The sequence below is a fragment of the Xenopus laevis genome, chromosome 3L (genome assembly GCF_017654675.1).
Source record: "Xenopus laevis strain J_2021 chromosome 3L, Xenopus_laevis_v10.1, whole genome shotgun sequence".
NCBI classification, from domain to species: Eukaryota; Metazoa; Chordata; class Amphibia; order Anura; family Pipidae; genus Xenopus; species Xenopus laevis.
The window spans coordinates 43,393,058-43,515,403 of NC_054375.1; the positions used below are offsets into that span (position 1 = coordinate 43,393,058).

Genomic DNA, 122,346 nt, shown 5'->3' on the forward strand with positions numbered 1-122,346 from the left:
GTATAAATTGATATACGATGAAAAATGGTAATTTTTCATTTTTTTTTGGTATTTAGCACTATAAATTTTTTTGCACAGGTGGAAATACATGAAAACTCAGGCAGATTTAGAAAGCTCAGTTTCTACCGAAAAAAAAAATGTATAGTTTTCCTAGGTAAACTATAGGTTTCCCCTCAGAAAATGCCCCTAAAGTGAGAGAGCACAAAATGTTTCAAAAACGGCTGGCATTTCGCGTAACCAAAATGTGAAATTCTGCTGGCACTTAAAGGGTTAAAAACATGGCATGGAATAACTTGTTTATTATTGTCATTATTTACAACCCAGGTAATTCATTTAGCCATGTTTAAGCAATACCATGATTGACATAACTCATCCAGTTTCATTACCTCCAGCTCTCCCTTGTTTCCCGTCAAGCTTTTTGTCTTAGTCAGCAAACATTTTTACTGCATTACTTCTTCAGTTTCTATACAGTATTGATTACATATGCCGATCAGTCCTAGGCTTTGAGATTGGGTCCTCCTTATAATCTAGGCTATTAGCAATTTAACTTGCTGTCCATATACTAAATCCCTTTACCTACAGTTTCTTAATTAATTTCCTTAAATGGGTTGTTCACCTTTAAATTAACTTTTAGTATGGTATAGAGCAGTGATGCCCAACCAGTAGTTCGCGAGTGACATGTTGCTCCTTAACCTCTTGGACGTTGCTCCCAGTGGCCTCAAAGCAGGCATTCATTTTTAATTCCAGGCTTGGAGACCAGTTTTAGTTGCACAAAAACCATGTGTACTGCCAAACAGAACCTCCTGTAGTCTGCCAGTCAACATAGGGGCCACCAAATAGCCAATCACAGCCCTGGGGAAAATTTTGCATGCTTGTGTTGCTCCCCAACTCTTTATTTTTTTATGTGGCTCATGGGTAAAAGAGGTTGGGGAACCCTGTTATAAAGAGTGATATTCTGAAACAATTTGCAACTGGTTTTCAGTTTTTTATTATTTGTGGCTTTTAAGTTATTTAGCTTTATATTCAGCAGCTCTCCAGTTTGCAATTTCAGCAATCTGGTTGCAAGGATCCAAATGACCACCATGCATTGATTAAAATAAGAGGCTGGGATATGAATAGGAGAGGCCTGAATAGAAGGATGAGTAATAAAAAAGTAGCAATAACAATACATTTTTAGCCTTACAGAGTATTTGTTTTTAGATGGGGTCAGTGACCCCCATTTGAAAGCTAGAAAGAATCAAAAGAAAAAGGCAAAACATTTAAACAAAAAGACCAATTGAAAAGCTGCTTAGAATTGGCGATACTATAACATGCTAAATGTTAACTGAAAAGTAAGAACCAACTGTGTCATAGGTACCAAAGTGTAGAACGAGCTCTTGGACTTTCCCAGCCCCCACCACTTACACTAATTGCATGTCCAGTCATTTATCCACAAGCTAAATCTGAGTATGTGGCAAACACACTTGCTGATTTGTAGGGTCCTAATGCCCTCTTAGCTGATATACTTACTGCCATGTCCTGTCTTTTCTTCCTCACCATCCTCTTTGGCAAGCTATATAAATATAAGCCCTGGCTAGGTTACAGTGTTGGTTTAAGGAGGTTATTCACCTTTTAATTAAACGTAATATGATAAACATTGGTATTCTAAGACAACTTGCTGTTTTTCAGTAATTTAGCATTTTGTTCAGCAGCTCTCCAGATTGGTATATCAGCAGCTATCTGGTTGCTAGGGTCTAATTTACTCTAACAACCAGGGCCTGCATAAAAATATAAGTAATAAAATGTAATAATAACATTGTAGCCTCACGGAGTTATAGGTTTATAGTCGGCAAACCCCCCGATTTGAAAGCTGGAAAGAGTCAGGACAGAAAGGCAAATAATTCAAAAATTCTAAACAATAAAAAGTGAAGGCCAGTTGCAAAGTTGCTAGGAATAGGCTATTCTGTAACATACTAAAAGTTGACTTCAAGGTGAACCACCCCTCTCAAAATGTGAGGAAATAGAAAAGTTTCTGTGATAAATTATATCCACAATAAATCACCTAAATGAGGGATGCACTGAATCCAGGTGGGAAGGGGAAAACATTTTTACTTTCTTGTTTTGTGACAGAGTCACGCAATTTCCCTCCCCGTCCTTAATTTGCATATTCAAATTAGGATTCGGATTTGGTTCGGCTGGGCAGAAGGATTCGGCCGAATCCTGCTGAAAAAGGCCGAATCCCGAACCAAATCCTGGATTCGTTGCATCCATGACTTAAACTAGTAAAATTTACCGAAGAAAAAAGTAAGTACTTTGGCTTGAGAACACAGGGCACAATTTCTCTTATCTTTTGTTCTTTCCAGATAAATTGTAGTAAGTTGTATAAGATATGGTTGAAGAGAGTAGATCTGACATCCTCCTCTAATGATATTATAGACCACTAGGAAATAGTTGGCAATGTGAGTAGTGTTCTCATATTCTAGGGCAGTGATCCCCAACCAGTGGCTCGTAAATTAACATGTTGCTCACAAACCCTTGGATGTTGCTCCCAGTGGCCTCAAAGCAGATGCTTATTTTTGAATTATTGGCTTGGAGGCAAGTTTTGGTTGTATAAAAAAAAAGTGTACTGCTAAGCAGAGTCTCCTGTAGTCTACCAGTCCACATAAGGGCTATCAAATAACCAATCAAGGCACTTATTTGGAACCCCCAGGGACTTTTTTACACGATTGTGTTGCTCTGCAACTCTTTTTACATTGGAATGTGTACTGGGGGCTGCTGTTCAGGGCCCCCTCCCGAACCCCCAGGCTCCCCTACCATGCCAAGGTGCACAGGTGGGCACGCATACTGTGTTTTTCCAGGGTTTGCAGTAGGCAGGATCTAGGTTTGGATCTGGGTCGGCAGGGCCCACCGGGTTTTTTCCTGGTGTCCCGTCGGCCCAGTCTTACCCTGAATGTGTCTTACAGGTAAAAAGGGTTGGGGACCCCTGGTCTAAGGGCTGTGTCACTCATGGAGAATCCACCTATAGAGCCTGTTACCATCCCATGTGACCAGCAACTGATATGAATGATATGTACCTGTCACTGCGCACACAATATATTTGCATTTCATGCCCAAAATCTGCCCGATGTGACATAGCTCTAAACCATTAGTAGATTATGATGGCACAGTGTCATGTCTCTCTTTGCTCCTCCACAGATTCCGTCATAATATGTTCCCTTGCAGGGGAGGAAATTCCCAATACGTTTTTTCTTATTTCTGAAAATAGATTTTCACAGTTGTATAGCCACGCTATCATATGAACGTAAACCTTCTTTTCAGAGCTCGCATTATCCCCAACCGTGTAGATTAATAAAGAAATGTACAGTTGTGCAGAGGATCCTGGGCCTCTAGCAGTGATAATAACCATTCTGTGATGAGGATGCAGAGGGCAGGAATGTGTTTGCTGATTGCTCAGCAGAAAATAGTGCAGGAGCATCGATCATCGTTAAAAGTGGCAGACAAGCAAAGTGCAAAGAAAACCAAAATCAGTGTTGAAACAAAACTAGAATTTATTGCATATTTTACTACTCTGTGCTCAAAGATATTAAAGCTGTGCATTTTTTAAGCTTAGTTTATAGATATATTCACAATAGTGCCAAATGTAGGAATCTCCTGGAGAGCTAAAACGGATATTGATTCCCGGTTCCATTGCAAATTAATACTGGTAACCTGCAGCGGTGATTGATCTTAGGCTCACTAAAGAGGGCTTCAACTTTAAGGGAATTGGACTTGGGAAGCTAAGTATAAGCAGATACCACATTAAGGATATCATTATTGACTGTGTGGATAAATAGACTGCAATCCCTTCTTATACGAGCCCCCGCTGCCAGGGAAATTACCTTTGACTGCTGCTGAATGCTGGGATTAGTAACGTGTCAAAGGCCACCGTTTTGAATTGGTAGGGCTCATTTTATTCATCCCACAGGTTTGAGATTGTTGGTGCAATGTATGTGCTTGGATCCAAAATTTGGAACAAGGTACAGAAGTATAGGGCTTCCTTGGAACTTACAAACAGAGAGGCTGGGGGAGCTCTTCAAGTTAGCTAAAGGCACTCCTTCCTAGAAACTTGCCGCTGCCGAGCATATGAGTGATGTACACACTGGAGAGTGTTCCATGTGATGCCCACCTACTGCCTTCCAAGCGTGAATTGCCCCTGGATACTGAAACATGATCAATGCTTTGTGGGCCTAAATGAGATTTGTCTGAGTTTGCAGGTATTGGAGCTATTCATCCAATGCTTCCCACCCAATGGACAAACAGAAGCTTATGAAAATTGAGAAGATGTAAGAATGTAATGGGGGCCAGAGTACGGCCTGGCTATTAACCCTTCCTTTTCCTGGATGGGCCACCGTCCATCTGGTGGGGGAAACACACCTGGAAGAAGACACAGCTAGCAGGGATGTGCAGTCAAACAGTTTCTTCTTTATTCATCAAAGCATCAGAACAGCAGTTCACCAATAAGGCTCAATACAATAATAGTCCTTCAGATTTCTCCTTTTTACTGGACTGCACACTGTCAGGGGGGGTTCACTCTTTCAGGCACTCCTCCTTGAGTCCAGACCAGCACTATTAGTCAAACCTAGCTTCTTAGGCCCTGATTGGTGGGTATCCCGCTGGACGCACTGTACGAACTCACTCCTTGTAGGGGCCACAGCTGCCCATGCTAGTCCCTGGCTAAGTAACACCCACTATAGTGTACCAGTTAACACAGCTCCCTCACTACATAAGTCACTATCTCTTCCAGGGACTGGCTCAACTATCAGAGCGCCTGCTGCTCTCTTACTTTCCCATGATGCATCTCAATATTCCTACCTACAACCAGTACTTTTATAACCTACAATCCTCCACTCACTGGGGACTCTCCCTCGCTACAGTAATTATCCTCTAGCTCCCCCTTGTGACCAACCTAAAAATGTCTATTAACCATTACTTAATTATTTACATTGAACTTAAACATTTTACCTCATTACACTTCATCCTCCTGAAAACCAGACACGTCCCCGTGTCTGCCAATTAGATTATTACTCCACATCTTCACAAGAAGGTCAGACATCGGAGAAAACTATTCTTAATATAGAAGTTCAGGTCTTCAGTGGTATTAAAGGGGGAGTAAAGTCTAAAATAGAATATGGCTAGAATTGCTGTATTTTGTATACTGCACCACAAGCCTAATCAAACAAATGATTTATGCTTTCAAAGTTGGCCACAGGGGGGTCACCATCTTGTAATTCTGTTAAACATCTTTGCAAGACCAAGACTGTGCACATGCTCTATGTGGTCTGGGCTGCTTAGGGATCGTCATAAATGATCAAAACAGCACAATAGTCAAATAATATCTGCCAGAAGCCGATACAGCAAGACTGATTAATAATCAGAATATGCACTGGGCCCTGTGTTGTCATGTAATCTAATGTGGATTTTATAGTTTTTATATTGTTTAATACAAACTTTCTCCAACTCTGCAGAACCAGTGGCTGCAGCAAAATAATCCTCCAAATAGAATCCCAGTTTATCTGACTCCATGATCCTTGTCCCTGCAGCTGGAGTTGGAAACAGTAAAGGGGATGTAAAGGCAAAAATAAAATCCAATACAAATCTCTATACAGTCGCTGATTGTTCTACAGGGAAACAAAGAAAGCTGCTTGAGTTCTGCATGGCTGGGAAGACAGGGGCTCCCCCTGCTGTTCATGAGTATGATTGTTTCCCTGCTCAGCAGTTACGGACCCTAAGACAATTCCTATCCACAGCAGTAAAAAAAGGGAGAATTTCACTGCATACAGTCAGGTTTCTTATAAAAACTGTACACATTTTTAAGTTAAAGTATATTGGAGATAGGTTTCTTTTTCATTAGAGAAAGTAAAAATGGGATTTGCCTTTACATGCCCTTTAAAAGATGCGTACACGTATTTGCAATGAACCAAGAGGATTACTGTTTATCGTTGTAAGCTCCAAGGGAGAGTGTTATCCAGCATCAGTTCTAGGACACCAAATGAGTCAATCTTTGCCCTGTTTGACCAATTCTAGGGGCAAGAAATTCTAGCGGTTCTTAATGCATTGTGGGAAATGGACAAAAGTGGAGTCGGCCTCTTTATTTTCTGTGATGGGGCAAAAAAGAAGACTTCTCATACATTTATGCTCATTGGCAGTAATGTACACTGTAGCCGATAATATGTAATAAGTCATTCATTTTATGTGAAATGGGCTCTGTTTGGAAAAGCTGATCTCAACACAAGACGTGCCTTTCTTACTAAGGCTCGCTGATTTCAGTTCATCCTGGATTCCTATCCCCACCGTGGATGGGGATTACTGAATGCTGCTAGTTTCAACACATTGTGATGCTGCCCTCTTGTGGTATTACAGTGGTGTAGCGTTAGGAATCTTATGGTTTGATGTGCAATAGAAAAAGCTTCATGCAATAAGGTTTTTCAACATTTCTTTAGACTTGCATACGTGCTTATGACTGCTCTAATGTTACTTAAAATAGGAAGAGGGAATAGAATAGTTCAGGATGTGTTGAAAGCAATAGGTGTTTGGGGGAAAGGCACAGAGACTGTTTAAATTGAGCAGAGTCCTGAGACGTACAACAAGACGTATGTAGTGGTTACAATCGCCTCTATATACCCTGGCATCCCAGTGCCCCCCAGAGGGTCAGCAAGAGGAAGGTAATCTTCTTATATTCTGAGACAATTTGCAATTCGTTTTCCTTTTTTTATTATTTGTGGTTTTTGAGCTTTTTATTCAGCAGTTTTCCAGTTAGCAATTTCATCTGGTCGCCAAGGTCTAAATTACCTAAGCAACTGTGTACCTGATTTGAATAGGAGAGGGCCTGAATAGAAATATGACTAATAAAAAGTAGCAATAACAATACATGTAAATTAGTTTTTTAGATGGGGTCTGTGACCCCCATTTGAAAGCTGGAAAGAGTCAGAAGATGAAGGCTAATAATGCAAAAACTATAAAATAAATAAATAAAAATAAATAAAGACCAAATGAAAAGTTGCTTAGAATTGGCCATTCTAGAACATACTAAAATTTAACTTAAAGATGAACCACCCCTTTTAAACTATAAATGTCCAATGACTCAAGAAAAATATGCCCATTTGGGAGTTATCTGATAAAAAGGTGCCAAGTTTGCAAGGGTTGTAGTTATCGATCCTCCCAAACCCAAGCATATCCTAACTGACATATAGATTATACATATTTAGGGTTGTTGTAATAAGGGGTGATTTGGGTTTGAGACCAGCTACAATTTTTCTAATATGGGACCTTTTTTTCTATCATATCATTTCATATCAATACTAAAACATCCTTAATGTTAATGGTGATATTCTAATATAACTTTACATGTCTAAATCTAATATTTAAACCAGCCACAAACACAGCATCAGATGTTTGGTAAACCTATCCTTATTTATCAAAAATCTACAACTAAGGGCCCAAAGGGGACCAAACTGCAAGTCTCAAGACAAACCGCAAGAGCTCTCCATGTACTGTCCAATGGATTTCAGGTTATATGGTACCCGTATGGGACCCGTTATCCAGACAGCTCCAAATTACGGAAAGGTGGTCTCCCATGGACTCAATTTTATTCAAATAATCCAAATTTTTAAAAATTATTTCTCTGTAATAATAAATCAGTAGCTTGTACTTGATCCAAACTAAGATGTAATTAATCCTTATTGGAAGCAAAACCAGCCTATTGGGTTTATTTAATGTTTACATGATTTTATAGTAGACTTAAAGGGATACTGTTATGGGAAAACATGTTTTTTTTCCAAAACACATCAGTTAATAGTGCTGCTCCAGCAGAATTCTGCACTGAAATCCATTTCTCAAAAGAGCAAACAGATTTTTTTATATTCAATTTTGAAATCTTACATGGGGCTAGACATATTGGCAGTTTCCCAGTTGCCCCCAGTCATTAGATTTGTGCTCTTATAAGCTTCAGTCACTCTTTACTGCTGTACTGCAAGTTAGAGTGATATCACCCCCTCCCTCCCCCCCCAGCAAGAAAAAAAAAGAACAATGGTAACCAGATAACAGCTCCATAAGACAACAGCTACCTGGTAAATCTAAGAACAGCACTTAATAGTAAAAGCCAAGTCCCACTGAGACTGATTCAGTTACATTAGGTCGGAGAAATAACAGCCTGCCAGAAAGTAGTTCCATCCTAAAGTGCAGGCACAAGTCACATGACTGGGACAGCTGGGAAACGGACAATATGTCTAGCCCCATGTCAGATTTCAAAATTGAATATAAAAAAATTTTGTTTGCTCTTTTGAGAATTGGATTCAGTGCAGAATTCTGCTGGAGCAGCACTATTAACTGATGTGTTTTGAAAAAAACATGTTTTCCCATGACAGTATCCCTTTAAGGTATGAAGATCCAAATTACAGAAAGATTTGTTATCCAGAAAATCCCAGGTCACAAGTATTCTGGATAACAGTTCCCATACCTGTTACTTGTTCTGTGATGGCAAAATTCCAAAAAATACCCCCCATACAGTTACCTTTACTGCAAACATCCATTCCACACAATCTGCCATTATTCTAATCGAGAGAAGAACATTGAGGCAATGGGTAAATTGACAGACTGTATTTATTGCACAAAAGATGCCCATAAAATTGGGTATGGTTAATATAATACAGTGCACTTTACTGGAAATATTTACAAAGGAAGACAGCTCTGTACATGATACACAATTTCCCTAAATAATTTAGAAGAAAGCAAACAAATGACAAAAAAAAAAAAAAAAAAGCCATTTTCAATCCAAAAAAAGGCATAAAACAGACAAAGGACAAGTTAATATTTTAGCTAGATAATTAAGACATCACAAAAATAAAACTGATTACCACCATTTTTGGTCAAGTACACGATGCTTTCTATTGTAAAAGTCATAATAAATAATGTTAGGCGCCAGTTATAAAAGTGACAGCTACACATGCGCAAGGATATGAACAGCACCAGCTCTGGCTAACTAGGGCCCTTCTGTGCTTTGTTTATCAGCATGGGCAGCGAGAAAGTCTAATCCTTAGAATCAGAAACTTGCACTGGATTTATGAAAATAGAATAGTACAGAAGCAGAATAAATATCACCACAGTGTTGTTTGGTTTTTAAATGGGACACGGGAATAGGCGGATTAAAAAAAAAAAAAAAGAAGCCCTTAGTGCACACAGCTGACAGTCAGTGGTTATAGGAGGCAGCCTTGTGGCGCTCAGGTGGAGCAGCCAATGGGACGCAACCACCCGGTAACCTGGCAGTTGCTCTAGAAATGTACAAATGTATAAAATATTGAGAACTGGCAAATCTAATCTTGCAAGGTATTATTATTATAATGTACATAGCTTACACCATCTATGAAACCTTTTGTGTAGTACAGGCGTGAGATCTATAATCCAGAAACTTCTCTAGAAATCTCGGAGATTCAGCAAGGATACTTCTCATATTCTCTGTAGTCTGGAAAGGCCAAGTATTCTGGGTAACAGATCCTATACCGGTCAGTCCATCACTAATGTACAGTATTTACAGTTTTAAACCAAACAAATGCATATAAACAAATACAAATAAAGCATTTCTTCATCAACTGCATACATGTATTATTAGTGGCTTGTAAACGGCATGCAAATAAAAGGGGATAGCACAGGAGCCAATGGCATCCTTGCATATTTATAGGCAGCTTTTAAATGCTTTCCATGTTTGTATATTGACGTGCTGCTAGTCTGTAACCAAAGGGAAAGAAACAGAGATAAGATGAAGCTTGTGCATTGAGGAAATAGAAGCACCTTCATCATCATCATCATCATCATCATCAATGCTTTAAAGAAAAACTATACCCCCAAAATGAATATTTAAGCAACAGATTAAATATCATACTAAGTGACATTTTAAAGAATCTTACAAAACTGAAATATATATTTAAGTAAATCTTGCCCTTTTACATCTCTTGAACCATTTTGTGATGGTCTGTGTGCTGCCTCAGAGATCACCTGACCGGAAATACTGCAACTCTAAGGGGCAGATTTACTAAGCTCGAGTGAATAGTTCGAATAAAAAAATATTCGAATTTCGAAGTATTTTTTGGGTACTTCGACCATCGAATTGGTCAAATTCGATCGAATCGAATGATTCGAACGATTGGAAGTAAAAATTGTTCGACCATTTGATAATCAAAGTACTGTTTCCCAAAAAAAAACTTCGACTTCATACTTCGCCAGATTAACGCAACTGAAGTCCAATGTTAACCTTTTCTAAGTTTTTTTTGGTCGAATAAAAATCCTTCGATCAATCGCTTAAAATCGTTCAACGATCTAAGCTTTTGCCGCTAAAATCCTTCTAATTCGATATTCAAATTCGAAAGATTTTACTTTGAGGGTCGAATTTGAGGGTTTTTTTAACCCTCGAAATTCGACCCTTGATAAATCTGCCCCTAAGTGTAACAGGAAGAAGTGTGGAAGCAAAAGACACAACTCTGTCTGTTAATTGGCTCTTGTGATCTAACATGTTTGGTTTGTTTGTGTGCACCGTGAATTGTATGATCCCAGGGGTGGCCCTTATTTTTTAAAAAGGCAATTTTCTGTTTAAGATTACCCAATGGCACATACTACTAGAAAAGTATATTACTATGAAAATGGTTTGTTTACATGAAGCAGGGTTTTACATATGAACTGTTTTAGGCAATATCTATTTATAGAGACCTGCATTGTTTTGGAGGTATAGTTGGAGGTATAGTTTTCCTTTAATAATAATGGAGTCACGATAAGATTTGGCAGTGTGCAATAATGCATGGTCTATCCTGCAGGCACAAATAATAGACAGAGGGGAAAATATGCACCACCACTAACAAAGGTGGTATATTTGCTGTACTTCATGACGGGAGGAAAAATCGTTTTTTTCTTTCAGATGGGGAAGTCCGTGCATCATGGCTAGATGAATGGCACCAATGAGGTCCTAAGTTAGTTTTTCAGGTACCATAAAGGGTGTAAATAGTGTCAGAGGGATGAGTCCCATTCTCACAATCATTATATGGCTTATATGGTTACCTATAATGGGATAAAGTTGTTGAGAAGAGAGTGGGAAAAGGATAGAAAGACAGCACAGAGTGCTCAGCGGTGTGGGTGTTACATAGAGGTCTAAGGAGAAAAGAGAAAAGTCTGACAGTAATGCTCCGGGGTTGACAAGACAGCATGACTGGGTAGAAATCGGGTGAATGGAGAAATCTTGGTCACGCTGATTATAATCACTTTTTTTTTTAAAGACTCTTCTATTCAACCTTTCCCGTTAAAAAATATATATCCTAGAGGTAGAGAAAATAGTTGTGCCTGAAGCAAAGAGAGTACCGGTACCTGTGCCTATATTCTTGTAGTCATGTAGCTGTTCCTTCCTATTTAAAAAGAGCTGCATTACTGTAGGACGAATAATTGTAGATGCAGGAGCGATCCGATGAGCTAACACACCAAGATTTAACAGCATCGAGACTGGATCCCTTTTATAACAGAAAACAGTCTACACTGTGAAAGTTTGTAACAGCAATAAGTACAGAAAGGGATGCATTATGGCATGGCAGTATTATTTTTAACTTTCCTCCCTAACAGCTTTTACACCCTAAATTTACCAGCGAGGTGGCAATTTTTGTTCATTTTAACAGCAGATTCTTTGGTTAGAGTAATCCCTATTGCTTGTACAGCTAGAACCTTAGCAGCATTAAAGGCAAACTTAGAATCTCTCTAGCAAAACTAGTTGTTCGTATCTATTTTAGAAGTGATATTGAAACTTTTTTTTTTTTGTGTGTGTGCGGGGGATTTTCTTCATTTATTTACAGAAATAGAAATAAAGGCTTTCATGTAAGTAGAATTCACCAGCCAAGATGCAAAACATGTGTATTAACATTTGTTCGTCTTTCTCTATACAATTATTTACAGTTTACTTTTTTTTTTTAAGTTATTATTTTTTTAAAAAAAAAAACTATTTCCAGAGGCAGGAAAATAGTCTGTGAAATGAGATTAAAAATAGTAATCGTCCGCCGCTTTTAGGAAAAGGAGAGTCATTTGTTTATTGGCCTCTCTATTAAAAAAGTAAATTCCTGTCCGCTTATTGGTGAGCAAAAAGCATGATTCCGACTATATGAGAGCCGCATCCTCCTCCCCTCTGATTGCAAGTTTGTAGATCGGTGGTGTGATTTCATTTAGAAAACCGAGACTAAGCTGGGAGTGTGGACTCCGTCCTTCGCATTTATAGGCACCCACTGCCAATGTATTTCCTTTAAAGAAGTATCTGTGCAACATATGGAGAGTGGGTGCTAGCGATAGCTGCCAACAATGGAAGATCACTGGATTCAATTCTGACAAAAAGACAGATAAAAAGAAAAGTTAGCCTTCAAACAGTTAAAGCAAAAAAAATATATTTAGGTCTGTGGGATTTACAGATGAATCAAATGTTAATTACTCACCACTGACTAATATGCAGCAGCCTTTCGTTCAATAGAAAAAATATCTAATATCTCACAGGGGGGGTTATTTATGGAAGCTAGAGTTGTGAAATCTCTAAAAAAATTTAGTTTTTTCACTAGAAAACTGGAAAAAACATTTCTTTCAAGATTTATTAGTCCCCCGATGCAGCAAAAAGCCTAAATCCAAAATTCGCCATTTCAGACCTTTCGAGATCATGTATACAATAAGTCAATGGGACAGGCACCTAACACAATTAACTAACTAAGTTAACATGGTCCTAACTAAGTTAACATGGTCCGCGCTGGGTTTAGCCCGAAAATCCAACACTTTCAGGCTAAAAATCAAGGGATTAGGGAAAGGGACAGAAAAAACTTGTACGATTCAAGTTTTCTCTGGATTTTAACCATACTGGTTAAATCGAGTTATTTTATTAATAATTCAAATTTACATTCAGTGTGAATTTTGACACTCGAAAATTCGAATTTACTAATCAACCTTTGGTAAATCTGTCCCTTAATTGTTTAACTAATTTTACCAGGCTATAATGAAAAACTAAAATGAAAAACTATGTTATAACAGACTGCTAATGACCGATTTGTAAAAGTGACAGTTTTGGTGTAGAGCAGTGATCCCCAACCAGTAGCTCGTGAGCAACATGTTGCTCTCCAACCCCTTGGATGTTGCTCCCAGTGGCCTCAAAGCAGGTGCTTATTTTTGAATTCCAGGCTTGGAGGCAACTTTTGGTTTTATTTAAAAGCAGGTGCACTGCCAAACTGAGTCTCAATGGAGGTTGACAATCCATACAGGGACTGCTAAATGGCCATTATTTGGCACCACAGGAACATGTTTCATGCTAGTTTTGCTCTCCAACTCCTTTTACTTCTGAATGTTGCTCACATGTTCTAAACTAAAGGTTGGGGATCCCTGGTGTAGAGTATTACTTTGAAATAAAAATATAGATCTCTGTTAGCCTTACCCCAGCACCAAGCTCAGTTCCTTAACATGAACTCTTGTTTGACCTTTCAGATATTCAGACAACATTTTGCTTTTGAAGTAGAGTTCTTGGAGTCGGTCTTCCAGGTGCATGATACACTAAAAATGACGAGACAGACAATGGTGATGGATCTTACTCATGATACATATATTGCACCAAAATCGGATAGAGTGGGGTCAGCATGTTGCTTTATTTAGCTGAGGAATTATCAAGAGTGAAACTGAAACAAATGTTATATATTAATAGTACCTAGTGCCATGATAATAATACAGATATATATATTTAGGCTTATAGGACACACAGTTACTTGCAGCAACTATATTTAAGAGATAAAAGGAGAAAGATGTGCTTTTTGGGGGTGGGCCCATAGCAATATACCTACTCTCCATTTGCTCTTTCATCACATCAGCTTTTCACTTGAATATGTATATGTGTATGTGTATATTCTACAGAGCATCAGTTTAAAGATAAATTAGAGTAATTGTGCATGGGTTTGTATCATTGTACTAATTCCCTGCATAGTTGAGAGATAATACGTAAATAAAATATTTCCATTACGTAAATAAAATATGTCCATTACGTACAAAGTTTGCAGACAAGTGGTGTTTGTACAGTTGGACGGTGGAATGAAGCAAACTGGAGACCAGGCTGGATACCAGCACCTCCTTGCCCAGTTTATTATCAGTAGTCCTTCTCTGGCTACTGGCCACTTGTACTGTCCATTTATCAACATCTGCAAGAATGCAGACAGCCTCTGCAATGGGCTCATCCAAAACTGGATGCTGAAAAGAGAAACACAATGTAGAAGGTCACTTTACATGTAGACATGTCATATCAATCAGCGATAAATGGCAGGGCCTGACAGAGTTAAGGCTGGTGCATTTTTAATGAAGAGAGGAACTCACCCAGGGTCAGCTATTATATTCACTGGGGGGGTCTACCTACCTGTACAGCATGTGATAGATCTGACACCAGACACTGCCTCAGCTTCTCTTCATTTGATATCCCTTGCAGAACAAAGTCTGGTACATAGGATGAGCAGTAGCCAGCCAGCAATGATCTTCCAAAATTGGCAATGTTGGGTTTCACAGAATTGACTTCTACCAATTTTGACCTGCAGAACAAGACATTATAAAAGGCTTGTAAAAACAACTATTAAACATTCAAATCCAAATAGTTTAATTTAAAGTTTAATTTAAATACAAACAACAATAATTCCATAATTATTTTAAACTGAAAACCACCAGTACACTAGGACACATTCCCTAAATTAACCATCTTAACACTCCATATAAGAGAAGGGTTACACACCACCCTTAGTTCTGTACAACAGTCACCTCTTGTAGTGTCTACAGTTCTTTCATGGCCCCTTCATCCTCCGACCTTGGGATGATGATGATGATGATACATGGAATTTGCTATCTCCCAATGAGTTTAACATGGAATATGATTTGTCTCCTGTTTTTAGATAATTTAACTGGTTTTATAGACATTACCTAAGAATCATGGTGAATCTGGAGATTAGGAGCATGGTGGATCTGGAGATTAGAAGCATGGTGGATCCGGAGATAATATAGTTTATCTCCTAATGGGTTAAACATGGAATATGATTTGTCTCATATTTTTAGATAATTTATAGATAAACTGTTTTAAATATGGCTTTTAATATTTCTCTTTTTTTCACAGTTTTTATGAGGATACAATTGACTACATGTGAAATGTGGACTTCTAAGTGTGCTAAGAGTGCTGCCCATCTCTGATTTCTATTCCAAATGTGGAAGGACATGAAGGGAGATGCACCCAAACCGTTAAGAATAGAGTAAGTTGTGTGCTACATAAAATTGTTTGGAATTATTTATCCATCAGGATCCCCCAAAAGTATTGATGTTTTCCCCAGCAACAACTTGGTCTAATTATTTAATTGTGTTGCTTCTGACAACCATGTAGAAGTGCAGATGGATCAATATTAGTGAGGTGACCCTGCTGGGAAAAAAACCCCAACCCGTTACAGATCATACTGGAAAATATTCTGAAAATGAGAACTTTTTATGGGGAAAAGGCTCATGACACAGAAAGATTCAGAACATGGATAGCTATTTCCCATGGTAATTTTCAGTTTAAGGAACAGAACACACTGAGGGTTGGCTCAGCTGCTCTTAGCCAGTGTATTTTTTGCATGCTGAGAGAAGCATATTTGCTTCCTTACCCAGCTCCTTTAAAAGTACAATGTTGCTTTAGTGCAGGCACACGAAGCGGAGGATGCCCAAAACTTCGAAAGCGGAACAACCTCAGCTCTGCTTGCCTGCAAGACTCTGTTCTGTCCCTCCTCTTTGTGTCTTCCATTCCAAACTAAAGCTTTCAATAAACAACATAAAAAAACTGTTTGAAATACCCATCATACAGCTTTTTAAAATATTTTTCCTGCCAAAAGAGGCCACGCTATTTAGACAACTTACCCAGGAAAAGCCATCTCTTCTTCTTCCATCCAATCTTCTTGATCGGGCCCATAATAATGAATAGTGGGCCTGAGAAGCTCATGGCCTGTGTCTTCACTCTCACTATCACCCAAAGCACTGTCTGAACTTTCATTCCTTGGAATGTCCCAGTCAGTGCCAGATGCAGCTTTCTTTTCAGAGTCTTTATCCCCATGGGGGACAGATACAGAGACTTTGTCTCTTTGGTCCTGCTCAGCAGAGCACTTTTTACACAAATTCACATGAACAGAAGTCAGTAAATTACAATCTGTGTTCTCCTCCTTAGAAAAGCTGTTAGGAATTCCTAAACTACTGTCACTATCAGATCTGTCTTTAATCTCCTCACTTGGAATATCATCAATAATCTTGGCTTCAATCGAGCCATCCTCAGGAAAATACTCATCAAACATCTCTGGATGAAAACATTTCCAGTTCTGAGCTTTGCCTGCAGCTCTGAGGAGGTTTTCACTAGATGCACCACTGTTTTTTTGGTCCTCAGCCGCCTGTTTCCTTTCAATTGTCCAGTCCTCCTGCCCTGGTTTAAGGTGGTGCTTGCTAATCTGATCAGCTACAGTTTGGCTTTTCATTTCTATATCGGAGTCAGGTGACATAGAATCACCAATCAAAAATGTCACCTTGTTCAATGGATGGCCAGAACTGCAAGGCATTGCTGCTGACTGGGTCTTGTCTGGAGGCTTTTTCTCTACAGATATTTCATTTGTCTGTATTCCTTTGACTGACAAGCTTTCAGAGTCCATAAATTCCTCACCCTTCTCTTCTTTACACTCTGGCTCAAGGCCTGTTACTGCCAGAGCATTTTTATCTAGGGCAGCTGATCCTGTGTTAATTACGGTCTCTATCTTAGTATCTAAGCAAGTAAGTGATTTATCTTTGTACAGTTTAGCATAAGCGGTTTCTTCCCGGCAAGTGGCTGTGGGAAAGGAATGGCTCCCTTTCAAAGCAGCTTCCTTTATATCTTTGTTTGCGCTATGGGCATCCTTGTTTTCTTGAGTGGCTTCATCGTTATTATTTTGCTGGTCAGTAAGAGGACCCTGGCAGCACTGGCACCTATTTCCAAGTGGTTTGCTTTCGTCTGGATCTGAAGTTAACAAGCAGCCCTTGTTTTTGTGCATTGTAATCAGGACATAATCCGATTCCTCAACCTCTCCTTTCTCTAGCATGGTAGTAATGACTGTACCGGGCATGACGATAGCCTCATCCTCTCCACTTTCCAAAAGATGAGTCTCCTGAAGTTCAGAGCACCTGATGAAGTATGTGAGGAAATAGAGCAACCTCTGTACAAGGTCTTGTCGCTTCCCAATAACCACAGTCCGAGAAAGCCGAACCGGAGATCCTATAGCTCCATATAAGTCTCCTGCAAAAATAAAATTATATGCTGATGCTTAATACAGACATATATAACCTGTGCATGTAAATAAACAACACTGGGAAATGGGCCCAATAAAATACATATTTAGAGAGAGGACCATATTCAGTAGTGAGCTTAAAGGAGAACGAAAGCTACCGAAGCAGTTTATTGCTAATAGATTAGCCACAATAGTGAAAGCTATAACACTATATTTATTCTGCAGCTCTAGAAGCTCTCGTTTGTTTAGGATAGCCGCTGCCATATCAGCTTGATTTGACATCACTTCCTGCCTGAGTCTCTCCCTGCTCACTCATAGCTCTGGGCTCAGATTACAGCAAGGAGGGGAGGAAAGAGAGGAGCAAACTGAGCATGCCCATGCCCTAGCCCTGGAGGTTTATGCTGAAAACAGGAAGTCTAATACAGAAGCCCATGTATACACAATAGAAGGAAAGAAATGTGATCTTTCTTTTGACAGAAGACTCAGAGCAGCAGTACTTTTAGGGTCTACTGGTGTATTTATATAGACCTTTCTGATAAAGCTTACTTAATTTTAGCCTTTCTTTCTCCTTTAAAGTCTTTCTAATACATACAATTCATGTGTGCCATAAAGTTTTAAGGTTTTGAGTGACAATTTTGTCACAAAAACACACAGCTTTAATGAATAATTCATTGTAGTTTGTGGAATTAAAAATACATTGGAAAAAAAGTGTATTTTGTGAAATGGGCAAATTTACCCATAAAGCAAATATTTCATGCTCTCATAGTTGCTTTCCAACACCAGAGGGCAGCATAGCTCAATTATTGAAACAATACACCACACCCAGTGGATAAATTCCTAAATAACGAGGGATGCACCGAATCCAGGATTTGGTTCGGGATTCGGCCAGAATTCTTCTGCCTGGCCGAACGAAATCCTAATTTGCATATGCAAATTAGTGGTGGGGAGGGAAATCGCGTGAATTTTTGTCACAAAACAAGAAAGTAAAAATGTTTTTCCCTTTCCACCTCTAATTTGCATATGCAAGTTAGGATTTGGATTTGGTATTCGAGCAAATCTTTTGCGAAGGATTTGGGGGTTCGCCGAATCCAAAATAGTGGATTCAGTGCATCCCTATAAACAACAGGAGCATTACAGGCTCTGCTAAAAAGATAATGACATTGTATGCTAAAGTTGTATCATCCAAGTTAGGTAGGGAGTGTCAGAAAGGTTTATTTCTCTGAATATTATCTTTGCAGAGCAATACTTACAGTGCAGTCTTATTAGATTTTATTACACTTTTATCACACTAATGACTGAAAAGGTATACTGATATTTGTGAAATACAGTTGTACTGGATTTAATGCATACACATTGTAAAAGATAGCCATAAGACAACCATATAGCTAAACATACTTTCTGTAAAGAGCCGGGCATGGATTACCAACACTAATGGGAGTTGTTATAAATATAAATATATATATATATATATATATATATATATATATATATATATATATATATATATATATATAAAATAAGAGCTTCATGGTTACCTGTTGTATATCTGAGATTAAAGCGACTTCAACAACACACATTTTTGTTACAAATGTTGCTTGAATGAAGATATCAGATAATACTTGCCTTGTTCAATGGCACAAGGACAGATTGGTTTTTTTTTAGTTCCGACACCACCGTTTGTTTCCCATTCGTCTGATGGTGCACGTTTCATTCAGAAGTGAGCTCAAGTGAGCATTTCTGGGGCTAAAAAAGCTCTAGTTGCAATCAAAAAGCAGTTTCGAGATTTGAAAATCGGGTGAAAATATCAATGCCTCTGTGTAGTAACCCAGAGCAATCAGAAATGTGCCTGTGTTCTTCTAGGCGCAATGAACTGGTCAAAATCTAATGCAGTTTGTTGCTATGATTTACTGCACTGGTGCAATTTGTTGCATATGTTTGTAAATAGGGTTCTGACATTGTGATTCAATTATAGGAGGCCCAGTGTCAACTACGGCCACAAGCTAAATATTCATTTAGTAGAGTTGCATAGTGCAGAATTCAACCAGAATGTAATCAAAGCATTGATAACAAATCTTAAACGGTCTCTTAGACATAAGCATTTATTTTGCAGCTTACCTAGTTGTGCCCATAAAGGGTTATATGGGTGAGTCTTTGCCAGCATGTCCACACTCTGTGATGAATGCTTCTCAAGAAAAATCTTTATGGGTGGCTGACCATTAGGCATGACAGTAGGGACCCAAGCCAGATGGTTTGTGAGGACAGCCGTGAGCAGAGCTGGTAGAAACCTGAAATAATAAATAATACAGTGACATATTACCTTTACTGATGTTGTGCAACTCACAAAATGCAAGAGATATTCATATCCAATTCGAACAGTCATGTTGTTACTGCATATAAAATAATGGAAATACAGATCTATAAAGAACTACTTTATCTAGCTTTTTATTTTAGGTTGAGCAAATAGTGAAGTACAAAGGGGTTTAAGGGCAGAGCCACACGCAAAGATTCGGGGAGATTTAATCACCCGGTGACTAATCGCCTCTTCTTCGGCCGACTAATCTACACGAAAAGCCTTCCCATGGGCTAGAATCTAAATCACCGGCAGGATGGCACTCGGAGAGCTTAGATTCCAGCCAAAGGCTTTTTTTTTAGGGAGGTTAGTCGCCTGAAGAAGAGGTGATTTGATCTAAATCTCCCCGAATCTTCGCATGTGTCTCTGACCTTGTTGTGAACGTTTTTTCTCTGCATATCTTGATTTTTTTTTTGTCTCCCACACTGAGTTTTTACATAAATAATGGAGAAAAAAACTGCACATTTAAAGAATTAATTATTTATTAATTTGCATCAAGTACAATGAACTGTTTTATTATTACAGGGAAAAAAGGAAATGTTTTTTTTTAAAAAATTGCATTATTTGGATAAAATGGAGTCTATGGGAGACTGCCTTTATGTAATTCGGAGCTTTCAGTATAACAGACCCCTTATCTGCACTGAAATGTTTCTGTCCCTTTCCCGTCTCTGCTTTACCCGACTTTTGAAACACAAGCCCAGCAGAAACAGATACTGGTTTCAAGTAATAATAACATTCACAAATAACAGTTAAGATCTTTTAAAATGTGTAATTAAATCTACACTGAAAGGTGGTTGAGTTTTGTGCTATTTTATTTGGGCAGAGTGCCCCTTTAAGATAAAATAAAGACCTGCTACTGAACATATTTTTACTTTAAGCTTCCTGCTAAACATATTTGTCTAGTTTACCTAGTTATAGTTTACCTATGTAATATTGTAGCTGCTTCCTTTTTTTTTTTTTATATGGTTCTTAAAGAAGGCCTTAGATTTGAGTTTGTCAATATTTAGCCAAGAGACACCCCAGGCTATATTCAGTAATATTTAGTAGTGATAATTGCGCAGCCTTACAGTTTTGAAGTTGCTATGCAAAATTAAATGGATGGGAATAGCAAAAAAGTTAAACTATACAAGTTTTTAATTTTGAATAGAATGGCATTGCTGCAACCTTACAGCATTTGGAGATGGTGTCTTTGAATATACACCCCTATGTTTTATACATTTCAAATTCAAGTTGCTTTACTGTATTTGTAACAATCATTATGTGTGAAGTGGTTTCAAGAATGAGTTAAAGCAAAGACAAAGACGATGGTATAAGACTTAAGACATTAGTGATAAATAAAGATGCTTTAAATTCTACGAAGAGGTTTCTTCAGCGGCATATAATCCAATCTTTCTCGGCCATTTTAAATCCCTCAATTATACAAAGGGGTCAGTTTGCTGAACTATATGATTCATTTGAAACCAAAAAGTAGGTTCAAATTCTATTTAAAACATTCATACACAGGGCAACAATGACAGTAATGCAGACAGCAGTGATACAACAAAGGGGCTGAGATTATTTTATGTCTCAAGCAGAATCCTTCATGAGTTCACATGATGCCCTGTGAGCTCCATTCTGTCTCTATTATAAGTCGCCAGCTTATGGGACCTCGCTATTTTAAAGAGGATTTATGATATAGAAATAGATTAGGTTAACCTACTTACTTCGTTCATTTAAAGAAGAAATATATATTCGAAACAAAAACTTAAAGGGGTGGTTCACCTTTAAGTTAATGTTTAGTATGTTACAGAATGGCCAATTCTAAGCAAGTTTTCAACTGGTCTTCATTATTTTCTATCCTTTTTTAAATATGTGCCTATTCTTTCCAGCGTTCTAAAAAACAAATGCTATGTAAGAGGCTACAAATGTATTGTTACATATTTTTTATTACTCATCTTTGTATTCAGACACTCTCCAATTCATATTCCAGTATCTTATTCAAATCAGTGCATACTGAATAACTCAAAATAACTAAAAAACCATAAATATTAAAAAATGAAAACCAATTGCAAATTGTCTCAGAATATCACTATCTACATCATACTACAATTTAACTTATTTGTGAACAACCCCCTTTAAGATCCAAAATACAGGATGGTCATCTCCCATTAACTCATTAAAATTTTTAAAAATGATTTCTTTTTCCTCTGTAATAATAAAACAGTATCTTGTACATGATCCAGACTATGACATTAATCCTTATTGGGGGCAAAGCCAGCCTATTGGGTTTAATTAATATGTAAATGGTGAATTGTCAGGCATAACCTCTTTTTACTACTTTCCAGAGATGTAAATTTGCACCTGAATTTTCATTGTGGGCAAAAAATATGGCGAGATCTTTTTTTACACCTAGCCCCTAATTTATTGAATGAACCCTATAACTCCTGGGACATGTATGAAAGCCTTCGTTGTTTGTTTACTCCTAAAAAGATAAATGCAGAAAATATGGAAGGAAACAGAAACAACATTGTGACAGCAAGCGAACAGGGCTACTTCTTATTATGTTGTTGTTACATTAACAATGGACAATTCCTATGTTTAGATAAGAAGCTCTACAGCCTTGCAGGGGGCAGGAGTATTTTCCATTGGTGGGTCTTGACCATGCTAAACATAGTGCCTAATTTTATCTCCCTTTTAAACTTGCCGCTGTGCTAAGAGAGAACACATAATTCCTTGATTAAAATGGATTCTCCCAAGGTTGGAATGACCCTTCAGCTGCAAATGTAAAATGTCAAGGATCTTGGCAAAGCAGTAGCTTGTCAACCCGACATCCTTGTAGTAAATGAAACTTAAAGAAGGGAAACTTTTCCAGCAATTGCTAGCTTCACTGTTCTTCTAAGAGCAGATGTTTTTTAAGTTAAAAAAAAAAATCTCTTTTGAATTTTTTGGAACTGGCCATGCTACTTATATAGCACTGTCCATGTTTACACATAAATTATTATCAGTGTGCCATAGCTGTGTGAAGAAGTATAAAAGTTATGATAAAAACTATTCCTTACTGGTTTTTTGAAGCGTGTTCCATCAGAAAGACAAATTCCTTCATGAAGCGCTGGCAGAGGTGGTTTTTCTCTGGCACCCCGGACATCATGGTTAACCAGACAGGCTCTGGGATCCTCGGCATTGTGTACAGATTACATATTGTTGTTCTGGACAATACAAGAACACACACATACAGATCTGTATTAATGTGCTGTTGTGCAACAAAATAGGTTACTGAGCATGCAATGCATAGCTACTGTCCATTTATATCTTCATATGGATCAACTCACGCTGTACTTAAGAAAAGGCAGACACATGATAAAATATAGTTTGTGTGCTTTATTCTTGACGCAATAGGAAGAAACCACCTGCAAGGTGCTCTACCACTTATTTCCCCCAGAGCCCAGTGTTAATAAACTAACATCACTAGATGAGAGGGCTTCCTAAACTGGAGGCTTATTATTGGAGAGGCTTCACAGCAATGTTAGGTTGGAGACCCATGAACCTACCGGAGGTCCTAACCTCCAGGGCCCTTCCAACTACCCCTTCCTGCCAATGACCATCATGTTATTTACAAAGGCCAAGCTCGTTAAAAAAAAAATTGTGCTAAAGGTAAAAAGTCTGAGTTTCTCCTCTATTCAGTTTTCTGAATATGAAAGAAGTCAGTTCTCCTCTTGGTCTATCAACTGGCTTCTACTACATTGTTTTGTGATTAAAGGGGAACAATTGCGAAAATGAAAATGTAATTTAAGCTTCCTCATACTAAAGTAAGAAATTTCCTAAATACAATCAATTAAAAATTCTGCATTGTTTCTGAAATAATCAAGTTTATATTCACTATCCCTCTCTCAGCATCTGTTTCTCTTCATTCTGTCTTCATGCAGCAGTTGGGTGTCAGATGAATGATCCAATATATCTTATAGGGAGGGAGGGGCTCGCTTTGCTAGCAGATGTTTTGGAGCTCACTCAAATAACTGTTTCCAGTACAAACAAAATCTAACAAAATAACTGCCTTTTGCACAAATTCTGCATGTAGAGGGATGGGATGTCTGGTGATTTTAATAAGAGTGAGCTCTAATACATCTTCTATGCAAAAGGAGCCCCAATACATCTTCTAGGCAAAATTAGCTCTCTTATGAGATATATTGGATCATTCATCTGACACCCAACTCCTGAATGAAGCGGATGAAGAGAAACAGATGCAGAGAGCACAATAGTTCCCATTTAAAAGCAGTGCAAAGACTACAAAGGTACAGACAGATAGTGATTTCAATAGCAAATAACAGAGAGAATTTTTTAATTTTATATATAAAATTGACTGATATTAACCAAGATTAAAACTGTAAAATGTAATCAGGGCTAGCATTTAGATATGTTGCTTTTAATTTAGCTAGCAGATTTCACAGGCAGTGCTTTAGCAGATCAAGAGGCCCTTGTTGTCTGAAGGTGCTAAAATATGTTTGTGTGTCTTGTGACACATTATTTACTATTCTGGTAACCCCTGGCTGAATCTGAGCCCGATAGTGTTTCCTCCAAGCGAGATCAGATTGCGCTGGCCACTCTCCAGCAGACATGTGACTGCAATAAAGGGAACCCTCAATAACAGAAGGGAGTGTATAAATGGTTCATGAAGCAAGGGCACGGCACAGAGGCTACGTGTACACAGGCTAACACCCTGCTCCTCACACACTAAATGCCTGATGCTATAAAGAACTATACAGCACTTAGCACAACATTTTACTCAGTTCTAGACATAGGAAAAAACATTTTAGACTGGTTTAATTCCCAAAAATTACCCACTTGTGGTAAAACAGTGATCTCTGGATTATAATTATTACTCATTCTGGATATTTTGTATAGGAGAAAAGAAGAAAAGTATCCCCGTCTTCTTAATCAGAAAAAATACAAAAGAATATATATTTTCACTGTGTGATTTGTTTTCAGTTAAACCATTAGGTCACGTGATCCAGTATCTATGAGTTCCCCCCTTTTTTAAATAATTTATCCCACAAAGTGCTAGTGCTTAACCTCAATAAGTTAACATTAAATAGGGTAAAACTAATACACAATTAATTTTCCTTTTAAATATTGTGTGTATTTGGTAATTTCTAACTCATAAACAATTCGTTTAACATTGATTAATAAATTACTAACAACCAGCTAAAACACCAATAAGGGTGGTAAAGTGCCACCAAATGTGATCGATTCACATATAAATTACTTAAAGTGCAGTTATAAATATCTCTGATTTCAAGAAAAGGTAGGAAAAGGAAATTGGTAGAAGGGTGGAGAAGTCCCGTATTGTCTAGCTCAGTGATCCCCAACCAGTAGCTCGTGAGCAACATGTTGCTCTCCAACCTCTTGGATGTTGCTCTCAGTGGCCTCAAAGCAGGTGCTTATTTTTGAATTCCAGGCTTGGAAGCGAGTTTTAATTGCATAATAACAAAGTATAGTGCCAAGTAGAGCCTCTTGTTGGCTACCAGTCCACATAGGAGCTTCCAAATAGCCAATCACAGCCCTTATTTGTTACCCCAAGGGACTTTTTCATGCTTGTGTTGCTCCCCAAATCTATTTACATTTGAATGTGGCTCACGGGTAAAAAAGGTTGGGGACCCCTGGTCTAGCTGATTGTTTTACTAACTGCGGGACCCCACAAAGGAGGAGAAGTCCGTGCTTCTGGAACTGTGGTCTCAATTCTATTTTAACTAGCTAGATTGAGAAGCTATCTTTTCTAAAAAAACACACAAATTCCAGAGCACTTATAGTGAAAACAGTAAAACAGGAATACAGATGAGGAATCTCCTATAATCTGAGCGGAGAGAAGCGCCCAGATCACTATAAAAAAAGTTTTTTATAAAAAGAACCCACCAAGGTTTTATCTAAAAATGGTATAAACCAGTGAAAATGGAACGCCAACGCGCGTTTCGCAAAATTGCTTTTTCAAGGCTGTGTGTGCTGCCACGGACACCAAATATTTATAATCTTTCGAACATGCGCCGGCGTCATTACGCATGCTCACGCTCAGCGCAATGACGTTGCCAAATTACGCTATAGATTCTTCTAAAGTTAAGGTCTGGGCACTGGAGAAAATCAATTTGGGAATTAGAAAGGGAAATTTAGAACAGACCCTATTAAAACGTGAGAGTTATTGGATATATAAGATGAACACTGTATTCCCACATGGAATTAACGAAAATAATCTTTTCACAGCATTCATTTGAAGATTTTTTAATAGGAATCATTAATGAACTTTATACTGGGATAGTTAGCCAATTATTATTAACCAGTTAGGAGTTCGTCGAACAAACTAATATGACTACTAATAATTCTTATACTACACAATCAACGGGTATATAAAAACATTTTCTTTTATTAGCAATGGTTACATGCAGTATGAATTGATTTAATGGAATCTGTATAAATCAGTTGGATACACAACATAAGAAATTATGAATAATGGAGAGTTAATTCGTTCAAATCAAGATTAAGTTTATTTTACTTTTTAACAATTGTAATGCAATCAATAAAGATATATTTTAACAGTTTAGTCAAATTAATCCCCACCAATAACATCCCCTATAATGATTATAGCAAGGCTGTCACTGAACACATCACTATACACAAGCCGTCATTGCGCTATGCGTAATGACGCTGGCGTAATTTGGCAACGTCATTGCGTTGAGCGTGAGCATGCGTAATGACGCCAGCGTAATGACGCCGGCGCATGTTCGAAAGATTATAAATATTTGGCGTCCGTGGCAGCACACACAGCCTTGAAAAAGCAATTTTGCGAAACGCGCGTTGGCTTTCCATTTTCACTGGTTTATACCATTTTTAGATAAAACCTTGGGGGGTTCTTTTTATAAAAAACTTTTTTATAGTGATCTGGGCGCTTCTCTCTGCTCAGATTATAGGAGATTCCTCATCTGTATTCCTGTTTTACTGTTTTCACTATAAGTGCTCTGGAATTTGTGTGTTTTTTAGAAAAGATAGCTTCTCAATCTAGCTAGTTAAAATAGAATTGAGACCACAGTTCCAGAAGCACTGACTTCTCCTCCTTTGTGGGGTCCCGCAGTTAGTAAAACAATCAGCTAGACAATACAGGACTTCTACACCCTTCTACTAATTTCCTTTTCCTACCTTTTCTTGGAATCAGAGATATTTATAACTGCACTTGCAAGTAATTTATATGTGAATCGATCACATTTGGTGGCACTTTACCACCCTTATTGGTGTTTTAGCTGGTTGTTAGTAATTTATTAATCAATGTTAAACGAATTGTTTATGAGTTAGAAATTACCAAATACACACAATATTTAAAAGGAAAATTAATTGTGTCTTAGTTTTACCCTATTTAATGTTAACTTATTGAGGTTAAGCACTAGCACTTTGTGGGATAAATTATTTAAAAAAGGGGGGGAACTCATAGATACTGGATCACGTGACCTAATGGTTTAACTGAAAACAAATCACACAGTGAAAATATATATTCTTTTGTATTTTTTCTGATTAAGAAGACGGGGATACTTTTCTTCTTTTCTCCTATACAAAATTAAATACTGACGGAAGTCAGATCCTCTCCTTTTAGTCAATTTTATATATCTGAAGTTAGATCATTCTTTTTTTTTTTGTCATTCTGTATATTTAGTACAGCTCTCGAGTACGATCAGTGATTTTAATCAAGCCAAGAGGAGAGAATAATGCCAAAGTCTGCTGAAGAAGAAGAATGAAGAAAAAAAAAACCTAAAATATAAAAGTCTGTTCTCATTTTTCTTGAAACAATATGGCAGAAGTTAGTTCTCCTCCAGCTCTGTAAATCAGTAGGCTTCTACAGGCTGTCTCCTATAGACTCCATTTTATCCAAATAATCCATATTTTTCAAAATGATTTCCTTTTTCTAGATTTTTCTTCCTTGTCTGAACCAAGCAGATTACCGACTGCTTGTTACGAGTTACTGCCCAGTCTTACTAAATTGCCTATTTTTTTTCTTCAGTCACACAACTGTTTAATTAAACGCACGTATTCCTTTATGATGTCTGGTTCTTATTGGGAATGCACCGTATCCAGGATTCGGTGCATTCCTTCTGCCTGGCTGAAGCGAATCCGAATCTAATTTGCATATGCAAATTAGGGACGGGGAGGGAAATCACGTGACTTTTTGTCACAAAACAAGGAATTAAAAAATGTTTTCCCCTACCCACCCCTAATTTGTATCTTTTGCGAAGGATTCGGGTCTGGCTGAATACAAAATAGTGGATTTGGTGCATCTGTAGTTCTTATGCAGGTAAGTGCTTGTGATTTATTTAATATAGGAAATACATCACATCAATGAAACTGTATGAAAAGAAAACAGAGGGAAATATGCATTATGACAGATATATATTCAAAACACTGCTACCTCTAAGTAGCAGTCACCTACTGTTTACTAACAAAAGGTTTCGTAAAAACAAAGCTTGTAAGAATTTAGAATGCCAACTGTTCTGCTGCAGTTAAAAAAGCAATAAATGACTCCATAAAAAAAGGCTATTGGGGATTGCGTCCCTTGCTGAGCCAATGGGCAGATCTGAAAATGCCACCTATGAGAACATGCTGATGCAGTTCAGAAGGGAGAAATGGCACTTCTCCTATAAATGGACTGTGAAATGCAAATGGTCGCTGTCCCGCTGTCAGCAATATTATATTGTTGATATTACTTATAAGAGACTGTTTACTGCTATTCCATCGGGAAGATAAATGATTCCTTTGGTATGCTTGGTTATTTCCCAGATAGTTAAAGGACCACCTGCCTGCATTCATGCCCCTCATGAGAGACAGTATTACTGGTAAACACCACGTGGAGAGATTATTGCGGAGGTAGAATATGCCCCAGAATTCTGGCATCCACCTATCGCCTGTTAAGGGCATTTCTTGGCGTGCATAATATCTGGGCCAGCTGCATTTGACCTTACAGAAGGATACCAGCCAAGGCAATAAAGGTAGCATGAGATTAATGTTTTTTTTTTTTTGCAGCGGTTCATAAATGAATGTGGTTTAAATTTAGTGGGAGATTAAAAGAAATAGGAGCCCCTGGCCTATCACTTGCCAACACATACGAATGTTATGTTAAGCAGTGGACTTTGTGCACCTGCTCCACTCACACTGTATCGCCACATTTGTTTTTTATCCTTTCAGAACAGGATTGGTCAGACATAAAAGGTCTCTTACAGTATTAATGGGAGCAAGTCTGAAACGGTCTTCTATGACTTGAATAAAAATACTGTATTAATGGGAGAAAGGCTTCTATGACTTGAATAAAAATACAGTATTAATGGGAGAAAGGCTTCTATGACTTGAATAAAAATACAGTATTTACGGGAGAAACAGCCTTCTATGACTTGAAAAAAAATACAGTATTTACGGGAGAAACAGCCTTCTATGACTTGAAAAAAAAATACAGTATTAATGGGAGAAACAGTCTTCTATGACTTGAATAAAAATACAGTATTAATGGGAGGAACAGTCTTCTATGACGAATAAAAATACAGTATTAATGGGAGAAACAGTCTTCTATGACTTGAATAAAAATACAGTATTAATGGGAGAAACAGCCTTCTATGACTTGAAAAAAAATACAGTATTAATGGGAGAAACAGTCTTCTATGACTCGAAAAGAATACAGTATTAATGGGAGAAACAGTCTTCTATGACTTGAATAAAAATACAGTACCCTTTATTTATAAAGCACTCACACTTATGGGGGAAATAAAAGGAAATCTTTAAGCCTTTACAATTAAATAACCATACAATACCAGTTGTTTTAAACTTGATGCATAGAACACAGTATCTATCCAGCTAAACCTTTCAATTGTTACAACTATTGAAGTAACTATCAATAATGCAGAATACCACTCAACAAGCTAACCAAACTGCTCTTCCACATGTTATTAATGTCCTGGGTGCCGCCAGTGATTCAGGTGCAGAGCCCCAAGCCCACAGCTGGAGAGAGTCAAATCAGACCTCTGGAAAGGAACTGAGTGTGTCTGCTGACAACCTTTTATAAGCAAATAAAAGTGAACCCCCGTATGTAATAAAAGGCACAAACATTTCCTAGGTGCAGTAACTCACAGCCACCAAAAATGTGTGCACTTATAAATCTGTGAACAAATTCTATGGTTGCTACAGGTGATTAGACTTATAGCAAACTTTGCACCTTTTATTACATAAAGCTTTTATTAATGTAACAGGACTGCTGTTAATAAATTCATTTTGAACTGCTTATTGAACCCTGTCGTTGTGTACATTTATTTATGTAGGAAATGCATGCAGATGAAGACAAAACGGCCAAAGACAAGCAACGAAGCATTCCTTCTGCAATGCATCAACCAACTAGGAAAACATTGGCAGCTGGGGAGAACTTATTTTATTCTGGCACTGCACTAAGCACAAGTGGTAGATTCCTACATTTCAAGAGAACTGCAAAACTTTTTATGCTGAGCATGCTTGCCCATCAATAATCATAACAGAGAAGTACCACTCTGCATAGGTTGGAATGACAAAAATCCTGGCACTGCACTAAGCACAAGTGGTAGATTCCTACATTTCACGAAAACTGCTAAGTTTTTTTTATGCTCAGTCCTTCAATAGTCATAACATAAGTATCCTGAGGAGAGTACAGTATTGCAACGAGATTCCTCCGTTTTTCTGAACAGGAGAGCCATATATATTCACCGCAAAGATTGAGATTCTTAAGTACAATGGGCTCCCCAAAACTTGTCTACATTAGAGCTAATAAGATCAATTTAAAGATGATTTGCTCTTCACTGATCTTGTTTTGTGTACTTACACTATTTCCACTGATAGTATCTCATCAGTATGGAACTTATAGGCGAGTTAAAAAGGATCCATGTTTTCCACGACAATTCACGTTTTTCAAGGTTATTTTTTGGTGAAAAATCAATTTTTTGGGTTAAAATAAAACCCGAATTAAAAAAAAAAAACACTAGAATTTTTCGAGATTTATTATATACCCCAACTCTGGAAATAGCTTGAATCCAAGTCGAGGTCATGTAGGAGTCAATGGCAGAGGTCTCTTCAACCATTTGAAGATGTTAATAGCCTTCATGATGTTCGATTTTTTTTTTTTTTGAGGGTTTTGCCCAAACAATTCAATCAATTCAAGCAATGTAAGTTTCGTTTTAACCGGAAAATCAATCAATTTCCCCCCCAACTCGCTGATTCCAGTTATAGAGTTGTAGAGCAGAGTTCATTCAAGTTCATTTGAGGTATAAAAAACTCTAAAATTTGACCTTTGATAAATAACCCCCTTAATGTTCACATAACATAGGTAAAGACTATGCAAGTAAATATGATTTCTGCTTTCATCATGCTTCAATAAAGAAGAGAATAATATGAAAACTGCATAGAAATGCAAGACAGGAGGTCGCAAGGAAGAAATGATTCAGTATCACATGCCATGAAAAAGTGACTTACACTGCAAAATGACTTGATCTCATGATTTAGCTATACACTAAAATTTCTGTCTCTGAAGCAAAATGAATCAAGTAATCTACGCACTGGATCATATGACATTCCAAAGTCAGATTAAAACCAAAACTGTAATATTTTTTCCTATTACAGGGCCTTGCATTTAGAATTCAGTTTTTTTTTTTTTGTCTTGCTGAAAAAAACTAAGAAAAGTTTTATCACACACACTGAAAATTAAGTGTCTTCCAGGCTAAAAATGTCTTCCTTTTTTTTAAAAAAAATATTAATTTCAGCAAAATATATATATCTGTTTTCTGAAAGTATTTTATAAAACAGATATCCAATGCTGTGTTAGTTTTTTCTGTTTGTGCTATTACTGAACTTGTGCAGCACTCTATGTAAAAGGACTACAGTGGTAGTTTAAAAACTATTTCTTGCATACATTAAAGTGATTATAGATGGTGAGTGGTGCAGTAGAAGTAGATGACAAGACTGAGTTACAAAGGTAAAGGCTATCTGTATCAGAAACCTCTTTAACCACTTAAGTTTATGCAAACTATAAAAACACAGATATTTTCCAAGAACTATAGCTGGGTATTTAATGTAACCCAGTAAGGGTAAAAGCAACTGCAACATAAGAACAGTTTAATATCAACAAGAGATTTGTTTGTTAGCAATACACGTGTTTATGCTTACCAGGATTCCTGAAATAAATGAGATAGGGAAAGTACCAAAACTCACCTGAAATCATTTAGGGCATCTACAATTTTGTTGTACGCTAAGCTTCTCTGACTCGGGTCTGCAGATCTGCGGCTCATTTTCATGGCCTTTAAATAAAAATTTTAACTAAATTAATACACTTTGGCATGTCAGTATAGTTAGAACAATCTACATATTTCACACGTATAAAGTCATATTGACATATTATTATAGTGGCTAAATATCTAATGGCTCAATGGGCTCTTATCGATCCACAACCTCCCAGCAGTTGAGCAGTATGCTTCTTCTATACTTATACACCAATATTTAGAAGAAGATATATAGATTTATTAGGAAATGTATGCATGTAGCATTCACGGGTCTAATTTACAATTAATATTCACAGGTCTAATTTACAATTAATAATAGAGGTACCTGCTCTATTGCACATTTGAGTTTGTTCAGGTGACTCTCAAAAAGTGGAAAATGGGAGAAGAAGAACTCGTGGAACTTGTTATTTTCGTCCTCATCTTTTGACAGTGAAAATATAACCCCAATGGCAATTTTCTTTTTTCGAGCAACTCCCAGATTGGGTCCACAGCTGTCGTCTGACATATTAAAACTTTCTTCTATTGACCTGTGAAAATATAGATTTTTTTTTTTTGAGGTGGAAAAGTAACTGATATGGGTGCCTCAGTAACAATGGCTTCCCCTGGAAATTCATGGAGGAAACACCAAGTAGAAAATACATTCTACCAATAAAATAGGTAAAAAGTTGTATTGCAGTTACAATTCACCCGGACTCTTGAGTGGGTTATATAATAAAAGGCACTAAGTTTGCCCAGGAGCAGTAACACATAGCAACTAATCAGCAAGTAGAATTTACCAGTTACCTGTTTGAAAGCAAGCTAAGTGCCTATTATTACATATGAGGGTTTGTGTAATGTCAACCAATGAGAAGCTGGATTTTAAACTGGCAACTAGTAAATGCTACTTGCTGATCGGTTGCTATAAGTTACTGCTCCTGGGCAAACTGTAGCAAATTTTGCTCCTTACCCCCATAGTTTGTAATACATGTGAACCCTAACCTAGACAGCAATTATCCAGAAAGCTCCAAATTATGGGAAGGTTGTCCAGTTTACAGATAACAAACTCTTATCCTGAAAAACTCAAGAATACCAGATAATAGATCCCATACATGTAAAAAATAACTATATAACTCTGTCCAAGAGTTGCCATATAAAGGTTTATCCTTCCATGGGTAACAGAGTACTGTATAACCTTCTTGTTGAACAAATATTCTTCCTTGTCATTTAGCTACGCAAAGCCGTTACCAAAATGGTTGCCACAATGAAAAACCTACCATCTGGGAAAGACTCCATTTTCCAGACTTGTAGTTTGACTACGACGCCATCGACGCTGGTAACTACTGGCACAACTGCTGTTAAGCGAGGAGCTTGGCGAAGGAAATGGTGTTATAAGAAGGCTGCTGAGGGAAGCTATTTATAAAAACAGAGAGAGGGCATTTAGTTATAATTTTTTCCGGTATAATTCCCAAAATGTGTTCTTGCGTTGTACAACATGAATCAGAAAAATACAGAATCTTATAAATGGAAATCACCTTTTTCTATATGTGGAGCTAGGACAAAGTGAAGATGTTTTGGTTTTGGAAACAGTGTCTCCAACCTATGGGGGATTTTGTCCCAGTCCTATGCCAGACGTAATTACGAGAGCAACCTGAAAGTCAGGCCACGCCACGTTCCACTAGTGTAATGGCGGCCATGCACGATGAGATCCGCTCGTTTGACGATGTCGCCAAACGAGCGGATCTCTCCCGATATGCCCACCTTGAGGTGGGCAATATCGGGCTGATCCGATCGTGGGCCCTAGGGCCCAACGATCGGATCCTAACGAATGGTAACGGGAGGTCGGATCGCGGGACCGCATCAACGAACAGATGCGGCCGTGATCCGATGGGATTTTTAGTCAGATCTCGATTGGGGAAGCCCATCAGGGGGCCCCATACACAGGCCAATAAGCTGCCTACTCGGTCTGTCTGCAGCTTTTATCGGCCCGTGTATGGCCACCTTAAGCAATAAAATTGCTCAGACTTAGACCCCGACATTCAAAGCACTTCATAACTCTGCCCCACCCTACATCTCTGATCTCATCTCTATATACTCACCCAACTGCTTGCTACGCTCGTCTACTGACCTGCTCCTCAACTCTTCTCTCATTACCTCCTCACATGCTTGCATTCAAGACTTTGCAAGGGCTGCACCCCTCCTCTGGAATTCTCTCCCACGGTCTGTCCGACTTTCTCCCAACCTTTCTGCTTTCAAAAGATCTCTTAAAACGCACTTCTATAGAGAAGCCTACCCTCACTCTGCTTAACTACCAAATGCAATACCACATCTCTCATCCACTGAATTCTGATCTTGCCTGCTCCCACATGTTGTGTCTTATTCCCTTCCCTTTAGATTGTAAGCTCCTTTGCACATGGCCTTCCTCACCTTTTGTATTGGTTGTGATGTATGTAACTCCATATGTTCTATGTATGTAATTAATGTGATTTAGTTGTATAAACACATTTACTTTACAGCGCTGTGAAATATGCTGGTGCTATATAAATGAATGTTAATAATAATAATAATAATAATAAATAGGCATAGGTCCAAGTCACAATCCACCAAAAATCTCTGAAGTAAAGAAAGACGCTACTGTTTTTTAATTTTACATGAAGTCACATAACTAACAGGATGTTGGTTTTCTAAGCATGAAGAGAATGGCATGATAACTATTACAGTAATGCACCACTAATTAACACTATTTTATTGCAAAAGTAAAATCTCTTAAAGCAACCCTTCTGTACCCATCAGTAAACCTCACCGGATCTTGCTATGCCACTGTCTCGGTCATCATTGATTCCTCTGCCAGGCATGTCCATAGGATTGCTGTGTACTAGAGTAAAAACAAAAAAATGACAGTAAAAAACCAAACAGATAAACTGTGCAACATAAATTACCTGGCGTGTGCTTATTTTAATCTTCTACTCTACTGCGAAAGTTTAATTTTCAGTGGAGTACAAATAATGTAATCAAAATAACTGTCATGCAAACCAACCACCAAAAGCTATTCCCTGCTGAATAAGGACTTCCCAGTGAAGATTTTAAGACGATAATTAGTTAAATTAAAATATTAGTTTTTAATTTTATGAAGATGGCTATTCCACGGGCATAAAAAGTGTAATTCATTTTAGTAAGAGCATAACTTGATTAGAAATTATGCTGTTGCCGGAGAAAAAAAAGTTTGAATCTGTATCTTAGGCTTTGCCTTTGTTAAGGAAAGTCTTAGCTTGTTCAGCAGGGATTTTAACATGTGAAATAACAGTTCATGTGCTTGTGTGTGAATCAGGACTATCAAATACAGTATTCTAGAAGCATGCAATTTTGTTCGGATAGCTGTGCTCAGCTTTGGAAATAAATTTATATTCTACGGTCTGTAGGCTACTAAATCACAAGGAAATATCCACCTAAGCTCACAGCTCAAAGACGGTCTTGCGCCCCTTTTAACATTTAAGCAGTGGATTTTGTGAAGAAAAAGCAAAACGCTGTTAAAAGAACGATGGCGTTGCGTATAGTTTAAAAAACGAAATATCGGAAAACTCCAGAGGCTTGATGATTGAACAGGAAATGTTTTCAAGCAGCTTTTTAGCAAACTTGTTGCAAATTTACTGGTGCGCTAAGCTTAAACCAGTACACATTTTTAATGGAGACTTTAGTCATTCCCTTCACAGAACTGCCTGGTACGGCTTTGGAGATACCTGTTCTATTTTCAGCCTTATGGGAACTTTGCAGTTCAGTAGTGCACAAGATAATTCCCAACATCTGATTGCTACTGATTACTGTCCTTGTCATAACGGATATCAGGATCTCTAGGCAGTGCTTGTGACATTGCTCCTGTACAAGGGAGAATACAAGAAAGTAAATCGTGCCTGTTTCTTCTGATCTTCCCATATAACTGTGGCCTTTTAAACAAATCAGTATTCATACTCCAAAGTTCAACGTCGTACTGGAGAGGATGACCACTGCTAAAAGAGATGTTATGCTATCTCACGAGTGGTTAAGATGTTACAAGCCTGGGTGCCATTTCTGGTAGTGACTGTTGGGCTAACTCTTTGTGGCTTTAGGCAAGTTGCCCAATCCTTCTTACTCAATAAATCCAGACCATAAAGGATAAGTAAACCTTTAAAACAAGTGAATGTAAAATTGATGAGAGTGCTATTCTAAGTACTTTTGTAGTTTACATTCATTATTTATTCTTTTTTCATTCCAAGATATTATGAAATGTGTGTACCGTTAATATTAACGAATTTTGTTCCAACAGCGCCACCTGCTGGTCAGTTCCCAACCAGTCTGACTACCAAGTAGTCAATGAAGTTGTCAGGAGATAGAAAGAGGCTGATCTGATGTCTTTCTGCTTAGAAAAGATTTGAGAATGGTTTCTTTTTTTTTTCCTAAGCAGAAGTACCTCAGAGCAGCCTCTTTCCATGAAAAAATAAATAAATCATGATGTACTTCTGCTTAGGAAAAAAATAGAAACCATTCTCAAATCTTTTCTAAGCAGAAGGACATCAGAGCAGCCTCTTTCTTACTCCTGACAACTTCATTGACTACTTGGTGGTGTTGTTGGAACAAAATACATTTTTATTAACAGTACATGTATCCTTAAATATCTTGGAATGAAAAAAGAATAAATAATTAATGTACATTGCAAACATTCTTAGAATAGCACCCTCATCAAGTTTACACTGACTTATTTTAAAGGTTTACTAATCCTTTAAGCTCTATGTGGCAGGGACTGTGTCTAAAAAGTAAGTGTAATGTGCTTTGTGCAATAACTAGGGCTATATAAGAATAAAAAAAAAGATATATTGTAAGGGAAATAGCATCACAAACATTACACAAAAATAAAATTATATAAAAAAAAAAAAGAAGAAGAAAAATACGTTCCAGAACAAGTACATTTCACCCATAAGTTGAATCCCAGGACAAGTACATTTCACCCATAAATTGGATCCCTTAATGTTCTTAATCCATTTTACTTCCAAAGCTGAGCTCTAAAGAGGTCATGCATTTGTGTATACACACACACACACACACACTACACTAAGCCTCACACAGCACACCTGCAAAGAAAGAGGCACTCCTGATCAGACGCAGCGGGCCCTGCTCTGAGAATGCCCGTCTGGGGCTGCAAAGCTGAGACAGACCTACATGTTGAGGTGTAAAATATACAGGTAAAAGAATAAAGGTTAGCAGAGCAAAATATTGCCTGAAGCAGCAATAAACCATGAAGAAAAAAATAGGTTACTGTTAGACAGACATGAAAATGAGAACAAGTACTCTGGATAAGCAGCAGAAATATGTAAGATTATTTGCTTAAAGGAGAAATAAACCCTAAAAATTAGTATGGTTACACTCACATGCTCAGTGGTCTCTGAGTAGATGTTGAGAAGCTAATCTAAGGGGTTGTTGCAAATTATCAAGCAGAAAATGAGGTTGGCCTGTAATATAAGCTGATGCTACAGGGCTGATTTTTAAATTCTGATGCTAGTTGCACTGGTTTCTGTGCTGCCATGTAGTAATTGTCTGTATTAATTACGGATCAGCCTTATACTGTGACATTTCAATTCTATTTGTACTGTTTATTGTGAGTTTGTCCCTAAGCTCAGTAAGTGACAGCAGCACAGAGCATGTGCAGTGAATCAGCAGAAAAGAAGATGGGGAGCTACTGGGGAATATTCGGAGGAACAGATCTTCCTGCTAAAGGGCTGTGGTTGCCTTGGGCTGGTACAGAAGCCCAAAACATGATGTACAACATTTCTAGCCTATTTCTTTATTTAGGCTTTAGTTCTCCTTTAAGCAAGGCAGAGGAGGTTATTCTGTTTCTGCCAGCAGCAGTACAGTCTAGGCTTATTCACATGTACTAACTAAGGCTTGGCAGTTGGACATAGCTCTGTAGTTGGATATTATACACTACTGCCATTTTGACCCATCCTTCTGGATGACAGCCCAAAATTATTTTCCATTATCTCTCGTTATATACATTTATATAGAATAACAAGCAAATAATTCCTCCAACTAAAGTATAAAAAGAAATATTATAAAATTACTTGTTAAATAACTTTTGCACCCTAAAAGGAACTAGTAAAAATGTGACCGATGACGTTATTACCTATCAGATATGTGTGCAGAGTAATCAATATCTCTTCAACACGTAGCAATAAGTATTTACATAGAGATGATGGCATGCAAGAAGTTTTGTCGGTTGCACTAAATCTCGTCCAGCGCAGACAACAAAAAGTCTGAAGATACTTTTTCATTGGTGTGAATTGCTGGAGGTAATAATTGGCACCATGTAATCTCTGGAAAATGCAGAAGGCGGTTTATGCGTTTTGGCACTTATGCAGTGCAAATGTTTCACAACTGGCGGTTCACACGGACACTATTAAAAAGGTATCTTCATATATTTTGCCATTGGTGCTGGACGAGATTTAGTGCAGGCTACAAAACACTCCATGTGTCATCACTCTTACCGTTAGGACTGCAAATGCAGTGAGCAAAGTGCTGTTTTCCAGGGTTTATTGGCAGTTTTTTCCCCATAGTAGAGCTTTTGATCATAGATTTCCAGTATCACTGAGCTTGCCAGAGGTAGCTGTGCCTGACACAACTGCAGCTGATTTGTCAAAATTAATGCAATTGTGCTCACAGTTCAAGCGCAATTGTGCTGACGGTTTCCCAAGTCCGGCTGGCATCATATCTGGTGTTCGGTGTGAGAGTGATATGTGCCCCCTATTCTTTTAAGGCAAGTGTACTGCACCTATTGACAAAGGGTGCTGAGGGATCCCTGGAACTACCGCCTGAAATAGAAGTGGAGGTAGCTGCAGCAGCAGCACCTGATTTGGAACAGGAGGCAGGCAGCTATTAGTAAATGCATCTCTATATGACCCCTATATTCCATTATATGTTGGACTTCAAGTAAAAAAAATAAAAAAAAATAAAATAAATAATGGTGTGTGGCATTCATAAATTGGCTATACTTCAGGGTCTTCTGAATTAAACAAGGAAAAAGAATACTACATAAACATTAGTTATTGCCTTGGGGTTTTTTTTTTAAGCAAAACTAAATCAGATTAACCAGTGAATGATAAATCATTAACAATAAAAAAAAACAAAAAGCCCTAACTAAATACTGTATTTATCCATTTTTTTAGCTTCTTCTACAAAAAAATAGTCCTCACCTATCCAACAAACAATGCAACCCCATTGTAAAATAAAAGATACTGAAGTCCTGAGGAGTTCAATGACCGCATTTAATGCTTTGCCTGCAGCACCAGATTTTATGACTGACAAAATACATTTTCTGCTTGGTGATTTACAGCATCCCCAGCCCAGAGCACAATGAGCAATGTGCAGTGTCACAGACAGTGAAAAAGATAGCTTTCTTAATGACACTTTAACAGGGGGAGGGACAATCACCACCCCTTATTACCCCTATTTAAGTTAGCTCTTTTGTGTGACACAACAGGCCTGATAAAGGGCCCGGGGGAGGGGGGGGCCTTTTGTGATGTATATGGGCTTGATAAACCACTTTTGATACAAGTCTAACAAAAAGGTGTGCATCCAGATTTTTTTGCAGTTACTTGAAGTGTTGTAGTGTTATTCATTGGATTGGGTTGAGCTCTCCATCATCGTGCAGCTTTCCTAAAAACGTCAAAAACCAGCAGACAACTTTGAAGGCCTAGACCCAACCTTTTGAACCAGTGAGCAACAGTCAGAAGTAAAAGGAGTTTGGGAGCAACACTAGCATGAAAAATGTTCTTGGGGTGCCAAATAAGGGCTGTGATTGGCCAGTTAGTAGCCCCTATGTGGATTGTCAACTTACATTGAGACTCTGTTTGGCAGTACAGCTGGTTTTTATACAACCAAAACTTGTCTACAAGCCAGGAATTTAAAAATAATCACCTGCTTTGAGGCCACTGGGAGCAACATCCAAGGGGTTGGAGAGCAACATGTTGCGCACGAGCTACTGGTTGGGGTTCACTGGCCTAGACATTACAGTTATAGGGTTGCTGAACCCTTGAGCTGGTATAATAAGCATATAGGAAATATGCACTAGGGAACAGGACATGAACATATGTCCTTATTACAATAAATAATTGCATTTCCAAATAGATGAGTAGGTCATCCACTAATACACATTAGTTTTAAAAATGACAATACCTATATTCCCAAGAAGTCCATTCATAATGCTGCAGTTGTCTGGCTTTAAAGTGTTATGATCTTGGTTAATGAATTCCAAGCTGTCCTGAAGTCTGGAAGAGAATAACACCATTTAAGAGTTATATATAATAACATCCAATTTAGTTTGTGCATTGATTTGCAGAGGAATGCTTTGTGACTTTTGTCACCACTATTTATTAATTCAAATGGTAGCTAAATAATGGATTCCTTCGGCAGCATTCTGGGGTTCCTTAGGCAAGTAAAGCTCATATTGATTCTTTGCACCGCAGCTGACCCATCCTTTCAGATATATTGCTTGCTACACTTGAAATGGTAAGTGCTCAACTCACAATAACTTTTTTGATACGAGAAAATCAAACTCAGTGCATCTAAGATGTGCTGTAAATGTACTTACGTGTTAAGACTTCCACAGATGCTACTCCCAGTCCGTGCAGTAAATACTTTGCTAAGCATAAGCTGGGGAGGAGATCTACAAATTAAAAGCAGGTTATCAATACATTTCATTTAGTGTCATTGGTGCAACAAAAACAAATTCCTGAAAATGAAGGCGGCATATAGACTGTTGCTCATTCATTATTAATAACTCCAGACTCCAGAATATGCTTGCACATGCAAATTCAATAGCTACTTAATAATAAAAGGCTTAAAAATTCACATTTCTAACCAAAAACACATTTCTACAAAAAGCGTCAAAATCAGGTCACCAGTCTACTTTTAGTCACAGACAATGTAACTTATTTTTTTTGGTTAGAGCTATAAGTAACTGGAAAGGACAAGACTTAAAGCTTATGGTGCTATGCTTTACAATTGATCAGCAAAGATAGGAAAGGACAAACAATTTAAAACCTATTGAAGGAAGTGTAGATGAAAAGTAATTGTTACGACCAATGGATACCTTAAAGGGGAAGGAAACCTAGTTGGCGCAAAAACCCTCCCCCCCTCTTGTGTGTTGCCCACCCTCCCTCCTCCCCCCTGGCCTACCCGTCCCGCTGGGCAAATGCCCCTAACTTGTTACTTACCCTTCTGCGCAGGTCCAGTCCAGGGAGTTCACATACGACATCTTCTTCCACGCGATCTTCTTCCTGCTTTGAACGGCGTTTTGGCGCATGCGCAGTAAGAGCATTTCGCCGGTACGGATCTACTGCGCATGCGCCAAAAGTCAAAATGTACTTTTGGCGCATGCGCAGTAGATCGTACCAGCGAAATGCTCCTACTGCGCATGCGCCGGTCAAAGCAGGAAGAAAATCAAGTGGAAGAAGATGTCGTCTGTGAACTCCCTGGACTGGACCTGCGCAGAGGAGGGAGGGTGGACAACACACGGGAGGGTTTTTGCGCCAACTAGGTTTCCTTCCCCTTTAAGTAAATTAACTAACTATTAAAAGTAAATTAGCCAATCCAAAAAAATCACAGTGGTTAACTTCTGTTGGCCTCAGTGTTAAAGTGGATGGATATCAAATTCTAAATATAACAAAAATGGAAAATATTACCGTATCTGGTGTATTTTCAGAGTGGACCCTTTGTAACTCATGGCCACTGACCCAAACATCATCTCTCCAAGCATGCTGGCATCAGCAGGGCACCGAGATCCCTTTAAAACAAGAAATTAATTTAAAAAAAAAAAACACTCACTAGCTACTGAATGCTTAAAAACAGTCATTAGGAGTTGGAAATGCTTCTGCTCTTAATTCATTAAGTGTACATTCTGGATGAAAGACTTGATCCCAGCAAATCTACCGTTGTCTAAATAACAAATCACGAAAATAATATTCTTGTTGCAGGCCATTCCCTTTGCATCTATAAGGCATATTTTTTTTTTTTTTATAACGTGTTTTTTATTGTAAATGACAAGGTACAGTCACAACGGATTTTTATACATGGTTCCATAAAGCGGAGAGTATAGTAATTGTGATTTCGAATACGTAGCATTTCAATAACCTTTTAATAACATTAGAAACATTCAGCTCAGTCATGGCTTATAGCATTGGGGGGTAGGATCTGTGGGGAGTAGTTCTGATAGGAGGTTAGTAGTCTGTTGGTTAGATGGCTTCTGGGAGGCGCGGTATCGGGGCTTGATAGCTCTTGTTGTAATGTTGCTAGATATTGGGATGATTCCACGACCAAAGGATGATCCTTGAGAAGTTCCATGTCATACCAAGAGGTAAGTCTAAAGGTATAGATTGTGAGGCATTTGATGTGTTGTGGGAGGTGTGCTATGTAGGTAGTCCAGGTGTTAAAGAATTTTGATGTGTTGTGTTCCTTTCTGGTTATAGTTTCCAACCAGTCCATATGGAAAATATGGTGCAGCTTTTGTTTCACCAACGTCATTGGTGGGGAGTCAGTGTGTAGCCATTGTTGCAGTATCATTTTCCTGGCAGCTGCTGCCAATCTGCCCATGAGATGTTTTTCAGTTTTCGTGATTTGTGGATATGAATCAAGAGTACTGAACAGAGCCCATGTTATATGTAATTGGAGGGGTTTCCCTATCATCCGTGCACCATATGAAACGACTTCTTCCCAAAAAGATTGCATTAGAGGACAAGACCACATGGTATGGATTAAATTTGCTCCAGGAGCGTGGCATTTTAAACACACATCCGAGGAGAGGTTACCCATCTTAAATCTTCTGAGTGGGGTAAGATACGAGTTGTGGAGAATTTGCAATGATATTTCCTGAAACCTGCTCGCCGGAAGTAATGTCATAATTTTAGTGTGTTGTTTCAAGATGTCTGATTCTGTAGTATTAGGTATCTCCTGAATCCACTTAAAATTAAGTTTATCATCGTTATCTATAAGGCATATTTTAAGCATTTTGGAAGCTGTGTATTTTGGTGTGATGCCACCTCCCACTGTGTTAAATGGTAAACCCCAAAATGTGGATATCACCAGCATGCTGGTACCATTCTGAAAAACATAGGCCTCACAGAACTGAGGCATTCAGTTGCCATTCAAATTCCTAATTTCATTTTTAAACTGGAAACACAGGGCAATTTTCTTACAAACTGGTCATAGCAGCTCATAATAGTTTGTGTTGAAAGGTCAATGGTTGTTGACCTTTCCTGCTGCAGAAAAATGAGTAAATTCCTTCAATTCAAACACTTTAAGAGTTACACTTATAAATACCTGAAGCATGTCTCAGTCAACAGTCATTATAAATTGACAATGTATTCAAATTTTGGTACGTTTGCCGCTTATTTCTACTTGCTGTCCCTTTTTGTGACATAAATGTATTTTTTTTTTTTTTTTAATGTCATTCCCAAGATAATTCCGGTAATCAACAGCCAGATATCTTTAGAGGCATGACTATTTACTCTTGAAATATTTTTATTTTGCTTGGAATTAGACAATAATAATAATGTTGGGAACTCCCATTTACCTACATTTTCCGATGAAAGTCATTTAGTGAATTTTCAATCTCACAAACCCTTTCACTTAGCCCTGCAGGAGATACTGAAGTGCTGAATGTAGGTATATCTGTCTCTCCTTCATAAATGGATACTGTCATGGGAAAACGTGTTTTTTTCAAAATGCATCATTCAATAGTGCTGCTTCAGCAGAATTCTGCATTGAGATCTGTTTCTCAAAAGAGCAGAGTTTTTTATATTTAATTTTGAAATCTGACATGGGGCTAGACATATTGTCAATTTCCCAGCTGCCCCCAGTCATGTGACTTGTGTTCTGATAAACCCCCAGCAGCCCATCAGCAGGTAACTAGATAGCAGCTCCCTGACACAAGAGAACAACTCCCTGGTAGATATGAGAACAGCACTCAATAGTAAAAATCCAGGTCCCACTGAGACACGTTCAGTTACATTGCATAGGAGAAACAGCCTGCCAGAAAGCAGTTCCATCCTCTTTCTGGCACATGACCAGGCAAAATGACCTGAGAGGGCTGCCAATATTACAACTAAAAAAAACAAAAACATTTGCTGGTTCAGGAATGAAATTGTATATTGTAGAGTGAATTATTTGCAGTGTAAACAGTGTAATTAAGAAATGAAAACGACACCATAAAAATCAGACAGAATTATCCTTTAAACAGGTACCTTTTCTTAGCAGAGGTATATGTACCCTAATGATGTCTGAACAAGCAAATTACAGAAATGCACAGTTCCTGTTAGCATACAAGTACAAAGACAGCAGATTGACTGTGATATTTTAGGGATAGTGAAATATAAAACACTTGTCATCTCTGCAAGTTAGCTTGACAGAAAGAATATTTATTTGTGTCAGATGACTGCCTTCTCCTCTGGCCAAAATCCCTTCTCTTATGTAAAATGTAACTCAAGCCAAGTGAGGAGATCCCAGCCAGACAGCAAGTGGAACAAGTCAGTCACATGCACTTGTCAATTTAACTCTTCTTTGCTTCTGTGAGAAGGAGAGGGCAACTTGTTCTCATGCAATATATTATGTTATATATATATATATATATATATATATATATATATATCTATATGTGGTTGGGGTCAACAGTTCATGAAAGATAGACTTAACAGTGCTGGGGTAGCAATGACAGGCGTCTTGACATTATTTCAATGCAAATCTCCTGAAGAGGAAAATGTACTGGGGGCTATTATTAGAGGAATACCATTAGCAGAAACTGAATGCATGCTGGACTACATGAATTATATGGCTGGAACCATCTGATTATCCTAACAGCGCCTGTCAGCAGCTTTGATCAGCCCATGTGCTTTAATTAATATCCGATTATTGTGCCCTAGGGCCTGAGATCAGATCAGCCCAAAATCGCCCACCTTGAAGGGCCAAACGAGTGGATCTCTATGTGTATGACCACCTTAAAACTGATTGTAATTGACCAACAGTTCCGCAAGACCAATATTGTAGTTCAGCAAGAGCAGAAGATCTTCTTATTGCCTTTGGCTTGAGAGAGGCATTACCTGGTACTTTGGGCACTGCTCTTTTGTGTCAGATGCCAGGGAGCTTGTTGTGCTGTCCAAGGATGTAGAGCTGTCCCCTCCTGGCTTGAGCTGGCAGCACTTCCCCAACACCTTCACCTGAGCATCAATCACAAGTTTCTGCAGAGAAAAGACAGAAAAACAAATGTAAGCTTTGCAGAACTGATAGTTTTGGCTTATTTGAATTCATACACAAAAACTGTCTGGAGGGCAACATACTTTGCACACTTTTAATGTTTTAATTGAATTTTTGCAGGTAACCAGAGGGTACCCATCCTGCTGGACTCTACCCCTAGTGAGCAAACGCCTCCCAATCAGGCTATTGTCACAGCATGTTTTTCTCAGCAGCACACACATGCAGATGATGTCCCGTGTGTAGTAAATGGTACTAAGAGAAGAAGTAATACAGGCTGGAGAAGAGCTGACCACTAAAATTAAGCCACTACTGTACATGCTACCTGAGCTTTCCAAAAAAACCGTTACAATAAGGTTAATTTTTCCTTGAATGGTGGAGAAAATGGCTGTATGTATGTATGTATGTATGTATGTATGTATGAAGTTAACCAACATAAAGGCTATCTGTCATCACTGGTCTCACAAGAAAGATTCTGGGCAAAACATGCACCTAAAAAATGGCCAAAATGTAAATGGCGTATACCATTTATTTCACTACTCCACAGAGGACAGGATCAACTCCCCCCCCCCATAGAGAAAACACATGTGACAGCCTAATTGTAAAAGTTGAGGAGGGGCTGAGATTTTAATGGTTTAAAGTCAGCTTTCCTCCAGCCAAGACTACATTTCTCCCAGTGCCTTGCATGCTTCACATTTTAAAAGCCAGAAACAAAAAAGCAAGCGAACATATACTGCTTTTAATACACAGAGTGGCACATGCTGGGAGAAGCCAGGCACAAATTCGTTAACTACACTAATTCACTCAAATGTGAAGTTGCGTCTCAGAAGCCGAACACTGGCGAATTTTCGCTAACTTTCTTTCAGCTGTACAAGCATTTCATAGCGAATTTTCCCCTGGTGATTTAGTGAGAATGATAACGATGGTCTCAATTGCTAGCGAATAGGCGTCTACACCTGTTAGTGAATTGGTGATGTCCCTATGGATGGGATTTCTGTGAAATTGACGATTACGTTGGCCACTTCGCCCTTTAGTGAATCCGCCCCCAAATAAAGCTTGCAACCCCATAACAGCACATCGAAGAACAGCACATCGAAGAACAGCAGAGGACATTAGAGAGTCTGTGAGCCTTTTTTGGTACGATCCTATTCACTAGAGTTAAAAAAAAATTAGATTGGTCAAATTTCAAGTTTATGGAAGTTAATGGGAGTTTTAAAAAAGTCACATGAATTCAAAATTCGACCCTTGATAAATCTGCCCCTTAAAGTGAAAACTTTTGTCTGTGCATGACCATTCTGCTTCAATGTGTTCAACAATTTACTGAAGAGTGCTTTATAAGTGCATGATGATGATGATGATAATAATAATAATATTAACAAAAACCCTTCCACATTAGGAAACATGGATATTAATTCAATAGTGAGATACATACTCCCCTTGCTTGCTGGATCCATCCCTTCATTTTCACTCAACAATACACTAAGGGGCAGATTTATCAAACTACGAGTTCAGATTTTGATAAATAAAAACTCACCCACGTTCTATTCATTCCTATGGGATTTTTGGAAGTCTATTTATCAAATAGTGAGTTCTAATTTTCACCCATTGATAAATATCCTTCTAAAAATCCCAGAAAGAATGAATAGAAAGTGGGTGAGCTTTTTACTTATTAAAATCTGAACTGAACAGTTTGATAAATCTGCCCATAAATGTTGGAGGAAGTCATGTGTTTGCACAGAAAACTTCTCAGTTTCATTTAGATATCAGTGAAACCTTCATCAATGCACTATTCTTCATCAAACCTAAAATAAACCTTCTGCACGTTGTGCCTAAGCATCCAACTGAATTGTGCAGTTTCCAGCACTGCACACTGGAATTCTGAATTCTCATCCACAATGATGAAATATAAACGTCATTGTAACTTGCAAGCAACTTACCAATGTGGAGGTCAATTTGAATCCGAATTGATAGGATTGTGCACAAATTGTGGCACACATTACTTTGCCAGCACCCACATTTACATTGGAATTCTGAGAAATAAAGCTGCACTGGTGGTAAAAATTGTGCATTTTGTGCAAATGAATGCACCTTGCAGATTGCCCTTGTTTGGTAAATGCATTGCAACAGGTTGCAAAAAAGCCAACCAATCCATTCACTGTAAACTACTAAGGTTTGCAGTGTGTCATTCCTATAACTAAATGATGTCAGAAAAGAATTATTAAGAACCGTGACTAAATCGGCCTTACCCATTAATCACTACTATTGTGAAACTTGCATAGTGGAAAGGAATGTACAGGCATGCTGTAGTAATACATTCCAGGATTACCACCTTACAAAGTGATTTCATTATACGTATGAGTCGTTACATATAGGGTGCTACTCCCTGAAAGTCACACTTACGTTAAACATGGATACAGAGAAAACACCAACGCAGTACAAAACAGCAATGCAATGTACAGGGATATTACTGTATGCTGAGTGTGCTTGTTCATTTATATCCGAATGTGTTTACAGTTTGCTCACAAGATTCCCTTATAACTTTACACGGTCAGACAGAGAAAACAGGGAGGAGTGTGTGTGGGAGTCATATGATTGCACTATAGACTTGTAAAGTAAAACTGCAGTTTATCTCTGACCCAACAAACAAGCTTTCTGGCTCAGCTCCGTGAGGCATGTGACAGAAACCACGCTGATTCCGCTGGCTACCAGCACCGTGTAGAAACAAACCACACACTCTCCATCCAAGAAAAAAAAAAAAAAAAAGGTTTCAAGTTCCTCATATACACCCAGTCTGGAAAACAAATTTCAGGTAGGAAAGTTAGGCCCATGAAAAGGAAACAGAGATATGCTTGGAATCTGGCATGCTTGAGGCGTGGGAGTTGCTTGATAAGGTGGATCACCAGACATGAAAGGAGATCTGAACCCCAAAAAATACATTGATGTAAACTTACTTAGGGTGCACTTTGTATTCAATTAGACCATAAAACTGTTAGGTGCTGTACTGCTCTAGTCACCCAAAGCAAACAATCAGCAGTAGCATTTACTGGACAGATAAGATTATCAACGATAATTGGTTGTTATGGGCGGTATCCTTAGAGGTCCATTTTCGAGTAAATAGATTGTAGAAATTTTCAGTCATTGCAGAGTCAGTTCCTGAATGGACTGATTTTGTTTTGTATGGATTGCTCTTGTTTTGTATATTTTGTTTTCCCCCAGCGAGTTTCGAAAGGAGGTTCACTGCTATTTTGGCGTTGACGTGCTGCCCTGGAACTTGGGTGCCTTGTGTGAGTTCAATTTTGGATATAAGAATCAATAGTTTCCAGTGTTGTGCGCACAATTCACCTAACGCGTTTCATGTGTCACATGGACACACGAAGCGCGTTAGGTGCATTGTTGGGGTAATAAAGCTATTTTTTAAACCGCCGCCGCCTGCTGATCTGTGAGAGTGTGCGCAACACTAGAAACGATTGATTGTTATTTCTCGCAAAGCTGTGGGTTCAGGGCGCAGCATCCGGACCAGAGACATTAAGCAGTGAGCGACTGTAAGGACTCACCCTGGTGGTCTAGTGGGCCGCGCCGGTTTTCCTTTGGTGCTATTCCTAAGTGATTCCTATTGATCCTCTGGTTATTAACCCTTGCCTTACCTGACTATTCTGAACTCTGTATCCTGACCCTTGCCTGCCTGTTTATTCTGACCTCTCCAAGCTGATCCTTGCCTGTCTGACCTATCCTGATTCCGGCCTAAGACTATTCTATGCTCTCCAATCCTGATTCCGGCCTGTCTGACTATTCTAACTTTGCTTGTGCTGGCCGGGCCTGCCTGTTCCATGCTGTGTTGTCTGGCCTGCCTTCCAAGTTGTGTTCTTCCGTCCAGTATCCTTGGTGAGATGATCATGCCACTTGCCAGTGCAAGAACCATGCCACTCGTCCAGAACCTGTAGCTTTGCTCCTCTCTTAATAAGACCTGGCGGCATCCAATTAGCCGAGGGCTCCTCCCGAGGTGAAAGGCGGCTGTTAAAGGCAGAAGCAAGAGCCAAGACCAGGGAGCCTAGCACTGGTTCTGGATTTAGGGTGCCGTTCGTGACAGTGACCTGATAACATTGAATGCCTATGAACACAGATTGATTAAGCCAAAGGTCCGGGACATTTGCACACAGACCCACCCAGTTATAGGGTGAGCAGTGATATTTAATAATCCAATTAAAACTAGCTTCACAGAGGGTGGGAAAGAGTTTGAGCGCATCCAATATCGTTATATTGTTGTACCAATTTTGGATATAGCTCACCCTCAATAACACATCAAAATATATTTTTTAGTGATTTAACAGGTACAATCCAAAAATGCCATCAAATTCACAGATTGCATGGACCTTTACAAAACATGTAACAACGCACGTACAAGCCGCATACAGGTTCGTAAAAGATGGAGTGTATTTAGGTTCCTCTGCTGTTCCCATATGGTAATTACGCCAGTGAAATCGACCTCCCCAGTGTTTAACTAAAGCTTTTATGGATATCTGGAAACAAAACTGAATTGATTATATCTTTTAAATTTACTATGTGTTTGTGGCTGAATCTAAGGAAAGGCTAATTTATGACCCTTTGAAGACCGTGTTCAAGTACATTGACTGCAGAGTAAGTAAATCCCTGAACTCACTTGACACAGAAACGCAAAAACATTTCCACACGGATATCTGCTCCATGTAGTTCGGCACAGGATAACTGTAGGCCTGTCAATGGAGCTACAGGAGTGAGTGCATGAGAGAGGATCCACTTTTCTCTGCCTGTATACAAAACGCAGGCAGAGGAAGGAGAACAATCCGCTATGTGTGCACTTGCCCTTCTGGATGAGGTTTTGTACTATGTAGAACAGTCTACGTTTTTTCAAAGCTCATCGGTTATCAGTGTCGGACTGGGCCGGTGGGACACCGGGAAAAAACCTGGTGGGCCCTGACCATCGTGGGATCTGCTCCCATCTGCCTGGCAATTTCTCCCTGCCTGACTGATAATAGAAAATAGCAGGTATGCACTGAGCAGGGTGGGGTGGAGGCAGGTTGTGGGGGGTCCTGAAGTTGTCGGGGGGGGGGGTCGGGGGCCCAGAGCGGGGGTGCGTGTGGGCCCCTGATAAGACAGCCCTGATGGGCCCGAACCCCCCCAATCCGACATGGTCTATATAACCTATGTCTTTTCTCACAGCCTGGTTGTCCTCAAACAACTTTGTTCTCATACAAACACTTAAAATGGCGGGTGGGATGTTCTTAATTAATCTTAATATCAATATCAATTAATATCTTAATTGATTTAAGGGTTTGGCTAAAGCAACCAAGGAAATATAAAAGAACAAAGAGCCACAGTTTAGGGTAAGGTCACACTGTGAGATTTGGGGAGATTTAGTCGCCTGGCCACTAATCGCCTCTTCTTTGGGGCGACAAATCTCCCCGAACTGCTTCCCCCTGTCTTCCGCCTGCTAGAATGAAAAAACGCCTGCGGCATGGCACTCACAGAGCTTCGTTTTCTGAAGTTGCATCACGAGGAAAAGAAAGCACTGCGAGTGCCATGCCGCAGGCGATTTTTCATTCTAGCAGGAGGAAGACAGGGGGAAGCAGTTCAGGGAGATAAGTCTCCCCAAAGAAGAGGCGATTAGTCGCCGGACGACTAAATGTCCCCGAATCTCCCAGTGTGACCTTACCCTTAACGTAGAAAATATAATATTCCATTTTCAAACTTGGCAAAGCAGGCATCTATGAGAGACTTGATTAACGAAAGTGAACTTTTAAGTGAAAAGACATTTTAGTGGAAAAAAAAATATTTTAAAATAATAAAATAATAATTATACACAGCAATACAGTTAAATGGCTTGCCCGAGACAAGTAAAAATTATATCCTTTTCAGACTCTGCTTTTGAGATATAATGATCAATCTTACTACTTAGTTTCAGGAGTAAGGAGATTGTAATGTTACTCATTCTATCATAATTACCCAGCCAAAACATGCAAACCAAATATGTAGTTATGTCCATGTTATAAATACACTGTCATAAGTACGTTTAGTCAAGTCAGACCCAAGGAGATCAAATGTTTCGACAAGATTACAAGGTGTGCTCTTCCACTTTGCAAGCAAAGTTTTAACCACATAGCAGATTCTCCAGAGAGTCTTGTGATCCGAAGTACAGAATACATGGAACTCAGACAGAGGAGCAGTCAACATGCTTGCCATTTCATGGATACCACCTGTCAACAGCATTATGGCTACCGATCAAACTGGAAAATGCAGAAGCATTACTGGGGTGAGTTTAAACAGTCATCTTTTTAATTAATGGTGACCCTACACTGAAAACTCAAAGCCAGGGTAATTTGGTCATTTGAATCCATCAGACTGCAAAATGACTATGGTCCACCATCGCTCCCCTTCAGCAAGGTTGGAAAGTCACAGACCTTTTTGCAACTGATAGGGGGCCTACAGCTACTTAAATTCGGCAATTCTAACTGATCGAGATGTCAAGGTAAATTCAGGAGATTTTTCACCCATTGGTAGAGATTTCCCATGTATGACAAATGGCCACTGCCATAGCATTTAGTATCACCTAAGAATTCACTGGACTGCATTTGCTGAAATCCAATTTCATTACTTTTAAGCAAGTCAACAAGTACAACCCTTATACCGACCTAAAATTGGCATACAGCACAGCTACTAAACAAACAGTGACTAAGGGTTCATGGAAAAATGTGATTTACTTATCTCCACTGAACTCACATAGAATTAAAATTTATGGAAAAAAAGTTGGCCATTATGTCTTCCTAGGGTTAGAAGGCCTCTTTCAACCTGCAACAGTACAGAATAAGTGGAAATATGGAAAGCGCATGAAGGTTGTTTCACCTTCCAACACCTTGCTCAGTACAGTTATTTTCAGATAGTTCACCAGAAAAAGACTTTTCCCCCCCAATTACTTTCTCTATTTTGGACTATTTTTCTAATATTAAAGCTCAGAGTTACATTTTTCGCCTTCTTATATCTTTCTGAAACCGCTCTGGGAGGGGGGTCGCTGACTCTGTACACTGTTCTAAATTGATACATTTCTTATCTTTATCCCCGTTGAGCAGAATCCCTGGGTTTCATTAAAGGCAGCTGTTAGATTTGATACAATAGTTGCTAATACTCCACAGATACAGGCAAATGTATCAACTAATGTAACAAATTGTAACAGTTCAGGAACTGCCCCTGAATTACTGAGCTGCCAGACAAACACCAGAGACACGAACATTAGAATAGAACATTTGAATTTTGTAAAAACCGTAACAAATAAAAAAATGGTAAGCAATTGAAAAAGTCTATTTCTAGTGGATAGGGATGAGTGAAATTTGGTGCTGGGTTTCGCCATGAAAACGCCCATACAGTCTACTGTATATTAAAGAAAAAGTTGCGCAGTTTAAAAAATGTCATGTGAAAAAAGTCCCATTGACTTCAATTCATTTGATGAATTTTAGGGATGCACCGAATCCCCCGCGAAAGATTTGGCCGAATACCGTATCCAATTCCTAATTTGCATATGCAAATTAGGGGTGGGAAGGGGAAAACATTTTGTACGATTTCCTTCCCCACCCCTAATTTTCATATGCAAATTAGGATTCGGATTTGGTTCGGCCGGGCAGCAGGATTCGGCTAAATCCAAATCCTGCTGAAAAAGTCCAAATTCTGGCCGAATCCCAAACCGAATCCTGGATTCGGTGCATCCCTTGTGAATTTGTCGCAGTTTTGCAAGTTTTCGAAACAGATTCAGATTCAGCCATCCCTGCTGTTGAACAATCTGAAAACAACTGAACTGCTTGGAACATATTTTCAGTGTAAATAGGCAGTTGTTGAAATTATTTTGCCCTTTCCACAAAATGTTTATGCTCACTTTTTTTTTTTTTTTACCCTTTTAACCACTTTTTTAATTTCTTAACCATCATCTAAAACGCCCATTTTTTATTTGGACATAATAAATTTGATAAAGGTAATCTTAAACATCTATTTTTGATTGTTCCCGGTCCTCTTTGCCTGTTTGCACTGAACAGAGTATTTTCCTTACTGGCCACAAATTCTGTTACTTGAATCAGCAATCTAGCTGCTAGGGTCCAAATTAGCCTAGCAACCATTAATTACTATGAATAAAAGACGGGAATTTGAATAGAAAGAGGAATAATAAAAAGTAGCAGTAACTAAATATTTTTTAGCCTTGCAGAGCTTTTGTTTTTAGATGGGGTCAATGACTTCCATTTGAAAGCTGGAAAGAGTCAGAAGAAGAAAGCAAATAATTAAAAAAAACTATACTATTCAGGGACTAGTCCGATCGCCATTTTGGAGTCAGGAAGGATTTTTTTCCCCCTCTAAGGCAAGTTGGAGAGGTTTCAAATGGGGTTTTGCCTTCCTTTGGATCAACTAGCAGTTATGCAGCTTATATATTGACTTATAAGGTTGAACTTGATGGACGTGTGTCTTTTTTCAACCTAACTTACTATGTTAATATGTATAAAAAAAAAAGAACAAATATGAACGCCAACTGAAAAGTTGCTTAGAATTAGCCATTCTCTAACATTTTAAAAGTTAATGTAAAGGTGAACCACCCCTTTAATATTACCTTTTACAACTTAGCTTTCTATTCAGACACCCTCCTATTAGCTCTTGACATTTCTAATGAAATACACTTGCGATCCCATTAATATTATGCTTACCGATACAGACAAGTCATCTGTCTTGCGCTTGGTATTGGAGTCAAACAAGACATTTCGGCCTCGTTTCTCACAGTCCTGGTAAACGATCAGGCGGATTTGGCTTGGGTCAAAGTCCGGTGAAGGCCAACTGGGAGGAAGTATATAGATATATAATTAATTTTGCAAAACACCTACATAAAGAAAGCAGTCATTCAGTACAGTTCTGCATCCCATGATATAACTATTCAATTATGTTAATGTAGAAGGAAAGTTCAAGTTAAGGATGCGCCGAATCCACTATTTGGAATTTGGCCGAATCCTTCATGAAAGATTCTGCCGAATACTTAACTGAATCCTATTTGCATATTGCAGTTAGCGTTTTGCATATCCTGTCCCTAATTTGCATATTGGGGAGGGGAAGGGGAAAATAAAAACATTTTTACCTCCTTGTTTTGTGGCAAAAAGTTATGTGATTTCCCTTCCCGGCCTTTATTTGCATATGCAAATTATGACTCGAATTTGGTTCGACCGAATCTGAATTCTGCTGAAAAAGTCTGAATCCTGCCAGAATCCTGGATTCTGTGCATCCCTAGTTTAAATCACTGGGGGTGCCAAATATTAAACATATAAGAGGCTGTTCCGTTGAGGAGATATCAAAGTAGAAGAAGTAAAGCCCAGATCAATAAAATCAGCAAATTATTTCTATGGTACCCATTTTGGAATAAACAGATTTTTCCTCGCAGAGGCAAGTGGATGTTTCCAAATGTCATTTCCTACGAAGCCAATGCTGAGTCACATATACAAGGGAGGTGCTGAAGGGAGATACAATTCCCATCATAAATAACCGGACAGTCTTTCATAGGGCCTGTAAGCAGCTAAATATACAATGCTTGTTGTATGCATGAGCATGAATTTGATCAAGGTAAAAACCTCTACACTTGCTGAACAGACTAGTCTTGAACTTGCCATATGTTGCTTGTCACATGCCAGTATATGGAAGAACATAGTATTTATAACATTAGTTAGTTAGTTCTTACAAGTTTTCATGCAATTGTAGAACACACAGTCCAATGCCACACCTTTGTATTGGGCATACCAGCTTCTGTACTGAACAATGCAATAATTTTTCTCCAATTGCAATAACAGACACAGAGACATTTACACTCCTATTCAGAAGGCATTAAACAATTAAAATGTATTTTAATATGCAGTATTGCAACAGTTAGTACAGGTATAGGACCTGTTCTTCAGAATGCTCGGGTCCTGGGGTTTTCTGGATAACGGATCTTTCCATAATTTGAATCTTCATACCTTGTGTCTACTAGAAAATCATGTAAACATTAAATAAACCCAATAGGCTGGTTTTGCTTCCAGTAAGGATTAATTATATCTCAGTTGGGACCAAGTACAAGGTTATGATTTATTATTACCGAGAAAAAGGAAATCGGTTTTAAGAATTTGGATTATTTGGATAAAATGGAGTCTATGGGAGAAAGTTTTTTGGATAACGAGTCCCATACCTGTATTTTGTTTTGCATACTACACTATGCTATACTGATGTATTGGCCCCCAAATATCCAGCTGTAGCAGGACAGAGAGACAAAGAGTTCTGTTCCAGCAGGAGGCATTTCTGCCTTGACAGATAACAAGCCAGGCTATTTTTAAGAGAATCTATGGATGTATTTTTAGTTCAAGCTTATCTGCCTCTGCGCATTACGAATAGTCAGAAAGTTCACCAGTGCACAAAGTATTAGCACAGTTCCTCTTTTTCTCCCCAATGTTTAAAGTAAGATAAAAAGCTCATATTATATACAGTAGCTAAAGATATAAACATTACCCATAAACGTGCCCTTGTAACTTTAAAGCTTAACTAAAGAAGTAGCAAGAAATGTTGTACATAATTCTGTACAAGCCCAAGGCAACCACAGCCCTTTAGCAGTAAAGATCTCTGTCTCCAAAGATGCCCCAGTAGTTCCCCATCTGCTTTTCTTCTAATTCACTGCACATGCTCTGTGCTGCTGACACTTACTGAGCTTAGGGGCCCACTGACAATATACAGTACATATAGAATATAAATGTCACATTATAAGGCTGATTAGTAGATAATTACTACATGGGAGCACAGAAACCAGTGCAACTAGTATCAGAATTTAATAATCAGCCCTGTAGCATCAGCCTTTATTACAGGCCAATCATTTTCTGCTTGATAATTTGCGACGACCCCTAAGCTTAGCTTCTCAACAGCTGCTCAGAGCCCACTGAGCATGTGAGTGTCACAGACACTTTCCAAGATGGTGACCCCTGTGACAAGTTTGAAGTCCTGGATCATTGCGGCTATTGACAAGCTGAAACTTTAGGCTGGTGCAACAAGTTCAGTATATAAAATATGGCATTTTTGGCCATATTTATTTTTAGTTTGTAGATTATCTTAGAATATCACTCTCTACAACATACTAAAACTTTTAGCTGACCATAAAATATAGTGCAAGCTGTAACCATTTTGATCCCCTCCATGATTTTATGTTTTTATTTATTTATCTATCACTAAAATAAAAACTCGGAAAAAACTCAATAAAATCGAAAGAAAACCTAAATCATACGAATTTTTAGGATTTGACGACCGAATTCGTTTCTTTTCCCCCAATTTTTCGCGTTATTGGACGAAATCCAGCTCAGATATCTTCAAATTGTTTAATGGACATCTTCCATAGAATTATACATGACCTTGACAGGTTTTAGATGGCAGATTTTCAGATTGAGATTAATCTTGGGGTATGATACTATTCCACAGTGGCTTTCCATGTCTACATTTGGATGAAACACATGGACATGCCACTTTTAGAGATGCAATGAGTCCTTTTCTAGCAGAGTTCTAATCAGACTGGCATGCTTGGGTTTAGCTGGGCACAAGTTGTGAGTATCAGTAGAGGAATGCTAATACCTTGCCCACTTGGCTGTTACATTGAATGAGATAAACAAGACTTTCCTGTGCAAAAAAACCTTTATGGACCTGACAGATACTAAATTGGTAACCATGGTTGGCAAAGGTTTAGAAACATATGGCCCTATTTATTTAACCATTGAATTTCAATGTTTATTTTCACAAATCGCTGAAAATTTGTGGTTTTCTATTTTTTTTTCAAAAGGCTCTAAAAATGCAAAAGTGTGAAAACCATGAAAACAACGAATACAAAACTTCACCAGGTAAAAGTTGTTGAGGTCCTATAGAAGTCGTTGGGGCTCATTTAATAAACACTAGGCAAATTTGCTCCTGGGCAGTAACCCATGGCAACCAATTAGATGATTGCTTTCAGTTTTCAACCTGGAGCTGACTGAAAAAAGCTAGTCACTGATTGGTTGCTATGGGTTACTGCCCTGATGCAAATTTGCCCAGTGTTTATAAATGACCTCCAATGGGAGCTGTACTAATCTTATTGGACCGGTTTAAATCAATTTGGACTTTTAGAGGTTTTCGTAGATTTATTTTTTTCAGCCAAGAATTGTCGGAAAAACTTCTTTAGAGGGCATTAAGGTATTCGTATGTCTCTGAGAACATTTGCAATATACATTAATGTTTTTTATTATTATTTGAGCTGCCGTTCAGCCAAAAGCCTTACATTAGCAGTCTAAAAAGTGCAGATATCCAAGTTCTGACCATAAAAAAAATTTCAATTCGACCCTTGATAAATCTGCCCCATAATGTAATTGACGAAGTGCTCTTCATTGTTAATACTGAAGGAGTAAATACACAGTTCTGAACTTCAAAACACACAAAATTTCCTATAGTATGTCAGGCCGAGCTGCTACCAGCATGATCTGACATTCATCCTAACATAAAACCAAAAAGGTGACAAAAAAAAGATTCCAAGCAAAGCTATTTTTCGTGTATACTAATTGAATCCTGCATATCATTTATGTATTATCAACGACTTGATCACATTATTCAGTACATGTACAAAAGCTAAAGAGGAATGATCAGGATCACGTCTGGGTACCTGGACTGCATCTTTAGCTTCTCTCCAGCTCCAGGTTTTCCCAAAAACCCTTATAAAAATATGAGACACTCGAGATACAAGGCTGTCGGCCGGATGTTAAAAACAGCAATCCACTTTTTCCAGACCAACCCAGAAGGCTGTCACTTGCTGCATACGGAGATTGGACTTCAACATGCGGGCCATCATATTGTTTAGTCCCATCCAGCTCAAAAACGACACCTTATTGGTTTCGCATGCCCGTGGCAATTCTGATACTTTTATAGTCAGATCCATTTAAAGAGTTTTTAAAATGTTAGAGCCTACAAACGGTTGCATTCTTCAGTATTGTTGACTGTCTCTTCTACTGAAATGACAGCAGACGCTAAAGGGATCATGGCAATAGGAAAGCTGAATGAGGTCTGTTTACCAGCGGAGATTCTCTCTTCTTAAGTAGATCTCGTGTGTCTTCAACCACCTGACTATTGGCTCTCGGCAGCCAAAAATGATTAGACAGATCGGCAGGAAGAAATAAGAGGGGGGGGGGCTGTAAAGTGAATATTCCTTTGTAGTAACTCTGTCTCTGCTTATTCTCCACCTCCCTGGAGGACAATCTTGGGAGCTGCGGGATGATTGCATTCAGTACTGCTGAGAAGCAATGAAAAAAAAAGACCATCATGTGACATGGGGCTGTCAGTGCTTGCCACCTGGATCTGCCAACCAATCCCTGTAGCGCTTTCTCTCCATACCAAGGGTCTCGGCTATAAATGAGCTCAAGCAGCTGTCAGTATAAAGTTACTCACAAGTAGCCAGCGTTGCATACGTGTGTACAGAAGAAAAAAACCCATACAATTGCAGCAACTTGTGTTGCATTTGTTAAAAGTCTTTACACAACATACAACGAGATCTAGTGCTCTACAGAATTCAAGAAACCACCACAAAGTACATTTGCAGGACTAACAAAGTTGCAGAAACGATTAAAGGAATTGTTCAGTGTAAAAATAAAAACTGGGTAAATAGATAGGCTGTGCAAAATAAAAAATGTTTCTAATATAGTTAGTAAGACAAAAATGTAATGTATAAAGGCTGGAGTGACTGGGTGTGTAACATAATAGCCAGAACACTACTTCCTGATTTTCAGACTCGAGGGGGGGCACATGGGTCAAATCTGGTGCTTTTGAATCTTGAGCTGAATGATGAGGATCAATTGCAAACTCACTGAAAAGTTATTTCCAATGTGGCCCCCCTTCAAGTCGCTGACTAACTCAGAGTTAGAGAGCTGAAAAGCAGGAAGTAGTGTTCTGGCTATTATGTTACACGCCCAGTCACTCCAGCCTTTATACATTACATTTTTGGCTTACTAACTATTTTAGAATTTTTTTTATTTTGCACAGTTTATTTACCCAGTTCACACTGAACTGTTCCTTTAAACATGATGTCTCCATATATTCCACTTTTACGCGTTAAAATGGGTGGTTCACTTTTAAGTTAACTTTTAGTATTTTATAGAATGGTTAATTCTAAGCAACTTTTTAATTGGTCTTAATTTTTATTTTGTAGTTTTTGAAGAATTTGCTTCCTTCTTCTGACTCTTTCCAACTTTTAAATAGGGGTCACTGACCCTATCTCAAAAACAAATGCTCTGGAAGGCTACAAATGTATTGTTGTTGCTACTTTTTATTACTCATCTTGCTATTCAGGACTCTCCTATTCATATTCCAGTCTCTTATTCAAATCAATGCATGGTTGCTAGGGTAATTAGGACCCTAGTAACCTGATTGCTGAAATTGCAAACCAGAGAGCTGCCGAATAAAAAGCTAGGTAACTCAAATACCACAAATTATAAAAAATGAAAACCAATTGCAAATTGTCTCAGAATATCACTCTATGGGGCAAATTCACTAAGGCGCGAAGCGCCGAACGCTAGCGTTAATTCGCTAGCGTTTGGCATTTTCGCTACTGCGCAAATTCACTAACGAACGCTGGCATAGTTTCGCTAGTGTTACTTCGCAACCTTACGCCAGGCGAATCTTCGCTAGCGACGAAACTACGCAAATTCACTAACTTGCGCAGTGTAGTGAACGCTACCTTTTACGCTAGACTTCCTTCGCCACCTCAGACCTGGCGAAGTGCAATAGAGTAGATAGGGATTGTTTCAAAAAAAGTCAAATTTTTTTCTAAGTCCCAAAAAACGCTGGCGTGTTTTCTACATGATGGCTGATAAGCTGAAAAAGATCGAAAATTTTTTGGGGCTCCCCTTCCTCCCCCCTACATTTCCTGACTCATGGCAACTTACCTAGACAGTGGGCACATGTGTAGGGCAAAATAAAAAATTTTATTTGCAGATTTGAAGGTTTTCTAGGCATTTGTAGTGCAGATACGTGTTCCTCCATTGAAATTTGAATTTTGTGCCATATGCAAATTAGCCTTCGCTAGCGCAACTTCGCTTTATATAGCGAATCAACGCTAGCGCAACTTCGCAACCTTACGCTACCCCTGTGCGCAACTTCGCATCTTAGTGAATTTGCCCCATATACATCATGCTAAAATTATTTTGAAGGTGAACAACCCCTTTAACAAATAACAAATGAAAAACCACAGATATTAAAAAATGAAAACCAATTGCAAATTGTCACAGAATATCACTCTCTACGTCATACTTAAAGTGAATTCAAATGTGAACAACTCCTTTAATGGTATAAAGCAATGCTAAACGAAGAAATACTTTGTTATAAGCGTGATTCGTGTCATTCAGTACCAGTGTGGCCGGCAGTCTCTTTGGACGCTAAATATACACACGACACGAGAAGTGGTGAAATCACATGCTGCTGGCCTGCATAAATATTTGCTGGAAAAGAAACGGAAGCTGAATTTCATTAAGATTGTTGCAGCACATATTGTAAAACCACAGGGTGATCACTCAAAAAAAAAAAAAACTGTCAAGAAATAAAAAATACAAAGGCACCCACCCAACATGCACTGAACATGCTAACAACTACCTTTCTTATTGCCCCAGCAAATTCATTCCCCTCATTTGCTAAAACGAATGACAGTTTGTGACTTTGTTAACTTACAAAGAAAGTAACATTTGCCACTATATTTTTTCTCAACCCACACCCTCCTAAACCAGCCTGCTCCATCCCCTCTATTTATAGACCCTAGCCCAATCCGCCCTGCAGTGATATCACAAAAGGGGCGGGGCAAGGCAGGCGCAAGTCTATAAATTGACAGCCGGAAGCTGGCAGTGTGAGTTTGCGGGTTCAACCCGAACCGAAGATTTTTTGCGGTAGCCAGTAGCGAACGTCCAGTCGAAAGGATCAGATCCGGCCACAAAAAGTGCACAAGCTCAGATCTGAGGGAGGTACATGTAGGTGTGGTATCAGTTATCCAGAAACCCATTATCCAGAAAGGCCATCTCCCATAAACTCGGACATTTTATTCAAATAATCCAAACTTTTTTTCATATTTTCTGTAATAATAAAACAGTACCTTGTACTTGATCTCAACTAAGATATAATTAATCCTTATTGGAGGCAAAACCAGCCTATTGGGCTTAATAGTAGACTTAACTCATGAATAACAGGTCCTATACCTGTATATAGATTTTCCAGGCTCAGAAAGAGCTCAGTATGGGAATATAACACCCAAGAATCTCAATTCATAAAGCTTCAGACCCACATCTTATATCTTTATGACAATGACATGACGTGTGATCTGTAAATATGGAGCACAACTGCAGAATCAAAGACGATGTAATGGGAGAATTGGCAACTGACTTTTTCCTTTTGCTCCACTGCTTGAGCTCAACCCTGTTATGGTTTGGCCACAACCTTTCATATAACACCCACATATTTTAAGTTGTTAAAATCACTTTGAAGGAGGCTAATGCGATTACACAGTTTTCTACTTGCTGGCAAACAGAGCATACTAACTTGGCCCAAATCTGTGGTCAGTGGCTTTTCAGATAGATGGTTGATGACCTTTTTTCTGGGTGGCACAAAAAGAACATTTTTTGAGAAGCAGGGAGAGAATGCATGGATATTTGTTAAATGGGGCTGTTCACCTTTAAATAAGTGTTAGTATGATGTTTAAAGTGATATTTTGAGACAATTTCCAATTGGTTTTTATTTTCTATTATTTGTGGTTTTTGAGTTATTTAGCGTTTTATTTAGTAGCTCTCCAGTTAGCAATTGGGATGCTAGGGTCCAAATTATCCTAGCAACCGTACATTGATTTGAACAAGAGACTAGAATATCAATAGCAGAGAACCTGAAAAAAAGAGGAGTAATAAAAAGTAGCAATAACAATCACTTGTGGCCTTACAGAGTATTTGTTTTTAGATGGGGTAAGGGACCCCCTTATGGAAGCTGGAAAGAGTCCGAAGAAGGAGGCAAATAATTCAAAAACCATAAAAAAAAGAAATTATAATAAAGACCAGCAGTGAAGGTTAACTTGACTTTAAAGGAAAAGTTCATTGTAAAAATAAAAACTGGATAAATAGATTGCCTATGCAAAATAAAAAAGGTTTCCAATATAGTTACCGGTAGTTAGGCAAAAATGTAATGTATAATGGCTGGAGTGACTGGATATAATAGCCAGAATCCAACTTCCTGCTTTTCAGCTCTCTAACTCTGAGTTAGTCAGCAACTTGAAAGGGGGCCACATGGGACATAACTGTTAAGTGAGTTTGCAATTGATCCTCCGCATTCAGCTCAGATTCAAAAGCAACAGTTATGACCCATGAGCCCCCACCCCTCAAACCACTGATTGGTAACTGCCTGGTCACCAGGGTAACCAGTAACAGAGCTGAAAAGCAGGAAGTAGTGTTCTGTTCTATGTTAGACATCCAGTCACTCCAGCCTTTATACATTACATTTTTGCCTAACGAACTAGATTAGATTTTCTTTAATTTTGCACAGCCTATCCATTACTCAGTTTTTATTTTTATACTGAACAATTCCTTTAAGGGCTCTGTTGTGATGGGGTCTTGTACAGGTCACTTTTTTATTTGCCCCCAAACAGGAGAAATAGTCGCTGCCCCATGTATTTTGTATTTAAAAAAGCAACAACTAAAATTGCTAAACAACTTTTTACATAATCTATTTTAATTACCTGCTTCACCATCGCCAATTCTCAAAAAAAAAAAACAAACAAACAAAAGGAATCCAGTGAATAACTGAAATAAAGGATATAATAAAAGCAGCAATCTGAGAATTGAATGCTTTTAGTTAATTTCATAATACAGGTATGGGATCCGTTATCCAGAAAGCTCCAAATTACGAGATGCCGATCTCCCATAAACTCCATTAAAATAATATAATAATAATAATTTCCTTTTCCTCTATAATAATAAAACAGTACCTTGTACTCGATCCCAAATAAGATATAATTAATCCTTATCCTTAATTAATCCTTATTGTAGACAAAATGATCCTATTGAGTTTATTTAAATGGGTTGTTCACCTTTGAGTTAACTTTTAGTATGATGTAAGTGATATTCTGAGACAATTTGCAATCGGTTTTCATTTTTTATTATTATTTGCAGGATCAGTGATCTGGTTGCTAGGGTCCGAATTACCCAAGCAACCATGAATTGATTTGAATGCGTAAACAGAATATTAATAGGGGAGGGTTGGAACAATATCAATAAATGTGTAGCTTTAGAGAGGATTTGTTTATAGACCCCCTTTTGAAAGCTAGAAAGAGTCAGGAGAAGAAGGCAAATAATTCATAAACCATAAAAAATAAATAATGAAGACCAATTGAAAATTGTTTAGAATTGGCCATTCTATAACATACTCAAAGTTAACCTGAAGGTGAACCACCCCTTTAATGTTTAGATTATTTGTATGTAGACTTAAGGTATAGAGATCCAAATTACGGAAAGATCCCTAATCCGGAAACCCCCAGGCCCGAGCATTCTGGATAACAGGTCCCATACCTGTATTGCATTCTTCCTTTTTGGTGACAACTACCCTGCCAGAGACAGGTTTGCCTCTGGGACTAAATTACACCTCCCGGAGATCACCCATATGAACAAGCTGAGGGCTAAAGGATAAGCGGACATGTGTTTTGACAGAACGCCAATAGAAATGTACTTTTGTGGACAATTCTGGTGTGTTTGGCAGAATCCAGTTAGTATAAATGATGCAGAGAGCTGCAAACAAGCATACATAATACAAGCTGGTACTGAGATACAATGGATCATTTTCCTGGCACACTAAGGCAATCATTTAGCTCTGCAGCTTCACAGCATTCACTGACCTTTCACTGGAGCCAGTCCCAAGCAACTCTTTGTTTTGCCTTGCGCTTTTTCTGTAATATTTAAACAACTTCAGGCTTTTTTCCCCACTTAGTTGGGATCTCCTTTTCAAAGATGTTGTTCACCTTTAAATTAACTTTTAGTATGATGTAGAGAATGATATTCTGGGTCAATCTGCAATTTTTTAATTATTTGTGATTTTTGAGTTATTTAGCTTTTTATTCAGCAACTCTTCAGTTTGCAATTTCAGTAATCTGGTTGCTATGGTCCAAATTACCCTAGCGACCATGCATTGATTTGATTAAGAGACTGGAATATGAATAAAAGAGTGCCTGAATAGAAACATGGGTAATACAATGTAGCGATAACAATAAATGTGTAGCCTTAAAGAGCATTTGTTTTTAGATGGGGTCTGTGACCACCACTTGAAAGCCAGAAAGATTCAGAAGAAGAAGGCAAATAATTTAAAACTATAAAAAATAAATAATGAAGATCAATTGAAAAGTTGCTTAGAGTTGGCCATTCTATAACAAACTAAAACTTAACTTAAAGGTGAACCGCCCCTTTAAGAATTAGAATGAAATTGCACTGTTAATTAATGTCACCCTGCACTAATAGGTCTATGAGGACAGGCTCCAACCTTCATTATAAGTAGGGATGCACCGAATCCAGTTTGGTTTTCGGCCTGGATTCAGCCGTTTTCAACAGGATTCGGATGAATCCTTCTTCCTGGCAGAACCAAAATCCGAATTTGCATATGCAAATTAGGGGTGAGGAGGGAAATCACGTGACTTTTTGTCCCAAAACAAGGAAGTAAAAAATGTTTTCCCCTTCCCACCCCTAATTTGCATATGCAAATTTGGATTCGTATTCGGCGGAATCTTTCGCGAAGGATTCGGGGGTTCGGCCGAATCCAAAATCCAAAATAGTGGATTCGGTGCATCCCTAATTATAATAAAATATTCAGAAATAGATTGCATGGATTAAATTATACCATTATTTCAATTTCATTTAGATCAGAGAGAAACCCAGAAAAATACAATCTACAGCATTGACGCCCTGGTACAAGTATGTGACCTGTTATCCAGAATGCTCAGGACCTGGGGTTTTCCAGATAATGGATCATTCTGTAATTTGGATCTTCATAAGACTAATAGAAAATAATTTAAAATTTAAATAAACCCAATATGCTGGTTTTGCCTCCAATAAGGATTAATTATATTTTAGTTGGGATCAAGTACAAGGTACTGCGTTTTTATTACAGAGAAAAAGGAAATCATTTTTAAAGTTTGGATTATTTGGATAAAATGGAGTCTATGGGAGACATCCTTTCCAATTTAGAGCTATCTGGATAATGGGTTTCCCGATAATGCATCCTATACCTATTCTTGTGTATCAGCACTGGCTATTCTATGATTCTCCGGGTGCAGATTCGAAGTGAAAATTCGAATTCAAATTTTGAATTTTGTTTTTAGTTTAAAACTCTCTTGTGAATTATCCAAACTCGATTCGAGTTTTAATTCGAATTTCGAGATGCATCATACTCTGGCCCTTTAAGAGCTCGAAATTGACAATTCACTACCTAAAACCTGTCGAATTGCTGTATAAGTCAACGGGAGAGATGCAGGGATCAATTTGGTGATGTTTGCAGCCTTCCTGACTTTGGAGAAAAAAAAACTTGAATCAAGTTTTTTAAACTCAAATAGAGTTTTTCTAATTCGAATCAAATTCGATTTGATTTTTCGAGTTGATACAATTCGTCCGAGCTGAGAAAATTCGATTTTATCTGTCTGTTGAATTTCGAATTTATGGGAGTTTATGGGAATTTTTTTTAAAAAAAACTCACCTGAATTCTAAATTCGACCCTTGATAAATGTTGGTTTTCATTTTTTATTATTTGTGTTTTTTTTGTTATTTAGCTTTTTATTCCGCAGCTCTCCAGTTTGCAATTCCAGCAATCTGGTTGCAAAGGTCCAATTTACCCTAGCAACCGTGCATTGATTTGAATAAGAGACTAGAATATAAATAGGCCTGAATAGAAACATGAATTATAAAAATTAGGAATAACAATACATTGTTATCCTTAGAGGTTTTTTTTTTAGATGGGGTCAGTGACCCCCATTTGAAAGCTGGAGAGAGTCAGAAGGCAAATATTTCAAAAACTTTAAAAAATAAATAATGAAGGCCCATTGAAAAGCTGCTCAGAATCGGCCAGTCTAAAGTATAGTAAGAGTTAAATTAAAGGTGAACCACCCTTTAATATCAAATGCGTCATACATTTTGTTTTACTGCCATAAAAACAACAGACAGGGCATAAAAGCCATTCTCAAATGCTGCTATACACGTTGTAATAACAGAAACCCACATGATCTGTGAGCAATATCCAATACAATGAATCACAGACTCCAGGCTGCTGGTATCGTATCAAGTCTCATATGTAGCATCTTGCATAACTATACACGAGAAAGAAGCTCAGGGCTATTAGCTCAGGAATTTGCTATTAGGGTATGAAGAGCTTCCTATTCTGTCTGACATGTGACCTTGCTAACTTGGACGTTGATTCATTCAGTCATGAGACACCGATTGTGCATTAGTAAATGGGGACACAAAGCCCTACTCATCACAGCAACAGGAAAGACAGTTGTGCAAGTTTTTTTTTTTTTTTTTTGAAGAAGTATAGAGGAGTGACAGATTAATAAATATTCAACATAAAGCAATTAATGATACCGACTTCGCCCATTTAGTTCTGATGTCGGACAGAGAGCAGATCACTACAGTCTATGAAACGAAGGCACCAAATTTCAAGGACCAAAGACTGCAAAATTGTGGGGTTGAAAAACTGCATATTGGGAAATTTTGCCATATACCAGTATATCTTTAAACTGTACAGATCCATCACTAATTTATTAAGAGTCGAAGTGAAAATTCGAATTTTCAAATATTTTTTTTGGTCAAAACTCTCAAATTCGAATTGTGAATTATCCAAACTCGATGCACGTTTTAATTGGAATTTTGAGATTTATCATACTCTGGCCGTTTAAGAACTCAAATTTGACTATTCGCCGCCTAAAACCTGACGAATTACTGTATAAGTCAATGGGAGAGGTTCGGGGATCCCTTCGGCGATGTTTGCAGCCTTCCTGACATTCAAGTTTTTTTTGGAGAAAAAACTTGAATATAGTTTCTTAAAATTCAAATCGAGTTTTTATAATTGTAATAGAGTTTTTAAAATTCAAACCGAGTTTTATAACTCAAATCGAGTTTTGATAATTCGAATAGAGTTTTGATAATATCGAATAGAGTTTTGATAATTCGAATAGAGGTTTGATAATTCGAATAGAGGTTTGATAATTCGAATCCAATTCGATTCGAGTTTGCGGGTTGTTTCAATTCATCAAGTTGAAAAAATTTGATTTTAATAATAAATTTTGATTGGTAGAAAAACCTCACTCATTCGACCTTTCATAAATGTGTACTCATATTCCTGATTGACTAGCACCTCCTTCATCTATATGCTGATAGGGTGATCTTTCACCCCGAGTTCCACTGTTCATAATACCCATTCAAGGACCAACTTGTATCCAAGAAAACCAAACTTTGTTATGTGGCTGCTGCTTCTGTTGTCAGCTTTAGCTAAACTAGTAAAGGCCCCTTTACACGAACAGATTAAGTGGGCAGTGTATGGGGTCATCAGACTGGCTTCTCCCAACGATATCTGGCCGAAAGTCGGGCAGATGTCAATCGGGCGGGTTTTTGGATCGAGGACTGCATCAGTTCGTTAATGCGGTCCTCGATCAGATTGCCCATGTTCTTCTCATTGTGATCTGATCGATGGGCCGTAGGGAGGGCCCACAATTGGATCAGCTCGATTTCAGGGAAAAATCCGCTCGTTTGGTGACGTCGCCTTTTTTTTTTAATTAGTACAAGTATAGGACCCGTTATCCAGGATGCTCGGATAAGGGATATTTCCATAATTTGGATCTCTATATCTTAAAGGAGAAACAAACCCGAACTAGAGAAAAGCCCTACCCCCCCCTACCCTGCGTAGACCAACCTCCCTCCTCCCCCACAGCCTAACTGGCCCCCCCCCCCCGGCAAATGCCCCTAATTTTTTACTTACCCCCTCAGTGCAGATCTCGCCTCCAGAGTTCCAAAAAAAATTTGAAAAATACACATTTTTCGGAATTTCCACCCAATTTTCACAACTTTTTCTTATGCTTTTAACCCGAAAACCCACAAAAACTTTGGGGTATTGCAGGAAACCTAGCGAACATCAAAAAATCATTGGGACTTCTCCCATTGACTTATATGCAACCTCGACAGGTCTGAGATGCCGGATTTTCTGATTCTAACTTTTCCATCCTCGGGGTTTTATACTAAAAAAAACACAAATTTTTTGGGTTTTTGGCATTCGGAGTTTAATAAATAACCCCCTAAGTCTACTAGAAAATCATATAAACATTAAATAAACCCAATAGGCTGGTTTTGTTTCCAATAAGGATTAATTATATTAATATTAATTAATAATATTATATTAATATATTAATATTAATTATTATCTTAGTTTGGATCAAGTACAAGGTATTGTTTTATTATTACAGAGAAAAAGGAAATCATTTTTTAAAATTTGGATTATTTGGACAGAATTGAACCTATGGGAAACGGTCTTTCCGTAATTCGGAGCTTTCTGGATAACGGATTTCAGGATACAGGAGATAAACCGGGACGGTGAATATAAAGAATGATGCAATGAAGAATTGTACAGGTTTGTGTTGAATAAAACCAAACAAAGGGAATACATATTTTAAAATGCAAACCCTGTGCATTGCGTTTACGTTGAAGAGAAAGTGTATAATTCAGTGGCAAAATGAAACACTAACATAGTTTGTGTTTTTTCTAAAACTTTTCTTAAACTGTGCTCAACTAAATGAGTCTACAGGCTACATCACTTGTTATTTTGCAAATACATGACCAAAAGCAGGGGGGTTTCCCTGAAACAGCTCATTCATAGTGAAGTTTTACAGACGCACATGAAACCAGGAATGCGTGCACCCTCTACATGCAGAATTTCCAATCATAGCAATACCCAAAATACAATCCTTCTCATAGTGTGAATTGTCTATTACTTAAAAAAAAAAGCAAAACCAGACTTTGGGCTCCGACGGGTCGGTCGGGTAAAAATCCAACCTTCCCGATCGATATCGTGGCCAGATATCGATCGGGAAGACCCGTCGGAAGCCCCCATACACGGGCAGATAAGCTGTTAAATCGGTCCAAACGACCGATATTGGCAGCTTTATCTGCCTGTGTATGGCCACCATTAGGTTCAATCATCAATATCTTTTATCAAAGTTCAGACTAATACAAAGCTGCTGAAGTTTTTCTTTGTTACAAATGCTCGTTTGGGCAAACTTACAAATATTGCTTATTTATACAGAGCTAATTTGATACAAAGAGTTGTGTATTTTTAATAATACAAACAGGGAGAAGAAAGAGAGATATATACATTTACAAATATAAGGGCCATGTGCCAAGAGACTTAAAAGGAAGGGAGTTCCTGCCCTGAATATAGCATTATCATATACATGATGAGCTATATTAAAACCCTCAAAATGAAAGTATTTTAGTCAACCGAGTGAAAAATATACAATGTGCTGTAAGACAGGTTGGCTGCACTATTATAAGAAGTAAAGGTTATTCTTAGGAACCTCCAGATTGCAGAAGTAAAAATGTTAATTTGAGAAGCATCAAAAGTACTGTATATGAATCATTTGTAAACAGGGGAATCTGTGGTCAGAGAACAGTTGCTGTAACTGAAAGCTATATTTGCCCTTAATTTAAGTTAATTGGAAAAGCTGGCTATGGCAATACAGTGAAATACACACTAATAATTTAAAGGAGAAGGAAAGGTTAAAACTAAGTAAGCTTTATCAGAAAGGTCTATATAAATCAGTGATCCCCAACCAGTAGTGTGCAAGGCAACATGTTGCTCACCAACCCCTTGGTTGTTGCTCTCAGTGGCCTCAAAGCAGGTGCTTATTTTTGAATTCCTGGTTTTTAGCCAAGTTTTGGTTGCATAAAAACCAGGTGTACTGCCAAACAGAGCCTCTTGTAGGCTGCAAGTCCACATAGGGGCTACCAAATAGCCAATCAAAGCCCTTTTTGTAATCTACAGGAACTTTTTCATGCTTGTGTTGCTCCCCAACTCTTTTTGTATTTGAATGTGGCTCACTGGTAAAAAAGGTTGGGGACCCCTGATATAAATAAACCAGTAAACCCTCAAAGTAATGCTGCTCTGAGTCCTCTGGCAAAAGAAACACTGCATTTCTTTCCTTCTATTGTGTACACATGGGCTTCTGTATCAGACTTCCTGCCCTCAGGTTAAACCTTCTTGTCCCGGGTGTGAGCATGCTCAGTTTGCTCCACTCCCCCCCCCCCTCTGCTGTAATCTGAGCCCAGAGGTATGAGTGAGTAGGGAGAGACTCGGGCAGGAAGTGAGGTCACACCAAGCTAATAATGCAGCTCCTATCCTTAACAAACAGAGAGCTTCTAGAGCTTTTTACTCAGGTATGGTAAAACATTCTACAGAATAAATATCGCATTCTATCTTGCACTATTGCAGCTAATCTATTGGCAATAAAATGCCTTTGTAGTTTTCCTTCAACAACTGTAAGCACTGCTTTGAGAATATTTCTCAAAGACTGACATTAGTGCTCACCACAGTGAAATTCCGCCACTCTCTAGTCACTTCTAAAAGCTTTTTACAGGCATATTTATCAAAGGTTAAATTTCAACCAAGTGATGGAATGTGTAAGGCCCATTCGTGCACGAGCGTCAACATGGACGCAAGCACGTCGAAAACTGTCGCGCGCCGGGGTGGACGCGGGCAACGAAACGTCCGCTGACGCAACGGCGTGCGGCGTAATGACGCTAGCGTCCTCACGTTTGGCGCCAAAACATTACTTTAAAAAGACGCTCTGGGAAAGGATCCTTGCTTGGTTATAATCCTAGCTCCTGGATGTGACTTGATTTCTGATTTCGGCTTTGACCTTCGGCTTGTTTCCTCGGACTTCTGATTGACTTCTTCCTGCTTGACCCCTGCCTGTTTCTGGACTTCGCTTGCTATCTGCCTGCCCCCGACCCAGCTTGTTTCCGGTTACGCTCGAATCCTGCCCGCCTCAACCTCGGCCTGTCCCTGACGATTCTTCTGCTTATTCCTTGGTACCCCGCTTCCGGCTAAATCTGGGACTATTGATCACTCCTTGTCTCCTCACATCTGGACTTATTAACCCAGGCTTGACAGTATAACCAAGCCAAAGATGGAGTCCAAGGAGGAGAGGTCGGTGCTGAAGACTATTTCCCAGCAGATCGCAGGTCTAGCTCAAGCTGTCCATGAGTTACAAGGCGGCTATCAAGTTATGCAAGATCAGCTACAGGCTCTGCAAGAACCAGTGACTCATTCACGTCCTGCTTCGGGTCCTTCCTTCTTGTCTCCTGAGGATTCTGGGGCCGGTTCTGGATCTTCCTCTGAACCCAAAGTGGCGTTACCCGACAAGTTTTCGGGGGATAGAAGCACCTACAGGACTTTCATTAATGGGTGCAAACTCCTGTTTACGCTAAAGCCTAATACGTATGCTACTCAGCAGGCTCGGGTGGGAACAATGATTACCCTTCTACAAGGACAACCCCAAGCGTGGGCCCACCGCTTGATGGAACAGGACAGTCCTATCCTAGCTACTACTGAAACTTTCATTCAGGCTTTGGGTGCAATCTATGAGGATCCTCACCGCATTGACACAGCAGAAATTGCCTTGGGGGCCCTTCGCCAGAAACAGAGACCGGTGGAGGATTATATTGCCGAATTTCGGAGTTGGGCCCCAGACACGGAATGGAATGACAGGGCTCTAAAGAGACAATTCCGCATTGGGCTGTCTGACAGTCTTAGAGATGAGTTGGCTCGAGTAGGTATTCCAGATACCTTGGAAGAGTTGTTTCGGCTGGCGGTTCAAATTGACCGAAGACTGCGAGAGAGGCAGCGGGAGAAGGTGCCAGTTAATTTTTCACCGTCTCCTTCATGGGTCATTCCGGTAGCTCCGCCTCCCATCCATCAACCAGCCCCCTCCGTTATCTCTTCAGAGTCTGAACCTATGCAGATTGGTGTGGCCCGGGGAGCTTTGACAGCTGAGGAGAGACTTCGTCGCAGACGTTTAAATCTCTGCTTGTATTGTGGCCAATCTGGTCACTTCCTTCGAGGCTGCCCAACTCGTCCTAAGGGTAGTACATCCGCTAAATCGTCTTCAGTTTATAATTCTTCAATTCCAACGAACTCTTTTGTGACTATTCGTCTTTCGTTACAGATGGGGCCAAGAAAGATTGAGGTTGACGCCATTGTGGACTCTGGGGCTTGTGGTTGCTTCATGAACAAGACTTTTGCTACACTGCATAATCTTCCGTTACTTCCCAAGTCCCAGCCACTCGGTATTAAACTGGCGGATGGTTCCTTGATGTCTTCGGGCTCAATTCTTCATGAGACTCCACTTTTTGTTGCTTCCCATGTTAAACATTATGAAGAAATAAAGTTTGATGTGATGGATTCCTTGTTGTTTCCTGTGATCCTAGGTCTGCCTTGGTTGAAACTTCATAATCCTTCTATTGACTGGTACACCGGTTCTCTGATATTTAACTCTTCTTTTTGTCTTCAAAACTGTCAATCAAATCTTCCCTTGAAAGAGTTCATTCTTCTGGATAAAGGTGAAATTCAAGCAGTCCCTCCTGTTTATCACGAGTTTTTTGATGTCTTCGATGAAAAGGGAGCTGATTCTCTTCCTCCTCATAGGGACTACGATTGTCCTATAGATCTTCTCCCTGGTGCTCCTATCCCGTTTGGCAGAATCTATCCGCTTTCTGAGCCTGAACTTCAAACTTTGAAGAAATATATTGATGAGAATATGGAGAAGGGGTTTATCCGAGCTTCTACATCTCCCGCTGGTGCAGGAATATTCTTTGTGGAGAAAAAGGATCATTCCTTAAGACCCTGCATTGACTTCAGAGATCTTAACAAAATCACAGTCAAGAATCGATACCCCTTACCACTTATTTCAGAACTTTTCCAAAGGTTGAGTCAAGCTAAGATTTTTTCAAAGTTGGATTTGAGAGGGGCCTACAATTTAATTCGAATTCGCAAGGGAGATGAGTGGAAGACAGCTTTTCGTTCACGTTATGGGCATTTCGAATATACGGTGATGCCATTTGGTCTCTGCAATGCCCCTGCTACGTTCCAACATTTCGTAAACGATATTTTCCGCGATCTCCTTGATCAATTTGTTATCGTTTACTTGGACGATATTTTAATTTTCTCTTCTTCTCTGGAACAACATCGTATACACGTCAAAGAGGTCCTGTTACGCTTAAGGAAACATAAGCTTTATGCGAAGGCCTCTAAATGTGAGTTTGAAAAGTCATCCATTGAATTCCTGGGTTTCGTTGTGTCTGCTTCTGGGGTCTGTATGGATGTAAACAAGGTGGATGCAATTCTTAAGTGGCCGCCTCCCAAGGATCGTAAGGGGGTGCAAAGATTCGTGGGCTTCGCTAATTTTTATAGAAGGTTCATTAAAAAATTTTCTGCTATAATCAAACCAATCACGGACTTAACCAGCCTCAAGAGAAAATTTTTCTGGTCTTCGGAGTCACAAGAAGCTTTTGAGAAATTAAAGACACTTTTTATCTCCGCTCCAATTCTTATTCATCCTGAACCTTCTAAGCCTTTTTTACTTGAAGTCGACGCCTCTGAAGATGCGGTTGGGGCAATTATTTCTCAAAGGTCTGGAATTAAGGACAGTGTTCACCCAGTTGCTTTTTTTTCTAAGAAGCTCAGTCCCACTGAAAGAAATTATGGTGTGGGTGATCGAGAGTTATTGGCCATTAAGTATGCTCTAGAGGAATGGAGACACTTATTGGAAGGTGCGCTACATCCAATTTTAATTTTTACGGATCACAAGAATCTTGAGTACTTAAGGTCAGCCAAACGTTTAAATCCTCGCCAAGCTCGTTGGGCCCTGTTTTTCTCAAGGTTTCAGTTTCACATTCGTATAAACCCAGTTCTAAGAATGTGAAGGCTGACGCACTTTCCCGGCAATTTTCTGAAGTAGAATCAACAACTCCTCCAGCTACCATTCTTCATTCAGGAAACTTTCTGCTTCTTCAAGCCTCTTTTCTCAAAAAGGTGGAGGACACCCAGCAGTCTGTTGAAGATTACCCTGATTCTAAGTGGTTACATGTAAAGGATGGTGTCCTCTTGTTTAATCAACGAATCGTGGTTCCTCCTTCACTTCGGGCTGAAGCATTGAGTTTTATGCACGATCATCCTTTAGCAGGTCACTCTGGAATAAGGAAGACGTTAGATTTGGTGAGACGATTTTTTTGGTGGCCATCGGTAGTGAAAGACTGCATTTCTTACGTTCGTTCATGTGAAAATTGTGCCAGGTCTAAGATTTCTCACCTCAAACCAATGGGTCTTTTGAAACCTCTACCACCTCCAGAGGCACCTTGGAGTTCAATTTCCATGGATTTTATTGTGGAACTTCCTCTTTCCAATAAACATAATACTATTTTTGTGGTGGTGGATCGTCTCACAAAGATGGCTCATTTCGTTCCTCTCTCTCATCTCCCTTCGGCTTCTGAGACTGCGGATGTTTTCATCAAAGAGATTGTACGGCTTCATGGACTGCCTCGAGAAATCATCTCGGATAGAGGCACACAATTTACATCCAAATTCTGGTCTGCTCTCTGTAAAGCTCTGGGAATAGTGTTAATGAAATCCTCTGCATACCATCCTCAGACTAACGGACAAACAGAGAGAACTAATCAAACTTTAGAACAATACATTCGGTCTTTTTCTTCTTATTTGCAGGACAATTGGGTGTCAATTCTTCCTCTGGCTGAATTTTCTTACAACAACACCATTCATTCATCTACGAAACAGACGCCCTTCTTTTCTAATTTTGCATTTCATCCTACCATGTTTCCTGGCCTTTTTCCAGAAGTATCTCTTCCTTCGGTCCAGGATAGACTTACATTTCTGAGGGAGAATGTGGAGGTGCTTCAACACATGATCCGCAAGGCTCAACTCCAATTTAAAGTTTTTTCAGATCGAAGACGGGGAGCAGATCCAAACTTCCAAATAGGAGACAAGGTATGGTTAGCCTCTACCAATCTTCGTCTTCCTCATCCATCAAAGAAGTTTGCCCCTAGATTTGTTGGGCCTTTTCCAATTAAAAGATGTATTAATCCAGTTACTTTTGAACTAGAACTTCCAGGGTCCATGAAGATCCATCCAGTTTTCCATGCCTCCTTATTGAAGAAATTTCATTCTAGTCCTTTCTCCTGCCAGCATCCTGTTCCTGCTCCTCCTGTTGTTTGTCAAGAAGGGATCGAGTTTTAAGTGGAACAAATTTTGGATTCTCGGCTTCGTTGGGGGAAATTGCAGTATCTGGTCAAGTGGAAGGGGTTTTCGGTTGAAGAGAATTCTTGGGAACCGGTAGGAAACATCCATGCTCCTAGGCTCATCAAAGCTTTCCACAAGAAACATCCTGAGAAACCATCCAGAGGTGTCCAGAGGCCACCCCTCAGGGGGGGGCAATGTAAGGCCCATTCGTGCACGAGCGTCAACATGGACGCGGACGCAAGCGCGTCGAAAACTGTCGCGCGCCGGGGTGGACGCGGGCGACGAAACGTCCGCTGACGCAACGGCGTGCGGCGTAATGACGCTAGCGTCCTCACGTTTGGCGCCAAAACATTACTTTAAAAAGACGCTCTGGGAAAGGATCCTTGCTTGGTTATAATCCTAGCTCCTGGATGTGACTTGATTTCTGATTTCGGCTTTGACCTTCGGCTTGTTTCCTCGGACTTCTGATTGACTTCTTCCTGCTTGACCCCTGCCTGTTTCTGGACTTCGCTTGCTATCTGCCTGCCCCCGACCCAGCTTGTTTCCGGTTACGCTCGAATCCTGCCCGCCTCGACCTGTCCCTGACGATTCTTCTGCTTATTCCTTGGTACCCCGCTTCCGGCTAAATCTGGGACTATTGATCACTCCTTGTCTCCTCACATCTGGACTTATTAACCCAGGCTTGACAGAATTTCACTCTGGAAGACAATGGCAAGCTCTAGTATCACTCTTTGATAAATATGTAACTATGTCTTTTAATTGGCTCATAAAAATAGGTCTCTATAAAAATATATTGAGTAAAACAGCTCATATGTCAAACCCGGCTTCATGTAAATAAACCATTTTCATAATAATAATAATAATAATAATAAACGTTTTTTTAGTAGTATGTGCCATTGGATGATCATAAATATAAAATTGGCATTTTAAAAAATAAGGGCCGCCCCTTGGGATCCTAGGATTCACAGTGCACATAAACAAACCAAACATGTTAGCTCACATGAGCCAATTAAAAGACAGAGTTCTGTCTTTTGCTTCCACGCTTCTTTCTGTTACAGTTAAAATTGCATTACTTCTGGTCAGGTGATCTCTGAGGGACAAATCACAAAATTGTGGATCGAGGCAAGAGAAGTAAAAGAGCAAATTAAATATATATACCAGTTTGGGAAGATTCTTTAATATGCCACTTAATTTGATTTAAACTAATTAAAAATATATATACCAGTTTGGTAAGATTCTTTAATATGCCACTTAATTTGATATAAATTGTTTCAAATTAATTTTGGGGAGTATAGTTTTCCTTTAACCATATTTGCTGCTTTCAGGTCAAGGTCTACCAAAAGCAAATGGTTTCTGGAGCTGACCAACTTCAAATTCAATATCCTACAACATATAAATGGACTAGGTGCCTTCCTTTGTTTTACCGTCTACCAAAGGGCGTTTGAACTGGGGCCAATGTAACAGTCCAACATAATTTCAGGGGGCTTCTTTAAACACTTTTACAGCACAAGTAACAAACACGATTGTCAAAGAGATCTGTACTTTAGTAAACTATGGAGTTTGCAATTGCTACCCCTACTAGATGACTTGCTCTGGGATGACGTGAACGGTAGACTGTTCCTCTTTAGCTCAGATTTTAGACCTGAACACTGGTGAAGGATTGGGAAGATAGCTACGGCAGTGGGAAGTATGATTCAAGCGCAGAAACAGAACTAGTCATTTCTTTTTCTGAATGAAACAATTCTTTATGAAGTCACATTTTATCTTCCTCTTCAAGAAAAAATATAAAATGCTGTTCTGATAAAAAGCCCACTTATGATCTGATAGTGATACATCTCTGATTATGCTAGCTATTTTTATTTCCCAGCAATCAATAAGAGATGCTTCGTTACATAAATTGCACTAGCTTGTTTCTCTAGAAATCGTACCCATCTGTTTTTCAAACTCTTTTCTGAGGACTGGTGCTGACAGTACAGGCATGGGACCTGTTATCCAGAATACTCGAGACCTGGGGTTTTTTGTAATTTGGATCTTCATACCTTAAAGGAGAAGAAAACCCTCCCCCCCTCCCGTGTGTTGCCCACCCTCCCTCCTCCCCCCTGGCCTACCCGTCCCGCTGGGCAAATGTCCCTAACTTGTTATTTACCCTTCTGCGCAGGTCCAGTCCACGGAGTTCACCGACGCCATCTTCTTCCAAGCAATCTTCCTCCTGCTTTGACCGGCGCATGTGCAGTAGGAGCATTTCGCGGGTACGATCTACTGCGCATGCGCCAAAAGTCAAGAAGAGAAATCGGAAAACTTCGTGACTTTTGGCGCATGCGCAGTAGATCCGTACCGGCGAAATGCTCCTACTGCGCATGCGCCAAAACGCTGTTCAAATCAGGAAGAAGATCGAGTGGAAGAAGATGGTGCCTGTGAACTCCGTGGACTGGACCTGCGCAGAAGGGTAAGTAACAAGTATGGGGCATTTGCCCAGCGGGATGGGTAGGCCAGGGGGGAGGGTTTTTGCGCCGACTAGGTTTCCTTCTCCTTTAAGTCTACTAAAACATTATGTAAACATTAAATAAACCCAATAGGCTGGTTTTGCTTCCAATAAGGATTAATTATATCTTAGTTTGGATCAAGTACAAGGTACTGTTTTATTTTTACAGAGAAAAAAGAAATCATTTTTAAAATTTAGATTATTTGAATAAAATGGGTTTCCAGATAATGGCTCCTATACCAGTAGCTTATGGCTATATTAACACTTGCCATTTAGACATTAGTATAGATTGCATTAGCACTGAATAAAGGCAAACTGGACCAGCACTGTCCAACCTTACAAACATTTAAGGCTAGCTGACCTCCACGCTTGAGAAAGAGCAAATGAAAAGGTAGATAATGTTAAGATTAAAGCGTTATAAAAGGAAAAATATATAGCGCATTTAGGGGCAGATTTAATTAAGGTCGAGTTATTTTTTCCACAAAAAAAAGTTTTCAATGGTATTTTTGAGTCAAAAATAGATTTTATTTAGTGTTTGAGGGTTTTGCCCGAAAACTCCACCAGTTTGAGTGATTCTGGTTGTTAATCCCGAATTCACTGATTTGAGTTTTTTCCATTCAAGTTTTTCTTAAATTAGAGAGACCATTCGCGTTGTTAGTTCATTCGAGGTCTAAAAAAGCTCACATAGCTCTAAAATTCAACAATAACCCCCTTAGTGTGGTATCTGATTTACTTATAAAACTTTTGTAAGTATCACACAGCTAAGATGAATTCGAACTGCTAAAATACCTTCAACAGGTAAAGTGACACCATAAATGATTAAACTCAACAAATTATTTTGTTTATTCTGTAAATGTGCACTGTCACAATCTGGGAAAATATAGGCTTTTCCCATTTCGCAAAGTGTAAATTCTTTATCATGGAACTCAAATAATAAATACATTGCTATGTGCTTTAAATGGGAGGTTATATGAAGGAAAAGAGTAAAAAAAAAAAAAAAAATGAATATCACTATTTAGTGAGAAAAGGGATTTGATATTTGAGTGGCTGTAATGCTAAGCTAGCAAACCATAACACACTCACACAACAGATATAATGACTGCATTGTTTTTAATAGACAGATATAGCATACTCTCTATCATTATTTCCACCTGATATTAGTGCATCTGCTTAACAGTCCGTTACAGAAATGTAAAGAAGCAATTAGTGAAGCTAATAATAATTAAGTGATGATGTAATCTTGATTTAGATGTGCGATACGTCTTATAGCGAAGGGTGGAAAAATCGTTAATAGAGACAGTCTAGGCACATCATATTGTTGTAAATATTAATATGCAAAATACTGTCCAGCACAAAGTATTACTGGTTTATAAATATGTGTTAGTAATAAATAGAATGATAATAACAAAGGTCAGGAATTAAAGAGACTGCATACTGCTTAAAACAATGCTGATGCGCTAAAGACAATCAGAAAATGTAATACAAATTTACGATTCTGGGAATTGATTGTAAGGGGAAAAATAGTTTATATTCTATGTAAATGTTAAATTTTTATAAATAAGCTCCTTAATGTGTTTGCTTAAAGGAGAAGGAAAGCTACCAAAGCAGTTTATTGCTAATAGATTACCCACAATAGTGCAAGCTATAACATTATATTTATTCTGCAGAATGCTTTACCATACCGGAGTAAACGGCTCTAGAAGCGGTTTGTTTAGGATAGCAGCTGCCATATTAGCTTGGCGTGACATTACTTCCTGCCTGAGTCTCTCCCTGCTTACTCATAGCTCTGGGCTCAGCAGGAAGGGGAGGAGGGAGAGGGAAAAGGGAGGAGCAAACTGAGCATGCTCATGCCCTAGCCCTTGAGGTTTATGCTGACAGCAGAAAGTCTGATACAGAAGTCCATGTGTACACAATAGAAGGAAAGAAATGTTGTGTTTCTTTTGACAGAGGACTCAGAGCAACATTACTTTGAGTGTTTACTGGTTTATATTTATATAGACCTTTCTGATAAAGCTTACTTAGTTTTAGCCTTTCCTTCTCCTTTAAGGAATATTTTGTTATTCTTGCATTAAGAATGTTCAGGCCTGGATAAGCCAGAGAGTCCGATTTTATAGAAGTTAGCCCATCTTCAGAAATACTCCCCAATGTTCCCTGGTGCAGAGTCCCAGAAGGGTGCACACAGCAGCACATTGCAGGTCAATGTCTGGTGAACACATCATGGAGCAGTTTACTTTTATCAGCAGCTTCCTCACACACTGCCACCTCAGAGTGTATTTTGTATATGTTTGCCAAATATATGTAACAAGCCATAAATTTCAGTATTAACAATATCCAATAAAATTGTGATAAATATCTCAGAGACCCCGTATTCCTAACACTTTTCAAGCCCACTGCCTCTTTATCATAGGTGACAGCTCAGAAATAGATTGAGCATTTAGGGGGGGTCAGGGCCGGATTTACATAGCGGGCGCCCCTAGGCCCACTGCCATTTGTCCCCCCTGTCCCCTACCCTTTATTCATGCAAATTTTCATGGAGATTGTATCTCCTGCGCATCCCCAGTTTTTTGAACCAATGTGGGTGTGGTTGGGCAGCATGCCGCCCCCTAAAATCCTGCCACCCTAGGCCCGGGCCTAAGTGGCCTTCCCACAAATCCGGGCCTGTAGGGGGTTATGTATTAAAGGTGGAGTTGTTTTTTTTACCCAAAAAATTCGAGTTCAAGGGTATTGTTCAGTCAAAATTCAAATTTTCTAGTTTAAAAAAAAAAGAAACTTGAATTTTTCCAGATTTATTATACCATGAAGCTGGAAATAGATTGAATCCGAAAATACTCCAGCTAAAACCTGTTTTTTAGGTGTGTTTCGCTCGAAAACTTGATTACTTCAAGTGATTTTTTGCCAAAAACCTCGATAAATTTGAGTATTTGTGGTTTTCTTCACCCCGAATTCACTGATTCTAGTTTTTTCCATCCAAGTTTTTTCATAAATCATTCGAGTTGTGAGTTTATTTGAGGTATAAAAAAACCTCACAATGAAATGATGAAAAGTCACGTGATTTTTTTGGATTCGGTTCCACCAGGAAATGGGAGTTGGCCGTATCCGAATCCTGATGAAAAAGGCAGAATCTTGGATTCGGTGCATCCCTAGAAATGAATACATCCTAACTGGCATATAATGAAAATGTACAATTAAACTATAAAATGTGAAATGAAAAGATTGCAACAGACAACATCTATATACTTTGTAACTGGCACAGAACAAAAATGTGTAGTTGAACTAGAACAAGATTAACATTAACCGGCAGCAAGATCAACTTAGTTGCTAGAAGATACAGGCATGAAGGATACTCCCTCTTCCCCGCAAATACTGAGCACAGCACATGACATACAAAATAGCAGAGTAAGAGCCCCTTTAACCCCTTGGATGCCAGCCAGGCTTCACGTGATGAACAATGAAGTCATCAGCATGAAGCCAGAAATATCTGCCATCTAGATGACACATATTAAGGTTAACATCAAATTCCTAAGTATTTAGCACCTCTGTGTGCAACTAGGAGAAAATTAAGATTATCCAGCACAAGAAATCCATGTGCCATAAAAGGTAAAAAGATATGGGAAAAAAACATTTTTCAGCAACTGTTTTTCTCTGAAAATTTTTTTCCTGTAAAATCATTTTTATGCTTAATTTTTTTTCCACTCATCTCTTTTTTTTCACTACAGAAAATGTTCTCCAGCTAGTCATAAAGCATTTAACCTACGGGCTAAAAAACTAATTCAAGTCCTGCAAATTAGTAAAAAATACTCTGCAAAAAAGATAAATACAGTAGAACCCTGATTTTACACCCTTTTATGCTTTTTGTAATCCCATATAGGCAACCTGCGGTTTGTTTCATAGTGAAATGGCCCTCAGGGAAAAAATTCAAATAAAAGATTTTTTTATTAAAAAAAAAAAAAAAAATATTGCAGGAACAATGATAATAAATATGGGAAAATTACACAACTTGAATTTGTGAATACAAAAGAATTTCGCCCCAACAGTTGATAAATTTAGAACAGTTAATTTAAAAAAACATTTAGTACAGATATTAGCATGATTGGGACCTGGGGTTCTCCAGATAAGGGGTATTTCTGTAATTTGGATCATCATACCTTAAGTCTGCTAAAAATCATTTAAACAAAACTAATAGGATTGTTTTGCCACCAATATGGATCCATGCAGCTTGTATTAAGTACAAGGTTCTGTTTTACTAAAGAGGTTGTTCACCTTCCAACCCTTTTTTCAGTTCAGTTGGTTTTTAGATAGTTCACCAGAAATAAAGATTTTTCCAATTACTTTCTATTTTCTATTTGTGACTGTTTTACTAATAACTGTTTTACTGAACCTTAAGGGTCTGGCCACACGAGCAGATTCAGGGAGATTAGTCGCCCCAGCGACAAATCTCCTCTTCTTCGGGTGACAATCTCCCTGAACTGCCTTCCTTCCCCCTGCCCTTTGCCGGGCAGGCCTCGTGAGGCAACTTCGGGCGACTTCGGGAAAAAAAGAGCCGTGTGTGCCTTCCCTCAGGCGATTTTCATTTTAGCTGGCAAAGGGCAGGGGAAAGGCAGTTCGGGGAGATTGTCGCACCGAAGAAGAGGAGATTTGTGGCTGGGGCGACTAATCTCCCCGAATCTGCTTGTGTGGCCTGACTCTAAAGGAACAGTTCCGTGTAAAAAAAAAAAATCAGACCAAATAGACTGTGCAAAATAAAAAATGTTTTCAATATAGTTAATTAGCCAAAAATGTCATCTATTAAGGCTGGAGTGACTGGATGTCTAACATAATAACCAGAACACTACTTCCTGCTTTACAGCTCTCTTGGTTTACAATGATTGGTTACCAGGCAGTGACCAATCAGTGATTTGGGGGGGAGAGCACATGGGTCATAACTTTTGAATGTGACCTACATGCTAACGATAATTTGCAAACTCACTGAACAGTTATGTCCCATGTAGCCCCCCTTCAAGTTGCTGACTAACTTAGAGTTAGAGCAGGGAGTAATGTTCTGTTCGACATCCGCTCACTCCAGCCTTTACAGATTTACATTTTTGGCTAACTAACTATATTAGAAACCTTTTTTTATTATGCACAGCCTATCTATTTACCCAGTCTTTATTTTTACACTGAAATGCTCCAAAGAAAACCCTGTAAACCAGAGGTCCCCAACCTTTTTTTTCCCCAAGAACCGGGGGGGTCGGGGAGGTTGTCTGAGAGGTCGGCGGCCGGCATCAAATTCAGCGCACCGCGTTCATTGTTCAGCGGCCCAGTTCAGGACTGTCTGCGGCCCGGTTCTGGCCCACGGCCTGGTGGTTAGGGACCCCTTCTGTAAACTGTTCTAAATTGATACATTTGTTATCTTTGTCACTGCTGAGCAGAATCCCTGAGTTTCATCAAAGGCAGCTGTTGATTTTGATACAATAGTTGCTAATATTCCAAAGATACTGCTGAGAAATGGATCAACTGAATGTATCAACTAAATGTAGCAAATTGTAAACGTTAACAATCTGCATCTGAATTACTGAGCTCCCAGAGAGACAGAAACATTAAACTTCAGTTTTGGACATAAAAAGATGAAGGTAAACTAAATAATTCTTTATCGCCGGTGATCAATCTGAAATCAACTCAACTGGAAAAAAATGTTTTGGAAGGTGAACAACCCCTTTAATACAGAGAAAAGGGAAATTTGTTTTCAATTATTAGATAATTATTTGATTAAACTGGAATCCAAGTGATATGCTCTTCACGTAATTTGGAGCTTTCTAGATAACAGATTTCCAGATAAGGGATCCTATAGCTGTATATGGATTTTAATGAGCAAGATACAGCTTATGCATCTTCAAAAACAGATTGTATTGTTTGAGCTACAGTCTGTGCTACAGTTTGCAGTCTGTGAGGCAAACCAAAATTCAAAACAATTACAAAGTAAAGGGCTAACTACCCCATTTACCCAGATTAAGACAGGGGATTTTTTTCAGCACTTATATATATATATATATATATATATATATATATATATATATATATATATATATATATATATATATATATATATATATATATATATATATATATATATATATATATAGTCACCCTAGGGCTGCTTGCCAAGGCACTTGCCCTCACATACCTATATTATATATTAAAATCAATTATTAATTTTACTGGATAAGGGCAACCACAACTCCACTGCTGAGGAAATTCTTATAATCCAGTGTCCTTCGAGAACTCTTTTTGCCCCATATGTATTGCTTTCTCAAAGGTTTTATTTTCAGGCTGTTGCAAACAGTCCAGTAGAAGAATCCCAGCAGCTAAACATGCCCATGTTACAGCAACTGCTGTTGCAGAGGCAATATATTTCTAGATATCAAAAACATAAATGTTTCCAGTTTTCCCACCTTAATCATTTTATTTAAATAACTTAGAGCCTTGAAAAAAACAACATTAAGGGGGTTATTTATCAAAGTCCGATTTTATCTCAACATTTTCTGCTACCAACTCCGATCAAATCCGCTAGGGTTTTTTTTTTACACTCCTTTATTATTGAATTTTAGCGAAAATTTGCTTTGTGGGAAAAAAACAACAGATTTTCACAATTTCTTCGGATTTTTCGCACGAAAACTCAGATTGCTTTGTATTTTTTTACCGAAATCTCAGATTTCATCGGATTTTTCACCCGAAAACTGATTTCTTATGCTTTTTGCCCGAAAACTTCGGGGTATTGCACGGAACCCAGCACACATCAAAAAATCATTGGGACTTCTCCCATTCACTTATATGCAACCTCAACAGGTCTGAGATGCCAGATTTTCTGATTCAGACTTTTCCATCCTCGGGGTTTAATAAATTCTGAAAAATCTGTGATTATTTTAAAAGGAGTTTAGTAAATAACCCCCTAACTGCACATTTTCCTTTCTGGAAGCAGATCTAACACTTTTCCAGGAGCTGCACTTTCCAAAGTGACCCCTTGAAAGCTTTCATGTGACTCTGCTCAGTGTTACGGATACTTTTTTTGTCTCAGAAAGGCCAAAGACTTTTCCAACAGAACTCGGTGGAATCATTTGGCCTTAAAGGGATACTGTCATCGGAAAACATGTTTTTTTCAAAACACATCAGTTAATAGTGCTAATCCAGCAGAATCCTGCACTGAAATCCATTTCTCAAAAGAGCAAACAGATTTTTTATATTCAATTTTGAAATCTGACATGGGGCTAGACATTTTGTCAATTTCCCAGCTGCCCCCAGTCATATGACTTGTGCCTACACTTTAGGAAAGAAACAATTTCTGGCAGGCTGCTGTTTTTCCTTCTCAATGTAACTGAATGTGTCTCAGTGGGACATGGGTTTTTACTATTGAGTGTTGTTCTTAGATCTACAGCAGGCAGCTTGTGTTAGGGAGCTGCTATCTGGTTACCTTTTTTATTGTTCTTTTGTTAGGCTGCTGGGGGGTGATATCAATCTAAAGGTGGCCATACACGGATAGATCCGCTCGTTTGGCGATGTCGCCAAACGAGCGGCTCTCCCTCCGATATGCCCACCTTGAGGTGGGCAATATCGGGCTGATTTGATCGTGGGCCCTAGGGCCCAACGATCGGATCCTTCACGTTCGCAAACGGGCGGTCGGATTGCGGGACCGCATCAACGAACAGATGCGCCCGCGATCCGACAGGATTTTTAACCCCATCCGATCGAGATCTGGCCGACTTTCGGCCAGATCTCGATCGGGGAAGCCCGTCGGGGGCCCCCATACACGGGCCAATAAGCTTCCGACTCGGTCTGTCGGCAGCTTTTATCGGCCCGTGTATGGCCACCTTTACTTGCAGTACAGCAGTAAAGAGTGATTAAAGTTTATCAGAGCACAAGTCAAATGACTTGGGGCAGCTGGGAAATTGACAATATGTCTAGCCCCATGTAAGATTTCAAAATTGAATATAAAAAAATCTGTTTGCTCTTTTGAGAAATGGATTTCAGTGCAGAATTCTGCTGGAGCAGCACTATTAACTGATTCATTTTGAAATGAGTGCAGCAGTAAACTCAGAGGCAGCAAGTGATCTGTATGGACCCACACCAGGGTGGTCTCACGCCCACAATGAAACAATTGTTGACTCAGAAAGGCTTCACAATACAGGCCATGAATAATTACAAAGTCTGCTTCTAAGGAGCAAAGGCATACTCTATTTCTAGCTCCTAATAAACAAAACACTGCAAAAGGGTTTCAATCCTAATATTGCCACAACTGGCTTTGCACTTGAAAACAAATCTAATGCTGTTGCTTTGATAGCACAAATAATAAAGACAATTAAAACGCATAATGAGGGTATTTTGGAAAGTCACCTAGCGTTATATTTGGCACAATGGTATGTTGTGCTCCTGCCAGTGTTAGTTGAGGCACACAGGAAGATGGAGCACAAGCAACAGCTGCAAGAGACACAAAATAAAGTGCAGGCTAGTGATAAACATCCTCATTATAGGCTTGCCTTGGGCACTCCCCCAAAAACCTTCAGAACACCAAAGGGCCAGCAATGACACCTGGAGACAACATGGGAAAATAATAGACAGATATATAAAATGGTACCTGAAAACATAGTCTTCTCTGGGGTCCCTGTTGGGAGCCGCTTGCCCATTGCGCTTAGTGAAAAGCTTCTGGAAGAGAGTGGGCGGCATTTTTTTTTTATGTTAAAGTTACACTATCTCCCCCAGCAGCGAGCCATTCTCCTGTTCCACTCACTGCACACTCAGTTCCCCATCTGTGTGTTCCAGTCATATGACTGCTTCTGTGACTGACACCCTCTGCTGTCAGATGCGCTTAAAGGGGCGGGAACTCAGCGCCCTCACCCCTCCCAGGTTCCTGCCAGCCACTTCCTGGAGCGAAAACGGCAGAGGGAGAAATGTAAGCGCTGCTGTGATTGGCTGGCTCGTAGCTGCAGCTAATTGGCCGGAGCTGTTCTGCGTTGAGCAGGAGGGAGAGAGAGTATGTGTGTGTATGTGAGCGATCTCACGGCCGCGGAACCATATGGCGGGATCACGTGACGACAGAGCTTGCTTGTGTTGTTGTGGTTTGTGTTTCCTTGTGCGTGAGAGGGAGGCGACTTGTTGCTGGGAGCGACTGTGACAGATGATCCCTCCCCACTGCATTTATTATTACTTATTACAGAAACGCAGGAAAGATATGGGTCACCCATATCCGGAAACCTGTTTCCCAGAAATCTCCAAATTACGTGAAGGCTGTCTCCCATAGACTCTTTTTTTTAAAAAATGATTTCCTTTGTCTCTGTAATAATAAAACAGTAGCTTGTTTACAACTTGATCCCAGCTAAGATATAATTAATCCTTATTGCATACCTCCCAACTGTCCCTTTTTCGGAGGGACAGTCCCTCTTTTGACAGCTCAACCCGCAGTCCCTCATTTGTACTGGAAAGTCCCTCTTTTCTCTGCACTGAACAGCCAGAAAAAGAAACAAAGTTTCTCACTTAATTGGCTTTTAGTAGAGAGCCCAGAACAGCCACAGGTGCAAATAAGATACTTTGTAACAATTTTGAGACACAAAAACACAGTTTAGATAAGGAGAAATATTTTCAAACTTTCATAACCTGCCAAATTTTGTAAAACAAACATGGTAATTAGGGGGTGTGGCCACAGAAAGGGGTGTGGTCAAAAATTGCTGCGCTACATGCGGGAAAAAAATTTTGGTCTCTCTTTTTACTTCCAAAATGTTGGGAGGTATGCTTATTTGAAGCAAAACCAGCTGATTGGGTTTATTTCATGTTTAAATTATTTTTTTTTACCAGACTTAAGTTATGGAGATCCAAATTAAAGAAAGATCCGCCATTCAGAAAACACCAGGTCCCGAGCATTCTGGATATCAGGTCCCATACCTGTATAATGTAGAGAGTCCTGTTCTCAGACAATTTGCAATTGGTGTTCATTTATTATTATTTGTGGTTTTTGTGTTAGTTTTACTTCAGCAGTTCTCCAGTTCGCAGTTTCAGCGATCTGGTTGCTAGGTCCAAATTATCCTAGCAACCATGCATTAATATAAATATGAGACTGGAATATGAATAGGAGAGGGCCTGAATAGTAAGATGATTAATACAAAGTAGTGAGATGCGGCTCGGGATTACCCTGACCCGCACCCGACCCTAACCCGCACCGGGCTGCATCCGCACTTTCGGGTTCCTTTTATAGACCCGCGATGGCCCGCCTATTACATCACAAAAGGGGCAGGGCGAGCATTTGCAGCATCTTTAAAAGACGAAGTCAGAAGGCGGCATTTGACGGTGGCGTGCGGGGAGAGCAAGAGAAGAGCTCAACTCGCACCTGCCACCCCAGAAGAAGCGTGTGAGGTCGGCCAGAACCCACCTGACCCATGGGTATTGGGCCAGCTTGCACATCACTAATACAAAGTCAAAAAAATTTGTAGCCTTACAAAGCATTTTTAGATGGGATTCGTGACCCTCATTTGAAAGCCAGAAAGAAAAAGGTGATTTGTTAATTAAAATTGTAAGATCCAGTTAACAGAAGGGAGCAGAAGCAAGAAAGCTAAGCAGGAGTGTGGGGGCATATGGACATGGTCTTTTCCCTGCGTTCCACCACAGGGGAGCACAGGGTGAAAAGCAAACTGTCTTTCTTACGGGCCTGTACTGACACAGGCACATTCAAGCACAGAACCAGGGCTGGATTTACATAGTGGGCGCCCCTAGGCCCACCGCTGTTCGTTGCCCCTGTCCCCTCTCCTTTATTCGTGCAAATTTTCAGAGAGGAATTGGGTATACTAGGCAAGTGGTAAGCCTGACCATGTAGAGAATCTTTGAAACATCAGGATGCGAAGTAAACATTTATTGGATGAGTTTGTAGTCTATGAATTGTGCTTGGATGAGGATTTTCTCTATTCCATTAAAGGGGTGGTTCACCTTAAAACAACTAGTTGTTTTCAGATAGATCACCGGAAATAACAAATTTTTCAAATGACTTTCTATTATCTATGTGTGACCGTTTTTTTCTAATATTGAAGTGTAAAGTGTCATTTTTCACCTTCTGAAGCAGCTCTGAGAGGGAGTCACCGACCCTGTAAACTGTTCTAAATGGATACATTTAGTTGATACATTTCTTATCTTTGTCCCCCCTGCTGATTAGAATCTCTGGGATTCATTACAGGCAGCTGTTAGAATTGATACAATAGTTGCTAATATTCCAGAGATGCTGCTGAGAAATGTACCAACTAAATGTTGCAAAATAGTAACAGTTTCGAGTGCGCCTGAATTACTGAGCTGCCACCAGAGACACGAACATTGAACTTTAAACTTAGATTTTGGAAAAACAGTAAAAAATAAATAATGGAAAGTAGTTGAAAAAAGTCTTTATTTCTGGGGAACATCTAAAAATAACTGAATTGATAAATAGTGTTTGGAAGGTGAACAACCCCTTTAAAGTAGACCTGTCACCCAGACTCAAAAAGCTGTAAAATAAAAGTCCCTTTCAAATTAAACATGAATTGCAATTTACATTTTTTTATTAAAGCATTCATAGCTATTGTAAACTCATTTAAAAATTTCAGCTGTCAATCAAATATTGTCTGCACCTCCTCTATGCCTCAGGCATAGAGGCGGGGAAGACAATTACTTTCACTGTCCATTCAGCACTTCCTAAATGTCACTGCTCTCCCCAAATTCCCCCGGTCTCTTCAACATTTCATTGTGTAGCCAGGGCATGGGGATGGACATCAGGTCCCCGTTCTGGTTCACAAACAAAATTCTGAGATGATGGAAGGCTTGTCTTAATAACAGTGTCCACAAAATGGCTGCTGCCTGCTTGCTATATTTATGAATTCCCAGACTGAAGGAAACAAGATTCAAATAATTGATATAGTGTAATTAAAGTTCATTTTACTTGACTAATGTGATAAAATAGGATTTTGAATTATTTTTTTGGGTGACGGGTACCCTTTAAGCAAAATTGAATAATTATTTTAGATATCGTTTTTCTTGCCGTGTGAAGGCTACATTTGGGCTTGTCATGGAAGTGCTATGGCATCAGCATCAGGATCTAGTTAGTTATATTTCATAGTTGCATGATCTGGGCATGCTCTGGTTTAAATACGATTTGAAATGGAATCAAAAGAGCTTCTTAATGGTTGTATATTGAAGATAAAGCTTAGATTAAGTTTAATTTTCATGATATCTCCCCTTTACCAGAACTGGCAACATTATATAAGAGTTGTTTTTTTCTGTCTTCGTTTATGGTATTCTCTTCTAAGCTGGGTGTTAGTCAGAACAAAGGACTCTGGTGGAAAGGAAAATGGGTTGAATGCATTTTAGTAGGAAATTGTATATGTAAATATGATTATTGAACAAATGAAATGGAATACATGGTTTCAGTTTATTAAACAAAATCCAAAATATGGATACTAAAGTGTTTGAAATTGTTTTATTGCATTTCTTACAGAAATACACATATTCACAGGATATACATAAAAATTAAATATTGCAATAAATATCACAGTGTATATATTATATGTATGCTGTACTTGCAAGAAACCCAATGTGCCTAACATTTACATTTGTCACCAACATTCTTTTTTTTTTTTGTAATAATATTTGTGTAAAGATTTCTAACCTAAATAAATTTCTGTACCAAATAAACACATTGCAAAACAAACAATTTAATTATAAACTGAAGATTAATAACCATGCTTTCAAGGACATCTCTTCTGTCTTCAAATAATGAAAATCATGAATGGAGATGAGTAAATATTATTGTGATTTCCAACAGTCCTTGTTGGAAGTTTTGATGAGGTTTCAACATGGGGCCCGAGGATGCTTCAGCTAGAACCTTAGAAAGTTAGAATAATATCTGTGAAATAAGAAGAAACAATTTCAAACATCATTTTGATGCCATATTTGCTAAATGTGCAATATACAGTATATGAGAGAAACAATATAAAATCAGTGCTCCGTAGTGGTATAATGTAGACAGTGAAATTGTTGTTGTAGCTGGACTAAAGGACATTTATTAAACAAACTGAATATGTCCAAAGTCTAAAACCTAGATAATAATGGGAAGATTGGATTCACATCAGTGGTGCAAATTTACTGGGCCGTGTCCCAGTTACGCCACTGATTCGAATGGGTGATTGACTGCTTTGATCAATTGCACAGCATCTGAAACACATTCTGACAAACTGATACAACTGCTGAAAAATACTTTAAAACAATTTCCTGCCAGGAAAGTGTTAATAATTATTCTACTATTCCAACAACTGGGAATCTTAAAGGCATTTAAGAGGTAGTTCGCCTTTAAAGGGATCCATCACCAAAAAAAAAATATTCAAAATCCTATTTTATCACATTAATCAAGCAAAATTAACTTTACTTACACTATATCAATTATTTGAATCTTGTTTCCTACTGTCTGGGAATTATTATAAATTATTATTATTATAAATATAGCAAGCAGGCAGAAGTCATTTTGTGGACACTGTTATTAAGGCAAGTCTTGCATCATCTCAGAATCTTGTTTGTGCACCAGAATGGGGGACCTGATGTCTATCCCCATGCCCTGGCTACACAATTAAATGGTTAAAAAAAAAGGGGGAATGTGGGGAGAGCAGTGACATCTAGGAAGTGCTGAATGGAAAGTGAAAGTAATTGCCTGCTCCGCCTCAATCCCTAAGGCATAGAGGAGGGGCAGACAATATTTGATTGACAGCTGAGATTTTCAAATGAGCTTATAACAGCTATGAATGCTTTAATAAAAACATGGAATTTGATTTCATGTTTAATTTGAAAATGACTTTTATTATACAGATTTGTGTGTCTGGGTGACAGGTCCACTTTGTAATACTCAACGGCAAGATGGTGGTTCCGGTTCTCTTCGGCAAGATGGCTGCTTCCAGTTCTCCCTCGTGGCAACGTTCTGACGCCAGAGCATCAGAATGGATGCAGCGTCAGGATGCCAGCGCGTCCGTTTTGGCACCAAACCTTGCCTATTTAAGACGCCACAACTTTACAGACCTTGCCCAAATATAGGTTCATCTTTTTGAAATCTCTTTTTGAGTTCCTGGGTGTGATATTTGCTTTATTATTTGATTCTTGTTAATGACCTCGGCCTGTTTATTGGATTACGAACCTTGCTGCCTGGATTGAACCCTTTGCCTGGACTTTGTTTACTCTTTTGCCTAACCCTTCTGATACCGCAAACTGTATTGAACTTTAAGCTTCCTCCTTGGTCTGCAAAACTCCAACAGAGCCTTCTGGTGACACACTTTATGTTCACTTTTACTATGTTATAGAATGTTCTTTTTTTTGCAACTTTTTAGAAAATGCCCTTTTTTCTGAAAAGTGTTTATGTTGTATTCTCACTGTTGATAAAAGTATTTGTCCATTCATTCTATTGCAAGTCTGTAATGCATATAAAATGTCATATAACGACATTTTTATTCTTTATTTATATAGCTTTACAAATGGTGCCAAATAATTTTCATTGGTCCTGCTCTAGCTGAGTTTACAATTAAATATCCCTACGATAAAGACGCAAAAATCACACCTCATAAATAGTCCCCTAGTCAGAACCATACGCAAGATTCATGCTCAGCAAGGCAGTAGTGCTATCCTCTTTGGGGGTTATTTACTAAACTCTGAATGGCAAAAACCCGAAAAAAAATTTTTTAGTATAAAATTCTAATTTCTAGTGGAAAAAAAACACTCGAATGTTTCGGTATTTATTATACCCGAGGATGGAAAAAGTCAGAATCCGAAAATTCGGCATCCCAGATCTGTCGAGGATGCATATAAGTCAATAGGAGAAGTTCCAAAGATTCTGCGCTGAGTTTCGTGCAATAATCTGACGATTTCAGGGTTTTCAGGCAAAAATCAGAGAAAATGTGGAAAATCTGAAAAATTCGTATGATTCATATTTTTCCCGCAAACAAAATTTTCGGAGAAATTGAAAGAGAAAAAACCCATGTGATTTGGTCGAAGTTTTTTCCATAAAAAATAAGCTCAGACTTTGATAAAGAGGCCTCTTTGACTTAACACATTTACCCATTTGAAATGTAGAGAGAGTTGGGGAGCAACTCAAACATGAAAAAGTTCCTGGGGATGCCAAATTACGGCTGTGATCGGCTATTTGGTAGCCCCTATGTGGACTGGTAGCCTACAGGAGGTGCAACCAAAACTTGGGGTCAAATTTACTAAAGGGCGAAGTGGCTAACGCTGGCAAAAATCCGCCAGCGTGACGTCATTTCGGCACTTCGCCAATTTATTTACGGTCGCTGACATAATTATGCTAGTGAAGGAGATAGACTCTGGCGCAACTTCGTACTCTTAACGCCAGGCGAATTTTGGCTCTGGTGAAAGAGCATTACTACGCAAATTCACTACATTTTTTATTTTACTGACCGTTACCTCTATCGCCAGACTTAACTTCGCCACCTCAGACCAGGCGAATAAAAATATAATGCAGTTATGGCCTGCACTGGTAAAACTGCTGTGTTTGCATCAGAAACACTACTATTGTTTATATAAATAAGCTGCTGTGTAGCCATGGGGGCAGACATTCAGAAGAGAAAAGGCTCAGGTTACACAGCAGATAAGCTCTGTAGGACAAAATGGTGTTATCGGTTATCCACTATTTAACCTGTGCCATATAGACTTTATTTAATTTCCGCTATTGTTACACAGCAGCTTGATTATATGAACTATAGTAGTGTTTCTGAAGCAAACACATCAGTTTTACCAGTGCAGCACAACACTTCATTATATTTTCATTTCTTTAAAACACTTTCCTGTTTTGGTGTTATTGGTCCTTTAAGAATATCTACAGTGTTTCCTGTGTGTTTTTCTAATGTATAAACATCTCAGCAGCCTTTATTTAGTAATTACTTCCATCATGTTATAAGGGACACGAAGGTTTATGTAAAGAATTATCTATCACAATGCTTATAGAGAAGCACCTTTGAGGCAAAAATATCAAAGGATCAATCTGAATTTAAATAAATCACCTTTGGGTATTTTGTGTTTTGTTGGTAGGCTCTGTTTGGCAACTGGAATACCTAGTATTTTAGAAGTACAACGACACACCGGGGCCTTTATAATGCAGCATATCTGTTTCGTTTCATGTAATTCCTACAAAAAGAAAACAAGCAAATATTTAGTAAATTAATTTCACAGAATGAACTGGTGTATTTGCTTCAGAACACAACTATAGTTTCTATAAGAAGCTGCTGTGTAGCAATCGGGGCTGTCATCTAAGCACAGAATAGACAGTAGATTAACAGATAAGATGATCAGAATCCTATTGTATACTACATAGCTTATCTGTTATCTACGGTGTATCCTGTGCCTTTTCTCCTTTTTTCAGCTTTGAATGGCTGCCCCCATGGCTACACAGCAGCTTGTTTATATAAACTATAGTAGAGTTTCTGAAAAACACACCACTTGTACCAATGCAGCACAACAGTATATTATATTTTCATTACTTCAAAACATTTTCATTTCTTTGTGTTACTGTTCCTTTAAATGATGGTCGGTGCAGTTTTTTCTTGGAAGGAGCACATCAAAAACTTTCAGAACATTTCAGTTCCTTTTTCAAAGAGGACTAAAACCAAATTTAACGTACCTGTTTCTCAGATTCTTTTAGAGTACTCAGCGAGGAGGAAGCAGCAATTTGGCTGGAATGTACAAAAGGACCACTTGCATTTGGAATCAATTCTTCTTCCATAGAGGTGACACAAACTGGAGACAGATCCAGCTGTAGATAGAAAAACACAATTATGCACAAGTTATAATCCATCCATTACATGGCCCTGGTATGACTGGTATCTGATATCAAGTGGAAAAACATTCAGCTAATCAATTTCGAATTTATTTTAAAGGAGAAGGAAAGCTACTGAGGAAGATTATTGCCAATAGATTAGCCACAATAGTGCAAGCTATAACACTATATTTATTCAGAAGAATGCTTTACCATACCTGAGTAAACAGCTCTAGAAGCTCTATGTTTGTTTAGGACAGCAGCTGCCATATTAGCTTGGTGTGACATCACTTCCTGCCTGAGTCTCTCCCTGCTCACTCATAGCTCTGGGCTCAGATTACAGCAGGGAGGGGAGGAGGGTAAAAGGAGAGAGGAGCAAACTGAGCATGCTCAAGCCCTAGCCTTGGAGGTTTAAGCTGAAGGCAGGAAGTCTGATACAGAAGCCCATGTATAAATACACAATTGAAGGAAAGAATGGGGTGCTTCTTTTGACAGAGGACTCAGAGCAGCACTACTTTGAGGTTTTACTGATGTAATTATATAGATCTTTCCGATGAAGCTTACTTCGTTTTAACCTTTCCTTCTCCTTTAACCAACGTTTTTAACAGCTGGTGACAAATAATCATTGTTATTGCAAGTCTATCCGTTCCCCCAATAATTCAGTTATAAAAATAATGCTCAGAGCCTATTGTACTGCCGTGAATCGTATGATCCCAGGGGGTTACCCTTATTTTTTAAAATGGCAATTTTCTATTTATTATTACCCAATGGCACATACTAATAGAAAAGTATATTACTATGAAAATGGTTTATTTACATGAAGCAGGGATTTACATATGAGCTGTTTTATGCAATATCTTTTTATAGAGACCTACATTGTTTGGGGGGTATTAGTTTTCCTTTAAAAAACTACAGGAAGAGAAAGTGTCAAAATTCTGTACCAGATAGTATATATAATCAGTCACAGTTTCATTATTTATTCCCCTCTGGTAAATGTACATGTGACCATCAGACAAACAAATATTGCGCACAAGGCTGACAATTTAGAAGAAAACCGTTACCTTTATATCTTCTGGACATGCAAAGGGAGTACTTGTCAGTACCAAACCTTGCTTAAGTGAAGCAGGAAGAGTATTTTCAGTTTGCTAAGGGATATAAAAAAAAGTACTTTTAATAAAAAAAAAACTGTACAGTAACTGATTTGATTATTCATTTGTTTGCAGTATTTATTATATTATTTTTTTTAATTACTATTATTCCTATTCTGACAGTTTTCAGGCTGCAACTGAAAATGCTAGCTGGTTGTCTAAAAACAAATTAACTGTTCTCTTTAGCTGGTTATGTTTCTTTAGTGCTTTAGTCCCAGCATAATTGGCACTAGTAATTGTACAATACATATCTTACATACAAAAGGACATATGCTTTTTATTGAAATCAGAATAATACGATATTTATAATGCACACTTTTAATCCATATCTTGTTTTTAGTTCTGAGAAACAACTATTTTTCAAAAACTTATTTTACTTGTGCTGCACACAAGTACTTAAAGGGATATTGTCATGGTAAAAGTATTTTTTTCAAAATGCATCAGTTAATTGTACTGCTCCAGCAGAATTCTGCACTGAAATCCGTTTCTCAAAAGAACAAGCAGATTTTTTTTTACATTTAATTTTGAAATCTGACATGAGGCTAGACATATTGTCAGTTTCACAGCTGCCCCCAGTCTGTGACTTGTGCTCTGATAAACTTCAATCACTCTTTACTGCTGTACTGCAAGTTGGAGTGATATCACCCCCCCCCCCCAGCAGCCTAACAACAGAACAATGGGAAGGTAACCACATAGCAGCCACATAGCAGCTCCCTAACACAAGATAACAGCAGGAGAAAAAACAGCCTGCCAGAAAGCAGTTCCATCCTAAAGTGCTGGCTCTTTCTGAAAGCACAAGACCAGGCAAAATGACTTGAGATGGCTGCCTACACACCAATATTACAACTAAGAAAAAAATACAATTGTTGGGTTAGGAATGATGTTTCATATTGTAGAGTGAATTATATGCAGTGTAAACAGTGTAATTTAGAAATAAAAACTACACCATAAAAATCATGACAGAATCCCTTTTGCAAACGTGTTTGCTGCTTCACAACACTTGTAATACTTTAAGTTCCTGAATTACATTTGTCCCCTCTGATTTGTAGACTTTAAAGGAGAACTGAAGCTTAACTAAAGAAGTAGGCTAGAAATGTTGTACATTGTGTTTTGGGCTTCTGTACCAGCCTAAGGCAACCACAGCCCTTTAGCAGTAAAGATCTTTGTCTCCAAAGATGCCCCAGTAGCTTCTCATCTTCTTTTCTGCCAATTTACTGCACATGCTCTGTGCTGCTGTCAGTTACTGAGCTTAATGACTGACTCACAATATACAGTACGCATAGAATATAAATGTCACAATACAAGGCTGATTTTAGGGTTTAGTTCTCCTTTAAAGGTCTTCTTCCACTTCCCTGTTTCCTTCCTTACACATAAGGGGGGGGGGGGACTGATATGTGTATAAAAATGCTTCCAATTGAAATGAATACTTCATAACTCTTTTAAACAAATATTTGTACTAACTTTTACATTTTGCATTTGAGAAGTAACCCAACATTTTTTACTACTTCACGCAACTTAACCATGCTGCAAAGTAGTGCATTGCACATGCTCTTTTCCACACTGGAATATTTTTTTTCTAGTGCAGACAAGAGTTTTTCCAAATCGCTAAACCCTCTGTCTTTAACTTCAATTGCAATCATTTTAAAGCAATGCTAGCTATATTCCTTGGGCAATGCGATTTGGTCAGGTGTTAGAGATAAGCACTGCAGCACTGAGCTGCAACATCCAACAGAACAAAATGTAGTTCTACTGGTACAAATTGTCAAGCTGATACAATGAGTTTCTTTGTTGAATGTGTCAGTTTGTTAAACAACTTCCAAACAATCAGGTAAGAGACCCCCAAACTTGTACATGTATGAGATTTCTTTTCTCGAACTTAAAGGGAAACTATCGCAAAAATGAAAATGTATTATAAGCTTCGTCATACTAAAGTAAAACTTTCTAAATATAATCAATTAAAAATTCTGCATAATGAAGTTTATCTTCACTATTCCTATCTCAGCATCTGTTTCTCTTTATTCTGTCTTCTTGCAGCAGTTGGGTGTCAGATAGTCATTGAGAGTTAGATCAAATATATCTTATAGGGGGGCCTCCTTTCCTAGCAGATGTATTAGAGCTCACTCAATTAACTGATTCCAGTACAAACAAAATAACTGCCTTTTGCACAAATTCTGCATGTAGAGAGACAGGATTTCTAGTGATTTTAATAGAGTGAGCTCTAATACATCTTCTAGGCAAAAGAAGCCCCCTATAAGATATATTGGATCATTCATCTGACACCCAACTCCTGAATGAAGACAGAATGAGGAGAAACAGATGTTGAATGAGGAATAGTGAATATAAACGTAATTATTTCAGAAACCATACAGAATATTTGATTGTATTTAGAAAGTTTCTTATTTCAGTATGCTGAAGCTTATATTAAATGTTCATTTTCGCAATAGCTTTTTTTTTCAAATAACTTTCAAAACAACTTTGGTCCCTGCTTCAAGCAGGGTATAATATAATCTTCACAAATCCACACTGGTGGCAAAACAAACCAATTGGGTTAATTAAATGTTTATTTTTTTTTAGCAGACAAATTTTTGCCTGCCACAATACTAGACTATAATGTAACACATGTTTCTGGATTTAAAAGCAAAACTTTTCTTGAACTTTTTTCCTTCGACAAGGAAACAGGTAAGGCCCAATAATGGACAAACCCTTTATCTGGAAACCACATGTCTAAGGAATGCTAGATAATCAATTCCATACCTGAAGAACTGGCTTTACTGAAGTTTATTCATTGGTTGATAGTGGTATGTTTGGTTTTTGTAATGTACATAGTTGTGAATAATGTACCCGCCCATCATAAAATTTAAGGCTTTTATAAGTCACTGAGGAGGTCCATATCAATCTAAAGGTTTGAAGCCGAATGCTTTTATAAAGGTCATGGAACTCTGAGGTGACTGCTAATATGCCGATATTTCACAACACGGGGTACAGAATAAGCAGACCGGGGCCCTCCACAGCCAGGGGTCCTGCTTTCTCTGTAGTTACGCCCGTGGTTGACTTAGGATGCATGCGAAATTGTCGGCCACCAATGATTTACATTAAATGAATATTTATCATTACAATATATTGATGGCTCTTGTGTATTTTATCTACATTATGCTCAGTACCGTCCAGATGTGTTATTACATATAGATTTGTTATATACTCTGTTGTAACAGATTACATGCACCAGAGCATCTTTTGTGGTTGAGGTCTAAACCAGGCATGCCCAAAGTGCGGCCCGGGGGCGGCCCTTTTTCAAATTTACACTGGCCCTCAGCCTCCATCATGAAATGAATAATAATGAGGCCCCCCAGCACAATGCAATCAGGAATCCCATAGCAGTAATATTAAGGCACATTAGTGAAATGATCTGCCACTTGGTCTATACTGCTGCCTGTGTGCTGAAGGTGTTAGAAATAGACACGTACTAGCAGGTAGAGACGCGCTGTTTTCGCATACTTCTTTTGGGCTGAAGGTGTCAATAGACGTACTGACGTGCCAGTACAGTAAACAAAGAAGTATGGCGTCACTACGTTCCAGTACGTGTCTATTACTAACACCTTCAGCACACAAATAGCAGTATAGACCAAGTGGCAGATCATTTCACTAATGTGCCCAAATATTACTGCTACGATTACACGATTCCTGGTTCAAAGAATGTCAGGCTGAATGGTCAGCCCACACACATTTTCACCTCACCAAATCTGGCCCTCGTTGCAAAAAGTTTGGGTACCCCTGGTATAAACAATGTGTGACATGAAATACGCATGTAGCAACTATAGGGCAGTTTCACTACTTCAGTCAATTTCTGGGTGAATGAAATCCCAGACTTGCAGCCTATTTATCTGCAACAGTGGCTCAGCCTTTTCCTCTTTATCTATCTGAGGAAGGCTGTAAAACCCCTACAATAAACCTATGCATTGTGATATATTCTGTGACAATATCTACCAATAAAGTATTAGCATAACAATGTTAATAGTAATGAAAACTAGAATGCTTAAACTTACAGCCTATTATTTTTGCTGCTATGAGCATTTGGGAAAATGTATGTATAGCTGATTAGGGTAGTATTATGGAAACACCATTTGTCTTCCGTCCATACCTTTTGAGTGAGACTGAGAGACAACTTTTGTTGTTCCAGCAAGTCTGTCTTCGCAGAAGTATCAATATTTTTTCCAACACACTGATCAATGTGTTCATTTGATGGTATTTCAGTTGTCAGGAATGTACTGAAACTCACTCTTTTCTTGCATTTAATGTTTTTATCTGTTGTACAGGATCTTATTTGAATCTGTAGAAATCAAAGACAACAAAAACCTGCAACATTATATATAATTCTGCTTGTTGGCTATCATTTGTAAATCAATTAAATTAACTCATAAATGGTTACATAGATAATTTGGGCTGGGAAAAAAAGACTAATGCATGTTGCACCCCCATCACTGAAATCTTAAATAACTATATGCACATGTTTATAAAAACAACATATATTGTATCATTAGGACATTGGTGTAATTGAATGATTCAGATTATATCTATAGCTATAGTTCGCAGCTGACCTACTTTTTTAGCCAAAGCAAACAAAACAGGGGTCTTTTAAAATATTACATTTTATTAGAACTGGATGTCATGTGTAATAATAGTACTGCACTGCCTTGCACTATTCAATAAATAAAAAATTAAAATAAATTAATGATGCAAAAAATTAATATAATGTGTTAATAGTGGATTCTAAAAGGGTCATTCAACCATTTTCTGATGCATGATGACTAGTTCTCCTGTTAGCGTTCAGAATGGTGGTTGTTGGCTGACACCTGCTGATGATTTAAGATTATTGCATGTAATTTTATCATTAACTTTGGTCATTCTGATATAAGATAGCTGTGTAGTATACATCTAGAAGTTCTTGGGACCAAAGTTTTGTACCATACATTATTATTTAACAAGGTAATGGCGCTTATTTCTGCACATCATTAAATGATGTGTATTTCTTTGTCTACCTAAGGTTCTATTATATATAGGCAGGTTTATCAAAGTTTGAACTTTCAAGATTTTGAAGTGGCAATCACTTCCTTTGTATACAAAAATTTACCAATATTACTTCTACCTGCCATTCAACCATTGCCATAAATATTTTTTTAAAGTGTATTTGAGTGAACTGGGGCCTAAAATCTTCACTGATTGTTTTGCTAATGTTTCTGAGACAGTGAGTAGTTGTCAGTGTAGTACTGCTGACCTCATTTTTTATACTCATAGCAACATAATAGATGAGATTTTTAAAAAAAAAACACGCATCCATCGAGATCAGCATTTTTGTGTAATTTAACCCTGTACAAAAAAACTGTAGGCTTTTTCGCAAAGCCTTTGAGAAAGGCCTTGGGGAGGCCGAAACGTCAGTCCTGTGAAACTAATAATTTTTTTTTTTTTCTATAAGACTTGTGAGTGTGGATCTTTCTATAGCTGTTGGAGATATTTTGTTGTTTCTGCACCCAGGCAAATTAATTTTCTTTTTTCAAAAGTGCTGGCAGTCGGTCTGGACAATTTGGACCTTGCTACCTGTACTAGAGCAATACATGTGTGAAAGTGGGTGCCTGAATATATTGGTGCCATTGCCATTTCCATATTATTGAATTAAAGATGTTTGGCTCTGTTTGTGTTAAAGTGAGTTAACACACTCCTGCAGAGGTTGACCATATTGCATTAAATGAGTACTTCACTTAAAAATTATAGTATGGTGTTAACATTCTAAAAATATTGAAGTCTGTCTTCGTTTTTATGGCTTTTGACTTATTAAATGTTTGGTTCAGTAGCTCTTCGTTTTGGAATGTCTGCAGCTATATGGTTGTTAGGGTCAAATCCCCCCTTACAACCATGCAGCGTGTTAATAAATTATAAGATTTATAGGACAGGGCTGGCAGGGTCACTGATCCCCCCCCCTCCCAAAATATATTTTAAATTGCAAGCAGGAAAAAGGTAGAAGAGGATGGCAGAGGATTTAAATTGGCATATAATAACATATATGGGTGGTCTTGGTTTGTGTCAGCATAGTTCCTCATACGAGCCAAGAAAAAATGAATTTAATACTTACCGTAAATTCCTTTTCCCTCAGTCCCGAAGGCAGCACTTACTTAGAGAGAGAGCTCCTCCTTTGGGTAGGAAAACACCGCCCAGCATAATAAAAAACTCCTCCCCTGTTCCCTACAAAAGGCCCCCACGCCCATACCCCTTCAGTGATAAATAAGCAATAACACACCATAATGCCAAATATTTTAATAAAGGGAGGGAAAAAACGTGCTGCCTTCGGGACTGAGGGAAAAGGAATTTACGGTAAGTATTAAATTCATTTTTTCCCTCACGTCCCTTGGCAGCACTTACTTAGAGAGTTTTTAAGCAATTTTTTGGGAGGGTTTAATTTGCTACAGTACTTAACACTGCTTTTGCAAAAGCCACTTCCCTGGGTGTACCCACGTTGAGTCTGTAATGGTTCGAGAAAGTCTTGAAACTTGACCAGGATGCTGTCCTGCAAATTTGGTCCACCGAGACTACTGCACTTTCCGCCCATGAGGCTGACACTGCCCGAGTCGAATGTGCACGCAATCCCAAAGGAACTGGCTTTTGTTGCGATGTATATGCAATAGTAATTCCGTGTTTTATCCATCGGGATATTGACATCTTTGATGCGGTTTTGCCTTTCCTAACACCTGTATGTGCTATAAACAGGTTATTTGAGATTCTAAATTGTTGCACCACCTCCAGATATTTGAGGATACATCTTTTCACATCCAATAAGTGTAGATTTTCTTCATGTTTATTTTTAGGCTCCGGAAAAAAATCAGGTAAGACAATTTCAAAATTTATATGAAAGTCTGATGAAACTTTTGGTTTAAATGAAGGATCCGCTCTAAGAATTATCCTGTCTTGAAGAATTTGTAAATAAGGTTTCTTGCAGGATAAAGCCTGTATTTCACCCACTCTTCTGGCAGAGCAAATGGCTACCAGAAATACTGTTTTGATTGTAAGATGGAATAACGAGGCCTTTTCTAATGGTTGAAAGGGAGCTTTCTGTAGAACTTTAAGGACCATATCTAGATCCCACATTGGTGTTAACGGTTTGCTTTTTAGTCTTATGTTCTGCATTGCCCTTATCAATCTTTTCACCAACGGATGTTCTGCTAACGCTGTATTCTTAAAAGCTCCCAAAGCTGCTATGTGTACTTTAATAGTGTTTGGAGCTAGATTCTTCATGAATCCATCATGTAAGAAATCCAAAATCTTCGAAATGGAAGCTGTCTCTGGAAGTAATTGTTTTTTAACGCACCAATTCCTGAAACTTGTCCAGACTCTTTGGTAAATGTTATTGGTCACTTCTTTCCTGCTACATAGCAAGGTTTTTATAACCGCTGGTGAAAGGTTTTGTAAAATCAACGCATCCTTTTCAGTCTCCACGCGGTTAGTTGTAGCGGAATCAGATCTGGATATGAGATTGGCCCCTGCGTCAGCAGATCTTCCTTTCTGGGCAAAAGCCATGGAGGGCTTATTGACATTTGAATTAGCTCCGAATACCAGCTTCTCCTTGGCCACGCTGGAGCTATTAGAATTACCTCTGCTGAGGTCAGTCGTATTTTCTGGACTACTTTGCCTACCAAAGGGAATGGTGGGAATATGTAGACACGACTGAAATTCCATGGTTGAGCCAACGCGTCCACCGCTACCTCTCCCTGACCACTTGTCAGTGAGAAGAATTTTGGCACTTTTTTGTTTTGCCTTGATGCCATGAGGTCTATTTCCGGAAAACCCCACTTTTTGCAAATTTGGAAGAATATTTCTTGATTTAAACTCCATTCTCTTGGGTGTAAATCCCTGCGACTTAAAAAGTCTGCTTTGAGATTTGAATGGCCTGAGATGTGACGAGCAACGAGGCTGTTTAGATTTTGTTCTGCCCACCTGAATATTCTTTTGGTTCTTTGGATAAGGTCTTGACTTTTTAGACCTCCCTGATGATTTATGTAATAAGCGGTTGTCACATTGTCCGTGTGGATCAGAACATTCTCGTTTCTTATATATGGACCGAATGCCTTTAAGGCTCTCCACACTGCCTCCAGCTCTAAAGAATTTGCTGAAAGATCTGCCATACCATCTTCCCATCTTCCTTGTTTTGACAATACTTGAAGATGAGCACCCCAGCCTCTTTTGCTTGCATCTGTTGTAATTAATTTTGCGGGTGTAGAAAACAATTGGGTCCCTTGCTCCAGATTCTCCATCTGTAGCCACCAAGTGAGTGATCTCTTTAGTTCTTCTGGTAGTTGGATTTTCTTGTTTAGGGAATTCTTCTGGTGGTCCCATCTTGAATTTAGGAATCTTTGTAAATCTTTCATATGAGCCTGGGCCCAGGGAATAGCCACTATGGCTGCTGAAAAGAGTCCTAGGACTTCTGCAACTTGCTTTATAGAGGACAGTCTTCTTTCTTGTAATAATCTCACCTTGTTTCTGATTTTGATAGCCTTTTCTGATGGTAACAACACCTTCCCCATTCCGGTATCCAAAATCATGCCCAGAAACTTTATATTTGTTGTGGGTTGAAGATTGGATTTTCCCCAATTTATAATCCATCCTAGAGTTTGCAGAGTTTGAACAGTTAATTTTAAGTGTTCCTGCAGAATGGCTCGAGATTTTGCTTTTATGAGGCAGTCGTCTCTATTGGATCGCCCTCTAAACTGATTAAAGGATTTATCTTTTGATGTCTTTTGATTTTTCCAGTCTTGCCGATATCTATATGAGGTACGAAACCGACGAAAAGGCCGTTTGGAAGTTCTTCTGTCCTGAGGCAGGCACCTCACTTTATCATCTGATTTCTTCTCCACTAGTAATTCCAGTTCTGAACCAAACAATTTTCCTCCTTCAAATGGAAGGTTAAAGGGATACTGTCATGGGAAAAAAAAATTTTTTCAAAATGAATCAGTTAATAGTGCTGCTCCAGCAGAGTTCTGCACTGAAATCCATTTCTCAAAAGAGCAAACAGATTTTTTTATATTCAATTTTGAAATCTGACACGGGGCTAGACATTTTGTCAATTTCCCAGCTGCCCCATGTCATGTGACTTGTGCCTGCACTTCAGGAGAGTAATGCTTTTTGGCAGGCTGCTGTTTCTCCTTCTCAATGTAACTGAAGGAGTCTCAGTGGGACATGGGTTTTTATGATTGAGTGTTGTTCTTAGATCTACCAGGCAGCTGTTATCTTGTGTTAGGGAGCTGTTATCTGGTTACCTTCCCATTGTTCTTTTGTTTGGCTGCTGGGGGGAAAAGAGAGGGGGTGATAATCACTCCAACTTGCAGTACAGCAGTAAAGAGTGATTGAAGTTTATCAGAGCACAAGTCACATGACATGGGGCAGCTGGGAAATTGACAAAATGTCTAGCCCCATGTCAGATTTCAAAATTGAATATAAAAAAATCTGTTTGCTCTTTTGAGAAATGGATTTCAGTGCAGAATTCTGCTGGAGCAGCACTATTAACTGATTCATTTTGAAAAAAAAATTTTTTCCCATGACAGTATCCCTTTAAGTAAGCGATTCTTCGATGCTATATCTGCTATCCATGGTTTTAACCATATAGCCCTTCTGGCTGATGTTGCGAATGCTGTGGATTTTGATAAAATATCTATTGAAGCTAAAGCAGCTTCAGTAAGAAAATCGGCTGCCGAAGATAACATGGGAAGATCGGACAAAAGCTTGTCTCTTGACACTCCTTTCTTCAAAGCCTTTTCCAATTGCGTGATCCATACTTTTAGTGATCTAGCTACTGAAGCTGCAGCAATTGCCGGTCTGAACCCTGCTGCTGCTGCTAGAAAAGCCTTCCTTAATGCACCATCAGCTTTTCTGTCCATAGGGTCTCTGAGACCTGCACTGTCCTCCAGGGGAAGCGTTGTTCTCTTAATTGTCTGTGCCACTGGAGGATCTAATTTTGGAGCGTTATCCCAATCTTTAGAGTCAGCCGCATCAAAAGGAAATAACATATTAAATTTTTTCTGCAATACAAATTTTCTATCTAAGTTAGACCATTAATTTTTAATTTTCCCTTTAATCGCTTCATCCAGTGGAAAACAGGCTTTCCGTTTATTAATATTTGCAAAAAGTTTGCTTGTTTTTTTCGGTGGTTCCGAAATATCTTCTAACCCCATTGTATCTCTGACAGCTAAAATCAGAGATTCTATATCCTCCATGGGAAAAAAATCTTCCAAGTCAGAACATTCTGATTCTGAATCCAATTTATGTTTTGATGAACATGGCCCATTTGAATCATCTGAAGAAATATTCTCATAAAGGGGGCTGTCTTCAATAGATACATCTCTATCCTGTTTAGCTTGATTAAATGATTCAAACGCTTGGAGCATAGCACCCTTCATCAATGATACTAATTCATCTGAACTAGTAGCTGGAGTTGCTGGACTATTTATCTTTCCCTTACAGGTTAGACATAGTTTACTCCCCTCAGTGGATACAAATTTATTATCACAGCCCAAGCAATTAATCGAAGACATTTTCTTAGTGATATCTTTCTTATCCTTAGGTGATTCAATTTGGGGATCTTTGTTTTTGGTTTTATCCTTTGATTTGATTTTAGCCTCCCCTCTTTCAGGTGCAGTGTCAGCCATACTGAAAGACACAAGCAACAAGCGGAATGGTAATGGTTACTATTTCCCTAAGGCCATATCTATTTCCCGCAGATAAAAAGAAGGAAAAGGCTTACTTGTGTGGCGAGTGCGCAGCGTTTGGGGACCTGGACAGCAAGTGTACACCCAGGAGCGGCAATCCGCCATTACACGGCGTGTTGTTTATAGACGCTGCCGAAAACCCGGAAGTGACGTGTGCGTCAACGTCACTTCCGCCGCTACGTCCCCCAAGCTCACGGCTATTGCGCGCACAGTAGGAGGCCGGTCATCTGAGCGGCGCCCTTACTTTTATTCCGTTATTCCTTTCTCATCGGAGGCATATTCATTTGAAAAGCGCCCGATATTCCTGCTATTTTCTTCGGGGGCATAGTCATCTGACAGGCGCCCGAATCATAATCTGACATCCAAACGGAGGCACAGTCATCTGACAGACGCCCGTAGTTTTCCTTGCCAGATTTATTTATTTTCTTCTTCTGCTGAACGATGTTCCTCATCCGGTAGGAAAAAAACACTGAAGGGGTATGGGCGTGGGGGCCTTTTGTAGGGAACAGGGGAGGAGTTTTTTATTATGCTGGGCGGTGTTTTCCTACCCAAAGGAGGAGCTCTCTCTCTAAGTAAGTGCTGCCAAGGGACGTGAGGGAAAGGTAAATACTTATGTAAGGCAGTGAATGAAGAGGTTTTAACAAGCTGGCGTACAGGCAAATGCTTCTGATATACAAAGCATTTTACTTATTTCAGTGTTCCTTCAAATGACAAATACAATCAAACTCCTATCAGCTGAATGAGAAACACTAGTATATACTCGAGTATAAGCCGAGGTACCTAATTTTACCTACGAAAACTGGGAAACCTTATTGCCTCGAGTATAAGCCTAGGGTGAGAAATACAGCAGTTACTGGTAAGTTTCAATAATCAAAAATTGAGGCATGAGCGGGTTAAATGTTTTTGAATACCGTATTTATTTCAAATACCGTAAAAACAGTAAACTACTGTAACTTTGTAAGTGGAGAAAGGGTCAATATGATATCAGCAATGATACCTTAGCTCAATCAGCAACTAAGCTAAACCACAAAAAGTTAGAATCCTTCAAAATTGGATTCCTCCTCATCATATGTGTGTCCAAACAGGGCTTCAACTTCAGCTGGTGTGAGGATGTCAGCATAGACATTGTCGTCATCACTGAGTTCGCAGTTATCACCATCAGTGCTGTCATTCTCATACAAAAGCGCTGTCTTCACTGCCACCCATAGCATTACTAATGCCACATTTCTTGAAGGCGCGTTGCACCATCCCACCGATTTAAAATTTAAAAACACCTAGATAAATCGTACTCTCCTTTGGTGAGATATAATTCATTGGTTTAATAAATTGATTACCGTATTAATAATTCGATTATGGTATGACTCTGAGGACAATTTAAACAATCAATTAAAATTGAGTGATAATATACTGGTGATATAAAGTGCAGTGCTAATAAATATAAGCTAATAATAGGCTAAAGTAGATTCTAAAAATATTTAATAGTGACCATCAATTGAAAACGGTAAACACACCCAACTGTTTGATTAATGAGAATAGGAGGAATAAGAAAATTGTAGATGGTGGAGTTGTCCCGCTGGTTGCTATCTATTGATTTCTGTCCCTGGGACACCACAAAGATAAAGAAGCAGAGTAACCGGGACTGTGATCTCAGATTTAACAATAAGCCCAAAGCTTGTAAGATCTACGGTTATCCAACAGCCTCTTGAGAAATTAGTATGGGAAGAAGTAAAAGGAAGGTACCGAGGTAAACCGAGCAGCAGGCTAAAGCATTTCACCACCCCCATAGTTTTCAAAGTATCGGATCATGATAAAGTTAATAAATTAACGTACCATCTAAAAGGATTTTAAAATACAGTACAGCAGAGTGACGCCGACACGCTTTTGTAATAGAGAACTATTCACAGTGAAGACTGTACTCATGGCACGTGACGCGCTGCGCTCTCGCATACCGTACTTTCTTAATGGCACGTCAGTCACCTTCAGCCCTTCAGACGCGAGAGCAGCGCATCACTTACTACTGGCACGTCAGTCACTTCAGACGCAAGAGTGGCGCATCACTTACTATTGGCACGTCAGTCAGCTTCAGCCCTTCAGACAGGAGAGCAGCGCATCCCTGTCAGCACCGCGGGGGAGTATCGTACTAGGCCTGCATTATTGCTATGGTATGGAAATTAGATACTGCGGCCCGCAACTGGCCCGCGGACCACACTTTGGGCCTGTTTTTTATACTGACTCGAGTATAAGCAGAGACTTTTTTAGCACATTTTGGGTGCTGAAAAACTCGGATTATGCTCGAGTATATATGATAATTAACATACATTTTAAGATAGATTGGGCATGTTCAATACTACACAATATTAATACTATGTTTACCTTTTTTTCAGGTCTTGTGTGACATTTGGGTTCTGAACCACCATCACTTTTTGGTGTTTTTTCTTTCTCTCTTGTAATTTTAAATACCTTTTTCCCTGAATTAAAAGAAAATGTTAAAGGAAAACTTTACCTCCAAAATGAATACTTAAGCAACAGATAATATGCAATTTATGTGATAAGTGGCCTATTAAAGAATCTTACCAAATGGAACATATATATTAAGTAAATATTGCCCTTTCACATCGCTTACCATATTGTGATTGTCTGTCTGCTGCTTTAGAGATTACCTGACCAGAAATAATGCAGCTCTAACTGTAAAACAGGAAGACGTGTGGGAGAAAAAGACAAAACTTAATCCAGTAATTGGCTCATGTGACGTAACATGTATGTGTGCCCTTGGTTTTTTTGTGTGTAGCAGGAATGGCACAATCCCAGGGGGCAGCCCTTAGTTCTTAAAATGGCTATTTGGAATTACCCAGTGGCACAAAGTAATAAAAAAAAATATATAAATATGAAAATGGTCTATTTACATGAAGCAGGGTTTTACATATGAGCTGTTTTATGCAATATATTTTTATAAAGACCTACATTGCTTGGGGGTATAGTTTTAATTTAATAAGTTATGACACATCTGAAAATAAATGCACATCTTGCACTGAAGGTACCAGGAAACCAAAGTGGTGCAGTCTAATGTACAGAATAATATGTATTATTATTATTATTATAATAATATATTATTTAAACCATTGCAGTTATGTATCCTTTGAGAAGAAACCCTATTTTTACCATAAGAATTTTCAAATGTATTCTTTATTCTGAACATTGATTATAGTTTGTCTAGTGTACAACCCTTAGCAATTTCAATCTGTGCCTCCACAGGTTCCCCCAGCAGCCCCCATCTTCTTCTGATGATACACACAATATGCTCTGTAGTTTATCTCCATATTTTATACAATTCATTATTTCTCTTCCGTTCTTATATTATTTTGCTGACTTGGCCTATATCCTTTGGTTATCATCTACCTTTTTATTTTAATATTGTTTATCTCACCTACTTTAGCCACAGAAACTGAAATAGTTAAAACAAATCAGCATCACCAGGATTTCGTTATGCGGAAACACTATATTAACTGTCTAGGCACCATGACATTTTAGCATCACATAATTTTCAAAAAGGCATACAGGTGTATAGTTTAAGTGTTTTTTTTTCTTTTTTGGCTGAGAGGGGGTGTTGAAAAACATATCTCCTGCTCCAAAAGTCTATCTTCTTTCAACTATTTGTTGTTTTTTACTTTATTGAATTGAAATAATAGGGAGAACATACGCTTAAGCTGGCTATACACACAGAGATCCAGTGGATCTCCCCCCAATATGCCCACCTTGAGGTGAGCGATATCGGGCTGATCTGATCGTGGGCCCTGGGGATCACAACAAGGAGAATATGGGTGGTAGGATCGAGGATGGCATGGACGAACCATTAAGGTCCTCGATACGATAGGATTTTTAAACCTGCCTGTTCAACATCTGCCTGACTTTCAATCATATCAATCATAAAAGCTTGTTGGAGGGCCTTGTACACTGCCCATTAAACTGCTGACATACACTGCCCAATAAACTGCTGAAATCTTTCAGCAGCTTATATCTGCCTGTGTATGGGGACCTTAATTCCTATCTACTGAGGTTTTGGAGTTTACAGCTGCTGCTGAAAAATGGTATAGCATCCTACCAGCCTCAATAACGGGCATGAAGAGAATGATTTATTTGCTTGCTTTTTACATACATCTATATCAGATGTGGGCACCTAAAGGCCCTCAATCATGCAGAAGCAGTTCAAAAGCAGCTGAAGGGCCTTAGGTTCCCCATTCCTGATCTAGATCACTTTATCGCGAAAATGCTTTTGCCAGCATATATATTGACATATACATATACATACATATTGTATGGTTTCTGTTAATTAGTATATTACCTGATACAACAGTTGATACATGTTGCTTTTCAAAAGTGCTGTAATTTTTTAATTTCTTGTCACTGAAAAAGAAGACATATTTGGCGATAATACAGGACTCGCCATACCATAATTGTTAAGGTTGAAATAACTCTAATTTCTCAGAATACTCTTATCTCTCTCACTAGAGACCTGATTCGGCTCCAAACTCCTAGGAGCAAGACACTTAAAAAACTGATGGTAGGAGGAGCTAGGTGTAGGGGTAAGCCGGTGTGGGCTGGCAAATACCCTTTCAAATTAGCATCAAGTGTCCTGCCTCCTGGAGGACGGAGCTTAACCCCATACATTCCCTGTGTCCCCCTTTAGACAACAGAGAAATATGCATTAACAGATGTATAAATAAAAAGATTTAATAACATATAAGATGTGTTATATACATAAAATATCGAGTTGTTGATATCAGCTATCTTTGTAGATTATAAAATGTAAGCTTTCAGGACTACTGGTCCCTGCTTCAGAAACAGAAAATGCATTAAACCCCTATAAATATACTTTGCAATGCACCTTTTTTTTTTTAATGCATTTAAGAAGGCAGGAAGACACACGGGGGGGGGGGGTGAGAGAGAGAAGGCAACCCACAGCACAATTAAAACAAAAATACATGAAAAATACCTTTTAATCCCGTGCAGATGTACTTTGTCAAAAGGCTCTGTGATACAAACAGAAACAGTTAAAAAAAAAAAGGAGCTATAAAGGAGCTATAGGCAGGATTAAATATAGTAGAAAATCAGATGGCACACACTCTAGCAAATGTGCAAAAAACTTGTAGTTTATTGAGATCCACACACGATGTTTCGGAGGTACAACCTCCTTTCTCAAGTGCTCTCTTAGGTGTAACCCAGTTCCCAGGTATATAAAGGTGCTCTGGAGGAATGCTCCTCCTTTCCAATTAAGTGACATCACAAAGTGTGTATACAAGCAAAAATATATCAGTAAGTGATACTATGGACAATTCACTTTTATTACTACTATTTTGTCACTAATGATAAACACTACTTGTCACTACACAGGTATTATAATTAAGCAATATTGTACACAGTATCACTTACTGATATATTTTTGCTTGTATACACACTTTGTGATGTCACTTAATTGGAAAGGAGGAGCATTCCTCCAGAGCACCTTTATATACCTGTGAACTGGGTTACACCTAAGAGAGCACTTGAGAAAGGAGGTTGTACCTCCGAAATGTTGTGTGTGTGTGTGTGTGTGTGTATCTCAATAAACTACAAGTTTTTTGCACATTTGCCAGAGTGTGTGCCATCTGATTTTCTACTATATATGGATTACTGAAACCAAGGTTTGCAGCAAGGTTTCCAGATTGAGCACCACCCGAATACATGCACAGGTGTTGCATTACCACTGATTAGGATTAAATATAGTTACTTACCGAAAATATTAGAAACATCGGCTGGTTCTGCAAGCAAATCTATATTCACAGCTTGGCTGGTCTCCAAGAGAGTAGAATTTTTATGGAATAAGTTCTCCTGATGAAAAATGCTTTTCCAGTCTGACTCATCTTTAAAATAACCAAATGAAAACACAACTATATATATGTAAAAGTGTAAATATATCAAATATCATCTATAATAAAAGAAATCTGAGTAGTGGTTGCTAGGGTCACTGATATTAGCATTCAGGTAAAAACGACAAGATGAACAAGAGAGGGTGTTACTGTAAACATACTAATAAAGGAAATGTAGATTCATAATCAGTCTGCTTTTTGGTTGCTATGGTCACTAAATACTTCAATAAAATACTTCAAAAAACATTCACAGACATAAACCAGCTATATGTTTTACCCAAGAAATCATTCCACTGATGTAAAATCACAAAGTCTCAATTTAACATGTTTCAAGGGACTCAAGAACTCCTGAGTAGCAGGTTAACCCAAAACCTACCAGACATGCAGTTTTACTCAATAGGTCCACAGTTTCAGGCTTGCAAATAAATCTTAAAGTGGGTGACTATCAAAGCTGATCATGGAACAGACCAATCTAAAATAGACTTTGCAAGTAACCCAACTACTTTAGTCAGTCAATATTTCCCTTTTTTGCACCTCCCTGGCCCCACATTCTGTGATGCCACTGGTGGTTTTGGTTTGCACTTGGGTCAGAAAATATGGTTGTGCACTGCAGGTCAAAAAGGATTTGGATAACTGCTTTCTGGTCTTTTCCTTTAATGAAAATAATTACCAAAACTATCAGCACCACGTGGTATTTCAGGAGACAGGCAGCTGCTCACAGAGGTTGATAAAATCGAGGTTTCAGACTCTACTGAAGTCAGTTGGTAGTCTTGTAGCAAGTGTGAAATACCAGTTGGCAAACTGATTCCTGCAAAATAATAATAATAAAAAAAACCAAATCTGAGCAATATTTTTAACTTTGTCTACAAGTTATTTGTCTGACATTAGTCTGTCGGCAACGACATGAGTTAATAGTGAAATCCTGTTATCATAATCTGTTGTGTAGCTGGAAAATCATGCATAAAACACATACATGCACACGGGCACACGCCATCTTTCCTTACATACCTGAAACGGTCTCACTGTTTTTCATACTAGCAGTGGTATCATAAGTCTCTTGCTGGATTTCCTGCAACACAAATTATGCTTCTAAATTTCAGTTTAAAAAAAAAAAGAAAAAATGTTCTGTAAAAATACTCAGTATTATGGTTATATACCTGTGACATATGCTGAATTTGCCTGTGAAGATTTATGGACTGAATCTCTTGCTAAGCACTGATAACGTTATGGAATCTCATATCTGGAATTCTTGGAACCTGATGCCTTAAGGCTACTTATGGACATTTAAACATTAGAAAAACCCAATAGTAGTGTTGGCATTTAAAAAAGACTTGTGCTCGCCTAATATCATATGAGGTAGGGTCTATTTACACAGAAAAATCAAACAGTCGAACATTTAAAATAGTTTTTGTTAAATAGGACTCTATGGTTAATGCCATTTGTCCTTTTCTGGATCACAGATAAAAGATCACATACACAAGTTTATGATAATATAATTAGCACTTTTGAGAGTGCCCCTTGTACTTTATATAACTGATTTTATGGTTAGCCACTTGCTAAAAAGTTATACTTCTTTCTATATGCACTGGGTGGTTTTACTGTTTTTTTGTGTAATCTGAAGGGCAGCCATATGGGGTCGGTCTCTCTCTCTCTCTCTCATATTTGCCATGATATAAATGAACACTATATGTTTATAGATCTTTTATATTGTTTTTAAAAAGTTTATGTTGAAAGTTCATGTTGTCTTGAAAAGACCTCTAGTTTTCATCGGTTTCGTAAAAGTTGTCTCCTAGGGCGATGTCACTAAAGTGTAAAAAGAACTGGGCGACCGGGTTGCACAAATGAGCTAAATTGACTGGAACTAAAAGTAAATATCTACTTTCATATTTGCTATGGAAGGAATTCATATACCTGGGGAAAAAACATGATTTTTGTACATATAAAACACATCATAAAATGCATGATGCTCACTCATTCACTCACTCGCAGAATAATTTATATGCAATAATATAATACCAACAAATACTCACTTGACTAAAAGGAGAGCTTTCACTGTGTATTTTCTCTCTGCCCTTTTCATGTTTCATATGCACATTCTCCACAATTTCACTACAAACAAAACAGATTTTAGAATCATTTACAGATGCCACTTAAAAGCTGTGCTATATCAGGTGCTACTTCATTCCATTTGTACTAATTTGCACCAGTTAAACAGGTCTGTTACATGATATTAAGGAAACAAATGTCTTGCAAATAAAAAGGAATCAAAGCAATGAAATAAAAGAAACAATGCCTTGTACTAACCTTGTACTTCCACTCAGAGCATGTGCGTGTTTACTCGCCTCTATGTTCTCTTTAATCTTTCCCAAGGTTTTAAATTTTGAAAATTGTTTTCTTTCTAGAAAACAGAAAGTTAAAAAATGGTGTCTGTGTGAAGATGGTCTAAAAATAAATTTAAAGCACACAATTCAAACTTTTGTTTTGATAAACTACATATAAATCTCTATCCTTATACAGGTATGGGACCTGTTATACAGAATGCTCGGGACCTGGGGTTTTCCCCAGATCATTCTGTACTTTGGATCTTCATACCTTAAGTCTACTAGAAAATAATGTAAACATTAAGTAAACCGAATAGGTTGGTTTTGTTTCCAATAAGGATTAATTATATCTTAGTTGGGATCAAGTACAAGATACTGTTTTATTATAACAGTGAAAAAGGAAACCATTTTTAAAAACTTGGATTATTTGGATGAAATTGAGTCTATGGGAGATGGCCTTCGCCCTAAATCGGTGCTTTCTGGTTAATAGGTTTCTGTATAAGGTATCCCATACCTGTACCACCAGGGAGTAGGTTATTGAACTATTGACATTTTCTTAGTACTTTAATTTTACCTTTTTTTAAAAAACAATATTTAATGTTCTCACATTACACAAGGGTTACAATAGCTTTGAAAACAATTAGCAAAGTGTTTATTTACAGAGCATTACTACCATGCAGGCTCCACCTGTATGTAAATTAGGGATGCACCGAATCCACTATTTTGGATTTGGCCGAACCCCCTGAATCCTTTGCAAAAGGCCGAATACCGAACCGAATCCGCATATCCAAATTAGGGGTGGGAAGGGGAAAACATTATTTTACTTCCTTGTTTTGTGATTCGGTTCAGCCGGGCAGAAGGATTCACCTGAATCCGAATCGTGCTGAAAATGGCAGAATTCTGGCTGAATCCCGGATTCGGTGCATCCCTAATGTAAATGGCATTGGTTTCACCCCATAGTCCAAAAAGATACTGACAGTATAGGCATAAAAAGAGACAGGCAGGACCAGGTGTAGGATTTGCACCAAGGCCCCACCCCAGACACATGCATGCGTAAATACCTTTAAAGTTCTGCCCGCAATTGTGTGCTGTTGCATCTCTGGCAGGTCCCAAGAGGGTGCGGGGCTGAGTGCAATTGCACACCCAGTTGATGCTCCACTGGTTACTCTACTGCAACTGCCCTTAGTGTTTTATGTGCATGTTTGCATTTGACAGGGAAATGGTATGGTAAGCTCCACTAGAGGAGGTATTAAACAGTCTCTGTAAAGCAGCAATGAATATATTTGTGTTGTATTAAGCATTATAATTGTAAAAGTCAAAGTGGCTTCAAAGATTTTCTAGAATATCTACACTATATTGCCTGACGTATCCAGACATCTGCTGGTCCAAAATCTCATTCTGAAAGCAAGTCCTCCGTTTGCTGCCATTACAGCTTCTCAAAATGTTTTCTGCTAAGTGTTGGAAAACTGCTAGTGGGATTTGCTTCCCTTTAAACACACTAGTGAGGTGGGCATTGATTGCAGTTGGCATCCCAAATTCAGTGTTGAACTCACACCAATCAAGTTCTTCTACTCCCACACAGCAATGAGCATCTGTCCACAAGGGTACAGTTTTGCTAAACCGGAAAAGAGCCATAAACTTACATTTATCAACATTGAACCTCATTTTCCAGTTTGCTGCCCACCTTAGTGTCATGTTGAAAGTCAATGAGATTTTCAATATGACAGTTTATATTGTTGGTAGAGAATGTGTGGCTGTTCAATATAGTGTGTGAGGTGTACGGTAGTTGGATACTTCAAGCCGCGTAGAGTATGTAAAATGCAATGCAGAAATGCCAGTTAGTCCTAGTGAGATCACAAAACCACAATCACAAACTTTTTAAACAGGGTTCATCATAAGCCCATCAACTCTGTATAAATAAATAATAAGCATAGACAAGTTTAGTCTAATCCTAGCACGTTCTGCAGAAAGGCATGTGGCAGTATGTGCAACCAATCACATGCAATTTTCCTGTCTACTTCCATCCATCAAAGTGAATGCCATGAAGCACGTCTGCAAGAAATGCTCAGCGAAATATATGCAACGAGGGTCTGGATTTTACATCCTTATAGGTCTATACGTATGTATATTCTGTTCCCATAAGAAAATAAAGAGCACTGGTCCTGATTATCATGACTTTGCTATTTGCATATTAAATCTGAATATTAGTTTTAAATTTTGGCCAAAACACTTACAATCGCTATCCGAACATTGGTCGGACAAGGATTAAAATCTTACCATCTTTGGCCAGCTTTAGTCACAAGGACCACGTCTCACTGACTGTACCATTCTAAAGAGACTCACTCTAATATATACATATAATTCTTGGTCACTTGAATAGTAGGAATGTGCAGCAAGCAAGCAGGTCAGAAAGGCCTGGGTCTAGGGAGGAATTAGTCTGAGGTCGACATGCCGGTCATTTGCCGCAGCTGCATTGGGTGGAATATTTTGACCGACATTTAAAAAGCAAGCAGCCGAGGGTAATGTGGGTAGGGAGGTGGTGCAAGCGGCTATGCAGCCTAGGGGCACAAAATGTTTGGATGTGGCCCTGCAAGCAAGTATGGGGCAAATATGCCATATGCACCATAAACCCATTAGGAAAAACAAAGGAAAAACTGACATAAAACTAGTGATGGTATTTTTATTTGCCAGAGGCGATTATTGGATGCCTATTGACTTTAATTGTAGCAGCGGCAACTCTGATGCCGGCGAATTGACGCCAGCGTCAAAATAATTTTTTTGTAAATTTTTCGCACATTTCGCAGGAAATTCGAGGCCAATTGAAACAGACAAATTCGTCCATCGCTACATAAAACCCCTCCAACCAGTGGAATGGCCCACCTGGATACCAGGAAAACATTTGGTGCCCCCCCCAGTTTCAGGCCAATTGTTTAGAAGCGGAGGGACTATTTCAGTCATAATGTATGGGAACAAAGGGGAAAAATACATGGAAGGATAGCAGACTTGGACTGGCAATCTGTGGGTTCTGGTAAATTCCAGAGGGGCTGCTATAAGGTGCCATAGAAAGTCAGTATTAAGTGGGCTGGTGGAGGCTGTTTTGGGCCACCATATGGTGGGCTGTTTGGGCCTCTGTGTACCTGAAATGCCAGGGCCTATTTTCATTCTCAGTCCAGACCTGAAGGATAGATTATTGTTTCTAAAGAAGGGACTTAATAAGGAGGTTGACTGAGGAAAGACATAAAAATAGTTTGGAGAATTAGCCTAAGGATGTTTCTGGTGGGCCCCAGGCATTTATAAACAGGGCAAATATGCACCATGGCAGTCACCTATGACAATCTGTTTGCATTTATTATTCAACCTGAAGGTGGCTAAAAAAAAAAAAAAAAAAAAAGCCAATGACTGGTTGTTGTGGGTGCCATGTGCAAATGTTGCTTGTGTTTTCAAATGAGCCGCTTCAGGGTACGTGCAAGTGCAGAGATGACGCATTAGGGGCGGCTAAAATAAACAGAGCGTATGATCCAGACCAGACTAAGTGCATCAATGTGGGGGGGGAGTGCATTAACTCCGCATACTTTGTACCCGCCGCTGCTTCTGTGTCGCTTTCCAATGTCCATCTTTACACCCTTCACCAGAGGCAGTTTGTGTGCCAGCCCGGGGATCTGGAGAAGAACGTCCGATCCGCTTCCATCCCCTCAGCCGTACTCCGAACATGACTCCAAACAACCGCAGCAGCACTTCTGTGAATTTACCTCACACAAGCAAACTGTCCCAATGTAGTGGGCGGGGAGAAAGGCGGAGCCAGAGGGATACAGGTAAATCGTGGGCGGGGCAGGGAATTAGCGTGACGTTTCAGAGTGTGGTACCATCAGTGCGTGCTCCTTGCTGGGGTGCAGCGAGATATTTCACTGTACTCTCTGTAGGCAGAGAGGGCAGCTGCTCTGGTTAACAAATGCTGCCATTACTTCATGCACCTGAGGGCCTCACAGTTATGTTGTGCTAGAATTTCTCTCAAGTTGTGCTATCAACGGTTGTTGAGTGAAAAAAAAGAAATAAACTCATTGCTTGTGTCAGTATAAGAGAGTGTCAGCTTGTGCAAAAGTCGAAAACAAGTGCACAAAAAGGGGTATTTAGGGAACTATTTTAAACAAGTGCGTTTGAGTCCAAGGTGAACCTTTTTCAGGAGAGAGAGAGATTGCTTGGGGGCGACCGTCCTCTCACACAGCCAAAAATACCCACTTCTCCAGGCAAAACCAGCCTATTGGCTTTATTTAATGTTTGTGTGATTTTCTACTAGACTTAAAGAGATACTGACACCAGAAAGTGTTACCTTATTTACCTCTATCCTAAAGGAGAAGGAAAGGCTTCGTACACTTGGGGGCAGATTTAACGAAGGTCGAGGTGACGTTTCGAAGTGAAAAACTTCGAATTTCGAAGTCATTTTTGGGTACTTCAAATAGGGAATTGTCCAACTTCGATTCGAATTTGAAAAAACTTCGAAGGTCGAATTTTTTTGAAGTACTGTCTCTTTAAAACTTCGACCATTCGCCATCTAAAAGCTGCCGAAGTGCTGTTTTAGGCTGTGGGGGACCTCCTAGCAGGGCCGGAACTAGGGGCAGGCAGAGTAGGCACGTGCCTAGGGCGCAAAGCTGGGGGGGGGGCGCTAGACACGCACCTCCTCTGTCGCCTACCCCCAGTCCGGTGCCCGACTCTTTGTCGTTTTTACGTCTTCTTGCGCTCCTGCGCATGCGCGCGAATGTAATTCTCGGCAATTTGTGCATACGCACATTCGCGCCAATTTGCGCATGCGCAGAAGCGCAAAAGAAGTAAAAACTACCGCTTTTCTTGTGCATGCGCACGCAAGCGCCACCTTGCGCATGCGCACTTGGGCTAAGCTTGCCTTGGGTGCCGGCGCGGCCCGGCCCTGCCTCCTAGAACCTGTACGGAGGCAATTGAGGGAGTTTGGGAGATCGAACGTCGAAGTTAAAAAAAGTTTGAATCGAAGTACGATCGTACGATTCGAATTCGGCCCACTTCGACCCCAAAAAAACTTCGACCTCCATTCCATTTTCAATTCGAAGTTCGAAGTTTATTTTAACTTCGACCTTTGATAAATATGCCCCTTGGGGTTGCCAAATGTTAGGCACCCCCAAGTGATTGTATTGACTTACCTGAAACCCCGGGCCAGTGCTCCTATCAGCAGAAAACGGCACCGGCCCGGGGTTATACCAGCAAGCACCACGGAAAAATCCTCTTCAGGCTTCCTCTTTCCTTTGCGGGGTTGCGCAGTAGAACGAAAAGCAGAACTTTTAACTAAAAAGTTGGTTATTTCGTTCAACATCAGCAGTGAGAGCTGTGAAGATGTGGAATTCTCTCCCTGAATCAGTTGTACAGGCTGATACATTAGATAGCTTTAAGAAGGGGTTGGATAGCTTTTTAGCAAGTGAGGGAATATAGAGTTATGGGAGATAGCTCATAGTACAAGTTGATCCATGGACTGGTCCGATTGCCATCTTGGAGTCAGGAAAGAATATTTCCCCCCCCTCTGAGGCAAATTGGAGAGGCTTCAAATGGTTTTTTTTTGCCTTCCTCTGGATCAACTGGCAGTTAGGCAGGTTAAAAGGTTGAACTTGATGGACGTGTGTCTTTTTTCAACCTAACTTACTATGTAACTGTGCATGCGTTTGCCCCGGAAAATTTGAAGAAAGAAGACCCCGGAAGATGATCGATCTATAGTGCTCACTGGTATAACGCCGGGCCGGTGCAGTTTTCTGCTGATAGGAGCACTGGGGTTTCAGGTAAGTAAATACAATCACTTGGGGGGCCTAACATTTGGCACCATCAGGCAGGGCAGCCATTAGGGGGGAGAGTTGTAGGGGGCCCGATGGTAAGGAGCACAAGGGGAGGAATCTTCTGTCCATTACTTCCCCTTATTGGTCACTGAGGTTTGAACTTCTCCTCCAGCTCATCCAATCACCATGCAGCTTTACCAGGACTTGAAATTCTGTGACCAATAAGGGAAGAAAATGCTGTCACTGGAAGAAGATCCAGCCACCTGTGCTCCCCTCCTCCCTTCTGTAGTTGGCAGCTCACTGACAGCAGGTGGGCCACAATAATGAAGTAAGTGCAACATGGCAGGGCCCCCCTAAAGGTAACCCTTTGTGGTCCCTGTTGTGTAGTGGGGCCCTGGGCACTACATTTTTTTACATGGACGTTTAAGGGGGGCCCTGGCCACCAATTCTCTTATAACGTGTGGGGGGGCCTGGCCACCAATTTTTTTCCCCCATGTGGGGTCCTAGCCACCAATATTTTTTAATGGGGGGCCCTGACCACAAATGTTTTTTTTCAATGGGGAGGGGCCCTGACCACCAACATTTTTTTATTAACATGTGGGAACTATAGCCACCAATGTTTTTTTTTTTTTAGTGTGTGGTGGACCTGTGGGGTGGGGAGGGTGGGGCTTGTGGTGGGCGCAGCCCAGGGGGCCCAGGAAATGGTTGCCGTGAACTCTGATCCCTGAATCTGCATTGAGGGGTAAGTAAAAATGTAGGGGCATGTGCCCGGAGTAGCAGCTAGGCTGGGGGGAGGGAGGGGTCTATGTGGAGTGGGGGTAAGTAGTTTTTTTAGTGTCAGTATCACTTTAAGGAATAAAGCTCCAAATTGCAGAAAGATCCATTATTCAGAAGACCCCAAGACCCAAGCTTTCTGAATAACAGGTCCCATACCTGTATTTACTTGAACAGAGATGTGTGTAAAAAGGAAGAGAGGTGTTTATAAACGGTACAGAGTGTAAACATTAATGTTTTGTATCCACAGAGATGATGCAAATTATTTTTATAACAGACAGGGGCGTAGCTACAGAGGAAGCAGACTCTGTGGCTGCAGGGGGGCCCAGGAGGTATAGGGGGCCCCAAGAGGCCCTAATTATTGAACACTTTCAACATATATTGGTAAAACAGGATAACCTCTGTATACTGTATGTTGGGGGCCCTAAAATTAATTTGCTGTGGGACCCAGGAGCATCTAGTTACGCCACTCCCCACATATTCTCCCAAAAAATGTCATGTGAGTGGGTCATTTTAAAATCATTTCTGGGAGCTATAGAGACTTTTTTCACTAAAATGACAAAGTAGCAAATACAGGTATGGCACTTGTGATCCAGAATGCTCAGGACCTGGGGTTTTCCAGATAACTGACCTTTCTGTAATTTTGGTCTCCATACTTTCTCTACTTAAAAAAAATATGTAAACATTAATTAAACAATAGCATTGTTTTGCCTGCAATAAGGATTAATTATATTTTAGTTAGGATCAATTACAGGTATGGGACCTGCTATCCAGAATGCTCTGGACCTGGGCTTTTCCAGATAACAGATCTTTCCATAATTTGGATCTTCAAACCTTAAGTCTACCAGAATATCAT

The 122,346-nt window shown here is 39.0% G+C and overlaps 2 protein-coding genes across 4 annotated transcripts; both read right to left on the reverse strand.

The window, feature by feature from the left end:
• Positions 1 to 11,971: 11,971 nt before the first annotated feature.
• On the reverse strand, positions 11,972 to 86,874 carry fnip1.L (folliculin interacting protein 1 L homeolog). 3 transcript variants are annotated; one of them, XM_041586176.1, is made up of 18 exons: positions 86,636 to 86,874; positions 53,894 to 54,020; positions 45,032 to 45,169; positions 41,624 to 41,724; positions 40,531 to 40,605; positions 40,116 to 40,207; positions 37,019 to 37,102; positions 34,720 to 34,791; positions 33,194 to 33,329; positions 32,266 to 32,467; positions 31,873 to 31,958; positions 22,689 to 22,835; positions 19,416 to 19,585; positions 15,916 to 17,308; positions 14,405 to 14,573; positions 14,044 to 14,241; positions 13,442 to 13,557; positions 11,972 to 12,356 (listed from the first exon to the last, which is right to left on the reverse strand). In XM_041586176.1, exons 1-18 carry the CDS (start codon positions 86,722 to 86,724, stop codon positions 12,278 to 12,280), a joined length of 3,474 nt encoding a protein of 1,157 aa, XP_041442110.1. In that variant the 5' UTR covers positions 86,725 to 86,874; the 3' UTR covers positions 11,972 to 12,277. The 3 variants fall into 3 exon arrangements, with proteins under 3 accessions (XP_041442110.1, XP_041442111.1, XP_041442112.1); XM_041586177.1 differs by lacking the exon at positions 86,636 to 86,874 and adding an exon at positions 57,868 to 58,601; XM_041586178.1 differs by lacking the exon at positions 37,019 to 37,102.
• Positions 86,875 to 90,457: 3,583 nt separating this feature from the next.
• On the reverse strand, positions 90,458 to 118,853 carry LOC108710920 (meiosis-specific kinetochore protein). The gene is made up of 14 exons (XM_018252127.2): positions 118,500 to 118,853; positions 114,911 to 115,004; positions 114,637 to 114,715; positions 113,615 to 113,675; positions 113,277 to 113,414; positions 112,472 to 112,600; positions 111,694 to 111,730; positions 111,043 to 111,104; positions 109,077 to 109,171; positions 100,097 to 100,285; positions 95,872 to 95,955; positions 94,676 to 94,807; positions 94,059 to 94,182; positions 90,458 to 90,910 (listed from the first exon to the last, which is right to left on the reverse strand). Exons 1-14 carry the CDS (start codon positions 118,636 to 118,638, stop codon positions 90,891 to 90,893), a joined length of 1,383 nt encoding a protein of 460 aa, XP_018107616.1. The 5' UTR covers positions 118,639 to 118,853; the 3' UTR covers positions 90,458 to 90,890.
• Between the last annotated feature and the right edge of the window lie 3,493 nt (positions 118,854 to 122,346).

What these genes read in the sequence shown, in the direction of transcription:
- LOC108710920 (XM_018252127.2), bottom strand. Translation starts at nt 118,638, where the DNA reads ATGTTCGGAGTACGGCTGAGGGGATGGAAGCGGATCGGACGTTCTTCT. An exon ending in GCTCTGAGTGGAAGTACAAG is followed by an intron (nt 114,716 to 114,910) that starts GTTAGTACAAGG and finishes TTTTGTTTGTAG; the next exon opens with TGAAATTGTGGAGAATGTGC. An exon ending in ACACAAGACCTGAAAAAAAG is followed by an intron (nt 100,286 to 109,076) that starts GTAAACATAGTA and finishes TGATTTCTACAG; the next exon opens with ATTCAAATAAGATCCTGTAC.
- fnip1.L (XM_041586176.1), bottom strand. Translation starts at nt 86,724, where the DNA reads ATGCCGCCCACTCTCTTCCAGAAGCTTTTCACTAAGCGCAATGGGCAA. An exon ending in AATGGAGTCTTTCCCAGATG is followed by an intron (nt 32,468 to 33,193) that starts GTAGGTTTTTCA and finishes ATATTTTCACAG; the next exon opens with GTCAATAGAAGAAAGTTTTA. An exon ending in ATCTATCACATGCTGTACAG is followed by an intron (nt 14,242 to 14,404) that starts GTAGGTAGACCC and finishes TTCTCTTTTCAG; the next exon opens with CATCCAGTTTTGGATGAGCC.